Genomic DNA, 106836 nt, shown 5'->3' with positions numbered 1-106836 from the left:
CTCTAGTTGTCATAATGATATATAAACCACGCCAATTTCTACAAATTACCATCTTAAACTGATTTCAAACCTATAACCACTGCTAACCTTATATAATGATCAAAAAGTAAATGTCTGATTTCATGAATTTGTACGAGCAAATTTCGACGTTGTGGCTGGGGTAACTAGTGACAACCAAAGGAAAGAGTTTGTAGGTTTCTCTAAACTTTTAAAACCTGCCCGTAGACAGCGTAAACCCCACCCTTTCACTTATGATTAACCACCTCAATTCTCCGTTTTGATTTGCTTTCGCTCTGTCAGTCACTTTTTCCCGAAGTGTCGCCAGCAACAAAGTAGTGTGTACATCACACCGAGGGATGAAGGAAAAAAATTCAAAGGGAGGCGAAAAACAGATAAGGTCACTTTTGCTGTCAGTTAGGTTTTTGATAGCTAGTTTGAGTCTACCTAGCTAGCTACGTTTTTGGAAAATGTTACCACAATGAACGTTAGCTAGCCATATTTGGCGTTTTAGCTAGCTAAATATAATATAAATGGCTAGCTATCCATTTTAGCCAGTTAGCTAACGTTACCGCTGGCGAGTAAGCCATATCTAGCTAGCTAGCAAAAGCAACACACGAGATAGCTAGCTTGCTATCCTAGCTAAATAAATAAAACGATTTAAGGATTATTTTTCGGCTTTTATTATTTTCCTAAATCTCCGTTGTGGTTTGACAAGTAGTTACTCCTTTAGTTGGCTGATGGACAGTTTCACATACGTTTTTTTGTCACTTCTCGGGCGTTTTAAGGTATTGGTTCTGGGGCGGCTAGGCGAAGCAGGAGACTGTACAGATGTGGCAGCCAAGTTTGTCCCCTTGTCTCCGGGACCTGGGTTGGTAAGCACACGGCAATTTAGATGCGTTGGAGGAGTTGATGCTAGAGCTAACTACAACATTTGGCAAGAAATAGATTGTTCGTTTTTGGAGAGAAACGAAAAATATCTAGCTAAGTTATCCAGACTTATCCTGACTGTCAAGTGTTAGCTAGCAAATTCAGCTGTCGTCGCTGGTTAGTTGCTGTCGAGTTTAGCAGAGCTAACTGGGCCTCATTATCTATATGTCTGCTTCAACTATATTAACCCAAACTTGACAGTTGCACGAGACTTGCAGGCTGTGAAATACTCTGTAGCTGCTGCTAATGATACAGCAGCTCGCACACAGGCGTCTTCGAAGGAGGGCAAACTTAATCGTAGGTAACTGACTACATTTGTTGCATCCACAACACTAATTTGTTTTTACCACTGGACTGTCCATTCTGATTTACAAAAGGGATCAGAACAATTATTTGCTACTAAGGCGCCCACGCCTCATTCAAGTCGGGCTTTTAAATACTGCGGTGATGACTTTAGAATCCATGATGGCTTGTTGCCTGAGCGAGGAGGCGAAGGAGTCCAAACGAATCAACGCCGAGATCGATAAGCAGCTTCGCCGAGACAAGCGGGACGCGAGGAGGGAACTCAAACTGCTTTTATTGGGTACAGTAACATTAAACCATTCTTCCTCCATACACACCCCTAACCCATAATTGAATTACGCAGAAAGATGCCTGAATTATTCAATTGCTGGAATTCGTATGTGATTGCTCTAAATGTCGGAGTCAATAAAGCATCATTGCTGAAGTGATACCATTCATCAGGGCATAAATTATGCTGTTGCTATGTCTAATGACATGACAGTGTATTTGCTGTATAAATATTTATAGTATGCAAAGCAAGTTGCCCCCAATTACATAACGACTGCTGAAGTAAACCACAGTTTCCATATGTTGATAACGTTATCGATTTATATAAAGCCGATTTCACTTTATGATTTGAATGGCATTGAGAAAAACACTGTACTCGAAATCCTGCTACTATATAGGCCCAACACCTATGATTCTACACAAATTATGGTAACATTGAAATGGCCCATCTGTCAAAGCTGTACATTCAACAACACCAGTGGTGGCGTGGTGCCTGGAGAAGTGTATATACTGTAAAAATATTTTCCTATAGTATAGTTTATTTTTTCTGATCTTTCAGGTTTTCACTTTCTCACATGTTTGTTGTAAAGAAAAGGGACATGTGATGTAAGTCCTCAACAATGCTTATCAGGAGACCATTTTTGAGGTCTGGGAAAAAAATATTTGTTGTTTTTGGGTGTAGTTGCTGTTTAATACAATTGCTCACCTATCAAGAGACCCCTTGGCTAGCAGTGTTTTTGTGCTGTATTGTTGTCCCATTTTTATTTTTAAATGTAACCTTTATTTAATTAGGCAAGTCAGTTAAGAACTTATTCTTATTTACAATAACGGCCTACCGGTGAACAGTGGGTTACCTGCATTTTTCAGGGGCAGAATGACAGATTTTTACCTTGTCAGCTCAGGGATTCAATCCAGAAACCTTTCGGTTACTGGTCTAACCACTAGGCTACCTGCTGCTGTATGTGATGGCAGAGTTTGCAAAGCTAATGCCATCCCGATTGATACACATCATATCCTTCTACCAAGTAGGCCTACTTTGCAGTCAACATTTTAATTGGGAAGGTTATTTTGGGGAAGCCTTAAGACATTTTTATTCAAACAGAGGATGATGACTGAATTACGCATGGCAAAGATTCAACCAAGGCTTCGGACCAAACTTATTCAATACCTGGTTAGCATATCCTTAGTTACCATTCACTGGTAGATATCATAAATTCAAATTACTTTCCTACCAACCCTACCGGCTACCGATGTCCTTCTGCGAGCTGCTCCATGCAATGAGAGCTGTGCACTCTTGCTGCCTAGATGCTAGTCTATTCCACTGAAACGGGGCGCATGTAAATGTATATTTCACGTTTTTTGTGTAGGCTACTTTGTGTATGATTTCTCTCTTGTACTACATTTTTAATACAGCGTATCCCTCCTACACTACTTTGGGATTAAGAAGTGAAGAAGTGCCCACTGGAAGAAAAAGTGGGTATACAGCATATAGCCTCAATGACACCACTGAACAACACACTGGCTCAGTTGACCTTAGTTCACTCTAGATTTCTCTCTGTTTACCGAAGATTAATTATCATAGATGTCTATAGTTTGAATGGTAAACTGAAATCAATGTTTCAGGCATTACTAGAGCATAGGCTAGTTTACGCTGTTCAGTAAGTAAGCTACAGTGGGTTAAGTCTCATGGGTTCTGTAGTCAGAGCTAATGTCTCTTCAGATCGTTCTTGTGTTTTCATAGTTGGGGGGGGGGGGGGGGGAGCAGCAATTTAAGAAAATAATTAGATCAGAGACATAATCTGGAGCTTGGGTCACAAAATCAGACATCCTCGTGGTGGGCCTTTTGTGCCGCTGTGCCTCCAGGGCTGACATAACTAAGCTCTATCACAGTGACTGTCAGGTTGATGACATGGTTGTAAAATAATACAACATAGTGGCTTCTTGGACAACATAGATGCATCACACAACTGACTTCACCTTGTTCATACTTTTCTCTTACATGCAGAGGAGTGTAGTATGGAGCGAAGTTGCATAATTTAACCCATTGGTGATGGTAAATAGGGCCATAAGATTTACCTGACCTGATTACTTATAACTAGAAACCAGAGTTTTTCTTGGTGGGTTAGGAAAAACTAATGGCCCTAGTAATGGCTGGTTTAATCCTGATGGTTGCTGTAATAGTAGTAACTGACTTCTATAAGGAGTGACCAATGTTCAGTATGAATACCAGCATGGACATAGTTTACTCTTACACAGCACTAAAGCTTGGATCAGCACAAAAGCTGGTGGAGTGGGCGTTATTGTTGCGCTTATACCGAAACTGTTACTTTTTCAGTAAATGGTTTGTTAGTAGAATTTGTTACATTCGGCACTTCAGTCAAATGTGTCTCACGTGAAAGACAGACTTGATCCTCTCAATCTGTGCAGCCCCTTTTTATAGTGCAAAGTGTCTACTCTACTTACTAATTCATTGCTAGAGCTGTCTGAGCTGCATTGTTAGCTCCCCACTCATGCTGCACAGAACACACTTCAATAAATGCAACATGGCATGTAGAGATGTTGAAACTGTTCATTACTGTTTTCGAAACTATGTCCATACAGGATAGAACACTTTTTAAAAACATTTATTTTTTATACAATTCAAGACGATACCAGTAGCTTCCAACTTTAATTGTAGGCTAACTTTCCATGCTAGTTTAGAGATGAATTCACTACCCTAGTACTTTGTTTGTGATAATATTTCAACCATAATGCAAAATGTTCTGATTTCTAAGATTGTCACCAAAAAATGATTAATTCACTTAGTCTCTCAACAAAGTCACTCATGTCTTTGTCTCAGTCTCCCTCTCCTCCTGTCTGGTTTCCACCAGATTCTATAGTCACAGCCTTGGAAATTACATCATTACTTTCTTAAAGAGACAGCGCACACTTTTATAAAAGAGAGCTTTATTATGTAAATGTTGTTGATCGGTACAATAAAAATGTTCTATCAGTTGCCTATAAAATAAATCCTAAATGGAAGGGATTGTCATCTCTCGTACAATGAAATCACCTAATACAAGCTCAATAACTCTGCAGGCACACACTCCTATTGAATAAGCAGCATTAGCCTGTATTGCGAATAGACCTAGACTACATCTTGATTTACCCAGTTTATGAATAGAGATTTACCATTGTTATGTAGTTAGATTTGTAAAAAACAAAGTCAAATTGATTTACTAATGCATACATGGCTGTCTCAAAAAAATGGACATACAGTTTTTAAAGTGTAGTGATGTGGAACTCAAGATGCCCAACGATTGAACAGAGCAGTTGCTGTCCGGATCAAGTGCCATTCTATGACTTTGGCTAATAAACTTTTTTTTTTCTTGTGGTATCGCAAAGGTCTTCCGTTAGAGTTCAGATATCAGCATTTTCAAAACGCGGACATCAAATTAACTTTTTAAACTTTCACCTGCATTTGAAAGTCTTTTTTTGGTTCAATATAGGGATCAGGGGTATGCAAATATTTAATTTTACCTGCAAGAAAACATGTACCTAGTAAAAAAGTCTTAGTGGTAGGTTTTTAAATCTACCTGCCGCAGTGGCTGGTAGACCAAAAACGTAATTTTATGCCCTGGTGATGATATCGGGTATCATGATTAGGGTTGCAAAGGGTCAGAAACATTCCGAAATGTTCCATGACAGTTAAGCCCAGGTATTTTGCTTAAATTCATAAAAAAAGTTAGCTTACAACAGTGACCGAGAAGCTGTTTTTCAGTCTATCTCAAGGCCGTCAGACTGTTAAACAGCCACCACTAACATTGAGTGGCTGCTGCCAAAATACTGACTCAACTCCAGCCACTTTAATATTAGAAAAATTGATGTAAAAATGTATCACTAGCCACTTTAAACAATGCCACTTAATATAATACCCTACATTACTCATCTCATATGTATATACTGTACTCTATACTAGAGGTCGACCGATTTTATATATGCAATATGTTTTTTGTAAGAAAGCTCAGTTCTTTGCCTAGAACATGAGAACATATGAAAGCTGGTGGTTCCTTTTAACAGGAGTCTTCAATATTCCCAGGTAAGAAGTTTTAGGTTGTAGCTATTATAGGAATTATAGGACTATTTCCCTCTTTCATTTGTATTTCTGTATACTTCTGGCCCCTCCTTGGACACTGTTAACTAACCTCCAGACGAGCTTCAATGCCATAACTCTCCTTCCGTGGCCTCCAACTGCTCTTAAATGCAAGTAAAACTAAATGCATGCTTTTCAATCGATCGCTGCCCACACCTGCTCGCCCATCCAGCATCACTACTCTGGACGGCTCTGACTTAGAATACGTGGACAACTACAAATACCTGGGTGTCTGGTTAGACTGTAAACTCTCCTTCCAGACTCACATTAAGCATCTCCAATCCAAATTTAAATCTAGAATCGGCTTCCTATATCGCAACAAAGCATCCTTCACTCATTCTGCCAAACATACCCTCGTAAAACTGACCATCCTACCGATCCTCGACTTCGGTGATGTCATCTATAAAATAGCCTCCCAACACTCTACTCAACAAACTGGATGCAGTCTATCACAGTGCCATCTGTTTTGTCACCAAAGCCCCATACACTACCCACCATTGCGACCTGTACGCTCTTGTTGGTTGGCCCTCACTTCATACTTGTCGCCAAACCCACTGGCTACAGGTTATCTACAAGTCTCTTCTAGGTAAAGCCCCGCCTTATCTCAGCTCACTGGTCACCTTAGCAGCACCCACTCACAGCACATGCTCCAGCAGGTATATCTCACTGGTCACCCCCAAAGCCAATTTCTCCTTTGGTCGTCTTTCCTTCCAGTTCTCTGCTGCCCATGACTGGAACGAATTGCAAAAATCTCTGAAGCTGGAGACTCACATCTCCCTCACTAGCTTTAAGCACCAGCTGTCAGAGCAGTTTAGTCAGAGCAGTTTACAGATTACTGCACCTGTACTTAGCCTATCTGTAAACAGCCCATCTATCTACCTACCTCATCCCCATACTGGTATTTATTTATTTTGCTCCTTTGCACCCCAGTATCTCTACCTGCACATTCATCTTCTGCCGATCTACCATTCCAGTGTTTAATTGCTATATTGTAATTACTTCTCCACCATGGCCTATTTATTTCCTTAATTTACCTCATTTGCACTCACTGTATAGACTTAGATAATATCTAGTAATATCATCAACCATGTGTAGTTAACTAGTGGTTATGATTGGTTGTTTTTCTATAATTTCGCCCAAACAATGACCTCTTTCCCTACTGTATTTAATTAAATTATTTATTTTGCTCCTTTGCACCCCATTATTTTTATTTCTACTTTGCACATTCTTTTACTGTAAATCTACCATTCCAGTGTTTTACTTGCTATTTTGTATTTACTTTGCCACCATGGACTTTTTTTGCCTTTACCTCCCTTATCCAGTTGAAGCTAGGGGGGGTGTTATTTCATTATTGGATAAAAAAACGTGTCCGTTTTAAGTGCAATATTTTGTCGCAAAAAGATGCTCGACTATGCATATAATTGCCAGCTTTGGAAAGAACACTCTGACGTTTTCAAAGCTGCAAAGATATGAGTGCCCCAGAACTGATCTTACAGGCGAAACCAAGATGCAACTTCAACCAGGAAATGAGCAGGATTTTTGAGGCTCTGTTTTCCATTGTCTCCTTATATGGCTGTGAATATGCTGTGAACGAGCTTATGCGCTCTGCCGTTCCTCCAAGATGTCTGCAGCATTGTGATGTATTTGTAGGCATATCATTGGAAGATTGGCCATAAGAGACATTTGCCAGGGGCCCGTCCGGTGTCCTTTGTCTACGTTGGTGCGTAACTCTCAGTGGCAAAAAGTTTACCATGCGATACAGACTGCGAAGTATCGTTCCTGGAAGTGTGCATCATTGAAGAGATATGTGAAAAACACCTTGAGGATTGGTTCTAAACAACGTATGCCATATTATGGAGTTAATTTGGAAAAAAGTTTGGCGTTTGGATAACTGAATTTTCATTTTTTTTTTTGGTAGCCAAACGTGACGCACCAAACGGACCGATTTCTCCTGCACAAAAAATATTTCAGGAAAAACTGAACATTGCTATCTAACTGAGAGTCTCCTCATTGAAAACATCCGAAGTTCTTCAAAGGTAAAAGATTTATTTGAATGTTTTTGTGAAAATGTTTCCTTCTGATGCGAATGCTAAATGCTATGCTAGTTTACATTTACATTTACATTTAAGTCATTTAGCAGACGCTCTTATCCAGAGCGACTTACAAATTGGTGCATTCACCTTATGACATCCAGTGGAACAGCCACTTTACAATAGTGCATCTACATATTTTAAGGGGGGGAAGAGGGATTACTTATCCTAGGTATTCCTTAAAGAGGTGGGGTTTCAGGTGTATTTATCTGTAAATGGAATTGTATTTTTGTTTTTTACAAAAAAAAATCTAATCTTTACAGGTAAATGCAACTGGCACTATCTGATGGGTAGACATTTCACTGCAGCTAATGTAGAAGGACAATCTGTGTAGCGTTTGCAAATACTGTGCCGAATCATATGTGAAGAATGCAGCGAAGATGTAGAATCATCTGGCCAAGTGCATAAAGTTCCCTCAGCTCTCACAACAAGCAACCTCTGACAAAAGTCCCTCTACTTCTATTCGAGGTGAAAATGATGAATCGGACACCTTATCGATAGCAACAGCTCATGTTCTTCCTGGAATCATAAGTTGTTTTTGACTCAATGGAGGAACGTAGTCAGAGAATTGCTGATGAATGTCTTGCTCAAGCTTTGTATGCCACCGGTTCACCCCTGATGCTCACAGGCGATGTGTATTGGAAGAGATTTCTGAATGTTCTTCGCCCAGCATACACTCCCCCCAACCAGATTTACTGGATACAGAGTTCAGCAGAGTTCAAGTGAAGGTCAAGCAAATCAGAGAGAAAGGACAATGTATTGCAATCATCTCTGATGGGTGGTTGAATGTTCGTGGACAAGGAATGATTAACAAAATCCTCTCCACCCCTCAACCAGTATTCTACAAGAGCACAGACACAAGGGACAACCGACACACCAGTCTCTACATTGCAGATGAGCTGAAGGCAGTAGTCAGTGACCTTGGACCGTAGAAGGTATTTGCACTGGTGACAGACAATGCTGCGAACATGAAGGCTGCTTGGTCCTACCCTCACTTCACACCCATTGGCTGTGCTATTCATGCATTGAATCTGCTCCTCAAGGACATCATGGCACTGAACAATGGATACATTCTACAAGAGAGCCAAAGAAATGGTTAAGTTACCAAGTTATTGCAGCAATCTTCCTCACCAAGCAAAGTGAGAAGAATAAGAGCACCACATTGAAGCTGCCCAGCAACACCCGTTGGGGTGGTGTCATGTTTGACAGTCTCCTGGAAGGGAAGGAGTCTCTCCAAGAAATGGCCATATCGCAGTCTGCCGATATGGACAGCCCCATCAAGAGGATCCTCCTGGATTATGTATTTTGGGAGAGAGTGGTAAGCAGCCTGAAACTCATGAAATCTATTGCAGTTGCCATTGCATGGATTGAGGGAGACCATGCCATCCTGTCTGATGTTCAGACTCTGCTTCCCAATGTATGGGATGAAATCCGGACCACCCTGCCCACTTCACTGTTGCCCCAGGCAGGGGAAACTGAAGTTATGAAATGCATCAGTGTGAAGACTTCTGCTTGAAGCCCAAACACGCTACAGCGTACATGTTGGACCCCAAGTATGCTGGCAAGAGCATCCTGTCTGGTGCAGAGATCGACAAGGCCTATGGTGTCATCACTACCGTATCTTACCGCCGTTGCCTGGATGAGGCCAAATTTTCCACCGTGCCAAATTTGAGGCTTTTTGAGCCTAACGACGAGCCATCCTCAACAAGGTTGGAAAGCGACAGTGAAGATGAGGCCTCAGTCTGATGTTCAAGAGGTGGACATTGAGGAGGTCAAGGGAGAAGACATGGAAGCCTGAGAGGAAGACAACCAAAGCTTTTGTTTCGAGACTATCATTTTACATATGTATGTTGAAAATGTTTGTGGGAGATCATTCAGTATTCCCTTTTGTTCAGTGAAATCATCCAATTTCATTAATGTTCAATTTGTAACTACATTTTATTTATTTTTCTAATGGATGGATTTAATCATTTCAATTATGTCGACTTATGGTAAATATATCCAATACAAAAAAAACCATCTCAATTTTAAATGGTATTAATGTTAATTTGCATATTTCTGTTAATTCCCATATTCCTTTTAATTCCCACGGATAGTTTCCACCTGAATTTTCCCACAAAATGTGCAAACCTAATTGTGATACTGAACCTGGTATCGAAGTCAAAATTCTGATATTTCGACAACACTTGTGTACGTAATGTGAATTTTAAAATTACCAGGTCATATTTTTGGTGCTCAAGAATGAAGTATTAATCTTATTGTAGATTTACTATTTTATACTGGGAAATGTACAGTATTTTGAAGGTGTTACTGAAATGTTAGACAAATAGGCTATGTTTTGCCACATTATCAGGTAGATTTCCCCTGATCCAGAATGTGTTAAACTTGTTCAGAAACTCTGTCCATGTCTCTACACACACTTGGAACTGCCAGTTTCCCTCTGTTTGCTGCTCATAATTGCATATCTTAATTGGTTCTTCTCAGTGTTAATGAGATTTGTTTGGAAGCCTATTTCTTAGTCTGTTTAATAAACCATAGGCTTTAATCTGGAAAATCTGGATCATCAAGGTCTTTGTACAAGCTGAACTCTGTCAAGGGGCATTGGTTAAGCATACTAAGTTTATTATAGACAGCTGTGATTTCTTTTTTGACCACTGCCTTATTAATTCTCTAACAGTTATTGCCAATTCATAAGCCAACTAAGGCATGATGGCCTTTTATGAAAGGAAATTTGAAGAACAAGGCCTAGCTGCTACACTAGCAGTGTGTGAACGGAGGCCAGGAAACCTGGTCATTCTGGGAGATTCTAGCAACTCAAATCTTTTCTGTGTTTTTATGTTTCAGGTTAATTTAGGAGAGAATATAGTGTTTGGCCTATATCTGGATTAAGGGTGGCTTTTGGGAACAAATGGGTTTCCAGGGATTTGGACAAAGTTGGGCAAATTGTACATATTTTAATGAATGGCCTTAGGCTGAGTCTACACCTGACATTAAAAATAACTTCTGAAATCCAATTACATTAACAAACCATTCAGATGACAATCCATTAATGGGCTTTGTTCTGCAAATGTCTCCCATCTCAAATATACACAGACCTGCCAACATGCACTCATTTTGCGTACCAACTACCCAATTTTCTGTCCATGTATGAGATCTGAGTTAAAAGTACGCAGAAATGAATAGGACCTGTTTTTTAAAATTTTCTTTTGCTTCTTTGTATAAATAAATTCACTGAGTAAATCGAACATCCCGATTCTCGAGCTGCAACACACAGACCTGTATGGAGTTTGTGTCAACGGAAATGGAGGTTAATACATTATTATTCGGCATAACTACCCAGTGTCTCCCCTCCTACTGTTTGTTGTGATGCTGAGTTTGCCGACTGTCAGCTGTACGTAAACACATGGACAAATCCTTTTTCCACGCCGTGGAAAGGTAAACCCCAATTCGGTGCGTGCAATTTTCCTTGTGTGTCTGGTACTCTAAAAAAAAATTGGACAGGGTTGGCAGATCTCTACAAATACATCTATGTTGTGATCGGCTCACACACCTAGAAATTGCTACAAAGCAGATTTAAAACATCCATGTCCGTCAGTGGAGGTGGTAAATCACTATTAGATCCCAAGTAAGTCTGTGACGATTATAGCATTTTGGGTAACGATTAGGGCTAGGTTTAATTGTCATGCATATGCCCACAGTTACTGTCATAATTATAATTTCAGCTGAAACGTGTTTTGAGCTTGTAATATATCATAATGCACCTTTTCAAAATTAGCTATGACATACCTAATGACTACAACATCGTTTTGGTGACACCCCTGTCTCAAAAAACAAATCATTTTTACCGCTTGGAACTTTTGGAAATGTAGCTTCTCCTCCTGACTGTGCCATACTGCTGGTAAAATTATTTTACCAACTTTACACTTCATGTAAAAATGGAAAACTGCTATTTGGTAAACTACACTGAGTGTACAAAACATTAGGAACACCTAATATTGAGTTGCACCCCCTTTTAAAATGAATATTTTTTTTTACCTCCGAACAGCCTCAATTTGTCGGGGCATGGACTCTACAACGTGTCGAAAGCGCTCCACAGGAATGCTGGTCCTTGTTGACTCCAATGCTTCCCACATTTGTGTCAAGTTGGCTGGATGTCCTTTGGGTGGTGGACCGTTCTTGATACACACCGGAAACGGATTGTGAAAATCCCAGCAGCTTTTCCCTGTGGGACTCCCGGTCACGGCTGTTTGTGACACAGCCTGGGATCGAACCCGGGTCTGTCGTGACTCTTCAAGCACTGCGATGCAGTGCCTTAGACCTAGCCAGATACATCCGATCTCATTGAATTTGGCAACTCTCCAATCATATGGTGCAGTTTCATACAAGGGTAACTTAAATAAGGCTGTAGACTGGCAAGCAGTGGACTGATTCTTGTCATAAGGTTTTGAGACACACCAGTTGAAATATACTCAACAAAAATATAAAAGCAATATGCTACAATTTAAACAATTTTACTGAGTTACAGTTCAAATAAGGAAATCGGTGAATTTACAAATTCATTAGGCCCTAATATATGAATTTCACATGGCTGGGAAATCAGATATGATGTAGTTTACGGAAATTCAATCTTAAGAATGGTCTGAATGCTCATTTAACTTCATCCAGTGAGCATAACACAATTCATGTTGTTTCCTATTCTACGGGCAGTGGGAATGAATACAAACAGATCAGCAGAGCTTCTTGTTTTTTCTCTTTCCTGTTATCCATGTGCACATTGTTATTTACCTTATAGCCTCTTAAGCACGGCATAATAATGCACATTCCTCATGCTAGCTGTTTAATCTATGGGCTTTTGCAATCATCACCTTTGTCTCTCATCCAATGTGCATAAATCTTGATGTATTTATGTCAAATTACCCTCGTTGTCTCATAAGGTGATTTTCAACAACAGTTTTCGAAAACAATCCACCTCCCCACCAGCTGCAGCTATAATAAATAACCTTAAAGGCTTGTCATTGGAACTCCTTTCCCCCTCGGCCATTCCCCAAACTATTTTTTATGTCATATTGCATTGCTTCTTTGTTCAGTCATTTAAACCTGAACTTGAGTTCTATCTAATTCATTCTCACTTCATTTGGAATCCATATTTACTACTGTTGATTCTGTAGTGTGCTGTGCTTTGTCGTTACGTTGGCATTTGTCACTCGCCTTTGCAACCATTAAAAACACGTCAACCATTAAAAACACGTCATGTGTTGTTTATATTGAACGGTTTATGATTAAACGATGCAATTCCTTTATACTGCAATTTTTTTACATTATTTTAAGGTACTTATTGCAAGCGAATTGGGTTGTTTTTGAGATTTTAGCATTTTATTTTTGAATGCTAGAAATTAAAGGTATTTTCTATATTGTATAGATCAATAAAAACAAACTCTATTAAAATACGTGTCCCTAAGTTGTATGTCATTCAGGGCTCAACATTTGGCCAGAGGAAATGTCTGAATTCAAAGTAGTCTGTTCCATGATGACTGAGTTGCGCATTGCTAATGTTCCAAGACTTTTACATTTTTAAATACCTGGTTTGCATACCATTTCTGTCCTTAACATTTACTGGTAGATATAACTTGCAACATTTTCCCTACCCCACTGTCTGTCTTTAGTGAGCTGCTCCACTCAACAACCAGTTTTTTGAGCGCTGCGCTCTCTGCCCTACCAATTATTGAGGTGTATGTGTGGCACACGTGTAATAAACAGTCGACATAATTAACTAAGAGCTTCGGAAATCCATATTTAAAAAATGTATATAGCCTAGATAAAAATTGCAATATTTTTTATTTTTTTACTGACTGAGATAATTGACTGGCCCGAAACATTTCTAAATCTTCCATGGGCCAGCGGGCAGCCCTGAATGTCGAGCCCTTTTCATTTGTGTTACTGCCTTGAATATCACTAATTGCAAAGATTAACAAGGACCTTGAGGTTTCCCTCCAGTGGCAAACTGTTATCAGGGGAGGGGTCTATTTTACTATACATTTGTTTTTAGCTAATCAGTCAAATTTGAGAATTACATTGCTAATTTGTCTGAATAGTGTTCACTACACACAGGTTGACAGTCTTTGTTACTCAATTTTAACGAGGAAATTACATTGTGAGCAAAATGATTCATAATTTCACTTTCATAAATTGTTTTTAAAGGGTTAATGACCTTGGATTTGAGCATCTGTGAGCATCTGTAAGAACGCCGATGTAGTGGTGGTTTTGTCGTGTTTCAGAACAAAATAATGTGCTGTTCCTTTTGTGATTTGTGCTCTTCTCGGGTGTGGCTGATTGTGTTAGCTGTTTAGAGGAGCTGGCAGGCCGGCTTAGGAGGTGCACTCCTCGTTGTAGCAAATGAAAGTCACAAGTGAATAAATGTGCACAGAACTGAGCTGGAGAGCAGCAGCAGCAGCAACAGCTGTGTATGAGGTCTACTCTGTTACACACACACACACACAGTCTGGCATGAATGAAAGTGTGTGTGTCGGAGTGCATGTAATGTTCTTGTACACATGCCTTTTAGTTAGGTAGTTGTAATTATAGGTCAAGACAAATAGTCACCTAGCCACCTAACCCCCCCATGTCCTACATTTTTGGTGTTATGTAAGACCCTGCTCTCTGGAACAGAAGGAAGTGTATTTAGGCGGCTGAGCTCCAGACTCAGATCCCAGGCAGCTCAACTTGTTGATATCCAGGACGAGCTCTCCTCTGGCTAATGAGAGGCTGCTCTGCTGTGAGTGGATTTGTGTCTCCAGCCCCCTCTGCCTCCCACTGGGTGGCCCACCGCCACTGTGCCAGGCAGCACATCCACTGACACACTCAGTCCCTGTGCTGAAACCCTCCAAGATGTGTGTGTGTGTGTGTTAGAGAGCTGAGTGCCAGGACTCAGAAGTGTGCGTGTTCTCATCTCTCTGCTCTGTGTTCCAGCTGACACATCGACTGCAGAATAGGGATGTAGAGATTCGCCGATATCTATTGGTCCCCGATTTAGAACATTTTAAAGATACAGTGCATCAGTCTGCAGACTCTAAACCAATCCAAATGTAGCATGCATCTGTCAGAAAACCGATTTTTCATTGTACCTTCCCAAATACCTAATATTTTGTGACAACTGATGCGTCCTCTCTGTTCTCCTTCAGTGTCAAACTGAGTGTAATTGTGTTGAGTCATTGATCTACAAGTAATTTTGTATGTCAAACAGCCCCAGGCAATATCAGTAGGCTAGTCAAACTGTGCTCAGCTTCAGGAGCTGACCAATGTGAGGTAGGTTGCCTGTTCCTGATCTGCGTGGTACTTTTAGCTAAAATGGCTTATGAGATATTGGGCTTTATTAGTTTAGAAAGATGTGTAATATGCTAGGCTATCTACAGTGGCATGAAAAAGTATGTGAACCCTTTGGAATGATCTGTTTCTGCATAAATTGGTCATAAAATTTGATCTGATCTTCATCTAAATCACAGCAATAGACAAACGGTCTTCTTAATCTAATAAAACACAAACAATTATATGTTTTCATGTCTTTATTGAACACACTGTACTGTGTAAGCATTCACAGTCCAGGGTGGGAAAAGTATGTGAACCCTTGGATTTAATAATTGATTGACCCTCCTTTGGCAGCAATAAGCTCAACCAAACGTTGTATGTAGTTGCGGGTCAGACCTGCACAACGGTCAGGAGGAATTTTAGACCATTCTTCTTTACAAAACTGTTTCAGTTCAGCAATATTCTTGGAATGTCTGGTGTGAACTGCTCTCTTGAAGTAAGGCCACAGCATCTCAATCGGGTTGAGGTCATGGCTCTGATTTGGCCACTCCAGAAGGTGTATTTTCTTCTGTTGAAGCCGTTCTGTTTTACTTCTGTGTTTTGGGTCGTTGTCCTGTTGCATCACCCAACTTCTGTTGAGCTTCAATTGGCTGACAGCCTTACATTCTCCTGCAAAATTATAAACGCAGGAATTAATTTCTATCGATGATTGCAAGTTGCCTATGCCCCGAGGTAGCAAAGCAGCCCTAATCATGTTGCTCCCTCCACCATACTTAACAGTTGGAAGGAGGTTTTGATGTTTGCTGTGCCATTTGTTTTCTCTCCACACATAGTGTTGTGTGTTCCTTCCGTACGACTCAACTTTAGTTTCATCTGTCCATAGAATATTTTGCCAGTAGTGCTGTGGAACATCCAGGTGTTCTCTTGCGAACTTCAGTCGTGCCGCAATGTTTTTTGTTGTTGTTGACAGCAGTGGTTTCTTCCATGGTATCCTCCCATGAATACCATTCTTCATTGATGTTTTGCGTATCGTAGACTTGTCAACAGAGATGTTAGCATGTTCCAGAGATTTCTGTAAGTCTTCAGCTGACACTCTAGGATTCTTAACCTCATTGACCATTCTGCACTGTGCTCTTGCAGTAATCTTTGCAGGCCGGCCACTCCTAGGGAGTGTAGCAACAGTGCTGAACTTTCTCAATTTATAGACAGTTTGACTCACTGTGGACTGATAAACATCAAGGCATTTAGAGATCCTTTTTGTAACCCTTTCTAGCTTAATAGTGATGCAACAATGACATTTTTGCCGATACTGATATCCGATATTTTCCTTGCCCCCCCCCCCAAAAACGATACAGATATTGAAAATTTGAGCCCTTTTTTTGCATTCTATTAGTTAAATAGTTAGACCGCTGCATCCGTGTGTATTAAGGCACTGCATCTAAGTGCAAGAGGCATCACTACAGTCCCTGGTTCGAATCCAGGCTGTATCACATCCGGCCGTGATTGGGAGTCCAATAAGGATGCGCAAAATTGTCCCAGCGTCGTCCGGGGTATGCCGTCATTGTAAATAAGAATTTGATCTTAACTGACTTGCCTAATTAAATAAAGGTTACGCACCACACTGACCAAAAAGCTATTTTGTTGGCATTTACGTATGTCCCCATTACCAGTAAAACATAATCAAAACTAATTTCTTTCACTTAGTTGCTGTTCTGTTTCTTTGTTCAATCATTTCATAGTCAACCTGGATTTCTATGGAATGCCATTTGGGTCTTTGCATGTAAAAAAAAATACATGTCAAATAGCACTTTGTCAGATAAGCTTGTTGACCAATCAGGACCTGAAAATGACTGCACGTCACATAATAATTTAACACGTTCATCATTTTTTAACGTAATTATTTCACATTGATTACAATCATATTTCATATGCCACAACGATTCATCGATACGTATGCTATTATCCTGGTAAAGTTTTCCCACGCACCTACAGTGCTGGTCATAAAAAGAAAAGCTAGCTAGTTCATGGTTCCCCAAAAACATAGCAAAATGACATTGTTTCAGTAGCTATATAGTTGGCTAGCTAACTATATAGCTAGGTGTCATGTAAAATAACCTTAATTTATAAGACGTTCTTATTTGATTAATGGCGGTCGGCCCCGTCTATGTGAAGCTAGCAACAATGGTGGACTTTGCGGTTAGCCTTCAAAATAAAAGTATGTTAATAACAGTGATGCAAATCAATACAAATGGTAGAATTATGCCATAATTTAAAAGATCATGCTAAACAAGGTTGGAATGTTATAAAATCAACAAAAGACAATTTGTTAATTGGACAAATCTGCATGTATTATACTTTAGAATTAATTGCGTTGGGGGCATACTATTTTTCACTGTACAGTCTTACCTATAGATTGTGGTTCAATGACATGGTTTCAGTCTACTCCGTGACACCCAGAGAACATTAGCATTGTAGCAGGACTGTGAATTGAGACACATTGTCAACCTGTGTATTGATAACACTATTCCAGAGTAAAAATAATACTGCATGGTTGTTTGAGTCTAACTCTGAGGATGTTAGGAAAAAATATATTGGGCATTGAGTAGGCTGATACCGCATTTCATTGTTCCCCAATCCTTAGGCAAAGCTGTACAGTGCAATATGAATGTCAATTGTAACCTTCTGCATCACTTTCAAAGAGGTACTTTTATTTGGAATGCAAACCGCAAATTCCACTATTGTGCCTAATCCTTATTGTGGCTAGCTTCACAACACAACCCGGTCAGGTCGAGCCTCACTATCCAAGTGAAGCTAGCTGGCTGCTTATAACGTTAGCGTTGGGCAACAGGGTTAAGTATCTGGCTAGCCATGTATTTTTATGAACTGAAGTTCAATTTCAATAGGCGAACAAGTGGCTACAAAGCTAATACTTAGTCACAAGGATTCTTAAATCATTGCTAAGAATAGTGAAGGCTCCGGAGGCTGCATTCATTGTAGCTGGGGATTTTAACAAGGCTAATCTGAAAACGACTCCCTAAATTTTATCAGCATATCGATTGCGCAACCAGGGCTGGAAACCTTGGATCACTGCTATTCTAACTTCCGCGACGCATATAAGGCCCTGCCCCACCCTCCTTGTGGAAAAGCTGACCACGACTCCATTTTGTTGATCTCTGCCTACAGACAGAAACTAAAACAGGAAGCTCCCGCGCTGAGGTCTGTTCAACGCTGGTCCGACCAATCGGACTCCACACTCCAAGACTGCTTCCATCACATGGACTGGGACATGTTTCGCATTGCGTCAAACAAAATTGACGAATACGCTGATTCGGTGAGCGAGTTCATTAGAACGTGCGTTGAAGATGCCGTTCCCATAGCAACGATTAAAACATTCCCATACCAGAAACCGTGGATTGATGGCAGCATTCGCATGAAACTGAAAGCGCGAACCACTGCTTTTAATCAGGGCAAGAGGACCGGAAACATGACCGAATACAAACAGTGTAACTATTCCCTCCGCAAGGCAATCAAACAAGCTAAGCGTCAGTATAGAGACAAAGTAGAATCTCAATTTCAACGGCTCCGACACGAGGTATGTGGCAGGGTCTACAGTCAATCACGGATTACAAAAAGAAAACCAGCCCAGTCATGGGCCAGGATGTCTTGCTCCCAGGCAGACTAACTTTTTTGCCCTCTTTGAGGACAATACATTGCCACTGACACGGCCCGCAACTAAAACATGTGGACTCTCCTTCACTGCAGCCGACGTGAGGAAAACATTTAAACGTGTCAACCCTCGCAAGGCTGCAGGCCCAGACGGCATCCCCAGCCGCGCCCTCAGAGCATGCGCAGACCAGCTGGTTGGTGTGTTTACGGACATGCAATCAATCCCTATCCCAGTCTGTTGTTCCCACATGCTTCAAGAGGGCCACCATTGTTCCTGTTCCCAAGAAAGCTAACTGAGCTAAACAACTATCGCCCCGTAGCACTCACTTCCGTCATTATGAAGTGCTTTGAGTGACTAGACAAGGACCATATCACCTCCACCCTAGACCCACTCCAATTTGCTTACCGCCCAAATAGGTCCACAGACGATGCAATCTCAACCACACTGCCCTAACCCATCTGCACGAGGAATACCTATGTGAGAATGCTGTTCATCGACTACAGCTCGGCATTCAACACCATAGTGCCCTCCAAGCTCGTCACCAAGCTCGAGACCCTGAGTCTCGACCCCGCCCTGTGCAACTGGACTTCCTGACGGGCCGCCCCCAGGTGGTGAGGGTAGGCAACAACATTTCCACCCCGCTGATCCTCAACACTGGGGCCCCACAAGGGTGCGTTCTGAGCCCTCTCCTGTTCACCCACGACTGCATGGCCACGCACGCCTCCAACTCAATCATCAAGTTTGCAGACGACACAACAGTGGTAGGCTTGATTACCAACAACGACACGGCCTACAGGGAGGAAGTGAGGGCCCTCGGAGTGTGGTGTCAGGAAAATAACCTCACACTCGACGTCAACAAAACTAAGGAGATGATTGTGGACTTCAGGAAACAGCAGAGGGAGCACCCCCCTATCCACATCGATGGGACAGTAGTGGAGAGGGTAGTAAGTTTTAAGTTCCTCAAACTGAATTGGTCCACCCACACAGACAGCATCGTGAAGAAAGCGCAGCAGCGCCTCTTCAACCTCAGGAGGCTGAAGAAATTTGGCTTGTCACCAAAAGCACACACAACTTCTACAGATGCACAATCGAGAGCATCCTGTCGGGCTGTATCACCGCCTGGTACGGTAACTGCTCCGCCCTCAACCGTAAGGCTCTCCAGAGGGTAGTGAGGTCTGCACAACGCATCACCGGGGGCAAACTACCTGCCCTCCAGGACACCTACACCACCCGATGTCACAGGAAGGCCATAAAGATCATCAAGGACAACAACCACCCGAGCCACTGCCTGTTCACCCCGCTATCATCCAGAAGGCGAAGTCAGTACAGGTGCATCAAAGCTGGGACCGGGAGACTGAAAAACAGCTTCTATCTCAAGGCCATCAGACAGTTAAACAGCCACCACTAACATTGAGTGGCTGCTGCCAACACACTGACTCAACTCCAGCCACTTTAATAATGAATTGATGGGAAATGACGTAAAATATATCACTATCCACTTTAAACAATGCTACCTAATATAATGTTTACATACCCTACATTATTCATCTCATATGTGTATATACTGCACTCTATCATCTACTGCATCTTTATGTAATACATGTATCACTAGCCACTTTAACTATGCCACTTTGTTTACATACTCATCTCATATGTATATACTGCACTCAATACCATCTACTGTATCTTGCCTATGCCGCTCCGTACCATCACTCACTCATATCTTTATGTACATATTCTTTATTCCCTTACACTTGTGTCTAAGGTAGTAGTTTTGGAATTGTTAGCTAGATTACTTGTTGGTTATTACTGCATTGTCGGAACTAGAAGAACAAGCATTTCGCTACACTCGCATTAACATCTGCTAACCATGTGTATGTGACAAATACAATTTGATTTGATTTGAAAATGACTGCAGTTTCTACTGGTCATTGTTTTCAGGCTGGTTGTATTGGTGCTAGCTAGGTAAAAAGCTAAAGCTAGCTAGCTACCCCAGAAGTTGCAGTCGAACAAATAACGCTTTCTTGCCAATGCGGTATTGTAAATCCATCATTCGTGGCCGGTGTTTGCTTGTTTGCAGACTTTTTTTTTGTTCAGCTTTGACAGTGGTACTGATAGCAGTGATGGTGCTTGGCTTGCACTTGCAAATTCAGAACACACAACATTCTATAATAGAACGGTGTTTGATGTGTCAAATTTTTCAAGAGCTTATTTAATGCGTCAAATGGTGTTATTTGACATGTATATTTTTTGACACGCAAAGACCCAAACGGCGTTCCATAGTATGTGGTGAAGCTAATTGCAGTGACACTATTACTGTCTTAACTCTGGTAGGGCAACATCTGAACAATAGCGCACTTGGTAATGTTAGTGTGTATCGGTGCTCGACCAGTCGCGAAAGCCAACATCACCCATGACAGAGAATGGTTGATTATCAAGGGCAATGAATTCCGTTATCTTGGCATTTAATGGATTTTGCCTTTGAATTGTCTCGCTGAAATTATTTTACAAATGACATCTCGACTTGTTGACTGCTCGATCCACACAGCAGACATTGTGGGGCTAGGCTAGGAATGCTGTGTTGCACGTGTAGTGCAACATTTTACGTCATGCAGGTATGTACGTCAGCTTTGACATCAGATTTTCACATTGGTGTTAAACTAGACATCGGGCCGATGCCGATGTTGGCATTTTTAGCTCATATCGGCCAATTTCTGATATGTTCAATGATTATATCGTGCATCCCTAATTCTTAGGTTTTCTGAGATTTTGTTCGAGGCATGGTTCACGTCAGGCAATGCTTCATGTGAATAGCAAACTTTTTATATTACAGGGCAGCTCTAACCAACAGGGGGGTTAAATCCAATGTTGTGCTATAAGTCAAATGAAATGTGATTGGTCGTGAACACATTCTGTACCAGGTCAAACCCCCCTTAGCCTCCAGAACAGCCTGAATTCTTCAGGGTATGGAAAAGTTTCACAGGGATGTTGGTCCAGTGGTACACTACCTCCACCAGCCTGTACCATTGACACCAGGCAGGATGGGTCCATGGACTCATGATGTACTCTCTGTTTAGGGCCAAGTAGCATTCTATTTTGCTCTGTTTTTTTGTTAATTCTTTCTTTGTGTCAAGTAATTCTCTTTTATCATGATTTTCTTGGGTCTAATTGTGCTACTGTCCTGGGGCTCTGTGGGGTGTGTTTGTGAACAGAGCCCCAGGACCAACTTGCTTAGGGGACTCTTCTCCAGGTTCATCTCTCTGTAGGTTGATGGCTTTGTTATGGAAGGTTTGGAAAACGCTTCCTTTTAGGTGATTGTAGAATTTTCTGGATTTTGATAATTAGTGGGTATCGGCCTAATTCTGCTCTGCATGCATTATTTGGTGTTCTAAGTTGTACACAGAGGATATTTTTTGCAGAATTCTGCATGCAGAGTCTCAATTTGGTGTTTGTCCTATTTTGTGAAATCTTGGTTGGTGAGCGGACCCCAGACCCCACAACCATAAAGGGCAAAGGGCACTATGACTGATTCAATAATTTTTAGCCAGATCCTAATTGGTATGTTGAATTTTATGTTCCTTTTGATGGCATAGAATGCCCTAGAGGTCGACCGATTTTTAATTAGGTCAGATTTAAAGTTTTCATAACAATCGGAAATAAAAACTTTTGGACACCGATTTGGCCATTTAAATTATTATTTTTTAGCACCTTTTATTTAACTAGGCAAGTCAGTTAACACATTCTTATTTTCAATGACTGCCTAGGAATGGTGGGTTAACTGTCTCGTTCAGGGGCAGAACGACAGATTTTTACCGTGTCAGCTCGATGACTCAATCTTGCAACCTTACAGTTAACTAGTCCAACACTAACCACCTGCTTTACATTGCACTCCACGAGGAGCCTGCCTGTTACGCGAATGCAGTAAGAAGCCAAGGTAAGTTGCTAGCTAGCATTAAACTTATAAAAAAACAAGCAATCATAATCACTAGTTAACTACACATGGTTGATGATATTACTAGTTTATCTAGCATGTGCTGCGTTGCATATAATCGATGCGGTGCGCATTCGCGGAAAAAGGACTGACTTTGCTCCAACGTATACCTAACCATAAACATCAATGCCTTTCTTAAAATCAATACACAGAAGTATATATTTTTTAAACCTGCATATTTAGCTAAAAGAAATCCAGGTTAGCAGGCAATATTAACCAGGTGAAATTGTGTCACTTCTCTTGCGTTCATTGCACGCAGTTTATGATTTGATAGAGCAGTCTGACTGAGCGATGGTCGGCAGCAGCAGGCTCGTAAGCATTCATTCAAACAGCACTTTCGTGCGTTTTGCCAGCAGCTCTTCGCTGTGCTTCAAGCATTGCGCTGTTTATGATGTCAAGCCTATCAACTCCCGGGATTAGGCTGGTGTAACCGATGTGAAATGGCTAGCTAGTGCGCGCGGGGAGCGCTAATAGCGTTTCAAACGTCACTCGCTCGGAGACTTGGAGTGGTTGTTCCCCTTGCTCTGCAAGGACCGCGGATTTTGTGGAGCGATGTGTAACTCTGCTTCGAGGGTGGCTGTTGTCGATGTCTTCCTGGTTCGAGCCCAAGTAGGAGCGAGGAGAAGGACAGTAAGCTATACTGTTACACTGGCAATACACTAAAGTGCCTATAAGAACATCCAATAGCCAAAGGTATATGGAATACAAATGGTATAACTACAACTTAAAACCTCTTACCTTTGGAATATTGAAGTCTTTTGTTAAAAGGAACCACCAGCTTTCATATGTTCTCATGTTCTGAGCAAGGAACTTAAACGTTAGCTTTTTTACATGGCACATATTGCACTTTTACTTTCTTCTCCAACACTTTGTTTTTGCATTATTTAAACTAAATTGAACATGTTTCATTATTTATTTGAGAAAGTTAAAATAAGTGTTCATTCAGTATTGTTGTAATTGTCATTATTACAAATAAATTAATCGGCCGATTTTAATCGGTCCTTTTTGACCAATCAGATCCATTTTAGACAGTTGGAAAACTGAGCTAATTTGGGAATCCCGTCTTGTGTGAGTCATTTTAGGGAAACACTGGTGCAAGTCCCGAGATCCACACCTTTATTGGATATGGTTGCTGCTGTGTCAGTGATGACCAGTGCATTTATGTGAGTGAGTCAGGCTATTCATATTTACTTTGATAGGGCATATGTTAATTCTGTGTTATTTTATGGCTGGTTTAATGTTTAATTTGCACATACAGCACCTGTTGAGATGCAGAGGAGATTGGGTGGTAAGACAAAGTGTTTGTTTTTCGGCACACCCAAATACTTGTCTTTGATTTGACACCCATTTTGTATTACGAGTACACCACTATTGAGCACCTGGCTGCCACTGAACTACCTCATTTACTCATCCATAGCTGCTAATGTCCCACACAAAGGCCCGGTCCTGGCTGTTCTGCTGCCCCCACGTGAGACAAAAAAAATTGCCGCCCTCATGACATTGTCATAAATTTGATCTCCAGCCTATAGGCTACAGAAAGCGTTAGTCTTTCTATTGTAGGCTTAGCTACATGATTTGTAAATTTGGTGGAGAGGTGTGTCTTTCCAACATAATGCTGTTAGAGAGGGACACTGAGCATGTGTTTTAGCCCCTGCTTTTGATGGTGGGTAGACCTACTGCTTACCCAATCGATAGTTTCATATCGGGAAATGTATTTTTGACAATGTCTTGTTTGGACAATATTGCAATATTATTATTTTTTAACGTAGATTTAGTTTAAGTTCAAATATACATGTGAACTTTCTTTGAAATCATACTCTGCGCTACTTTGCTGTACCTGCACCAAAATTCCAGTATTTTTACTTCATAGCTTTTTCTCCATCTTTTTAAATAGGGAGACAATTTGTTTTCAGCACTTATTTCCATGACATATCAAAACTCGTTTTCTCATGGCTCTCTTCCCATCTGCAGGAGAAATATGGTGAGCATTATGTCTTGAACATTGAATTGCAATCAAATCACAGTATCAAATCGCATTGTGTAGAATCACAATACATATCGTATCGTGATCATATTGTATCGTGAATTTACTGGCAATTCCCAGCCCTACTAAATGGTAAGGTAGCCTATATGTGTTGTTGGAGGTGCATCTTGGTCAGTTTAGCTCGGGAAATGCCGCTCCGTCTAATCCTGCCTAATGGGCCCTGCCCACTCATGAGCTTATTTGAAATATGAATTGGATTGTACAGCCTGACCTGTCATTCTAGTTTATGGCACACAACATAGAGAATCCTAGATTTGTATTTAATACAGCTATCTGCTTCAGCCAACCACATGCATTTGTTTTGTGTACCAGTAGTCTCACTTGCCATTAAGTATGGCCCCATCTCTCTTGAATGCTTTGAATTGTTTATCATGTGTGAGCTGACTGCTGCTGCCATCAAAATGAATCACCTGATTTTTATCTATACAGAAGCTATCAATAGGACGTTCTAGACAATCTCCACCCAGCTATTAATGGGATGTAGGAAATCTTAGCAACATGTTAATCCTGACCCCGGGATAGCTCAGCTATATCTAGAGTACACCTTTGCCCACAGTTGGGTGAGCTCAATCTGTTGCAGATACAGACATGCCTCTCTTTTGAGATGGGAAGCAGTGGCATTGTTTTTTTCAAAGTGGTGTATTATCGCTGTGTTGATGTTAACTGGTGGTGGCTACAGTGAGATGAGACCAGTGTTTTTTGTACCATTGAAATTCTTTGGTGGACCGGCTAAGCATTTTTATTCGGGTCGCGTAAGTCCAAAGTGTACAAAATGGTTTCAATATTTTTTTTGCATCTTCGGGATGGAAAATGCTTTGTCTACTTAAACTTAAATGTTCACCAAAATAAAAGCTATACAGTCAAGGAGAATTGGAAAAATCCCAAAGCAATGATTTTATGTTTTGGCAAAAAAATACTGCATTAGCCATGGCAAAATGTGTAGAATTGCAGGAAATTACCTTTAAAACGGCACAATTTTCTCTTTTCATTGGCAGAAATATGTAGAATCACAGGAAATGTGCTGTAAAACTGCAACCTTTCTCTCAGCTGCATAGCACAATGAGTCGAATTGCAGGATATTGGCTAAAATAAATGTTTCTCCACACCGCCATGATGGGGACTTCTAAAATTCAGCTGTGCTGACTGCACCCCCTGCCACGCCCACCACATTTTTGATCCAGAAAAACCCTGGAGACTAGAGGGTGTTTGCATTGGAGCTTTATTGCCATGCAAACTAGTGGCCACAGGATTTCCATGTATAATAATATTAATCACTAGCGTCCTAGACAGAGCTGAGACTGACTGGCATAGAACAGTTAGTGGTGGAGGCTGTGAGGTCTGCTCTGCTGCTGCTGAGGTAATGACTGTTCCAGTGGCTTGAAATGAGGTGTCAACAGCTGGCAAGTTGTGGCAACACCATGTCACCAAGGGTTTAATTCCTGCCTGGGCCTCCTACTCAAAATACTGTGCAGTATCGCTTTTGATTAAATGGTAACCATATTATAGGTTCACCCACATTGGTATACGCCTAAAATATAACTTATTTTCCACCGTAATTTGCACATAAATTCATTTAAAATCCAACAATGTGATTTTTCTGGATTTTTTTCTCAGTTTGTCTGTCATAGTTGAAGTGTACCTATGATAAATTACAGGCCTCATCTTTTTAAGTGGGAGAACTTGCACAATTGGTGGCTGACTAAATACTTTACATTTTCAAATGTATTCCTGTTTCTAGTTTGTTTGTCACGTCCTCTGCATCCATTTTGCTGTTACGGTGTTCAGAGTTTGTTAAAACCAATTTATTTATTATTATTTTTTCAATTTTACCCCCTTTTCTCCCCAATTTTGTGGTATCCAATTTTTAGTAACTACTATCTTGGCTCATCGCTACAGCTACCGTACGGGCTCGGGAGAGACTAAGGTCGAAAGCCATGCATCCTCCGAAATACAACCCAACCAAGCCGCACTGCTTCTTAACACAGCACGCATCCAACCCGGAAGCCAGCTGCACCAATGTGTCGGAGGAAACACCGTGCACCTGGCGATCTGGTTAGTGCGCACTGCGCCCGGCCCGCCACAGTTGCTAGTGTGCGATGAGACAAGGCTATCCCTACCGGCCAAACCCTCCTGAAACCGGACGACGCTAGGCCAATTTGTGCGTCACCCCATGGACCTCCCGGTCGCGGCCAGCTGCGACAGAGCCTGGGCTCGAACCCAGAGTCTCTGGTGGCACAGCTAGCACTGCGATGCAGTGCCTTAGACCACTATAACCAATTTATTGATATGATTATTATTTGCTAAATGTCAGGCCCTATTGTACCCTATTCAGACGTGATTAGTTTTAATGTGGGAGGTTGGGTAATGTAATTATGTGGTGTTTTGTGCTCGTGCACATCTGTCATTTCAGTCCCGTCCGTATCTGCTTTGTCAGTTATTTTTTTACATGGCAGGAGAGTAACAATTCCAGCCAGAATCGACATCCCTGTTTTTCTTTTTGAAATTTCAGAGTTTGAAAGGTGTTCCTAGCAGTTTGCTCAAGAAAACAATAACAGATTCGATAAATTGATCTAAGTGCGCCGCATAAGTTTATATATGAATTGCCTACATGTAGCCTATCAACTCTCAGTGATTGCTTTTGTTTGTTTTGTGTGTATGAATTGACCAGTAAAAAATAGAGCCTATTTAATGCAACCCTTGCTGTTAATAGATTGCAAAGCAGCATACATCTGACCTATTTAAAAAAACAAAATGCATCTAAAGTGCAATTGCACTGTTTAGCGCACGTCTGAAGCCTGGGGGATTTTAGGACGTACTGCGGATCACTAAAATATCCTAATGATTATGATCACACTTCCTCAATTCAAGTATTATGGTGACACTATAGGAAAGATGGTTTAGAATCTTGGGAATGACCTGGACATTTTGAAATACTGTATATTCACGCCTAGAATTAAAAACCTCCAGGCTTCCATCATAACTGTCCATTTGTTGGGGAAAAAATAAAGAATTACAGGGTCAGTTTAGAAAAAAATAATCCTGTCTGATTCGTCCTCTGGAATCCTGGACATTCTGGAGTAACAATTACAACCAACGTTCTCTAGTAATACTAGTCCCGTGCGACTAGGTCTTTGGTCACGTGCATTTGATGCATACATTGGTCAGGTAAAGAGAGCAATGGTTGAGGGAATATGAAATGTTTTAATGAAATCCCTAATTTGTTTAGTTAACAACTTTTCAATCAGAAATGGCTGTAATTATGTTGTAGCTTCAACACAGACAGCACGATAAACACTTTGTTATGTGGTGGTTGCTACAGTAGGGAGTAGAGCAAGACAATGGGTGCTAGTCAGCCACTCAGTCTTGTTTTTTATCATTTTAAAAACATTATATATTTTTGAACACAGCGCACCAAGTCTGAGCCCAGCCTGCACAATCAAATCAATTGCTGTTCGGACTCCCTCTAGTCATTTGTGTCTTAATTATTTAATCAAACTGTGTGCTTAAAGCATCAGACAAGCTCAGTGAATATAGTTTATTAAAAACACATAGGATGTGTCAATATATGGATAAAAATGCACATTAAATGTTGACCAATCAATTGGTTGAAAGAACATAGTACTTAGTCAACCAAGTTTTTTAGTTGTCGTCTGGGACAGCCCTAGTTGTGACACAACTGCACTTTTTAGTGGCCTTTTATTGTCCCCAGCACAAGGTGCACCTGTGTAATGATCGTGCTGTTTAACCTGTAGTGACACCCCATCCCGTGAACGGGACCGTTGTCATCATCTGACACTAATTAGCATAACGCAATGGACAAATCTTCCTAGAAAATATTCCTATTCATGAAAATCACAAGTGAAATATATTGGAACACAGCTTAGCCTTTTGTTAATCACCCTGTCATCTCAGATTTTCAAAATATGCTTTACAGCAAACGCTAGGAATTTGTGTAAGTTTATCATAGCCTAGCATAGCATTGTCTTGCTAGCAGCAGGCAACCTTGTCACGGAAATCAGAAAAGCAATCAAATTAAATTGTTTACCTTTGACGAACTTCGATGTTTTCACTCACGAGACCCCCAGGTAGACAGCCAAAGTTAATTTTTCCCCAAAAGATTATTTTTGTAGGCGAAATAGCTCCGTTTGTTCACGTTTGGCTGAGAAATCGCCCAAAAATGTTCCAAATTAGCCCCATAATATCGACAGAAACATGGAATACATTGTTTAGAATCCATCCTCAAGGTGTTTTTCTAATATCTTTTCTATAATATATCCGTCGGGACAATTCGCTTTTCACTAGGACGAATGGAGTAATGGCTACCTCTGTATTTTACGCGAGAATCTCTCTCGGAGCCACCATGTGACCACTTACTCAATGTGGCCGCCTACGGCTATTCTTCAAAATGAAATGCGTAAAACTACACAATGCTGTAGAAACCTTGGGGAATATGTAGAAAGCGTAAGCTCGTTGATGGTACATTCACAGCTGAATAGGGAGTCATTGAAACGCAGTGCTTTCAAAACCTGGGGCACTTCCGGATTGGATTTTTCTCAGTCTTTCTCCTGCAACATCAGTTCTGTTATACTCACAGACTATCTTAACAGTTTTGGAAACAGTGTTTTCTATCCAAAACTGTCAATTATATGCATATTCTAGCATCTTTTCCTGACAAAATATCCCGTTTTTAAAACGGGAACGTTTTTTCCCAAAAAATTAAAATACTGCCCCCTAACACAGAGGTTAATCCGCTTCTTGATATGCCACACCTGTCGGATGGATAGATTATCTTGGCAAAGGATAAATGCTCACTAACAGTGATGTAAACAAATGTGTACACAGATAGAGAAATAAGATTTTTTTTGCGACAGGAACATTTCTGGGTTATTTTTATTTCAGCTCATGAAACATGGGACTAACCCTTTATATGTTGTTAATATTTTAGTTTAGTATAGTTCTAACCTGTGTTTGACTGCTCTGTTGGTTGAGCAAACAGTGATATTGACACACCTGAGTTTCGTCAGTTCTGTGGCAGCTTGTGAAAGCCTTAACCAGATAACCCTCTCCTATGTCACTCCCAGACATGGCATTGCTGCACACTTGTGTGTCCCGTTCTGATCCTCCCTATTGGATCTAAGGCGAGTGAGTCTCCAAATGTTAAATTCATTAGGATTATGATGCTATGATACCAACACATTATTACACGACATGTAAGATATGGGGCTAGGCCACCCCTTGTGGCCTAGAAAGGCTTAAACCTTTAAGACCGTGTCTGATATGTCTGTCTGCGTTGTCAGGTGTCACCAGCGCGTGCTTCGCTTGCTCAGTCCCTGTGTTGCTTTCTAAGTTCCAGAAAGAGAAGTTAGACGGTCGGAGCGCATTTAGATTAACCCAAGGAGAGATTGCAAAGCCCACTAGTCCTTTACCCAGTGGGAAATATGTCTATTCCAGTACTGCTAGTTCTGATTAGTTGGGAACCAAAATAGGCAAAATATTAGATTGACATCTAAGTCCTTTAGAAGGAAAAGATTGTTGAATGCTCTCCAAACTGGTATAGAGCTGCTCTCCACAGAGAGAGATGCTCTGCTCACTCAGTGGACACTCAGATTACTCCTCTGATCAGTCAGCGGAACAAACAGAATCTGCTGAAGACAGACGAATCCACCCGGATGGCGATTTCTCCTCTCCGACCCACTCTCTCCCTCCTACCCTCCTGATGCTTATCATTGTGTGAGAGGCACGGGAGAAATGACTGTCATTTGGTCTTATGGTAAGGCTGCAGCCTGTAGGATCCATGTCCAGGGCCTGAGGAAGTGCCTTGGCAGCGGGTGGTGAGGCCGAAGCTTCATCTTAAGTCTTAAACAGAGGCTAGGTGAATATGGAGGATGTCTACCAATTTGGTTGAGCCTGTCTAGGTCTTTGACCTTAGTGCATATGAAGGAAAGGAGACAAGAAGAATATACAACGGAAGACTATTGAGATGTAGGCTACCTAGTGCCTAAAAGTCTGCTCCACGCAGGCAGGGACAGGAAGCAGCCTTGACCAAGCTGCTGCTGATACACTAGCACAGACAGAGGGGGAGAAGGGACTGGGGGAGGGAGGGATCATCTTGTGACAGGGTCATGGGAAATTAATAAGTAAGAATTGTATATATCAGTACTGCAAAACTTGTTTGGACCAGCTGTCCAACATTAAGACGGTAATCTTAAATGCAAATCTCCCTGCTGGGTGGGTCCCCAAGTGTTAGGGTTTTGAGTTCCTTTAAAACCTGGCCTGCTAACCGCCAAACCCATTGAAGCCTCCCTGTGAACACAGCCTGGGGCCTTGTATCCAGCCAGTGTCCTGATGACATTCTGTTGAACTGGCTGCCTCATCACTTCGCAGGGGAACATTATTGGAATAATTTACAAAAGGGGGCCTTACTCCTCTACTCTGTCAAATTTACTGCCATTTTTTCTCCTCAAGTGAGGAAGCCAACCGCACGCAGCCTCAAGTTATTGCCCTCCGTTAGTTTGGAGCAGAAAAGCATCCCTTTGCCTTCGGCTACCACCACAAAATGAAATGGATCTGTTTTGACTGACTTTTTTTTTTTTATCACTCCAAGCTCATGGTTATCAGAGGTTGAAGCCCGGTTCTGTGGCATGATGCGTCTCTGCTTCACTAATCTCTGTTAACCCCGAAGTAAAATCTTGCGTAATTTGGTCAGCTGCGTGATTAACTTCTGTGCTCATAAGTGTTAGAAATTGAGAGAACCGGCAACAGTCTCTACCATCACACAATCCTTCCTCCTGATTCGTTTGATTGCTCATGCCTTGTCCAGTTCTTCTAATCGCTGACTCACACACAGTACCTGGTATGACATCTGGACATTTTTACTAGATCCCTTCACTTCCCTCCTTGTCTCCCTGGGCTGCCTCCAGGGTTCCATTGAGTATCTGAGGTTCTTCTTCATTCAGTAGGATTCAGTGAGAGAGCGGTTTCAAGGACAGTGCGCATGTGAGACTAATTGTGGCCCTCATTGAAGTCAGACCGTCTGTAGGAAACACTGTCTAGTCTGAAAATAAGTTAACTGACCAGCAGAGCTCCTCTCTGAGGAAGACAAACTCCAGTCAGGGCTTTGACACATCAATGCAGCTTTATCACAGAGAGGAGAGTAAAGCATACAGCACTACAACGCACACACAAGTATATGTGGACACGCCTTCAAATGAGTGCATTCGGCTATTTCAGCCACACCTGCTACTGATAGGTGTATAAAATCATGCACACAGCCATGCAATCTCCATAAACAAACATTACCAGTAGAATGGCCTTACCGAAGAGCCGTTGACTTTCAACGTGGCACCGTCATAGGATGCCACCTTTCTAACAACTCAGTTCGTCAAATGTATGCCCTGGTCAGTTGTGAAGTATTGTGAAGTAGAAAAGTCTAGGAGCAACAACGGCTCAGCCCTGAAGTGGTAGGCCACACAAGCTCACAGGACAGGACCGCCGAGTGCTCAAGTGCGTAAAAACACTCACTACAGAGTTCCAAACTGCCTCTGGAAGCAATGTCAGAACTGTTCGTCGGGAGCTTAATGAAATGGGTTTCCATGGCCGAACAGCCGCACACAAGCCTAAGATCACCATACGCAATGCCAAGAGTCAGATGGAGTGGTGTAAAGCTCACCACCATTGGACTCTGGAGCAGTGGAAACTCGTTCTCTGGTGTGATGAATCACCCTTCACCATCTGGCAGTCCAACAGGTGAATCTGGGTTTGGCGGATGCCAGGAGAACGCTACCTGCTCAAATGCATAGTGCCAACTAAGGTTTGGTGGAGGGAGATGTATAATAATCTGGGGCTGTTTTTTTCATGGTTAGGTTAGGGCCACTTAGTTCCAGTGAAGGGAAGAAAAAAAACATTGTTTGGAAATTTACCCCCCTTTTCTTCCCAATTTCGTGGTATCCAATTGTTAGTAGCTACTATCTTGTCTCATCGCTACAACTCCCGTACGGGCTCGGGAGAGACTAAGGTTGAAAGTTATACGTCCTCCAATACACAACCCAACCAAGCCGCACTGCTTCGCATCCAATCCGGAAGCCAGCCGCACCATAGCATCTCCCACCTGTAGCACACTTTCCAGCAGGTATATCTCTCTTAGTCACCCCCAAAACCAATTCTTTCTTTGGCCGCCTCTCCTTCCAGTTCTCTGCTGCCAATGACTGGAATGAACTACAAAAATCTCTGAAACTGGAAACGCTTATCTCCCTCACTAGCTTTAAGCACCAACTGTCAGAGCAGCTCACAGATTACTGCACCTGTACATAGCCCACACAACCACCTCTTTCCCTACTGTATTTAATTTATTTATTTATTTTGCTCCTTTGCACTCCATTATTTTTATTTATACTTTGCACATTATTCCATTGCAAATCTACCATTTCAGTGTTTTACTTGCTATATTGTATTTACTTTGCCACCATGGCCTTTTTTGCCTTTACCTCCCTTATATCACCTCATTTGTTCACATCGTATATAGACTTGTTTATACTGTATTATTGACTATGTTTATTTTACTCCATGTGTAACTCTGTGTCGTTGTATGTGTCGAACTGCTTTGTTTTATCTTGGCCAGGTCGCAATTGTAAATGAGAACTTGTTCTCAACTTGCCTACCTGGTTAAATAAATAAAATAAATACAAATTCTAGATGATTCTGTGCTTCCAACTTTGTGGCAACAGTTTGGGGAAGGTCCTTTCCTGTTTCAGCATGACAATGCCCCCATGCACAAAGCGAGATTCATGCAGAAATGGTTTGTCGAGATCAGTGTGGAAGAACTTGACTTGCCTGCACAGAGCCTTCACCCAATCCAACACCGACTGTGAGCCAAGCCTTATCGCCCGACCTCACTAATGCTCTTGTGGCTGAATGGAAGCAAGTCCCTGCAGCATTGTTCCAACATCTAGTGGAAAGCCTTCCCAGAAAAGTGGAGGCTCTTATACCATCAAAGGGTGGACCAACTCCATATTAATGCCCATGATATTGGAATGAGATGTTTGACGAGCAGGTGTCTACATATTTTTGGTCTTGTAGTGTACACACACATATTATATGCCTATTGATCATTCCTTTTATTAGAGGCTGTAAAAAAATTATTCCAGGTTAAATACAAGAGGCCCTGGTTGGCACATGGTCAAAATGGACAATGTCCTAAAAAAAAGGCTCAGTTTTTTTTCTTTTTTTTCTCATTGCATGAAATGGCCTCGTTTCGAACGGTAGCTAATATCTGAAGAACTTGAGACTGACCATTTTTAGGGCTTTCCTCTGACACACCGCCTGGTATAGAGGTCCTGGATGGCAGGAAGCTTGGCCCCAGTGATGTGATGGGCCGTTCACAATTCCCTCTGTAGGCCGAGCAGTTGCCAAACCAGGCAGTGATGCAACCAATCAGGATGCTCTCGATGGTGCAGCTGAAGAACCTTTTGAGAATCTGAGGACCCATGTTAAATCTTTTCAGTCTCCTGGGGCAATTGGTTTTGTCGTGCCCTCTTCACAACTGTCATGGTGTGCTTGGACCATGTTAGTTTGTTGGTGATATGGACACCAAGGAACTTGAAGTTCTCAATGTGCTCCACTACAGCCCCATCGATGAGAATGGGAGCGTGCTCTGGCCCTCTTTTCCTGTAGTCCACAATCATCTCCTTTGTCTTGATCACATTGAGGGAGAGGTTGTTGTCCTGACACCACACTGCCAGGTCTCAGCCTACAGGGAGGAGGTCAGTCTCATCGTTGTCGGTTGTCATTGGAAAACTTAATGATGGTGTTGGAGTCGTGCTTGGCCATGCAGTCATGAGTGAACAGGGAGTACAGGAGGGGACTGAGCATGTAGCCCTGTGGAGACCCTGTGTTGAGGATCAGCGTGGTGGATGTGTTGTTACCTACCCTTATCACCTGGGGGCAGCCCATCAGGAAGTCAAGGATCCAGTTGCAGAGAAAGGTGTTTAGTCCCAGGGTCCTTATCTTATTGATGATCTTTGAGGGCACTATGGTGTTGAACTCTGAGCTGTAGTCACTGAATAGCATTCTCGCATAGGTGTTCCTTTTTGTCCAGGTGGGAAAGGGCAGTGTGGAGGACAATAGAGATTGCATCATATGTTGATCTGTTGGGGCGCTATGCAAATTGGAGTGGGTCTACAGTTTCTGGGATAATGGTGTTGATGTGAGCCATGACCAGCCTTTCAAAGCACTTCATGGCTACAGTTATGAGTGCTACTACAGGTCAGTAGTCATTTAGGCAGGTTACCTTAGTGTTCTTGGGCACAGGCACTATGGTGGTCTGCTTAAAACATGTTGGCATTACAGACTGAGGTTGAAATGTCAGTGAAGACACTTGCCAGTTGGTCAGCGCATGCTCGCACGTCCTGGTAATCCGCCTGGGCCTGAGGCGTTGTGAATGTTGACCTGTTTAAAGGTCTTACTCACAACGGCTGAGCAGAGTGTGATCGCAGTCTTCTGGAACAACTGGTGCTCTCATGCATGTTTCAGTGTTATTTGCCTCGAGGCGAGCATATAAGTAGTTTAGCTCATCTGGTAGGCTCGTGTCACTGGGCAGCTCTCGGCTATGCTTCACTTTGTAGTCTGTAATGGTTTGCAAGCCCACTGCTTGCCTTGTCTTGCTGCTCGGGCTTCTGAGGTCTGAAAGGAGCAGCAGCAGCCGCCATGCAGCCAAGTCTACGGAAACAAAGAGAACAGGTGTTAATGGGCTATTTCATGTTGCTCCCCAGCCTGGCATGTGTGCAAATATGGCAGAACAAACAGGGTGAGCGGGTAGCACTCAACTGAAGAGGCAGAAGGACAGCGGGAGAGAGAGTGGAGGAAAGGATGGGTATTGAAGAGGAGACTACGTAGAGGGAGAAAGGAGAACAGAGAGCGAGGAGAGCTGCTGAAGCGGTGGAGACAGCCTGGGTACTGGGAGTGGAGAGGATGGCTTGTTGGAGTGGGTGAAGGGCTGATCCTGCCCACTACACATTTTCATTTGAGGATGCTTTCCTGACAGAGGTGCGACGGTTTCCGTCATATGGATTCTAAATCTCTGGTGGAATGGGGGTGTCTGGTTTGAACCATGTCTGTTTAATGAAAATATATTCCCAAATATTTTATTTTAAGCTGTGTCCACTGAACTGACATGCATGATAGTTACTGACACTGATGTTCAGATGAAGGGAATTCTTTAATACCCAGTGGCCCTCAACTCAAACAGGGGTGTAAAGAATACTGTAGCTGCTGGCAAAGTAATTAAAAACTTCTAAATTATCACTCGAGTCAGGATGCAACTTTTCAGTGCAACTTTTTGCCATGTAATGTTGTATAAAACCAAATCTGACAACCGCGTAGTAAAATAGTTTACCTAGTAGGCTTGTTTGTTCTATGTGAGAGATTCTTATTTCGGTGTATTCAAGTTACAATAGGGAGGGAAACATGTATTCTGACAAGCAGTCCATGCACAACAATTTAATATGCAATTGCGGGATTAAACGTTTGAATGCAGTTTTGGAAAATCTATTAGACTTTTGGACTTTGTTAAATTGGGGTCCCAGTTTTTTTCCCATTGCTACCATTTTATTTATTTACTCCTGCAAGTGGCAGTGTTTTACAAATTCAGTTACTACCGGAGTTTCAAGCCTGGTTTAGAAGCAGCTGCACAACAATAGTGATGGGTCGTTCATGAACAAAAGGCTTTTTAAGTTTCTTTTTGGGGAATGTCGGGAACCGAATAGCATATGTGAAAGAACTGTTCAGTTGGCTCCCTGATTTGCATACTTTTAATATAGCTTTTTTTTTTACTCGACATCTATTATCTGCAGATAAATTGTAAAAACATTTTCTGAAGATGGTAATTCCTAAGTGCAGGAACAATATAGTGAGGCGAGAGCCTCATTCTGTTCCACACTAATTTTTTCAGTGCGTACATTGTTTTTGCAAGGCATCTAATTTTGTCAGGTAAAAATGTCTTAACTCACATTTCACCATCTGACATAATGGTAGGCAATGGTTTAGGCTTTAAATGTACATTTTTTTCATGTTTTTTAAGTTCTAAGACTGATCGAAGAGCTGTTTGAAAGCTAAATGATCCGTCTCACAGAAAAGACAGGGGACAATGGCGTCTTAAAAGGGCAATGACATACTTTGTAGTAGAAACCAATTTTTTTTTTTTAATTCAAGTGAATAACACTGATATATTTAGAGTAAAATGACTAATCACAATCAGATGTGTCCAATAGGGTAAATGTAGATGGACAATCTCCATGCTTCAGCTTACAGTGCATCCAGGAAGTTCAGACTACTTTCTCCACATTTTATGTTTACATCCTTATTTTAAAATGTATTCATTGTTTTTCCCTCATCTACACACACTACCCCATGAGGACAAAGCAAAAACAGGTTAATTTTCTTTGCAAATCTATTTAAAATAAAAAACAAACTTTTTTTACATAAGGATTCAGACCCCTTGCTGTGAGACTCAAAATTGAGCTCAGGTGCATCCTGTTTCTATTGATCATCCTTGAATTTCCACACATTGGAGTCCACTTGTGTTAATTCAATTGATTGGATATGATATAGAAAGGCACACACCTGTCCTATGTAAGGTCCCACAGTTGACAGTGCATGGTCAGAGCAAAAACCAAGCTGTGAAGACAAAGCAATTGTCCGTAGAGCTCCGAGACAGGATTGTTGAGGCACAGATCTGTGGAAGGGTACCAAAATAATATCTGCAGCGTTGAAGGTCACCAAGAACACAGTGGTCTTAATTCTTAAATGGAAGAAGTATAGAAGCACCTATACTTTTCCTAGGCCAAAATGAGCAATTGTGGGAGGAAGGGCCTTGGTCAGGGAGGTGACCAAGAACCCGATGGTCACTCTGACAGAGCTCCAGAGTTCCTCTGTGGAGATGGGAGAACCATCCAGAAGGACAACCATCTCTGCAGCACTCCAGCAATCAGGCCTTTTATGGTAGGGTGGCCATACGAAAGCCACTCCCCAGCAAAAGGCACATGACAGCGCTGTTGGAGTTTGCCAAAAGGCACCAAAAGACTCTCAAACCATGAGAAACTAGATTCTCTGGTCTGATGAAACCAAGATTGAACTCTTTGGCCTAAATGCCAAGTGTCATGTCTGGAGGAAACCTGGCACCATCCCTACAGTGATTCATGGTGATTGCAGCATCATGCTGTGTGGATGTTTTTCACCGGCAGGGACTGGGAGACTAGTCAAGATCAAGGGAAAGATGAACAGAGCAAGTACTTGAGAGATACTTGATGAAAACTTGCTCCAGAGTGCTTAGGACCTCAGCCTGGGGTGACGGTTCAACCTTCTAACAACCCTGAACACACAGCCAAGACAATGCAGGAGTGACTTTGGGACTACTCTCTGAATGTCCTTGAGTGGCCCAGCCAGAGCCCGGACTTGAACCTGATTGAACATCTCTGGAGAGACCTGGAAATAGCTGTGTAGCAACACTCCCCATCCAACCAGACAGAGCTTGAGAGGATCTGCACAGATCAATGGGAGAAACTCCCCAAATATAGGTATGCCAAGCTGGTAGCATCATACCCAAGAAGAGTCGAGGCTGTAATTTCTGCCAATGGTGCTTCAACAAAGTACTGAGTAAAGGGTCTGAATACTTATGTAAATGTCATTAACCTATTTTTGCTTTGTCATTATGGGTTATTGTGTGTAGATTGAGGGGGGAAAACAATTTAATCCGTTTTAGAATAAGGCTATAACGTAACAATGTGTAAAAAGTCCAGGGGTCTGAATTCTTTCCGAAGGCACTGTAACTAGGAATAAAGTGGCCTATTCTGCCCTTGAATTGCGTTCCCATGCAAAACTAGACAGCTAACAACTAAGTCTTCAATAAAACTCCCAAGGCATGACTTTTCTTGAATTAACATATTGAAAACGCTTGTGAAACGGTAAAATACAGAAAATAATATACTTTATCGACATACTGTAGCTGGACATCATACATTTCAAGTTGAAGTTGCAAAATTACAAAGCACGTGCTAAGGCACCATGTATCTGGCACGATGCCAAACCATATAACTAATTGTTACTCAATTGGTAATTGGCTAACTCTTTTAATTACTCATGTGCAACCACCTCCGTACAATAACAAAGCATATTACACTAGAAACAGTAACAAAACTTCAGTATGTTTTACAATTAGTTTACATGACGCACGAGCAAAGTAATACAGCTGACTGCATACATGAAAGGCATTGCAATTTGTGTGAGTAAATACAACCAACTAACATTAAGTAAGCAATTCTATTAATAACAAGATTATCATCATTAGCAATATGCTTGAATCAAACTTACAAACAAATATTTTCAGAGGCTGAAGCCCGACAAGAAATAACTGCACTGAAAGACCTGCACTGTAGCGTTGTTTTTAGCTGCTTCTATGCTTGCAGAACGAATTCTCTACTTCTTGTTTTCGTACAGTCTTTCTAAATACCAGAAATCTCCACTAGGGGCGATAAACACCGTGGAACACAATGAAAATCCATCTTAAACCTTTTATGGCTTTAATCCCGACACCGGGATCGATATGACAACTACCAGTGAAAATAGAGGGCGCCAACATTCAAACCACAGAAATCTCATAATTACAATTCCTAAAACACACATGTCTTATCATTTTAAATCTATTTTTGTTAACCAAAGTGTCTGATTTTCAAATGGGCTTTTCAGCGAAAGCACTACAAACTATTTTTTTCCCTCCATCAAACCACAATAAGCACAGCCATTTTCCAGCAAAATATAGCATTCAGTGAATACATACAAAGCCCAGATATCTCACTTCCTGTTTTGATTTCTCCTCAGGATTTTGCTTGTCATATGAGTTCTGTTATACTCCTAGACATCATTCAAACAGTTCAACTTTAGAGTTTTCTATCCAACACTAATAATATACATATATTAGCAACTGAGACTGAGGAGTAGGCCGTTTACATTGGAAACCTTATTCATCCAAGCTACTCAATACTGCCCCCCCCCCAGCCATAAAGTTAACCACTGTAATAAAATAATCTGTTACCTTCTAACAGGTTGGCAGCACATGGCCGATAGTAAACAGTAGCAGCAACGTATGTTTAAAAAAAAAAATCACTGCAGGTAGTCCGGGTAGCAATTTGGTTAACGATTTAGCAGTCTTATAGCTTGGGGGTAGAAACCGGGGGGTAGAAACCATTCAGGGTCCTTTTGGTTCATGACTAGGTGCAGCGGTACTGCTTGCCGTGGCGGAGAGAACAGTCTATGACTTGGGTGGCTGAAGTCTGAGTGATGTACTGGACTGTCTGCACTACCCTCTGTAGCGCCTTTAGATCGTGCCAAGCAGGGATAGAGCCAGTCAAGATGCTCTCAATGGTGCAACTGTAGAACTTTTTGAGGATCTGAGAGCCCATGCCACATTTTTCAGCAAATGTAATCATGGTGTTGGAGTCGTTCGCAGCTACGCAGTCATAGGTGAACAGTACAGGAGTAGACTAAGCACGCACTGCTTAAGGGCACCCTTGTTGAGGGTCAGCGTGGGGAATGTGTTGCTGCCCTCCCCTGCGTCCCGTCAGGAAATCCAGGATCCAGTTGTAGAGGGAAGTGTTTAGTCCCAGAGTCCATATCTTAGTGATGAGCTTCAACACTCTGTTGAATGCAGATCTGTAGTTAATGAACAGCATTCTCACGTAGGTGTTCCTTTTGTCCAACTGGAAAAGGGCAGTGTGGAGTGCAATAGAGATTGTGTCACCTGTGGATCTGTTTGGGCAGCATGCGAATTGGAGTGGGTCCAGGGTTTCTGGGATGATGGTGTTGATGTGAGTCATGACCAGCCTTTCAGAGTATTTCATGGTTAGAGATGTGAGTGCTACGGGGCGATAGTCATTTAGACAGGTTACCTTAGTGTTCTTGGGCACAGGAAATATGGTTCTCTGCTTTAAACATGAAGGTATTACAGACTGGGTCAGGGAGATGTTGAAAATGTCCGTGAAGACATGCGCATGTGCCGAGTATGTCTCCTGGTAATCCATCTGTCCTTGTGAATGTTAAGCTCTTTAAACGTCTTAATCACATCACCCAAGGAGAACATAATCACACTGTCATCTGGGATAGCTGATACTCACCAACGTCTGTAGCACCTTGCGGTCAAGTGTCTTGCAGTTGCCTCACTAAGCGGTGATGCTGTCAATAGTTCAGCTGTAGAACTGTGAGGATCTGAGGACCTTCTGCTGGGTGCAATAAAAGTTCACTCTAAAATGTGCACACAGTAAAATGCCACAGATGCCTCAAGTTGAGGGAGCATGCAATTGGCATGCTGACTGCAGTAATGTTCCACAGAGCTGTTGCCAGAGAATTGAATGTTAATTTCTGTACCATAAACCACCTCCAAAGTCGTTTTAGAGAATTTGGCAGTAAGCCTACCGGCCTCAACAGCAAACCATGTGTAAGACTGATACGCCAGCCTAGGACCTCCAATATCTGGCTTCTTTACCTGTGGGATCATCTGAGACCAGCAACCTGGACAGCTGATGAAACAGAGTATGCACAACCGAAGAATTCCTGCACAAACTGTCAGAAACCGTCTCAAGGAAGCTCATCTGCATGGTTGTCATCCTCACCAGGGTTTTGACCTGACTGCAGTTTGGCGTCGTAAACGACTTCGGTGGGCAAATGCTCACAATCGATGTCCACTAGAAGGCTGGAGAAGTGCGCTCTTCACAGATTAATCTGGGTTTGAACTCTTCGGGGCAGATGGCAGATGGTGTGTATGGTGTCATGTGGATGAGTGGTTTGGTGATGTCAATGTTGTCATAACCCCACCACCCATGGTGGCGGTGGGGTTATGGTATGGTATGGGTATGCATAAGCTATGGACAAGGAACACAATTGCATTTTATCGATGGAAATTTGAATGCAGAGATATCGTGGCGAGATCCTGGGACCCATTGTCGTGCAATTCTTCCACCGTCATCACCTCATGTTTTAGCATGAAAATGCATGGCCACATGTCGTAAGGATATGTACACAATTCCTGGAAGCTGAAAAACGTCCCAGTTCTGCATACTGAACAGACATGTCACCCATTGAGCATGTTTGAGATGTGATCAACGTGTTCCAGTTCCCGCCAATATATAGCAACTTCGCACAGCCATTGAAGAGGAGTGGGACAACATTCCACAAGCCACAATCAACAGCCTGATCAAGTCAATGCAAAGGTAAATGCCAACTGATTTTCTGATTCACGCCCCTACTTTTTTAACCTGTTACTCCTACCCCCTACTTTTTCGAACATTCTGTTAAAAATCGCGCAACATTTCAGCGCCCTGCTACTCATGCCAGGAATATAGTATATGCATATGATTAGTATGTGTGGATAGAAAACACTCAGACGTTTATAAAACTGGTTAAATCACGGCTGTGACTATAACAGAACGTGCGTTTCATTGAAAAGCGCCGGAAAATCTGATCACTGAAAATGGGAAAATATATCCATGCGACACTAGAACTCATTGTTGACTGTGATCCACATTAAATGGGGCCGAGGTTGCAATACCTACAGCTTCCACACGATGTCAACAGTCTTGTCATTTGCCTACGATTTGTTTCTTGGTCAAACGGACACAAGTTAGTGCCTTTCTTCCGGTCTCCGACCGGATATTTTGGTTGAGATTTACCCGGACATTATTTCCAGACGTACAGCTATAGAATATACATCGCCTCGTGATCAATTTGATCGCTTATTAACGTTTACTAATACCTAAAGTTGCATTACAAAAGTATTTTGAAGTGTTTTGTGAAAGTTTATCGTCAACTTTGAATTTTAAAAAATGACGTTACGTTATAAAACGCTATTTTTTTCCTTGATCACAGTCTTCATAGATCGATATCTAGGCTATATATGGACCGATTTAATCGAAAAAAAGACCCAATAGTGATGTTTATGGGACATCTAGGAGTTCTAACAAAGATGGTCAAAGGTAATGAATGTTTTATATTTTATTTGTGCGTTTTGTGTAGCGCCGACTATGCTAATTATTTTGTTTACGTCCCCTGCGGGTCTTTTGGGGTGTTACATGCTATCAGATAATAGCTTCTCATGCTTTCGCCAAAAAGCATTTTAAAAATCTGACTTGTTACCTGGATTCACAACGAGTGTAGCTTTAATTCAGTACCCTGCATGTGTATTTTAATGAACGTTTGAGTTTTAACGAGTTCTATTAGCATTTAGCGTAGCGCATTTGCATTTCCAGATGTCTAGATGGGACGCCTGCGTGTCGGGTAGGAGCAAGAGGTTAAAAACGTTACCAACAGAAGCAGATCAGTATTGCCAGTCGTGAAAGCTGATGAATTTATTTCAATTGACTGATTTCCTTTTATGAACTGTTACTCAGTAAAATTTGAAATGGTTGTGTTTATTTTTGTTCAGTGTAATATTTGTTTTAACTCTATATAGTTGTTTTGTGGGTGGCACGGAGTAGGCTGATACCCCATTTCATAGTTAAGAGTGCAATATTAATATCCAATATGGACAATAGACTGACTGGGAAGGTTATTTTCCACAGTCGTCAGTCCTTCAATAAGGGCTAATGTTAATATTTGTGTAAACTTTTGAGAATTGTTTTCTGTGGGTGTCAATGAGTAGGCTGATGCCCAGTTTCATCAATGCACAAGCCATAGGTAAGGCTATACAGTGCATATAAACTCAGAAAAAAAAGAAACGTCCTGCATTTAATTTCAGAAAATTTAACATGTGTAAATATTTGTATGAACATAAGATTAAACAACTTAGACATAAACTGAACAAGTTCCATAGACATGTGATTAACAGAACATGAAAAATGTGTCCCTGAACAAAGGGGGGCTCAAAAGTCAGTGTTGCATTAAGTACTGCAGTGCATCTCATCCTCATGGACTGCACCAGATTCGCCAGTTCTTACTGTGAGATGTTACCCCACTCTCGCACCAAGGTGCCTGCAGGTTCCTGGACATTTCTGGGGGGAATGGCCCTAGCCCTCACCCTCCAATCCAACAGGTCCCAGACGTACTCAATGGGATTGAAATCTGGGCTCTTCGTGGGCCATGGTAGAACACTGACATTCCTGTCTTGCAGGAAATCACGCACAGAACGAGCAGTATGGCTGACGATCAGTCATGCCAGATGGTCATGTCATGTGGTACCCTTCCTGCAGGCTCAACCTGAGGGAGGAGGATGTCTTCCCTGTAACGCACAGTGTTGAGATTGCCTGCAATGACAACAAGCTCAGTCCGATGATGCTGTGACGCACCGCCCCAGACCATGACGGACCCGCCACCTCCAAATCGATCCCGCTCCAGAGTACAGGCCTCGGTGTAACGCTCATTCCTTCGACGATAAACGCGAATCTGACCATCACCCCTGGTGAGACATAACTGCTAATTCTTTTACAGTCCTGTCTGGTCCAGCGATGGTGGGTTTGTGCCCATAGGCAACGTTGTTGCTGGTAATGTCTGGTGAGGATCTACCTTACAACAGGCCTACAAGCCCTCAGTCCAGCCTCTCTCAGCCTACTGCGGACAGTCTGAGCACTGATGGAGGGATTGTGCGTTCCTGGTGTATCTCGGGCAGTTGTTGCCCTCCTGTACCTGTTCCGCAGGTGTGATGTACCGATCCTGTGTAGGTGTTGTTACACGTGTTCTGCCACTGCGAGGACAATCAGCTGTCTGACCTGTCTCTCTGTAGCTTTGTCTTAGGCTTCTCACGGTACGAACATTGCAATTTATTGCCCTGGCCACATCTCCAGTCCTCATGCCTCCTTGCAGCATGCCTAAGGCACATTCACGCAGATGAGCAGGGAGCCTGGGCATCTTTCTTTTGGTGTTTTTCAGTCAGTAGAAAGGCCTCTTTAGTGTCCTACCTTTTCATAACTGTGACCTTAATTGCCTACAGTCTGTACGCTGTTAGTTTCTTAACGGCCATTCCTTAGGTGCATGTTCATTAATTGTTAATGTTCATTGAACAAGCATGGGAAACAGTATTTAAAACATTATATCTTGGCAAGACAGTGGGCGGGGTAGTGCTTTAATACTTAAACGTTCTTTACACTTGCTATTTTTTGTGTAGACTCAACATTCTTAAATTTCCCATTGTTGGACACAACCGTTAGGAATGTCTATATAAAGATGCAAAAGGTTTGGGACCTGCACTGGTTTGGGACCTTTCACAACTTCCTTCACTCTCCATGATGAGCTCTGCTCTTCTATGGTGCCTGATTCATTTAGTCTCAGGTCTGTAGTCGCAATATGTGTGGGCATCGGGAATGTCTGCACACAATATAGGCCACCTGAGGCTCTTTCTCCGCACATCTCTTCAACCACCCCATGCACTTGTAGCATTATGCACCTGTAGCGATTTACACTTGTAGCATTATGTGCTAAGCTTTAGGTCTCTTGGTAGAAAGGAAACTGGGTTGCCAGGGCAGAAGTTTCACCTGTGAGTGTGTGTCTGTGTTAGTGTGCCCACTAATTGTCTGTGTAAAGTCTTTATTTTCCCCAGGGGGCCATTAATTTTGCAGCACATAGTAAAAGCAATGTACAAATTACAATAAATATACTCAAATACAATATGTCCAGCAATATGTAGACAGGGTAGCTAGAAAATATTTTTGTGTCATTGTTTTGGCAATTCTCACACAAACATCAGAATAGGGATGAAGGTTATATGACATTCGTATCGCAAACCATTTTTTGGAAAATCTTTATGAAAGTGGCCATTTTAAAGTGCCCACTTTTTAGACCTATAAATGCCTCCTGAAAGACCCTATCATCTGTGAAATGTACATGATACAGAAAATATATTGGTGTCCTAATACTCTTATGCTTACATATGGAATATGTCTAGATAAAGAAAATATATCAAATAAATGTACTAAACATTAAATATCTCAAATGTACCCTTTTTCTTTAGTTAATTTTAGGACCTACTGTATTGTTTGAAACAAACTCTACAGGTACAGTGGGGGGAACAAGTATTTGATACATTGCCAATTTTGCACGTTTTTCCTACTTAGAAAGCATGTCTGTAAGAGGTCTAATTTTTTATCATAGGTACACTTCAACTGTGAGAGATGGAATCTAAAACAAAAATCCAGAAAATCACATTGTATGATTTTTAAGTAATTAATTTGCATTTTATTGCATGACAAAAGTTTTTGATCATCTACCAACCAGTAAGAATTCCAGCTCTTACAGATATGTTCATTTTTCTTTAAGAAGCCCTCCTGTTCTCCACTCGTTACCTGTATAAAAGACACCTGTCCACACACAATCAAACAGACTCCAACCTCTCCACAATAGGCAAGACCAGAGAGCTGTGTAAGGACATCAGGGTTAAATTGTAGACCTGCACAAGGCTGGGATGGGCTACAGGACAATAGGCAAGCAGCTTGGTGAGAAGGCAACAACTGTTGGCGCAATTATTAGAAAATGGAAGAAGTTCAAGATGACGGTCAATCACCCTCAGCCTGGGGCTCCATGCAAGATCTCACCTCATGGGGCATCAATGATCATGAGGAAAGTGAGGCATCAGCCCAGAACTACATGGCAGGACCTGGTCAATGACCTGAAGAGAGCTGGGACCACAGTCTCAAAGAAAACCATTAGTACAACACTATGCCATCATGGATTAAAATCCTGCAGCGCACGCAAGGTCCCCCTGCTCAAGCCAGCGCATGTCCAGGCCCGTCTGAAGTTTGCCAATGACCCTCTGGATGATCCAGAGGAGGAATGGGAGAAGGTCATGTGGTCTGATGAGACAAAAATAGAGCTTTTTTTTGGTCTAAACTCCACTCGCCGTGTTTGGAGGAAGAAGGATGAGTACAACCCCAAGAACACCATCCCAACCGTGAAGCATGGAGGTGGAAACATCATTCTTTGGGGATGCTTTTCTGCAAAGGGGACAGGACGACTGTACCCTATTGAGGGGAGGATGGATGGGGCCATGTATCATGAGATCTTGGCCAACAACCTCCTTTCCTCAGTAAGAGCATTGAAGATGGGTCAGGGCTGGGCCTTCCAGCATGACAACGACCCGAAACACACAGCCAGGGCAACTAAAGAGTGGCTCCGTAAGAAGCATCTCAAGGTCCTGGAGTGGCCTAGCCAGTCTCCAGACCTGAACCCAATAGAAAATCTTTGGAGGGAGCTGAAAGTCTGTATTGCCCAGCGACAGCACTGAAACCTGAAGGATCTGGAGAAGGTCTGTATGGAGGAGTAGGCCAAAATCCCTGCTGCAGTGTGTGTGTAAACCTGGTAAAGAACTACAGGAAACGTATGATCTCTGTAATTGCAAACAAAGGTTTCTGTACCAAATATTAAGTTCTGCTTTTCTGATGTATCAAATACTTATGTCATGCAATAAAATGCAAATGAATGATTTAAAAATCATACAATGTGATATTCTGGATTTTTGTTTTAGATTCCGTCTCTCACAGTTGAAGTGTACATATGATAAAAATTACAGACCTCTACATGCTTTGTAAGTAGGAAATACTGCATCCATCATCCAGCCTCCATCATTCATGGTAAAAAATAATAATAATCGTACATACCCTGCTGTTCAACTGCATGTGCAATGATGTCCGAGGGGGAAAAATGTGTTATTTCAAGTAAATTCCTCGTTGGAATTTTGCAAATGGACATGGCAGTTTCACGGCTATGGATTCGATCTTAAACATAGGTTGACTGTATCTGCGCTGTGAGGGATACAACATATTTCTCTGTGGATAAGTGTACCGCAGAGTCTTGGATAGTGGACTGCACTCTCAAACTGAATCTATTTGGGAGCCCCTGGTCTAATCTGTTCATTGTCCTCTGTCTACTCAGGCACTGGCGAGAGTGGCAAGAGCACATTCATCAAACAAATGCGCATCATCCATGGGACGGGCTACACTGACGAGGACAAAAGAGGCTTCACCAAGCTGGTGTACCAGAACATCTTCACCTCCATGCAGTCCATGATCCGGGCCTCCGAGACCCTCAAGATCCAATACAAGTATGAACAGAACAAGGTGAGTCTGACATGGGGATAGGGATTAGGGTCCACTCAGTGGACAATGACCATATTGGTCAATGTATTTCATTATATATCTAGAGGCTACACTAGGGATCACTAATGGGAGCAGCAAATGGTTAGCGGCCAGACTTGCCTGATTTCTTGATTTTTCCCATGATGTCAAGCAAAGAGGCACTGAGTTTAAAGGTAGGCCTTGAAATACATCCACAGGTACACCTCCAATTGACTCAAATGATGTCAATTATCCTATCAGAAGCTTCTAAAGCCAAAACATCATTTTCTGGAATTTCCCAAGCTGTTTAAAGGCACAGTCAACTTAGTGTGTATGTAAACGTCTGACCTACTGTAATTGTGATACAGTGAATTATAAGTGAAATAATCTGTCTGTAAACAATTGTTGGGAATATTACTTGTGTCATGCACAAAGTAGATGTCCTAACCAACTTGCCAAAACTATAGTTTGTTAACAAGAAATTTGTGGAGTGGTAGAAAAACGAGTTTTAATGACTCCAACCTAAGTGTATGTAAACTTCCAACTTCAACTGTATGCATGTAACTTGGCATTGCATGCAGATATCCATAGCAAGTGAAATTGATGTATTTGAATTAGGACTGGTGAACCGGAGGTGCACCCATCAGGACTTCTATAGCCTAGTCATAGTATAGCCTAGGTGGGGAATACTACTACAAAATCAGCTACGGACTAATTCCCTTCTGGCATTGTCTGAATTCTCATCCACTCTTAGGACCGCTCACTGGCAACTGTTGGCTGGCAATCTCCGCATCGAATTGTCCAGCCACAGCTTTATATGTCCTCATCATCAAATGCAAACCGTATTCAAATAGACCATAAAAGTGGCTGTAAGCCATGCCATAAAACATAATGGACTGCTACAGCTACTCCAATCTGCTCTGTCCAGATAGACACTAAGTCACTGCCGAGGAGAGGCCTGAATGTATCAATGGCAAGACAGTAGTCTGTCTTTAGGCCTAAATTGATCGATAATAATCTGTACAAATGACCTAGCCATGTTCTGATTTAACTGATCAGAATGCAGAAATGTGTAAATAATCCTGGAGCACTGTTACAGTGAGTGTGAGTGACACTGTCCAATATTTTACTCCTTTCCAACTGTTTCCCCTATCTGGTGTCCTCTTCCTCCCCCCAGTCCAATGCGCTGCTCGTGCGAGAAGTGGACGTGGAGAAGGTGTGTTCCTTCGAACAGCCCTACATCAGTGCAATAAAGATGCTTTGGACTGACCCTGGCATCCAGGAGGCCTACGACCGCAGACGTGAATATCAGCTCTCGGACTCAACCAAATAGTAAGTCTATTTCTGGGATACACACACAATAGCTACAGTGGTTAGAGATTGAGATTTTTAAGTTGAAGAGAATGAGTTAATAATAGTGAATATCATCTCTCCCTGATGCTATTAAATAGTGTTTTGTATGAGAAAGTGAGAGATTTAAAGAGACCAAAAGAAAGAGGAAAAAACCAGATGGAAAGAGGAAGAACAGACGGCAACGTTTCTCATCCTGCTCCACCTTAGTTCTATTTGAACTAACCTAACGAGACCTGAATTTCATGTTTGTTATGTAGAATTATAGGTCTGAATTTGTTCAACCCTAAAATGCAGAGTAAGCACTTTGTCACCATGGCTAATGCTTATAGCTTTCCAGGGACAAAACACTTTGTTGTAATATGACTCAGAATCAATGTAGTGATTAGGCTACTCTGTTTTTATGACTGATAAGGTTATCAGGACTGTAAAAATGAACCCAAATGGTCCACATGGACCATTTTAGGATGTTAAATTACTTGGCCCGAAAGACTTGAGCTATTGTGATTCAGCCCCCCTAACAGGGTTAGTGATAATTGTTACAAACGGATACGGCCTACCATTAGTTTGTGAGTAGTAACAGGATACAGCTGTAATTTATTAATGTACAGTGCCTTCAGAAAGTATTCATACCCCTTGACCTATTTCACATTTTATCAGTCTGAATTCCAAATGGATTCAATTATTTTTTTTCACCACACAATACCCCATAATGACAAAGTGAAAACATGCTTTTAGAAATGTTAGCAAATGTATTGAACATTTAAGTACGGAAATCTCATTTACATAAGTATTCACACCCCTGAGTCAATACCTGTTAGAATCACCTTTGGTGGCGATGACAGCAATGAGTCTTTCTGGGTAAGCCTCTTAAGAACACCTGGATTGTACAATATTTGCACATAATTTTTGAAATTCTTCTGTCAAGCTGGTTGTTGATCATGGCTAGACAGCCATTTTCAAGTCTTGCCACAGATGTTCATGCCTATTTTAAGTCAGAACTGTAACTAGGCCACTCAAGAACATTCAATGTCTTCTTGGTAAGCAATCAGTGTAGATTTGGCCTTATGTTTTAGGTTTTTGTCCTGCTGAAATGTAAATTCGTCTTCCAGTGTCTGGTGGAAAGCAGACTGAACCAGGTTTTCTTCAAGGATTTTACCTGTGTTTAGCTCCATTCAGTTTGTTTTATCCTGTACCTCCCAAATTACAAGCATACCCATAACATGATGCAGCCACCACTATGCTTGAAAATATGAAGAGTGGTACTCAGTAATGTGTTGTATTGGATTTTCCCCAAACGTAACACTTTGTATTCAGGACAAAAAGTTAATATCTTTGCCACATTTTTTGCAGTATTACTTTAGTGCCTTGTTGCAGACAGGATGCATGTTTTGGAATATTTGTATTCTGTACAGGCTTCCTTCTTTTCACTCTGTCAATTAGGTTAGTATTGTAGAGTTACTACAATGTTGATCAATCCTCAGTTTTCTCCTATCACAGCCATTAAACTCTGTCTGTTTTAAAGTCACTATTGGCCTCGTGGTGAAATCTCTGAACAACTGATCGCTGAACAATTCTCCGGCAACTGAGTTAGGAAGGACGTCTGAATCTTTGTAGTGACGGGGTCTATTAATACACCATCCAAAGTGTAATTAAAAACTTCACCATGCTCAAAGCGATATTCAATGTCTGTTTAGTTTTTTAGTTTTTTTACCAATAGGTGCCCTTTGTGAGGCATTCGAAAACCTCCCTGGTCTTTGTGGTTGAATCTGTGTTTGAAATTACTGCTCAACTGAGGGGCCATACAATTATCTGTATGTGTGGGGTACAGAGATGAGGTAGTCATTAAAAAAATAATGTTAAACTCTATTATTGCACACAGAGTGAGTTGCTGCAACTTATTATTTTACTTTCTACTGCTGAACTTATTTAGGCTTACCATAAGGGACTGAAGACTTATTGACTTAAGACATTTCAGCTTTTCATTTTTAATTCATTTAATTCATTTGAACAATATAATTCCACTTTGACATTATGGGGTAGTGTGTGTGTGTGTAGGCCAGTGACTACACATCTTAATTAAATCAATTTCCAAATTCAAGGGGTGCAATGTATGTATTTCTGTTTCCATGAGAAAGAGAGCGGGTGTGTGTGTACCTGGTTTTTGTCTGTGTGCAGGTGATTATGCAGCGTCAGGCACACGTGTCATGTGTCCCCCTTCATTCCACAGTTACCTTAGCGATTTAGAGCGAATAGCGACCAAGGGGTACGTGCCCACTCAGCAGGATGTGCTGCGGGTTCGAGTGCCCACTACTGGCATCATTGAGTACCCTTTTGACCTGGAGAATGTAATCTTCAGGTACTGGTGTGAAGTGCTGCCTATACCTCCGCCACTATTCTGCCCCCCTCCCCACACTGCTGCTGGCCGCACAGCCCTGGGTCCTGGTAGCGTGCTCTCTGAGACTCCTTCCTATCAGCAGCTCTGAGTTTGTCTGAGGCCAAATCACTTCTAACTATAACAAAAAAAGGAAAACGGGTATTTAGTCCAGATCTTATTGAACTTGCGGACTGCCTCAATTTGAACTCAATATAATATAATGCACGGTTTAACAGAGTCTCTGAGAGCTGCTATCAGGTACTGTACTCACTTTCTGGGAGATGATTGGGGGGTTTAGTAGGTGGTAGAGGTGGTAGGTGAAGGGTCACCCCCCAGAGGTCTCAGGAATTGGTTCTCCTGTTTGGGACTGACTGGTCCACTTGCTTTGGAGGGGGGTATCTGCTGTCATGCTTCACTCTCTCTCTCTCTCTCTCTCTCTCTCTCTCTCTCTCTCTCTCTCTCTCTCTCTCTCTCTCTCTCTCTCTCTCTCTCTCTCTCTCTCTCTCTCTTTGTCGTTCCTGTCTCTCTTTCTCCCGGTCTCTAGCTATCTAAGCGATCTGGATCGTATTGCTGAACCCAACTTTCTACCAACCCAACAAGATGTGCTTAGGGTTCGCATCCCCACCACAGGGATCATTGAATACCCTTTCGACTTGCAAAGCATCATTTTCAGGTAGAAAGACATTCACACTTTTACTCCCTTCCTAGTGTTTTGTATTTCCTCTGAAATACATAATTGTTTCAATATTCATGTTGACTGTGCGTTGTGTGATATCAGAGAACATTGATCATTTTCTCCCTCACAAGATTAACATGAACACTGATTCACCTGCTGCTTAATTTTTATTCCTCATTGTTGTTTGATCTCTAGTTTTTACCCACCCATCATAATTGTCTCAGGCCCATCAAATCTTAATTGTCACTATTTAATACTCGAGATGAAGACTGAACAACACTTCAGCCCCTTGCTTTGCATGGTACAATACTGGATGGAGTGGAATGATGAGCTAAATATCAGTTAGTCATCTGGAGATTTAGTCATCATAACAGGGATGTTGAGAAGCCATGTACTCCAGGACTGTAACCAGTCTGGTGTCATCATGATGTAACCAGGCATGCTGCCTGTTAGTGTCGTCTGGGCCAAGCCAGTCGAGCTGAGGGAGGGGGAAGCCTCCTGGAAGTGGCCAGGCGGAAGAGACTGATCACTGGGCACCAAGGTGTAGAACAGCCCCCCCTCCTCCAAGAGGATAATCATGAGGAGATGAAACCAGCGAACAAGAGCGATTACAAAAGAGTGCAAATCGATAGGAAGCCAGCATGTCAGCCCCTCCTACGCGCAGCAGCGCTAGAAATAACTCCCAGGCTCACAATGAGGTTGGACTCGAGGATCCCTCCATCGCTTCACTCTACTGCTACTGGATGGATAGGCTGTGAATCACTATAAGGACATGTAGCCTATATAATAATATATTACAGAGATATTCCTCAGGATTTAAGCAAATCCAGACGATCCGCATTTAAATCTCAATGAGAATATTTGGCTAGTCAGATGGGGAGAGACTTGTGATGCAAGGAGCCCCCCTCTTCACCCCAACTCAATGTGTGTTAGAGTGATGGGGTCTGGTGCAGCCCAGCCCGGGTTGTACTCACAGCAGCTGCACAAGGCAGGCTTTCATGAGGACAAAGTAAACATGTATGTCTGCTGCGTTCGGCCGTGGTGCTTCCCTCTCTTAATTGCCTTTTTGAAGTGGTTGAGAATGTCATGATTTCTCTGGGCTCATCCTCCATAGGAGAGCCTATCCTTCTAAGTAGGTCACCCATCACTGCTACAGGAAAGGAGGCCGGCCGATGCTAAGGAGCTTTTATTTTAGGCAGGAGTCCTAGAGGACCCCATTTATCAACGCCCCCCGCTTCTCACTTTGCAGACGAGCCAGCCAGGGATGGACAGCGGTAGCTGCTGCTCACTAGGCTACGAAAGAAACCCTGATCCTCCTTTGATAAGATGGATATAGACTAATAGATCTCTCCCATCAACTAAACCACTGTTGGAAAATAGGAGGATTTCTGAGTTGCATGATGGCTAATCTGATCCATCATATATAAATGCAAAATTCTATGAAATCCATGAAAATAATGTTTGGAAAAACAACTGTAGCGGTATTCCCAAATCCTTGCCTCCACTCTGTACCCCTGTACATCTGTGATGGAGGTGCCCTCTGCTCTCCCATTCTTCCCCCCCTCCCTGTATTCTTTCTTTCCCCCTTTGTATCCTCCCCTTCTCCCCTCTAACCCCCCTTTCCTCTCCTTTTTGCACTGGCCTACCTCCCCACACTGCTGCTGGGCTTGTGCTCTGAATCTGAAGTCACTGGCTGACTTAGATGCTGCTTCCAAGCGGGATAATGCTGTCCCGATCTGACCTCTTTGGCACACCTGCATCCACTTAGCTGGGAATGGGCTGGGATGTGGCTCTGCACAGTGCACACCCTTTCTCTTTTCTTTTTGGTTCAACTTGGGTCGTTTAACTTTCTTTGATTTACTGTACTGTATGTTGTATTAGTGCATAATAAGTTATCCAACTTAATTGTTATCAATTTAAGTTATTGATAGCATAATGCATGTCGCATGTACAGTATGTTTACTGTACATGCGTTTAATTTGTTTAATTCTCATACGTTAACATATAACTGACTAACTGAAAATCCTGACCATAAAGGAACATCATTTCCACATAATCATGTTTTCTAAATAGTTGTATATGATGGTAAACACAATCAAGTGGGTTTGAGTGCTTCTTTGCACTGATGTATTTTAAAAGCAGATCAGAAGGGTATACATCTTATTGCATTATAAGTGCTATTCCCAATGTAACAATCATTTTAATTCCTTGATATCCATTATATTTTTGCTTTGTTTGACAGTTAACTGTATTCATTGCTAGTATTCATTGCTAGTTTCACCAAATGATTTAGTTGGATACCCTAGATACCCTAGTTATTACCACAATAAAAATGGTAAACTTGCCATTAATGTCTGAATTTAGCCTAAATTTGAAAACTTCTCTCCTATATTCATCTCTCCATCTGGGTCCTGTCCAATCAGGATGGTGGATGTAGGGGGTCAGAGGTCAGAGAGGAGGAAGTGGATCCACTGCTTTGAGAACGTCACGTCCATCATGTTCCTGGTTGCCCTCAGCGAGTACGACCAGGTTCTGGTGGAGTCTGATAACGAGGTGAGATTGAACACACACACACCAGGCACACTGTCATTAGTCTCTTATTTACAGTCATACGGTAGATAGTAGCTTCTTCTATCCTGCTTGTTTGTGTATGAGTCTGTATTTTGTTTTGTTTTCCATTTTGCTGGTGTCCCTTTGACTGCAGCTCCAGGTGAAATGAGGATAATATGATCAGGCTGTTTAGTCATCGGAGAGAGCTGGTTTAGAACAACAAACTGTCTGATGGGTCATATGACAGAGTGTTTCATACAGCACTGCACCACGTTGCCAGGCGGAGCAGAGGATTTTGGAGGGTAGAGACATCCTCCTGCACTGCTCTCGCTACTGGATCTACCTGATCTGACAGTAAACATCATGTCACAGGAGCAGCAGAGCAGGCCCTCCTTACACACAGACAGGATGGGTGCCTCTGCATGGATAATGGGATTATATAATGCCAAAGATCTGCTCTCACATAGACATAACGCAGACCACAGCAAACTCACAAGAGCAAAGTTAATCCTAACATGCAAATTACTCCACCCATTATATTTTTCAACAACATATTTATTGATTCCTCCCCCCAAAATGTGGTGATCTTATTTGGAGGATGGGAGTAATACATCTCATCACTACCCCACCTTTATTTCCTATAAATGCCATGGGAGTCTTTGTAAATTGGTCTCTAGGGTACAATGATATTTTGGAAGCCGTATGATTGTTTCACTAGACAATTTGATTGTTTTTATCAAGTGCAGTCAGGAATTTAAAATTACACTGAATTGAGTTGTATGCAGTGGCAATTGGCCATGTGTTTTCTAACCAGATTATTATTCCTTCTTTTTTTGTTAGGCTAGATTCACTATTTTGTTAGAACTGTTATTAAATCAAGCAGTATCTTGGATTAATATGAGCTCATGAATGACCAAAGTTTTTATTATTTAACTAGGCAAGTCAGTTAGGAACAAATTCTTATTTACAATGGCGGCCTACCGGGGAACAGATTTTTACCTTGTCAGCTCGGGAATTCAATCTAGCAACCTTTCGGTTACTGGCTCAACGCTCTAACCACTAGTCTACCTGCCACCAAATATATGGGTTTGCTCTAGTAGAGAAGGGGTTGTTTCTTCATAGGATAAGTAACATTTACTGTCAAGTTTTTTGGCCCAATAGATGAATTGAAAGCAATAAATTGGTTGATTTTTAGATTATTGAACAGAACAAAATGTTAACACTAATTAGCATATTTTGAAATGTTTTTGCATGATATAGAATAATGAAAACCTGTTACCTTATTTTGTGCCTGCCATTTGGCTGTAGGCTACTCTGCTAGCAGCTTGCTAAAAACTGCAAGCAAGCTAGCATTTTAGCTTCTCACATCTCCATGTGAAATAATCAGATTTATAATGAAATAATATACCCTGACAAATATTCTTATACTTGCCAGTGCAACCTACAACATTTTTCCAGTTTTGATATACGGTTGAATGTATTCGCTCCCATGTCAGCAAAAATATAACATTTATCATGTTTGCTCACGGAGAAAAAGCACATTGCAAGCAGCTGTTTTTACCGTTTCAAAATAGCCTGAAATCACATAGATATTACTTCTAAACAAAATACCTTTTGGGTGGACTTGAAGGCCTCAAAGTTCTATGGTTTATTGTTTGAACAGTCGCTGTGATTATATTTAGTTATCTATGCAAAATAGACTACTTTGTGCATAGCCTATATAGATCAAATAAAGGAACCAAGTGAGTTCTGACCATCCTTTCCTTTCTGTCCCTATCGCTCTACCTCCCTCTTTCTCTGTCAGAATCGGATGGAGGAGAGCAAGGCTCTGTTCCGGACCATCATCACATATCCCTGGTTCCAGAACTCCTCCGTCATCCTGTTCCTCAACAAGAAGGACCTCTTGGAGGAGAAGATCACTTACTCCCACCTGGTCGACTACTTCCCAGAGTTTGATGGTAAACGACTCTTTACCTTTATCCTAGAACCTCTCTGCACTGGCTAATGTGGCAATGTCCAGTACCATGGCAGCTACTGAGGCAAATTATCAAATATAATGCATATGATTTATTTATTTAGTATTGGAACATTATTAATTTCCAATTCTACAGGTGTCATGAACAGACCTGAATGTATTTTTTTTAGTATTTAGTGACACCGTGTGGCTAGACAATGAACTGAAATGTAATACAAATTCACACCATTCAGGATTTAAATCGCTTACCTTTTGAGATCATGTAACGTGTCGTCCTTTCAATTTAAAATGTTGTGTGTTCGTTGGTAGCACAGGTACACAGTGATGTGTCCTGTTGCCTGTAGCTTTGGGATAATGTGTGTGTGTGTGTACCCCTAGGGCCCCAGAGAGACGCTCAGGCAGGCCGGGAGTTTATCCTGAAGATGTTTGTGGACCTGAACCCTGACAGCGACAAGATCATCTACTCCCACTTCACCTGCGCCACGGACACAGAGAACATCCGCTTTGTGTTCGCTGCTGTCAAAGACACCATCCTGCAGCTCAACCTGAAGGAGTACAACCTGGTGTGAGAGAGAGAAATTGAGAGAAACCTCACACACAGCACAGAGTACACATCTACACACACAAACCTGCACGGACACACACACTCAGACACATTCACCAACATGCATTTACACACACACACACACACACACACACACACACACACACACACACACACACACACACACACACACACACACACACACACACACACACACACACACACACACACACACACACACACTTGATCACACATGCATAATATATTCCAGGTTCTATTCACCCCTGGTCCCAACATCCTCCTGCTCCTTGTCTATGGTTTAATTGGATGTGTTTTTCCAGCTCCAGTCATTCCCCCCCACTCCTCTCTTCCCTGCCCACTGCAGCCTGCATCCCTCCACTGACTTGACTTGGTGGTTGACAGCTCTCATTTGTCACCTGGTGTGGCTTGCGTCTCTGGGTCACCCCTGTTAAAGGAGGGGGGCTTGGGGGTGGGTAGGTAGGTAGTTTGGTAGGTAGAAGTCTGTTTGATTTGGTGGCTTGGGTGCTGGTGTGATTTAAAGGAAGGAGAGCTGAGGTGTAGGAAAGCAGGAAAAAGCCAGTGTCCCCCCTTCACAGTCAGGAGGGTCTGTATGGGGGGGGGGGGGGGGCTGGGCACCCACCAGTCTGCAGAGGGTTGTGGGTAACTGCATAGAATCGTTGGAGCAGGTGCGGGTGGTGCTGAGGTGTGGGGGGGAAGCTCAACTCTACATGGTCTTTGAGGTGTGTTTTTTCCAAACCTCACGCTAGGCTAGAAGTCACCTTGCACTGTTGAATGTAAAAAGTGTGTGTTACAATCAAGTGGATGCTCACACATAGACAGAGCAAGGGTGGGAGAGATTAAGTAAATTGATCTGTGTATATTAAGAATTATTTTAGGTGAGTTTATTGACTATTACTATTGCTACTACCGCTTTCCCAATGATGTTAATTAAAGATGAACAAGACCACAGCGTTTCTCATTTCCAAGAGGAAAGTCACAATTATCCAATAGAGGATGTAACCTACATGATTGGAAACTGTTAAAGTTTCCTCCTCAATCCACTGCTCCCCTGTCCCTCAGACAAAACATCATTTACATTTTTCACAGAACCCCTTGTTGAATTGGCAGCATCTTGTAACATTCTAAAATGACAATATGAATAAACTGAAGCTCTATTTAGATTTAATTTGTCATGATTTGTACTCCTTAAAATGCTGTACCATTTGCCAAATGTTTTGTTTGCTGTAGATACAATCAAGTTGCCAGTATCAGTTACATCCCCCAAAACTTTTCAGATACGATGAACAAAATCAACTCGTTGGGGAATGGGGTGATGGAGATGACTGAAACCAAATGTGTATATTTACATGTGTGTCTTCTCTCATAGTTGCATTGAAAAGTTTGGTACATTAATTTAGGCAAAACTCATTTATATTTGCCGTACTATACCGTTTCTTTTGGACAATTGCCTAATTAATTACAATTGTTTGATGGTGTGTTTCTGTGAATTTTTGTTACATTTTGGTTATCTTCCAATGAAGGTAAACAACTTGCTGTACTTGTGCAGATGACATAAAGGAGTAGTAAGGAGCAATAGTTTGTAATAAAGAAATCTTTAGTGCTGCCAGCTAACTTAAATCACAAGTTGGTCCTCTACACGGTGTCAGTAAAGCTTCTCTTTGTTAAAGGTATTGGATATTTTTTCCCTATTTGGCCAATATTTTGAGAAATGGTAGTGATAAATAAGAGAAGTTTTTTTTTTTTTTGTCTAATTTATGGACCAGAGCTCTAGATGTTGTTCATCTGACTCTTCCTCCCTGTTTCCATCTAGAAGTGTCTCCATCAGATGGGAGACTGGGAGAGACGGGGTCCATAGTACTGTTAAAAAAATACGATTTTAACGGCATGTGATCTACCTTTCTTTAGAGACATCATACTTTGTAGTTGCAGTTATGTTCTGCTTCAATTTTGAAATGATTGAGAATGGGAAGATTCTTTTCCATTTTGGGTTGGTGCATTATGCAAATAGAAAAAAAGAGACTCATCAGTGGTTGAATTTAACTGGTCTGTGCTTGCATTTTTGTAATTTAAGATTTTAATTTTGTATTGGTTTTTAATCCCATATCTTGTCTTTTGCTTGATAGTTAAGATTCCATAGCTAACAATATGTCGATAGATTGCTATTTTGTCTTTAACGTAATTCAGGTGAGTTTTCATAACTTTTCATTATAAGGGCTACTACTAGCAAAGTTGACAGAGAATTAAAGGACTCTATGGATGATATAGAGCAATAGGTGCAATTAAAATGAGTGTTATGAATCAGGGAGCCAGTGTTGGGGTGTGTTGATGCGAAGGGGAAGGCCATTGCCACAGGTTGAGTGCAAACTGTCCAGGGATGCCAGTTGGTGATCATTGGAGGATGAATTCTGCTGGCTATTTGCCTGTAAACGTTGACCAGCCCGTTTGGGCCTGAGCAGAGCCTAGTAAAACCACGAGGGGATCTCATAGCTGCCTGCCTCAGCCAATCTTTAGTGTGCTCTTCCGTTCCCACCTGCCATTCATGTCTTCAGCTTGGCTTTAGTCCATTGTTGTGGATGGTTTGTGTTTTATGTGCCCTACTAGTCATGTTTCTATGCTTGACATTTATATACTAAGAAAGACCATGACTGGAAGACATGTGATTGCCACAGTGCTATTTGCACTCCAGAGAGCGTTGGGTGAGAGCGGTTAGGTGAAACTTAACACTTTAGAGTTATCATGATGACAGACTTGTTTTTCATATCTTGTATTTTTGGTGCCAAAAATAATGGCCAAATTGAGTGCAGGGTGCCCAAATATTTTTCGCATTCTACTGTACATGGCAAGCACTTACCCTGCAAAGTGAAGTTTGTGCTCTGTTTAAGATCTTGCTGTGTGTTTACAATTGCATTGAATTGCAACCTAAGAATGTTTTGCCCATAATGTTGGCTTGGGTATACTTTTCAGTCCCCCTTAACTAATGTCCACTGTATACTAGCCTGGCTGAAAGGTCCAACGTTTACCTTTCCTCTACATTCTCTACCCCAGTTGTTAAATGGTTTGTGCAATTCATGGAAATATCTGTAAATGTTGCTTTCACTGAAGGTGGAAAAGTATGACCTTTTTTGGACTTAATTAAGTGCCACAGTGTTTTAAAAATGTTGAAACATGTTGGACATTTTGTAATACCTTGTCATTTGGCCAACCCACGGTGGATGCGGCCTTGTTGTGAAGGCAGCTTGTGAGTTGTCAGGGATGTTTGGTGTTGCACAACTTGTATTTGAAGGCCTTTCTTTGTTAATTAATGGTCCCACACCTAATACTTTTTATATACCACATTATTTGTGAACTGTACATAAAAAGCAGAAATATGAATGCTTCCTGTACAACTGCAGATGAGGCGTTCAACTAAATTTGAACAGACGTTTTGTCGTGATTGCATATGTCTGAACGGATGTTTTTGGTTTAACTTGTTGAGCTTGTAGGCAAGTTTTAATTTCTCTCTCAGGAGTACGAAAGTCTCTTGCCAGGGCAGGCTGGACTGAGATGTTGCCAGTGGTACTTCAGATCACCACCAACAAGGCAGCTTGTTTTTGAATTGTTTTAGAGTGGTTACTGCTTCTCTGCTGCTCTGTTACCTCAAGAAGCACACTCCATCCCCTTTGACCTGTGGTTTACTTTCTTAGGTAGAGTAGGGTTTAGTTCTACACGTGACACTCATGCTGGGCTCTCTTCATGCTTGTAACCCCCAGTGGTTTTGCATTAATTTAGTTACATTGTACACCTTTTGCTCTCTACTGTAGGTATCTGCATCAGCTTGTGATCCAGTGGTTTTGAGGTGTATGATGAGCTGTGTGGTTACTTCACTCTAAAAAACACTGTACAAATGTCTGGCGCAGGCCTCCCTCCCTGCTGTTGGCAGATATGAGAATATTACCATGGGTTTTCTGAGCATACAGTCAGTGTCAGTTTAAACCAAATACATTGGTTTTCTCCACATGTGGACTATGGACAGTGTGTATGTAGCTATGTGTTATGTGCACCCTCTACAGCACACTAATTGAACATCACAATAACTAGTAAGAGAACACGGAAGAAGTACTGTCGTCACTAAAACCAGCACAGTGGGGATTGAGGAAGGGATACACTACTAGAGGCAAGTCCATGCCATAGACTGACTAGCACTACAGTATATACAAACAGTTGCCACCATTTTCCATACAGTTAATTTTGAAATAAGCCTGTTAAACTTTATTTATTGTAATGCTTTGCCAAGTGAAGGTACCGAAAGAGTAAAATACTGTAGCAGTTGGATTTATCGGTGAATTAATTAATATGGTGTTTTTTTAGAATATCAGCTGTTGTCTCCTCTTACTTGATCTTTAATCCTTTCTTTCTCACGGGTCAATGCACTGAACCTGCGCTGCAGCAATGGGACTTCCTGCATTCATGCAACTTACATGTTCATTCAAGCACGTTTTGTTGGTACTATGAAATGTGTATACACTTTTGATGGTTAATGCTTTTTCTTGAGATCCATACTGATGTGATGGATGCACAGAAATGCTAAAAGCTCTTATTGCATCTTTTTGTTTCTTTTGTAAGGCTGATGCATTACCTGAACTCTTGTATTTAGGAGCACTTAATATGATAGATTTTTAAATAAGAGGTTAAATAAACTTTGTGTAGTGGTGTATAAATTGAAAGTAATGTTTTTTCTTAAGTATACCAAATGTAAATTATGTACAATAATGAATGTGCCAATCCCCTTTCTTTGTAGAGCCAGACTCTTAACAAGTGCCAATGTTGTGAAAAATCATAAGGACCTATGTATTTCATGGTCCACTTTTTAAAACAAATAAACAGTAAGTATGTGATTAAGATGAATAAATAAATGAAAATGAATGAAAAAGGTGAATTTTATTCCGTATTTAATGATAAACTGCTGTTTTGAAAGAAATCACATTTTAATTGCATGTGGGGGGAGGGGGATAAACTGTATTAATGCGAAGCCCTCCAGAAAAGGGACCTAATGGGTATTGATTTACAGTATTTTAGCCATATTTCTCTTTTGTATGTTTCATTTCAACCACTGTTGCCTGAACCTCATTCAAACATGAAAATGATTTTCATAGCCTTCTCCTTTAAAGAAAAAGTATCTGTTTTAAATTGGAATAAAATGTGTTCCTATACTCTGCTGGTGTTCTGTCTGTATATTATGAACTCATTTCTGAACAATTAGCTTTTGAAATACAGCCTATGCTGCACCGTTTAATATGAGGCTTTATGACTGAAACAAAAAATCATCCAGAAGACAAACTTGATACATTTTAGGTGGTTGACATTTGTTGTTGATACCACAGTGGGAAACGATAGAAAACAGAAATTAAATGCAGCTAGTGTACTCATTCAAGGTGGAATTTGTGTTCCCTTCCACGAGGGGCGCTAGTTCTTTAGCCATTACATTTCTGGGATGACGTTTTGGGCATGTTGAGAACTGCAACGTAGAACGTGTCAGATAGAAATACATTTTCTTTTAACACCCACTGCGCTCTATTCCAATTGGCATAGAATATGATTTGTTCTGTACGGTGGATATCTTTGTGGGGCGTTTTGTAACGTCGCAATTTGCCTCAGGAATGGAATGTGGACTCCAGCCTCCGTCACAAAATTCGGATTTAGGCTAGGGACAGATTTGACAGACGCTGAGCAAGTGTGTACTTTAAAGTTTACTGTAAAGATTTGTTAATGTTAGTTTTTTTGCGCCAACTGTTTGTTTACCAACACCAGTTGTTAATAAACGGGAGGAATTCAATTTAAGAGTTCCATTTTGTTATTTTTGCGAATTCGAGCAGTTTTCCCTCTGAAGCGTTGTGTGTTAGCGGACATATAGCGTTAGCTGGCTTTGTTGCGTTGGCGAAAACACACGGCGAAAGAAGACCGAACAAAAGAAACCAGGAAAATACCTAGCGTTATCCATATTATATTTAGCTAGCTAGTGTACTAGTTACGTTACATATAGACTGAAAACTAACGTTAGCAACAGCGATTAATCATTTTGAGCGACAGCCTTTGAAGAATTAAGAAAGGACCATTCAAATGGTTGAGGTTTGTATTTCATCAACGAAAACTAGATTCCAGCTGGTAGCTACTAGGCTACTTTTGTCGAGTGATATACACCTGGACAAACAAGAGATATTGATTAGCTAGCTGACGCCAGCTGCATCACCAATTTTGGGGACAATAACTAGCGTTCGCTAGTGAGCTGGTCAACTCGTGTGATTATTGGCTAGATTCGAGTTTGCAAATACGGACAAAGAGGGGAACAACAAGCCAATATTTTTGGGGGGCTACATTTTGAACACTCATCATTCATCGTATTTGGGAAGGAAAACAATAAACAAGGAATTGACATGATGTTTCCACAATCCAGACATTCAGTAAGTGGATTTAATGTAATATTCTGAGAATCACTAGATTATTTTCTGTATTTAACTTGTTTGTCTGCGTGTGCCAGTTAGATTGTATCTAGTTATACAATGAGCAGACATCGTTACTTTGTATTGCATCAGGTTTTTATGTTTTCAGCATGTCACTTCCATAAAAAAAGATCGTCATATTTAGTTTCAAATCTGAATTAAGCAGACCCCCTGGGGCAATTTGATTACTAAACCAGACATAAATTAGGGCCTATTTATGCCTAACAACCCGTATTATGCTTAACTACTTGTTGTGCCCATACATTTGTATGCCGTTTGTTGACTGCGATTTCACTGGTTATTAATTAAAGTGGAAAAGAATCATGCTCATTTCCAAGTATTTGCATCAAACTGTCGGTGACACAATTACAATATTTGTTCTGTTCAATACAGAATCGCATGATTTGCATTGCTAATGAATTTGGATTGCAAGGCAGATGGGAAATGTAGAACGGATGCCTATTTTACTGTAGCTACAAGTATACAAGCCCGACAACGTAATGCATACAGTGTAGTGATTACTCTTACAGGGAGCCCCATATGATGACATTGAAGAAGTTGGGGGACTTTGCAGACATGATACAGGAACTGGGGGTAGATTTGGTTCATGTCCAATGTCGAAACATTTAAGATAATTAACATTCGAAATCAGAACTGCCCGTCTATGATTTGTTGTCAATTGAATTTATAGTTTCTTTGACAGCGATAAGTACGGCTGTCTACATGATCCTCTTGACAATACAATACTTAAGTGAAGTATCTACCTGAGTATCCAGAATATACTGAGGGGTAGAGCTGGTACTGGCTTGCGATTCATGGCCTGCAACCCATGTAGTAGGTCTGTGTTGTGCCTTAATAACCACGTTTCCATCCAGTTGTTACGCAAGTATAGTAATGGCGTATGAATAAATAACATAACACGACAGGTGTTATGGAAACATGAAGTGTCGGTACAATTTCGTTCGACATTGTATCTTTTTGTGTCTGTAAAATTAATTGCATCAAAATTGGTGCCGTAAACCATCACTCGGGAGTCACGGGATGATATGCCAAGTTGTACAACCACAATGTGGGAAAGCATTAAGGGCCTGATTCAGACTTAGGAAATTGACGCTTTTTATACGCACGCCTTTCCTACGCACTTCTCAGTAGTTCTTTTTCAGGCTTACGCGTCGAACACACCGACAGTGTCATTGCATTTTGGTACACCAGAATTACGTTAATTTCCAATGAAACGCTGCGTTGCGTTTTCCTTGCAGCGTGACAGACGCAGTTGCAGTGCGTTTACTCTTGTCTATACGTTGGATTTATCGAACCTATGCGTCAAACTGTATGCATAGGTGGCTTGACAGAAATGGTAGCAGATGTTGAATGTTGAACCTTTGTTGCATACATGTGCAGATGATGCTGCATTCTATTTTGAGCAATGATGCTGACCGGTGTGATCGACAGCTTCATTGCATTTTGGTACACCAGAAGTAATGAATTTCCAGTGGAACGCTGCGTTTGCCTTGTAGCGTTGCTGTTGCAGTGCGTTCTGTGTGGTGCATACTTTGGATTTATCGAATGTATCCTCAAACTGTATGTGTAGACGACTTGACAGAAATGGTAGCAGAAGGTGAATGTTGAACTTTTGTTGCATACACATCCAGATGATCCTGTATACTATTTTGCGCAAAAACACTATCGGTGTGATCAAGGCATTCGTTACCTTTTGCCGGTGCGTTATGTTGTTCCGTTAGACGCACTTTAATAAATGTAATTCACCTGGTGAAAACCCTCCCACTTGCTGTGTTTTTCCTCATGGAGTTGTCATTCAATAGGGGTTTCAGTACATTTATATAAAGACATCTTTTTTTTTTTATCGAACTTACTAGAGTATAAGGAGAGAACGTTCATAACATTCGGGATCAATGAGAGAAGGCCATGTCAATACACACATTTGTCTCCTTTTCAGCACCAATTGGTGCATTCAAAAATACTCTATTATTTGGGGTTAGGAAAGTATTTATGAATAATTAAAAAACAGGTTTGGAACGCCTTTACACAAAATATATTGGTTTATCAAAAAAATACACTGGTTTGATTCATCCTGAAAATTACCATATTCAATTGTTCCAGCCATGACATATTGGAAGGTGAGAAAAGTGTAGAATATGGTTTGAACAGTAGTCTATAAATCTACCTTAATATTCCTCACTTATTGTGAAACTGTGACAACAGTCCAATCATCATGAACTGTGCTCCAGGTTTAAACTGATACATATGGTCTGCGTTCCATAATGATTCAAATAGGCTACAAGTCCCGAATTATTTCACAACTTGTAATACGTTAGCCTACTATGAACCACTATTGCTAGTGATCCTCAGGAACAGCCACACGAACATGACCAAGGAAACGTAAACAAACAATATATAATGGTGCAAAGTGTAAGGAAAGTAACACTGTTATAAATGCATGCGGGTATAACTGACAGTGGCTACCGATAGTGGCTAATACAATACATTGTACTTTAAAAAAAAAAGTTTTTTTTATATATATATACAGTGAAAAAGTCCAGGCATATAAATTGAACATTCTAGAAATCAAATGGGGTGTATCTGTAGATACACGTTCATTTCTTTGATCTCCACCTAAAACAAATAGCGGGTGAATAGCATGCTATTGTCATGCTTAAGATCAAGGTCAGACTATGCGTAGAGAGAAGTACTTAACTAAGGTCGGACCACCCGACCCCCACCAAAAGAGTTTGATGATGAGCTTGATGCAAATTTTCTATAAATATTCATGGTATTATTTGAATGCTGGTGAGATGATGATCGACGCTTGGCTGCAAGTTATCAAATAAAAATGGTATTGCTCTTATCCATATCTTATAACCTACCCTGTCAACTTTATCAGAGAAATGTCTAGAGAGCATGCGGCAAAAACAGACTGGGCAAGTTTACAATTTATCGCATAAGTTTTGGCAGTCGTCGGTAAATGGAAACGCATTGAATTTCTCTGTACTTTTTATGTGCACTACGTCATCACACACAGCATTTTGTCCTCAATATGTCAGTTACATGGAAACATCTCTCGTGGGAAAATGTGAATATTCCTTATGCATATTTTAGAATATTCACCAAAAACATCGGTCTCCATTTGTATTAAAACCTAGCTATTGTGTGTAATGGAATGCATATTTCCCAGCATGAAAACAACTAAACCTGGTGGGTACCTTTTTATGACTGCAATAGGCCAAAATCTTTTTCCCAATTTCCCATGGTAATAGAAATTGGTATATGGAAGAAAAGAAACTGATTCTCAACCCATGGTCACATAACTCACATTTGTGTACATATTCGGGTAAAAAAGGAATACTTCAGTAAAAGTCTATTTGAAATGTTCACATTACTTTCATGTGCTAAACAATCAATTGCATTTGCACGGTGTTGGTGCTGTGTAGACCCTGTCGTTCCCAGCTCAAATAAAACCTGAAATTAAAGTTTTGGAATACAATGTCGGCAAAAACTATTACAAGATTATTATGTTACCACGGTGTGCTTGCTCCATAGCAACAATTTGTCATTGCCAGTGCCAATGTAGAAGGGGGAGGAATTGTTTGCTCAGGCTAGAGCCTGGATGTCTCACGATATGAATGGTGTGCCCTTGTGCATGCAGCCACGGTCTCTGTTCTAAGACTGGCAGTGTGTCTGAGAAGACTGCAACGGTTCCAACCGCTTCATCAGTGTGCAGAGGAGAAGGAAAGAGCTCCTAATTGTGTGAGACACCGAACTGGATCCCCATCCCATTCTACAGAACCCTTCAACTGACTGAGACACTTTCTGTATTTTGAAAGTTATATCTTGAAAACTTGCTGACATGCAAAAAATTGTGGGACTCAACAGTGCACCAATGAAACAAATTAAGAGGTCGACCGATTATTATTTTTCAACGCTGATACCAATTATTGGAGGACCAAAAAAGCCGATACCGATTTTATTTATTTGTAATAATGACAATTACAACAATACTGAATGAACACTTATTTTAACTTAATGAAATACATCGTTAAAATCAATTTAGCCTCAAGGAAATAATAAAACATGTTCAATTTGGTTTGAATAATGCAAAAACAAAGTGTTGGAGAAGAAAGTAAAAGTGCAATATGTGTGAATGTTTTAGTTCCTTGCTCAGAACATGAGAACATATGAAAGCTGGTGGTTCCTTTTAACATGAGTCTTCAATATTCCCAGCTAAGAAGATTTAGGTTGTAGCTATTATAGGAATTATAGGACTATTTCCCTCTACCATTTGTATTTCATTAACCTTTGACTATTGGATGTTCTTATAGGCACTTTAGTATTGCCATTGTAACAGTATAGCTTCCCTCGCTCTGCTCGCTCCTCCCTGGGCTCGAACCAGCAACACAACGACAACAGCCACCATCGAAGCAGCGTTACCCATGCAGAGCAAGGGGAACAACTACTAGAAGGCTCAGAGCGAGTGACGTTTGAAACACTATTAGCGCGCGCTAACTAGCTAGCCATTTCACTTCGGTTACACCAGCCTCATCTTGGGAGTTGATAGGCTTGAAGTCATAAACAGCGCAATGCTTGACGCACAACGAAGAGCTGTTGACAAAATGCACAAAACTGCTGTTTGAATTAATGTTTGCTTGCCTGCTTCTGCTTACCACCGCTCAGTCAGATACTTAGGTGCTTGTATACTCAGTCAGATTATATGCCTAACCATAAACATGGTGTACCTAACTATAAACATCAATGCCTTTCTTAAAATCAGTACACAAGTATATCTTTTTAAACCTGCTTATTTAGTTAGTATTGCATGCTAACATGCATTTCTTTTAACTAATGTGCAGCAGTTTGGGCCGCCTGGCTTGTTGCGAACTGTGTGAAGACCGTTTCTTCCTAACAAAGACAGCCAACTTCGCCAAACGGGGGATGATTTAACAAAAGCGCATTTGCGAAAAAAGCACAATCGTTGCACGAATGTACCCAACTATAACCATCAATGCCTTTCTTAAAATCAATATACAGAAGTATATATTTTTTAAACCTGCATATTTAGTTGAAAGATATTCATGTTAGCAGGCAATATTAAACTAGGGAAATTGTCACTTCTCTTGCGTTCATTGCACACAGAGTCAGGGTATATGCAACAGTTTGGGCCGCCTGGCTCGTTGCGAACTAATTTGCCCGAATTTTACGTAATTATGACATTATATTGCACAACCTTCAATGTTACAGCAATATTTAGACTTATGGATGCCACCCATTAAATAAAATACGAAACGGTTCTGTTTTTTACTGAAAGAATAAAAGTTTCCAGATTTGACCATATTAATGAACTAAGGCTCGTATTTCTGTGTGTTATTATAATTAAGTCTGATTTGATAGAGCAGTCTGACTGAGTGGTGGTAGGCAGCAGCAGGCTCGTAAGCATTAATTCAAACAGCACTTTTACTGCATTTGCCAGCAGCTCTTCGCAATACTTCAAGCACTGCGCTGTTTATGATTTCAAGCCTATCAACTCCCGAGATTATCCTGGCAATACTAAAGTACCTATTAGAACATCCAATAGTCCAAGGTATATGAAATACAAATGGTATAGAGAGAAATAGTCCTATAACTAGAACCTAAAACTTCTTACATGGGAATATTGAAGACTCATGTTAAAAGGAACCACCAGCTTACATATGTTCTCATGTTCTGAGCAAGGAACTTAAACGTTAGCTTTTTTACATGGCACATATTGCACTTTTACTTTCTTCTCCAACACTTTGTTTTTGCATTATTTAAACCAAATTGAACAGGTTTCATTATTTATTTGAGACTAAATTGATTTTATTGATGTATTATATTAACTTAAAATAAGTGTTCATTCAGGATTGTTGTAATTGTCATTATTACAAATATATTCAAATCGGCCGATTTTAATCGGTATCGTTTTTTTTGGTCCTTCAATAATCGGTATTGGCGTTGAAAAATCATCGGTCGACCTCTAATGTAAACTTCTGACTTAAACTGTAAATAAGAGATTTCTGTTTTAATTTTCAATACATTTTAAAAAATGTCTAAGAACATGTTTTCACTTTGTCATGGGGTATTGTGTGTAGATTTTTTTACATCCATTTTGATTTCAGGCTTTAACACAGCAAAGTAGATTAAGTCAAGGGGTATGAATACTTTTTGAAGGCACTGTAGATACAATACTGTTCAAAAGTTTGGGGGCACTTAGAAATGTCCTTGTTTTCCATGAAAACATACATGAAATTAGTTGCAAAATGAATAGGAAATATAGTCAAGAGGTTAGGTTATAAATAATTATTTGTAATTGAAATAATAGTGTCCTTTGCTTTCGTCAAAGAATCCTCCATTTGTAGCAGGTACAGCCTTGCAGACCTTTGTCATTCTAGTTGTCAATTTGTTGAGGTAATCTGAAGAGATTTCACCCCATGCTTCCTGAAGCACCTCCCACAAGTTGAATTGGCTTGATGGGCTGCTCCCACAACAGCTCAATAGGGTTGCGATCCAGTGACTATGCTGGCCACTCCATTATAGACACAATACCAGCTGACTGCTTCTTCCCTAAATAGTTATTGCTTGGTTTGGAGCTGTGTTTGGGGTCATTGTCCTGTTGTAGGAGGAAATTTGGCTCCAATTAAGCGCCGTCCACAGGGTATGGCATGGCAAAATGGAGTGATAGTCTTCCTTCTTCAAGATCCCTTTTACCCTGTACAAATCTCCCACTTTGCCAACACCAAGCATCCCGAGACCATCATGTTGCCTCCACCATGCTTGACAGATGACATCAAGCACTCCACCAGCATCTTTTAATTTTTTCTGCATCTGATGAATGTTCTTTATGATCCAAACACCTCAAACTTAGATTTGTCTGACCATAACACTTTTTTCCAATCTTCCTCTGTCCCAGTGTCTGTGTTCTTTTGCCCATCTTAATCTTTTTATTTATATTGGCCAGTCTGAGATGTGGCTTTTTCTTTGCAAGTCTGCTTAGAAGGCCAGCATCCCGGAGGCACCTCTTCACTGTTGATGTTGAGACAGGTGTTTAATGGGTACTATTTAATGAAGCTGCCAGTTGAGGACTTGAGGCATATGTTTCTCAAACTAGACACACTAATGTACTTGTCCTCTTCCTCAGTTGTGCACCGGTGCCTCCCACTCTTTCTATTCTGGTTAGAGCCAGTTTGCGCTGTTCTGTGAAGGGAGTAGTACGCAGCAATGTACAAGATCTTCAGTTTCTTGGCAATTTTTCACATGGAATAGCCTTCATTTCGCAGAACAAGAATAGACTGATGAGTTTCAGAAGAATGTACTTTGTTTCTGGCCATTTTGAGAGTGTAAAAGAAACCCACAAATGCTGATGCTCCAGATACTCAACATGTTTAAAGTTAAAACAAACAACAAAAAAAATATATATATATATATAATTTTTAAAGGCCAGTTTTATTTCTTCTTTAATAAGAACAACAGTTTTCCGCTGTGCTAACATAATTGCAAAATGGTCTTCTAATGATCAATTTGACTTGGCTTAGCTAACACAACATGCCATTGGAACACGAGTGATGGTTGCTGATAATGGTCCACTGTACGCCTATGTAGATATTCCATTAAAAAAGCTGCTGTTTCCAGCTACAATAGTAATTTGCAACATTGCTGATCGATTTTTATGTTATTTTAATGGGCAAAAAAAAAATATTTTAATGGGCTTTTTAAAAATAAAACAAGGACTTTTCTAAGTGACTCCAAACTTTTGAATGGTAGTGTATGTGTCAGATTGGAAGATTTAAACTGGAGATTAGGATGTGAGATGCTCTCTCAAACTGTGAAATGCTTAAAGTAGAATATTTCTCCTTCATATATTTCTTTAATAAACTAAGTATATTCCAAGTTATGGTGACAATTGTAAGTTTACGCTATTTTACCTTGATTCTTATGCAATTAAGGTGTTATAATTTCAATGGTTTTAAAGCCCTATTCACACAGGACTAGTATTACTAGAGAATGTTGGTTATGTAAGTATTACCCCTTCATTCTGGGCGTGAAGATATTTCAACATGTCCAGGCGATAACAGGTTACACTGAGCTTGGCTTCCCAACTTTCTAAATCGCACCAAACCGTCTTTGGTGTAGCGTCGCCATAATATTTGAATGAAGGAAGTGTGATCATAATCATTAGAATATTTTAGCCATTCGCAGTGGAAGACGTCCTACAATTCCCCCAGCCTTCAGATGTGTGCTAAACAGTGCACTTTCACTTGAGATGCATGTGTTATGGATGATAGTGAACTTGTCATTTCAAATAGTTTACCTTAGTTGAATTGCTGCTTTGCGATCTATTAACAGCAAGGGTTGCATGAAATATACACTTTTTTTACTTGTGCATTTGGCGATGTTCAATTAATTGTTGCAACCTATAAACAAAAGCATTCACCGTGAAAGTTTATACATGTAGGCCCTTCATATATAGGCTTTGTACAGCACATTTGTTTTAAGCATTAATTTATTGAATCAGTAGTTTTTTTGCTCAAACTTCGAGCAACACCTGTCAACCTTGGATATGTCTCAAAACACAGGGATGTCGAGTCGCACAGGACTAGTAGTATCAGAGGACCTTGGCGTTAGTAGGTTTTCGGCTGGAATTTTCGGCTGATTTGGATGGAACTTAAATTACTGATGTGGTAATTTGTGCCCGTGCACATAATTATCTCCCCCAATAAACTACTCCTGTGGGTTTAATAAAGTGAGTGTGCTTACAGCAGTCCATGCGGTACTGTAGCAGTTACAGCATGATCTCTCCTCTTTCAAGCCCCTGTTACCAGCATCAAGTGTTTAAACCCAGGTGTATTTGCATACATTTGGTTGAGAGTGACTAACACAGATAAGCAAATGGCAGATGATGGATAAAACTATTGCTGCTGTAAGTAGAACCCACGGAACAGCTTGTCGCCACTGCTGCTAAATTTGGCAATATGGGAGTAAAATCTCAAACCTATAGACAATACAAGAAGTTTGGCCTTGATTCACAGGTGCTTGATCACACACACACCCAGCTTGTTTCACTTTATCAATGCGTTTCCTCCCAGATCTGATGCCGTGGTGGGAGGGTCGGGGCAGAGGATGCACAGGCATTATTAAGGCCACTTGAATTAATAGTACAGCCCCCAGCCTTTTTCTCTAAAGCCTACAACTGGGGGTGCGGGGCTTAATCCCTGGTCCCCTGTATCGCCCATTAATCAAACTCCCACCCACCCCTGCTCAATCGCTCACTCTCTCTCACACACACACACAAGGGTGCCATCTTCACTTTTCTCTAGCCAAAGCTGACATCCACTCGTCAATGCACTAAAGATTGCACACCCGTTTTAAAATAAAGATTTCCCATGTCTTTCGCTCTCTCCTACTCACCCATACACAACCTCAATAACAAGGGTACAGACATGTCTTAAAACACACACAGATATCCTTAGTGGCTTCAATGGTCTCATCTGCTTTGTTTTTTTGATCAAATTAAATGTGGAGCTTGACACACACACAGCCAGCAGATGTCAGGGCTGCTCATTAGCATGCCGGAGGGGCCAGTGCCCCACCGGGGGGGGGGGGTCACAGCTATTGAGGGTCTGAGTGCAGGCCACGGGTCACAGGTAATATGGATTTTTGTGGGGGGCCACACCGGCTGGTTTTCAAGTGAATATGGGTTTGGGGAATTGGGACAGTCTCTAATTCCCCATCATGAACACACACATTCTATGCAGGGTATGCACACCATACACCTCTCCCCACCCTGGGTTCATACGTCCCAGTTATGGAGGACTAACACACGAGACTGGTTCTGCCCCCCAAAAACATTTATTTCACTAAAAGCAATTTCAGTGAGTGCCAACTAGATGAAATGCTAAGGCCAAATAATGTTGAAAATTTGACTTTGCCATTGCTGCAAGTGAGTATGTAAAAAATATATATTTTGAGCTCCTGGTTAGAATTCATTACTTCTCAAATCCTCAGAGAAGTGAAAGAACCACTGCATTTATATTGTGCTACCTAAAAGAGCTGTTCCTCTTATTATTCAGAGACCTGAAGATTGCAAGAAGAGACACCTGTTACCGCCCATCTGGCTGCTCTCTCTATGAGTGATGTGTATGTGTGGGGGTAGATTTTATGAGCCTCTGTTTTATTTGTTAATAAATGATTGCATGCTTTGTTTGTGGTGGTTGGCCTTTTGTTGTCTGCATACCGTGTGTGTGTGTGTGTGTGTGTGTGTGTGTGTGTGTGTGTGTGTGTGTGTGTGTGTGTGTGTGTGTGTGTGTGTGTGTGTGTGTGTGTGTGTGTGTGTGTGTGTGTGTGTGTGTGTGTGTGTGTGTGTGTGTGTGTGTGTGTGTGTGTGTGTGTGGAGAAAGAAAAGGACAAAGTGGAGGATGATGAAAGAGAGAAAGCAGAGCATGATGAGGATGTTTGTATGTGTGTGTGTCAGTGAGGGTACAAGCAGTATGTGTGGGAGTGTGTGAGGAGGGGGGTTAGAAGTGGAGCAGTGCCTCCATCAGTATTCAGCAGTGGCTGTGTGGGTGGGGGGTGTAACCGCACCCCTGAGCAGAGCACTGGACTGGAACAAAGCGGCTAGGCGAGGGTTTTTTTTGATTGGCCAACCCCGGCACAGGCCCCAGACCTGCCAGAACACAGGCACTGCAGAGACCAGACAAGAGAATTAGCTGTACTCTCTCCCTTCATACACGCAAGGCAGGAGAAAGACTTGAGCAACAAAACATCTCATCTTGGAGCTCATTGAAAACCTCAGAGATCTATGGCAGGAAGCCCTCCCAGACTGGACTGGTAGTGCCCAGGGTTAGGCTGTGGCCCAACTGGGTCTAACTAGCCAGAAAGCTACCTTTGTTGTTTAGCAGATAAGAGTCAGCGTCCAGAGGGAGCATTTTAGTGTTCCATGCATGTCAGGCCTTCTGCTTTCATTGTCCATTTTTTAAAATTTGTTTCTGAAGCTGGGGGTAATCATTGTACTGCCCTTTTGGACCCTTGTAAGTAATAACCTTGCTTTTTAGAAAGAGACATCAATCACAGGCACAACCACACACACTCTAATCTCACAGCCTCCTTCACCAGGATATTTTTAATCTTGCCCATGGTCTCCAAACCTACAGCCCTGTTGCCCTCACTGCTTTCCTCGCTCGTGACATATTTCCCCTTGAGTGGCTGTCTCCTTCGGGTTGTTACAGCCCCTGTGCTCTTGCCCTGGCTTGTGTGTCTACTGGTATGCCCTCCTCCAGATTGCATTGTGCGTTTGGACTGCCATGCTTGGCCGGCTTTGCGGTGGGGTGGGGGCAGCCTGTTTGCGAGTGCACTTCACTAGAAGTGATAAAAGTAGAATAATCACATTTTAAAGCATCTTAACAAGGTCAAATCAGCTAGGCTCAGGGTGGGGGATAACTGCGTCTCTGGAATGGGGGTAAGCCCCAGCCTGGTCCATGGCGATAATAATCAAATTCCTGGCCCAAACCGGATTAGACTCCCTGTTGCTGTGTCTAAGGCCCAGTCCGGCGCTTAAGACACAATCCAATTCCTCAGCCCCTAACATGCAGGGGTTAGCCCTGAGCCAGCCAGCTCACTCTACTGGGTACACTGGCTTTACAACCTCTAAGCTGGGCCTTTAGATGGAATTGTTTGTGGGAGCTCTTCTTGGATGGAAGATCTTATCATACGTTGTAGTATAGTCCTTGCTATGTAGGTCTGTGTGCAACGCTGTAACTTTGCTGGATATTGTGGGGGGGGCTCAATGAGTTCCGGTGTCAACACCCCTCTATGGTGGTCCAAGGGCATGCCCCCCCCCCCCCCCCACACCAATGTTTCTATATTACTTTAAACTGTGTTCTTACTCTTAAGTTCAGAAAGTCACCACCCCACCCCTTTAGCGACATTTAAATGTCAACCCATTATTCCATTTGTGTACTCTTTACTAAGCTTGTCTAGTATATGGTCTTGCATAACTAATTTCTTATCCCTAGTTAATTTAAATGGAGTCTAGGCAGTCTGAGTCCAGAAACTTCTTACTTGGTTACATCATTTAATTGCTGTATTAATTCATAAAATAATTCAGTGACAGTCAAAACCTAATGCTTCAATATGGATCAAGCAGTAGACTTCAACATGCTCAAGCAATATATTTAAAAAATACATAGCAACAACTCATCATTCACCATAAAGTAAAACACATACACATTCAAAACAGTTAATAACCTTATACAAAGGTGGGCATATAGTGGTACAGAGTGGGGTCAGCTCTACAGCCTCAATTCACTTAAATGCACCAAATACCTGTTTATGCGGGTCACTGCCAGAAATGAAATTTGGGTATATTGTTTTCCTATCTATGGTATCCAGCTTCTCCTGGTGGATGTGACAGACGGCAACAGTTCAATCTGCTTTGTGTCATTTTTAAGCGCAGCCACGTCTTCAATCTCCATGACAACCAATGAAATCAAAATGCAGGCAACAACATTTGTTATAGCACTTGGGCTACATTCAGTGAAGATGAGTTGAACTGATAGTGTTTTTATAACTCAAATTCTCACCTGATGACCTGTTCATCCTCTCCCTGCCTCAATGTGAGAGGTGCTCTCTCTCTTTCTCTCCAATCTCCTATTTTTGAACCCTGCCATAATCACATGACCAAATATCATTATAATATGAAAAAAATGGATGGCCTTAACAATGATTGGGTTAGCTTATTAACCAGATGTATTTTTTATTAGCTAAATTTTATTTACTATGTGGCAATATGTATAGCTAGTGTCATGACGTTGCCAAGGTTAGGGGTGGTTTATGACACCCCTCCCCCATAAATACCTTTCGCCATTTTTCTCGCCACTCTACAGAATGGTCTCTTGGAAAGCCCATTGTTAACGTAGAGAGAGTATTGTAACATCAAAAAGTTGGGGAAAAGAACAATCTTTAGGTAATCCAACCAGTTGAAAGTATCCGTTGGTACTTAAAGAATATGATGTCCGATCAGTTGTCGTCTGAGACATTATTACTGATGATAGGATGACACAAACTGTATCTTGGAAAGTCTACACATTCTAGTTATCAGATTCACATAGTTTCATATTTAAGTTGATTCTATTTGTGAAAAGATTAAATGTAGTTTTAGTTTTTAAAATGAGAATTGTTTTCATAAGAAAAAAATGCTCAATCAGTGGCCACGCCCACGTGAATAGGCATTGGTTGGAAATGATGAACCAACCCCTTTTCTCCATTTCTATAAGAGCCCCCGTGACCCAATTGACGGTGAACTAAGCCAACCTCAGCGTGAGCTATGGTTGCGAATGGTTGAACGAAATGAACATTGTGTTCCCGAAAGACGTGAGGACTGATGTCCATGTGTTTAGAAGGGTGAATTTCAACGTGGAGGTGACAATTGAAACGCTGGAAGGATTAATTTCGACGATACCAGCCAGAATATAGCATGAGCTTATAGTATAGCAACTTGGTATGAACTTTGAACTCTTATTCAGTAAAGAAGTGATGCATCCTAGACGTCGAGTTATCAGCAGCCGCTGTAAACGTGCGTGGCCTAGGAAAGGATGAACAATCTCTTCGGAAAGACCGGGTACTACAACGTATCCGTTCTACCACAAGACGACAGACTACAACGTATTCTCCCAGAAATATTCTTCAAAGGACAAGGGAGATCTCTGCTGGGCAACCCAGCCTTCCATCTTTGACCAATCTATAGAAGCGCAGCTCAGAGTAAATTTATTTATTGCATTTTCCTTTTCCGAATGGGCAGTCATTTAGAATGCATAAGATTCTGTATTTACGATGGCATAGCTTCATATGGTCCGATAGAGACCCAATCCTTTTGTTTCTGTTTTCCCGCGCTTTCATTCAAACCCAACCCCCTTTCTTTGTGTAACCAGCCAGTTTCAGTATCATCCACTAGGGACGTTTTTTTAATGACATAGTTAGTAATCAATGTATGATCCTTCCTGTGTATATGTAATTCTGTGTGATTATTTAGTAAATAATAAATAAACAATTGTATTGCTGATTCAACTTGTTAGCCAGGGTTCGTGAAGATAACCAAGAATTTATGACGTTCAGATGAGACTGAATACGTAATAATAATGTTTAATAAATGACTGCTATTGATATAAAAGATTACCAGGTCTAAGAGTTTTCTTTGGAAGACAACAGCTCTATAAACATTATTCTGTGGTGCCCTGACTTCCTAGTTAATTACCAGTATGTGATTAGTTTAATCAGGTAATATTAATTACAGAGAATTGATTTGATAGTTTACACACACACACACACCAATAGTTTACTAGTTTCACAACATAGGAATACATTTATGAAATGTTCATGAACTTTTACTCGTTTTTAATGTTCAAAATATTTATACATTGGAACACTCGTGAATATAGCTGCCCAGGGCTAGAGACTAACTTTTTTCATCGTCCCAGAATTGTCCCAAAGTGCAATTTCAACCATCCCAAATTTAACATTTGTTGTTTATTTTTGTTTTGAAATGCCAACATGGGTTTACTCATGGACCTAGGTCATTCAGTGATTTAAAAAAAATTGACATAAAAAAATGTGCCTCTAAAAAGGCCAACACTGGAATAATATTCAAATAAATGTTTCATAAATGGACAGATAACTGACAAAATAAAAGAACTTGAGTAAATGAGGGATACAAAGTAGGCTGTATTGAAAGCAGCTGATTGCACATGGCTGGTTTGTGGGTTAATTAAGCAATTAACATCCCATCATGCTTAGGGCGATGTATAAAAATGCCCAGTTGCCCATTATTTTGTCTAGAAGAAGAGATCTGTGACTTTGAAAGACACTCTCAAAAGAGCATAGGGGTTTAAAGTGTGTGGAATTTATTGTTGAAGAATGTTGTTCCAGCCCTCCAATAGAGTTCTTGACACTTGAGGAATCTATGCCAAGGTGCATTGAAGCTGTCTGGCTCATGGTGGCCCTACAAAGTCACTATGTTGGTGTTTCCTTTATTTTGGCAGATACCTGTACATAAATAATTTGTGTTCATCTCAAAGTGTAGCCTATATGATAAGTCCACACCAATGCTGACACGAAGGAGGCGCCAGAAAATGTAACCAAACTTTAATGATAATTTTAATTAAATAAATGTAGGCTAAACGCCAGTCTCATGTTTGACAAATGTAATGAGGATAATTAACATTCACTTTTAAAGGCTATATTCTGTTGACCCAGGCCTACTCGAGGCACAGTTTGTCCCAGAATGAAATGGTCACGAGCGAAGAGAAAGGCCAGTTACTATTTTGCACTGACCACACCCATCACCCACCTTGCAATCTGAGAGGAGGCAGTCAGCATTTTGAAACTATTTAACCATAAAATGTAATTGTTTTAAAACCTGGAGATTTTGTCATTTTCTGAGGCATGTCTTAGGCCTACCTTTCGAAGTAGCCTTGCCAAAGTCAGACCATAGAAATGTTGAGGATTTTTTTCTAAACACTTCCTTATGCCATTGTAACCAGCATATGCCATTGTAACCAGCATTTCTTTCATGTTCTATTACTTTTCAAATCAACATTCTTTCATTATTCAACAGCCACTGCTGTGTGCGCATTGGTGTGCTTATAATGTGAAGAAATACATTTATCAACAATTTAAGCTAAACGTTCTGATCTGTGGCATCAACCTCATTTGCATTTTTAACATGTTTTGATGAAAGCCTACAGTGGTTGTATGGATTTTGAATCTATGGTGCCAGAACCATCCCAGACATACTTTCTACGGCACGCCCTTAATTATGATCCCTGTAGCTACCTCTCCTCAGCGAACACCACAAAGAGAGAGAGCAAGTGCGTGCCCCTGAACTGTTACTGTAGATCAAAGCAATATGTCGGTCGGCTGCCTCTGGGGACCGGGTGCAACCGAAAGCATATTTGGTGGTTGGGGATCCAAGCATATATTGAACAAAAATATAAACGCAACAAGTAAAGTGTTGGTTTCATGAGCTGAAATAAAAGATCCCCGAATTTTTTCATATGCTCAAAAGTGTATTTATCTAAAATGTTGTGCACAAATGCAGTTACATCCCTGTTAGTGAACATCTCCCCCCCCCCCCCCGCCAAGATAATTATTCCACCTGACCGGTGTGGTATATCAAGAAGCTGATTAAACAGCATGATCATTACACAGGTGCACCTTGTGCTGGGGGCTACAAAAGGCCACTCTAAAATGTGCAGTTTTGTCACACAACACAATGCCACAGATATCTGAATTTTTGAGTGAGCGTGCAATTGGCATGCTGACTGCAGGAATGTCCACCAGAGCTCTTGTCATTTTTGTCCAGTATTCTTTAGTTTTGTAGAAAATGAGGAAATGAGTCAGTTTTAAAGCCACATAAAAACAGCAGCTGCCTGGTGCTTTACTGTCTGAAAATGTTTTCAAATCCATCAAACTGATAATGGTATAATATTGGGGATGGGGTCAAATTGACGACCCCCCCCCCCACAATTTTAGAAACACGTCATGTCCCTGTCCCCAAAGTTACACATATCTGTGTGCTATGTTTGTTTACTGTCGCTATAGGAGTCCATCTAAGGCAGTAAACAATTTGTGTTTCAGGTAGATTTGTGTTGAGGTTAAAGTGTTGTTCATATGTCCATATGCGTTAGTAAACAGATTTGCGTTGCGCATCATATTTCCCTTATCCCCCTCTAATTATCTGTCTGTGAGAGATTCCCTTCTGGTTCTGTTCCACCCTGAATGTGGTGATGCAGAAGTTGGTCATGTCAATATCCTGTCATTGGTGAATGATTAGAACCCCCCCCCCACACACCTTCCTTTCCTCCTCTCTCGCTCTCTCCTCAGTCTTCCCGTGGAGATGTAAACAGGGAGCCGGAGCTCCAGGAAATGCAATCCCCACACTGCTGTTCCCCTCAGGCAGGATTTACAATTGAGGAGGATGTTTTCTGATGATACTCTGTGTTATTGTCGGCGTGTGTGTGCATGCATGAAGCATAGCCTGTGGTCTGATCTGCCGAGCAGAAACAGGATTGGGTTTGTAATCCTTGTTTAAGATAGACATTATGGTGCGGAGTAGATTTCACTTGGATTATATGATTTTCTTTTTTTCAATAGCTGGGCTGGGTGGGGGAGGAGGAGGAAAGGGATGGGTGGGGGCTGCAAATTTCCTGAAATTATGAATCCCATGTAGTCAGTGAAGACTATTGCCCCACCATAGTACAAAGCTTTTTAATGCTTTAATTGCATCTCAAAGGAGTGGGGAAGAATCAAATTAGGGATTGTCCTACATTTTGGAGCTGTGTGTGAACAGTACTTGTGTGCGTTTGTGAGTGAGGCTGTGTAAAAGTAGGCTGGATGTATTTATGTATGCGTGTGCATGATTCATTCCAAGGACTAGGTGTTGGCTTCAATGGCAGCAGCAGAGCATCTTTATGGAGGCTTATCTCTCTCTGCATTGAGACGTGCTGACTTCACAAACTAAAACACACATTTGCGCACTTACACACTCATACTTAAAATACACATTCTCACATGTACGTACGCACACATTTTACACTCTCACAGCGAGCAGGCACCTTTTTTCGTCACACCAGATGGCATGTGACACAATATTACGGCAGTATTTCATTAACATTATGTGCATCCATCTGTTGTGTGCTCTAAGGCCCCATAGAGCCTCTTGTTTCGGTCACTTTACAGCACTGCACCATCAATAGTAGACTCAGTACTACTGCATGTTTTATATAGCCTAGAGTACCTCAAATCGAATCAGTTTATTGGTTGCGTACACAAATTTGCTGACGTTATCGCCGGTGCAGCGAAATGCTTATGTTTCTAGTTCCAACAGTTCAGTAATACCTAGCAATACCTAATACCTACAATAACAATACACACATAATCCAAAAAGTGAAAAATAAAGGTTTGACATTTCGTAACGAGCAACATCAGAACGAGCAATGTCAAGGTATATAAATTCTGGGGGAAAATCAGACATCACATGTGGGTGAGGTTAAGGGTAAGGGGCCTACATGGTTGGGGGTGCTCGAGCCACTAGTTGCACCTATCCACAGATCTAGGATCAGATTACCCTACCTCAAACCCCAGCCTTTACCATTTAGATTGGGGGACAAAAAATATGACCCTGTATCAGTGGTTAGGGGTAGCTTCTACCTACTCCTGGTTGGAGCTTTGTTCAAAGCAAGGCTGACAAACTACTGTGGGAGGAACACTGCCCCCTGTATATTAAGTGTCTGCATACTGTTACACACTGAGGAAGGAAGAATCCCTCCCCCTCCCCAGTCCTAGCTCTGTCTGGGGGCTACCTGCAGGGTCAGGCTGACTATAGCCACGGTTTGCTTTGTCTTTGCAATGGTTGGCTGGATATATGTTAAAGGTTAGATCAATTGGAACTTGGAGCCTGTAGGCTATGTTTGTGTAGAGATTTTGCTTGGTGATAACGATGATTGTAATGGATGAGGCCTACTTGTATGTAGCAGTTTTCACTTGGCCTCCTAAGTGTTTTGATTGTAGGGAATGTGGCTTAGCATTTAGCCTTCCTTTGTTTTTAGGATAGTTAACATACTGGCTATCAAAAGTCTGTAAATCATTTCAAAGTTAAAACGGGTTTGGCAAAATCTCAAGTCAGTCAATCTGTCGGATCTGGAACCAGCTGTGTTCTTAGTAAAAGGTGTCTACTATTAGGCATACCTCCTGACGTCACAGTATCTACAGCAAGACGGAGGGTGCACATTTCCAAACTGGTTGCATTGTTGAAATTATAAGGAAAATAATTGTATTTCAACGTGTTCTAAGTGTTGTCCAAACTCCCAATGTAGTGAGACTCCTTTTAGTGAAGAAGCCCATTTATGATTATTCACAAACAACAATTCTGCAATGTGTTGAATGGGCTTCTGAATGTGACAGGTCATTATTTTGTATAGCTGTTATTATTGCTGCAATTGCAGATTTGCAAAATAATATATGCCGTTAAGGCTTGCTTTGAAACTCTTTAGAGTGGGAACATTTTAGAGATTTCCCACTTGACCCATTATGCAGTCTGCAAAAAAAATGACAAAACGTTCCTATTTGGGTTTAAAGCTGCAATGAGTCTGGCACAAAGACACAACTAAACTGAACAAAAAAAGAAACACAACATGCAACAATTTCAAAGATTTTAACAGTTCACATAAGGAAATCAGTCAATTGAAATTCATTTATTAGGCCGTATTCTATGGTTTCAAATGACTGGGAATACAAATATTCATCTGTTAGTCACAGATGCCTTCAATAAAACGTAGGAGAAAACCAGTCCGTATCTGGTGTGACGACCATTTGCCTCGAGCTGCACGAGACCTCTCCTTCGCATAGTTGATCAGGCTGTTGATTGTGGCCTGTGAATGTTGCCCCATTCCTCTTCAATGGCTGTGTAAAGTTTCTGGATATTGGCTAGAACTTAAATGCTGTTGTACGTGTCGATCCAGAGCATCCCAAACATGCTCATTAGGTGACATGTCTGAGTATGCAGGCCATTTTCAGCTTCCAGGACTTTTGTACAGACCCTTGCAACATTGGGCCGTGCATTATCATGCTGACATGAGGTGATGGTGGCGTTGTCTGTTGCTTATGCCTTCCCATACCATAACCAATGTTCCCTCTTAAGCCGCACACCTCCTCCAGGACTGCCACGCTGAAGAAATGACAGGCCGCGCAGAGAAAGACTTCATTGTGTTCGCCCCATTAGTTTGTACCATATAGATGTTTTTTTCTGTGAGCGAATCAACATCATAGCAGCCCCCTTTTTCAATACAAAAAAAAATCTAACTGCAAAATTCAGTCTGTGACTTTGTTCTAGGCAGAGCCAAAGCGCAACAGTGTAGAACTCTATTGGCAGGTAGCCCACGAGTTGGCTTTCAATCACCCGTGAGTTACTGCATGTTTCAGAGCAGAGTGTGTGCACATGTATTGATATTCTTTGCTAGTTAGTGGGTAATTAGCACAATTATGAATAAGTATAGGTCAGCAATGGGGAGTTGCTGCGTCCTACAAGAGCACAAAATGTGTAAGCTACATTTCAAGCTGTCTTTGAAAAGCCAGTCAGGTATAAAGCTTATGTCTTAATTAAAGGGGCAGTGTAGTATTTTCAGAGGCTTAAATATGCAAATCAGCAGAGGGGTAGCCTACATGATCTAATTCTCTATGGTAATAATATTTACATTTATTTTTAAGTGGTTTCTTGCATCATACAATATACAGTCACTTATTTGGCCCATGGTGTTACAGACCAAGTAAAAAAACATTCAAGCCCTTCATAATGTGAACTTTTGAAGTCTCATGCAATGTAGGCCAGCATTGAACACCACATATAGGCTACTGTAGGCTATATCTGTGAAAATGTTATGGGATTTGCTCCATTGGTTTTTGTTGGTATGCGTACATTATCCTTGATAGCCACAATAGTCTTTTGCCTACTGTCTAAAACTGTAGGGGTACAGCCTCAGTGGTCTCTGTAAATGCGCACTGGAAGTTCTTGCAACGGTCATGGTGCACTCTGTTCACAATGTTGACATCAGCGAACTCTCCCACATGATGCCATACACGCCATCTGCCCAGTACAGTTGAAACCAGGATTCATCCGTGAAGAGCACACTTCTCCAGTGTGCCAGAGGCCACCAACGGTGAGAATTTTCCCACTGAACGTCGAACTGCAGTCAGGTCAAGACCCTGGTGAGGACAACAAGCACGCAGATGTACTTCCCCGGGATTATTTCTGACAGTTTGTGCAGAAATTCTTCACTTGTCCAAACCCAGTTTCATCAGCTGTCCAGGTGGCTGGTCTCAGACGATCCCGCATGTGAAAAAGCTGGATGTGGTGGTCCTGGGCTGGAGTGGTTGTGAAGCCAGTTGGACGTACAGCCAAATTCTCTAAAATGACATTGGAGGCAGCTTATGGTAGAGAAATTAACACTAAATTCTGTGGCAACATCTCTGGTGAACAGTCCTACAGTCAGCATGCCAGTTGTGTGACACAACTGCACATTTTAGAGTGGCCTTTTACTGTCCCCAGCACAAGGTGCACCTGTGTAATGATCATGCTGTTTTAATCAGCTTCCTGATATCACATACCTGTCAGGTGGATGGATTATCTTGGCAGAAAGGAGAAATGCTCACCAACAGGGATGTAAACAAATTTCTGCACATTTTAGAGAGGCTTTTTGTGCGACTGGAACATTTCTGGGATATTTTATTTCAGCTCATGAAACATGTGACCAACACTTAATAACATGTTGCTTTTATATTTTACATCCACTACCACCACTGCTTGTAAAGTGTAATGACCATACAATACCCACTCGTACTGTTGTCATTTCAGCAAACCATGACACCCACCATCGCAGATTTTTCTGAAATTGTTTCTGTAGTTAGAAACAAGATTGACATTCCTGATACATTATTTTGTATACTTCTTTGAAAATCTGAAAATGTAAGCTAATTGATTGCATCCAAATTGGCCATTTTAACTTTATATGATTCAAATAAGTTCAATAAATATAGTACCCTACATCCGATTTGGACAAAACTTCTTCCTACCAATGAATAAGATGAGGGATCCCCCCGCAAAATTCTCTAGCGACCAACAGACCCCACGCCAATCCCACCCCAACAACCAGTATACAGTATCAGTTCTCTGACAAGTAGTGTGATGCTGGGGCTTGGGGTATTGCTGCTTCATACCCTGTTCAGAGACATAAGCAAATGATGTCCCTTGCATTATTTACCATGAAGTAGTTTGAAAGTACCAGGTTTTGACCACTAGATGTCGCTGTTCCTGCTATACCACCACACATCTATTGCGCTGGTCTCTTGTTTTTTTATCAACTAGATCACAACATTTCCTTTGCAACTTTGAGTAGGAAACTAAGATTTGGCTCATGATGAAAGTAAATTGTGGTCATCCTCACAATTCGAACCAGTCCTCCATAAAAGCAAATGTCACCATGAGGCCAACCGTGACTTTCTAAAACAGTTAGTTTAATGGCTGTGTTTGGGGGCGGCAATTAGCCTCGTGGTTAGAGCATTGGGCCAGTAACCAAAAGGTTGCTAGATCGAATCCCCGAGCTGACAAGGTAATAATCTGTCGGTCTGCCCCTGAACAAGGCAGTTAACCCACTGTTCCTTGGCTATCATTGTAAATAAGAATTTGTTCTTAACTGACTTGCCAAGTAAAATAAAGGTTAAATAAATGTATGGGAGAAAACTGAGGATGGATCAACATTGTAGTTACTCCACAATACTAACCAAAATTACAGAATGAAAAGCATGAAGCCTGTACAAAATAAAATATTCCTAAATATGCATCCTGTTTGCAATCAGGCACTAAAGTAATACTGCAAAAAATGTGGCAAAGAAATTTACTTTCAGTCTTTAATACAAAGCTTTATGTTTGGGACATATCCAACACAACACAACACATCACTGAGAATCACTCTTCATAAGCCTGGTGGTGGCTGCATCATGTTAAGGGGATGCTTGTCATCGGCAAGCACTAGGACGTTTATTAGGATTAAAAGAAACAATAGAACCAGGTATTCCCTCTAGGATTAAGGATTTTGTGCTTGGCTATCTGCTTTCCAACAGACACTGGGAGACAAATTCACCTTTCAGCAGTACCAAAAACACAAGACCAAATATACACTGGAGTTGCTTACCAAGACATTGAATGTTCCAGTTTTGACCTAAATTGGCTTGAAAATCTATGGCTGTCTAGCAATGGTCAACAACCAACTTGACAGAGCTTGAATTTTTGAAATAATGAACATGCAAATATTGTACAATCCATGTGTGCAAAGCTCTTAGACTTACCCAGAAAGACTCACAGCTCTAATCATTGCCAAAGGTTGTTTCAACATGTATTGAATCCAGGGTTTGACTACTTATCTATTCAAGATATTTTTATTTTATTTTCCATCAATTTAAAAAATTACAACTTTTGCATTCAAGTATATTGTGTAGGGTCATTGACAATTAAATCCATTTTAATCCCATTTTGTAACACAATTCTTTGGGGGAAACGGTTGAGGGTGTGAATACTTTCTGAAGGCATTGTATTATTGCACACTGAGTCCATGCAACATTTTTACTTATGCTTGCCATAACAACTGTGTTGAATACTTATTGACTCAAGACATATCAGCTTTTCAGTTTTTATTCATTGGTAAAAATGTCTACATAAATCCACTTTGACATTGTGAAACAATCTCAATTTAATCCATTTTAAAGTCTGGCTGTAACACAGAATATGGAAAAAGTCAAGGTGTGTGAAGGCACTGTATCTGAATCCTATAATTTAAAATGGTAAATATGGGTGCACTCAATTGGCTTAATTTCTCCGAAATGTTTCAACAGTAACTACAGAAACGATCATCTTAGATGGTTTCTGTCAATCCCCATGTGCTTTTTGAGGTGGAACGACCCTAGTGTGAGCCAGGCCAGACTGGTTTTTATTTCACTGACGTGTTTTGATGGTGTCTGTCTGTCTGTCTGTCTGTCCGTCTTGCAGGCTTCATCGCAGCAGCTGAAATTCACAACCTCCGATTCGTGTGACCGAATCAAGGACGAGTTCCAGTTCCTCCAAGCACAATACCACAGGTATCCATATAGCACTGTTTCTCACACAAACCCTTCAACCAAGGCTTATCTGAGGGAACTAGGGGTTAAGATACCACCTGTCTGCTATTTGTGAATACTCTGAGCATAACCATATCTCTGTAGGTGAGTGTACAGATTAGAACACTTGAATTCTATTCTGCTATGAGTTATGTTGCGTAAGTATACAGTGTGCGGTACTAGAGTACACTGCTGCACATGGTTCTGTGCAAAAGCTCACTGGAATAACCTACATGATTAGAATATCAAATAAATCACAGCAAGACTAATACATTTTATTTTGCCCCACTGTTAAACCCCCTTCAGAGGCAGATGGAAGCAGGTGAAAGAATATGTATTCTATGAGTGTGCTGTTGCTCCAGAGGAGAAGACATGAAAATATGACATGTGTTTTAAGAGCAAACCAATGGATGTGTGTGTCAGTTCTATTTAGAACCCTAGTCTAGAACTTTGTTCTCTTTCATGTAATAGAAAGCACTGTTATTGATGTCCTGCTATAACCACAACCTAACAAGATTGGCAATTGCTAGATGGCACAAGGTCATTTATTTGACCTGGATTGAGATGTACCAGAGAGTACAGTGTATTGCTCTGTTTGATTCATGACTAAATGTGTGGAGTTCGTGGATCTCATGGTACCCAAGGAAGGTTTCCGCTTTATGGATTTCTAGCCTTTGAAGCAGCAGGGCTACAACTGCCTCTGATTCCCTCCCTCTATTTACCTGTGGTATAGGAACTAGGAAGTGTATTGGCTGAGGTTTTCTTTCCTCCCTGTTCTATTGAGCTTCATCAGAGGAGAAGCAGATAAAAGCCTGCATGTTTGTTCATTGTGTGAAATTTCTGTCTCTGATCATCAGTCCATTCCTAGTGTAGTAGGAACACCTCAGAGCCTGGGCTTTGGTGTGTAATTCCCTAGACAACCCACCGTTTAACCCCCTTCAGAAGCAGTTGAAAGAATACCTTTTCTCTACACCGTATTCAGAGCTTGCATACACGCGTCCTAATGACTTGAGCCGAGGAGCCATAGACGAGGCTTTGTAGAAGGCTGCGTTCAGCCCTTTTAGGGAAATGTTCTGCAGGTGGTCTCCTGAGCATAGCAGTGAGCATTGTAACTGTCACCCCTCCCCCCCTCACATGCATAAATAGATCAGGGAATACATAAATCAAAATAAAGATGACAGCAGGAGCGATTTAGAGGCGGAAGGAGCGGCAATAAAACTCCATCAAAGTGTCGTTTGAGAGCGTCTCTCCGAGCCCCCGGGCCACCTCCACCAATCACAGGCGCACAAAGACAATCACAATCCGCTCTCAGGTAGGGTGGCAGCAGGGGAGGCTGGTTGTCATGACAACCAACCCCTGTGTTTGCGCACGCGCTGCTGCAGATATTATTATTATTTTTAGGAGGAAAAAGCGATTTGGCTAAGTGAAGGCTGCAGGCGAAAGAGGAGTAGAGATGGAGGGAGGGAGGGAGGGAGGGAGGGAGGGAGGGAGGGAGGGAGGGAGGGAGGGAGGGAGGGAGGGAGGGAGGGAGGGAGGGAGGGAGGGAGGGAGGGAGGGAGGGCTGTCTGAATGAAATGCGCCCCCCTGAGCACTTGTTTGGTCAGAGAATCTGAGGACTGCTGTTGAATTGTAATGAGGTTTATTCTTTAAAGGAAAATATTTGTTTGTAAAAAGAACTCAATTTTAGATGTAAATGGCATAGGACCGAAAAGGGTCCAGACACCTGTTTGTTTTGGTGATTTCACTTGTTTTTGATAGACTTACCACAATCAACGAATCACTTCCTCATTCTCGAGTTGTGCGGTATGAGGGCCCTGAAAAAACATGAACAAAAACAAATGCCTGTGTATTGTCATTCTGAATCTCATCTCTAATCATCTAGTCCCCTATGCAGAAGTCCAGACCGGGTTTGTCCTTATAGTATAAACTTATGCTTATCAAAAACAAGTGAAATCACAAAGGTGTCCGGACCCATCTATAACATGGCATATACATCAAAAATAGAGATTTAGTTGTAAAAAATAAAATAAACAATCATTTAACCTTTTCACTTTGGGCTGAGTTAACAGCGCCGCTGCTATGATCCCATTTGCATCAACTATTTTTCCATGTCAGTGATGAAGTCAGCGGTGTCTATGAGCAGCATTTTCCCAGTTGGGGACAATGATGAGGATTCGCCACAGCTAACGCTCTGCCTAATTTGAGTCTTCATTCACAGTGACGCTGACGGCACAGATCTAGATCCCAAAAACAATCATAACGTGAACAGACCATTATAAACCCTGGTCTGATATTCAGAACTGCTTCCTCCTGGTTAATGTTGATCCACTGGAACGCTCTACAGAGGGGGATGTCAACACGGACGCCATTCTAATATGAAAGCTTGTGATAAGTGGTGTGACAGTAGAGGCTTGGCCTCCTTTGTCCTGTCACCTCCTGTAACTCTTGCAGCGAGCGCTGTGACATGATTACAGCTAATGGCTGTCTGCGACACAGAGCAGAGCTGCACATCCACGTCATCCACCAACCGTCCGCTTTTTATAGGCAGGACATTTAAATCACTCTGGGAATACGTATGGGTATTTTATTAGGGTTTATTTGGAGGCTTTTTTTTCTCTTGGTGGATTGACACCTTGTAAGATCCGATGAGGGACGGATGAAGTCATTTCCTGTCTTCCTGAAGAGGTATGAGTGATGCTTCCTGGAGCCTAAATATTTTCTATTTTGATCTCTTCTCTGCAGTTTGAAGCTGGAGTGTGACAAGCTGGCCAGTGAGAAGTCTGAGATGCAACGTCATTATATCATGGTGAGGTTTTTTTTGTGTTTGTGTCTCGCTGTGTGTGTGTTTGCCTGTGTCAGCCTGTGTGTGTGCTACTGTGAGTGACCCTGCTCTGTCAATGTCACTTTTTAGAAGGACATTCTACTCAAATGCATTAAAATGTAATGATGACACCATGAGTACAAAGTATAAGGAACTGTTCTTTCCATGATGTAGACTGACCAGGTGAATCCAGGTGAAAAGCTATGACCCCTTGTTGATGTCATATCACTTCAATCAGTGTAGATGAAGGGGAGGAGATGGGTTAAAGAAGGATTGTTAAACCTTGAGACAATTGAGACAGGTGTGTGTATGGGTACCATTCAGATAGTAAATGGGCATGACAAAAGGTTTAATTAAGTGCCTTTGAATGGGGTATAGTAGTAGGTGCCTGGCGCACCGGATTGAAGAACTGCAGCGCTGCTGGGTTTTTCACGTTCCACAGTTTCTTGTGTGTATCAAGAATGGTCCACTCTCCAAAGGACATCCAGCCAGTGGTCGAAAACCGGTCATTGATGAAAGAGGACAACGGAGGTTGACACACATTGTGCAGAGCAACGGATGGGCTACAGTTAGTCAACTGACAGTCCAGTACAACATTGGTGCCCAAAGACCCATAAAACAACGCACAACTCGTCGTACCTTGACACAAATGGGCAATGGCAGCCAACGACCTTTAGTGTTCAACTATTTTCAGCAAAACAACAAGAAACTGCGGTTCCAGTGGGCTAAGGAACGAAAACACTGGAGAATTGGAAAACATTGCCTGGTCTGAGTGCCGGGTTCCTGCTCTTTCAAGCTGATGGGAGGATTAGGGTATGGACAAAACCACATGAGTACTGTACATGCATCCATAATGCCATGTTTTGACATTACAGGCTGTTGTTTGAATGCCACAAGGTAGGGCTGGGCGATATGACGATACATATCGTGTGACGATAGAAAAACGTCTATCGTTTCATATTATGCTCTATCGTTTATTTCGTGGTGTTGCAAATCACACTCTTTACAGCAATATTTTTTGTCAATCGGATTTCGCTTTGCGTTTTTCACACACGTGCCATGTGGAAGGAAATTTGCAACACAAACAAACATGGAGGAGAGTGAACGTGACACAGAGCACAGAGACACGGAGCTCGTACCTACTTCGGTCGCATGGGCGTGGTTTGGGTATGAAAAGTCTGAAACGGACCAGAAAACCATCCTCTGCAAAATATTCCGCTGGCCGGTCCCGACAACAGGCTCAAACACCACTAACCTCTTTTACCACCTACGCAAAAATCATGTGAAACAGTACGGAGAGAGTACGGATGAGACCCAAAAAAGTACAGTTGAGTGCTCAAAACAAACCCCTGACTCAGACGTTACAAGAGGCTTTTGCCCGCGTCACACCATTTGGCAAAGGATCACGAAGATTGAAGGAGATAACAGCTGCCGTTACAACTTACGTCTGCAAAGACATGGCCCCAATTTACACGGTGGAGAAACGGGTGTTTCGTGAGTTGGTGCTAATACTCGACCCAAGGTACCAAATGCAAATACCTTTTTATTTGTTGAGTATAATGCAAAATGTAATAAGAAATAGGCCTTTACATGTGGTCGTTTTATATAAATGATTTATTAATTGAATTGACGGAAAATTTGTATATCGTGTTATGTATCGTTATCGGGAAATTAAATGACCGATATGAGTTTTTGGCCATATCGCCCAGCCCTAGCCACAGGATATCTGAACATCATTGCCAATCAGGTGCATCCCTCTGCAAATTGTTTTGTTTTTTTCGTCTCAGGGAAGCTCATCTGCGTGCTTGTCGTCCTCACCAGAGTCTTGACCTGACTGCAGACTGCTGGAAAAGTGTGCTCTTCATGGATGAATCCCGGTTTCAACTGTACTGGGCTGATGGCAGACGGTGTGTATGTCATCATGTGGACAAGCGGTTTGCTGATGTCAACGTTGTGAACAGAGTGCCCCATGGTGGTGGTGGGTTTATGTTATGGGAAGGCATAAGCTAAGGACAATGAACACACTTGCATTTTATCGATGGCAATTTGAATGCACAGTTACCGTGACGAGTAACTGAGGACAATAGTCGTGCCATTCATCCGCTGCCATCACCTCATGTTTTAGCATGAAAATGCACGGCCCTCTGTTGCAAGGATCTGTACACAATTCCTGGAAGCTGAAAATGTCCCAGTTCTTCCATGGCCTGCATACTCACCAGATATGTCACCCATTGAGCATGTTTGGGATGCTCTGGATCGACACGTACGACAGTGTTTCCGCCAATATCCAGCAACTTCACACAGCCATTGAAGAGGAGTGGGACAACATTCCACAGGCCACAATCAACAGTCTGATCAACTCTATGTGAAGGAGATGTGTCATGCTGCATGAGCCAAATACAGATGCATATCTATATTCCTAGTCATGTGAAATGATTAGGGCCTATTTCATTTCAATTTACTGATTTCTTTATATGAACTGTTTTTAATTTTTGTTCGGTGTATATTTGGGGTGCCGCTGCTAAATGAATATAGGGGAAACTGCATTCATACCACCCACCACCACCTCTACAGGCAGCAGGATGATTAACACTGCAACAATATTTATTCTAGGATTATTTTTTTTTACAACAGGTCATTGAATTTGGCACCATTTTAGTCTAGCAACTACAACATACAGCAATATTGAAAATACCATCTCGCTCTTTTACCTTTGTCTCCTGTCTATACTCTCCCACCAGTTTCCTCTCTAGCCCTGTGCCCATCTCTCTCTTTTTTCCATGGCATTGTTCTCAGTCTTTCTATCTCTCTCCTTCCTCTTATGATTTTTCCTCTAGTCTCGTCTGTGGTCCTTTTGTCTCTGGTGTTGTCATCCTCTCTCTCTTCTCTTCCCCCCCCAACACATACTCTCCACCTCTAGCTAATCTCATTGTCTCTGGCAAGGCCCGTGTAGCTGTCTGATTCTGTCTCTAATTGATCCGTTGACTGGCTTAATCTCATCTAATCTGTGCAGCGCTGCACTCGTATCCATCAGCGGATCAGTGTGTGTGTGTGTAGCCCCAGCCTGGTCCACCCTCCCTTAATTGCCTATCGGGTTCCCCTGCTTCGCCGGCTGCTATCGCCAGCACCTCAATTTCCCCAGCACCATAATTGCTTTAGGGACGTGCAGTTTCGGCTGGACAGCCTGTACTCCCCGTCGAGCGCGTGCGTGTGTTTGAACGCTGGAGCCTGTGCCCTCACAGACAGAGCTGGTGATTTAACAGGGCTAATGCTGAGCCACTGGCCTGCTCATTAACACCGAACACACACACACACCATCCCTTTCCGTCTCACAGCGACACAGGAGGACAACTGGGTGGGTGTGTGTGTGGGTGGGTGTGTGGGTGTGTGTGAAGGGTTTTACCTGGTGTAACAGTAATGACATGATGCATGAAAACCAGGAGATGGCTCCTGTAGGTGGCTCTGTGGGACAGAAGATTGTCTAGCTATATGCATTTCCTGTCTACACTTTACAGGACATAATGGAGTTTCCATCTTTCTGTTATTATACTGTATAACAACGCCTCATCTTCCTTCTGCTTTACAGTACTATGAGATGTCCTATGGGCTGAACATCGAAATGCACAAGCAGGTAAGTCTCTCTCTCTCTATGTTAATAGGAAACCCTTCTTCAGCAGTGCTGTCGGAGATGGGAATTGGTTCTTATCATCATGCCCCCTGTAGACAGACAGTGAAACATCTCTCTCTGGCATCGCTGAGAAAACATCCCTATTCAGAGGGATTGTTCTAAAGGAAGGAGCAGTACAGTACTGCGCAGGGTAAATCTCTAGTCTCTGTATATTACTACATGGACAGTGAAGAGTAGCATACTGCTGTCTAAGGGGCTAATCCGGTGCCTATAGATCGGGGGGGTTTTGTTGGGAGGTGGGGGTGGTAATTTATTGGGCCGGCTACTGGGGGAGAGCGATGGGCCTCTGTGGACCCGGCCTTATCTGTGACCTTGTCTGGCGCGCTAAAAGATTGACGGCTCCTCCCTGACAGCCACACCGGCAGCAAAGAACACGCAGTGAAAAATCTAGTCACGCACACACGCTCGAGAACATACAAGCTCATACACACACAGTCCCCCCTGCTCTGCCTCATGAGTACAATTCATCACCCCTACTCCTTTATCTGGCGGGGATGAAATATTTAGAAAATCTGTGTGTGCGCACTTGTGTGTGGATCCCCAATTATGTTAGCGCGTGTGTGTGCATGTGTGTGTGTGTGTGTGTGTGACTGGGTGCAGATGAACTGCGGCAGCATTAGAGGGTTGAAATTGAAGGGGATGTGTAGAACTGAATGTCGAGGAGAATTCACGCCTGCTCTCTCTCTCACTCTCTTCTCAATTTTTATATTTCTCCATTTCTATCTTTTTCTTTGTCTTTTTAATTTTTCTCTTTCTTTCTCTCTTTCTCTCGTTCTTCCTCCCTTTTTTTCTTTCGTTCTCTCTTTCTCCTCCCCAAGCTTTCTCTTCTCTCCAGCTGAGGAGCTCCAGACAGTTTAGTCAGCTTGTACTGGGGATATATTGAAAAGGGGTTATTGTTTCTTCTTTGTCTCCCTCCACTTAAAAAAAAAATCCCATCCCTGCCAGTTGCAAGACCCCCTCTCCGGTTAGCTTCGAATGAATTGTTCTCCCACCTGACAGAACATTCGGCATTTTCTCTTACTTTCGTGTGTGTGCATCATATTCTTCCTCACATATAGAAAGAGGCACAAAATGCATTTTAAGAGGAGAGCGAGATGTCAGTGTACATGATGATGGAGTGATAAGTGTGGTGTTTTGTCTGGAATGGCGGTGTGTAGTAAATGAATTAGGAAGTAACACAATTAACACTGCTTTGCATATTGGAGTTTGTTATGATAATTACTGCTGGAACGTAAAGTAATATATATGTGTGCTCTTTGGGAGGGTGGGGTGTATGTTGATGTGAGACTCAGGTGGTGTTAAATGAAGCTAAGGGCTTATGTGTTTTATCTCCTCAGGCTGAGATTGTGAAGAGATTGAACGGGATCTGTGCCCAAGTCCTCCCCTATCTGTCCCAGGAGGTAAGAACACCCTCTAACCTCTGACCCCTAACCCCACGTGGTGCCCTGCAGCCTGGAATGAGATCATTCTTATTTGACTCCTTTCCCCCATATGTATCTTCATTCATCATTGCGAGCCCTGTAATGAAAGGGGCCAGAGCGCTCTGCTGTGATCCAGATAAGATATGCTAATTTGTGTCCATGACGAGATGACCCATTACAACATGGGAATGGATCATTGATTCTCTATCAAAGCCCAGCCTTGTGTTAGTGACTTAATAATTGAATGGGTGAGGAGCACAGTGTCAGTGTTGGTAGTATTGAGCCATCTAACCCCCCTACATGTGTGTGTGTCCCAGCACCAGCAGCAGGTCCTGGGAGCCATTGAGAGGGCCAAGCAGGTCACCCCTCCAGAGATGAACTCCATCATCCGGGTAGGCTGCTCCCTCCAGGATGTCCTCTATGGGTCTGACACTCATCACTATCTAGCTATCAATCCATCATTATGATGATGCATCTGATGCTCTGGGTTTTAATGGAGCTTTATGTTTGGTGCTTTACTTGATGATGATATTGATGATGATAAAAAGGTATTTGTCTGGAATTTGTCAAGGCCCAGTCTTACATGTTGTGGAATGGATGTGCACAGTTTACACTTTTTTTTTTTTTAATTGTAAACTTTTAATGTAACATTTTAATTCAGCAAATAAAGACTAATGGCATTGACAAAATGATTGGCACCAATGACCAAATGAAGCATTCAAAGACAAGAACACTCTCCCTACAATCAAACATGGGGGAGCTTTGATACTACTGTGGGGTTGCTTTGCTGCCCCTGGTCCTAAATGTGTGCAGGACCTTGTGAAATCAGTCAATTATCAATGTTATATGGAGTCCAATGTTGTTGTTTTTAAATTGGGTGTCAAAAAAAAAAGTGTTTATAAACTGTGACGTTAAAGGTTGTTGGTCATCCAGTAGGACAACGACCCCAAACACACATCAAAAGCACCCTGGAATGGTTCAAGAAAAAGCGCTGGACTGTTCTGGAGTGGCCAGTGAAGAGTCCAGATCTGAACCACATCCATAACCTATGGCAAGAGCTAGAAACAGCAGTTGGAGAAGTTTTCTGTAGAAAAGTGGGCTAAAATGCCAATAAAAGTTGCAGCAAGCTCATTGGCTACAATGGCTACAATAAGCAGTGGCTACAATAAGCATTTGTTGGGAGTTATCTTGGCCAAAGGCTGTTCAGTGAAATACTAGCTCCAGGGTGCCAATATGTTTATCCATGCCATTTGTCTTAATTTTTTACATTTCAAATTGTCAACTTAAGTCTACAATATAATGTATGATTCTGCGATGTTGAAAATCCAATAACATTTGGAGACCAAAAGTTGTTTTCAAATTTAACTTATTTTCAAAGAAATAGGTAGTTCTTTTAAGAAAAGTGCAGGGCTGCCAATATCTGTGTGTGTGCACCTGTGAGAGCCATATGTACCCATCTCTGTGTTTCCTCTGTGTTTGAGCTGTGTGTGTTGTCCACAGCAGCAGCTCCAGGCTCACCAGCTGTCCCAGCTCCAGGGTCTGGCCCTGCCCATGACCCCTATGCCTCTGGGCCTGAGTCAGTCAACCCTGCCGGCCGTCACCTCCTCTTCAGGCCTCTTCTCCCTCTCCTCCATCCTGGCCTCGCAGGCCCAGCTGGCAAAGGAGGAGAAGGCTTCTCGCGAGGGAGCTGACAGCCACCGTGAGGAGGACGGGGACAAGTCCGACTAGAGCTCCCTCCCGCCCTCTACCGCTGCGTCAGAGGGCTGTGGTCCTGTATATCTGCTATCCATGCCAGTCCCTCTCCTCTACCCCATCTCCCCCTTTAGTCCCCCGACTTCTACGGCCTATCTGATGCATTTGCCGTCATTCCAACTGCTTCAATTTGTGTACAGTATAGATTTTTTTTACTATCATTTCTTTCATGTATATATCTTTTTATTTTGTTTTTTATTTTTGTGATTTGAGCTTGACTTGTCTTTTTGCTCATTTGTTTTTCCCTCATTCTGCTCCGTTTATGGCCCAGTGGTAAATGGATCTGTGTTTTTACACCACCCTGGCTGAGCGTCTCCTTCCTCTCTTATTTACCAAGGCCCATCTGGGAGCCTGAATGTCACATAGTATAAGTGGAATAACAAACCAGAAGAGATCCAACAGACCGGCTCGCGTCACCCAGATCTCTAGCCTCTGTTGTGTCAACTTGATTCAGTTGGTTGATGTGGGGTAACTCTCACAATACTGTTTTCATAAACCGACTTTTAGACAAGAAACAGCAAAAACTGTCTGTTAATGTCTTAATCCTAGCGTCAAAATCCTGCATTGATATCAGTGAGAAAATGTTCTGAAAATTTGTTGGCCTCGCTTTGATTTTCAGGTTATGATTCCTCCCCAGGTTAAGGAGAGTCGTTGAAAGATGTTAGTCTTCTTGGTGAAGCGTGTAACTTGGTGACTCCAGTCCCCAGAGAGCCCTGTCTAACCCACTGAGCTACTTTAGATCGCTTCCATGAAAGGCATGCTATCAATACTATCATAAAAGTCTGAATGTACAGATCGCAGCGATGATTAACATTGTGCGAGATAGAAAACACCTTCAGATATTTTCTCTCCCTGGTGGTGATGCAGTAAGAGAGTGCACGTTGCCTCTTCAACACTAGAAAGCAGTAAGTCTTTTAGAAAGCAGCTCTGACATCCACTGAGTCACCTCTTTTGAACAGGGATCTCTGGTCTATTCTAGGAAACAGGTTGACATCTCGGTCTCTCATGTTAGGCAGCGGCATAGAACAAAATGTCCACTGCGCCCACTATCTTGTCACTCAAAAGATGAGTCTCTGTAAGAAGAAATTATGCATGATTTAGCTCTCGTATAGAATACAAATACAGCACTCACAAATGTGGATGCATTGTCCATGGCCAATGAATAGATTTAAATGAACGTTTTTGATCAGTCATTTGAGTAGATGAAGCACAAATCGCCATTATTTTGGTGTGCATTTACATTTCAAAAAATATATATATATTTTCTACAAACTCCAACATGTTTCTCTCAGCCTGTTGGAGAAAGTGTGCGATTATTAGCTCGACCTGTAAATGCCGCTGTAGGCTAGAACTAAAGGTTGAATGGTGTAGAAGATGTGAAGCTGACTGCTGGTTTTACTGTACGATTGGGAAGGGATTGGTGTTATTGTCTGACCATTGCTTTGATCCCAGCCTGTTATACAGCGTGTGATGTATTGTATGTTTTTTGTATTCCCCTTATATTAATAGACATCCTCTCTGTTTGATGGTGGGTTACACTGTGAGGGTGTAGAGATCTGTGTAAATGTCTTAGATAAAGTGTCACAAGAGAACTGATTTCATAGCCGTATGTGAATGCATTCATTAACCTCTGTAATATAGATTTGAACTTTGGTCAGTCAGTGGTGAGCCTGGGATTGACATGTGGCTTTTGTTTTAAGTCTAATACTGCTTGTGAACAGCACAACTTACTCTTATCGACGTAAACCGTAGTGATATGCAATGCGTGTGGGTAGATGCACACAAACGCATGTCTCTTGGAACTGTATTCCTTTCTATTAGCCACGAAATGTTTTCAAGTTTGGTCCACATTTTCTGTGATCAATACACTTGTTTGAATATTATCGCTATGAAATAGAATGAGAGTAAAAAGCTTTTAAAGATTCCGCTAAATTAACGATGTATTTGTTTAGTAGTGGAGGGCCAGTTTATGTATACAGTTATACTTCTAAAGCTTTATGTGTGGGTGAAAACGCGCTATGGTGATAATTTCACCTATGTTATAAAATACATTTTGCCAAGACAAATGAGGTTCTTCATGTTGTGAATCGATCAGTTGGGTCTCTCTAACATATCATTCCCATTATATCCCAAAAGTCGGGTTTCATAAACAAATACATCCGATAATAAGCACTGAGTTCTGTTGACAGATAGCGGTGCAGGTTTCGCATAACAACTTTTGAGGATTTGACATTTTGTGGTCGTCTTGAAAGTTTCCACTGGTCGCATGAACCTAAATTGGCATGAGCTGAATTAAATGTAAAAGGCTTTGAAAATACGCTCATTGCTCAGTTGACATTTTGGAGAATCTTCAAAAAGGAATATAATTTTTGAATTAATATGAAAACCATATACTAAAATAAGAAAGTACTACGTCATGTCTCAAATCGATATCCATATTACCTCTAATTTATGTCCTGCGGCTTCGAGAAGGAAGATGAGTTCAATGGGAAAGTGAGCCTGTCAGGTAACCAGTAGCCTTAATTCTTGCACAGGATCCAGCCTAGCTGACACAATGCAATTTTCCAGATTTTTGACCCTGTTTTTTTCTCTGGCTTCCATTGATTGTCACCCTAATTCTGGCCATCCTACAAGGGTACACACTCCAATAACTTTTGAATGGCTTATGATAGAGATATGAGGTTTGGACCATTGGTTTTCTTAGATGAGTAACATTGTTTTGCCAATTGGTCAAAATATGCGTTTTTGATTGGACACCACCGGTATATGGCTGCATCTTCTGTGTCTGTCCTGGATGATTCCTGTGCTCTGTCCTACAGTACTGATGTGACACTAGAGGAAGTGCAGTACTTTGACCTATACCTGTCGCTCTTTAACCCTTGACCCACTGTTTGCCCTTTACCCGTTGCCCTGTAGCGTGAAGCATTGTAAGCATTTTGAGCTTTGTATAGGTCATTTTTTGAATACATATTTTGTGTATAATGGAAAAAAACTGAAGTTCATACTTTGGCCCCCAAAAAAACAAACAATTTGTGTCATGTAATTATAGCTTCATTTAAAGAAATGGTGAAATATAAAAATAACAAACATTTACTATAAATAAATGAAATGTTCTGCAGTAAGGAAGTACTTTTGGTGCCTTTACAAATAAAGTCAATCAAATCAATTGTTGTCTGTCCTGTTTTGTTCTAGTGCATCTTGTCCCAGAGGCAATGCAGTGGAGCTAAAGCATCAATGGTGTAATGTTACTATACATTTCTCAGTGTTACTACTAAATGAAGGATGACCTTTTGATGACTAATACTAACCTAGTAGTCTGTGAATGCCTGTGGAGCATTGAGGTCCCTGTAGTTCATTGACACTCCACACGGCGGAAGTGTTGATTTAAAAACATCCTGTGTCATTTCTACACTGCTGGATAATTGCTGAGGTGTCCCTCCATGTGCGTCAGTCGCAGATAATATAATAATAATATATGCCATTTAGCAGACGCTTTTATCCAAAGCGACTTACAGTCATGTGTGCATACATTCTAGTAGTAGAGGTATGTCTGTTCCATGGCTTTTCCTGATTTGAGGTTTAGCTTCTCACCACCAGATGTTCTGTTTTATTATTGTAACATTGAAGACATTGGGACATACCCCAGTTGGTACCGCTGCACAACCCTCATGTAGATATCCCATCTATCTGTCAAATGCACAACCCTCATGTAGATATCCCATCTATCTGTTAATCGCACAACTTGTCATTGCATTCACGGCTATTTTTATTACACACACACACAGATAGTGATACGCGCACACACAGGCGGTTACACACACCCTATCCATATTGGTTATTTCTGCTGTGCGTGTTGAATGACAGTGTGCCCTTGGCAGTGTGAGTGTTGAATGACTGTGCCCTTGGCTGTGTGTGTTTGTGTGCTCGGAGGCAGTGCTGGTGAAACCTCAGAGCTACTGTGGCTCCAATCCGCTTCCTCCTCTCCTGCCCGCTCTGTATCTCCCCAAGGACTTCTCTGGATCTGAGCCCAGTACTTAAATAAATATGAAAGTGCCCTATTTTCTGTGTCAGGATACAGGACTCCTCTGAGAAGCACTGATGTGGTGGGAAGGTTTTTTTTCCCTCTGCGACACAGCACATCGTACGTAAAGGCTGAGAAAATCATTTGGATTTCACTTCCATGGCTATATTAGCAACACTAACACATCATATACCGTGTCTTTTTAGATGTGTGTATTGTTCGATACTACTGCACCATTGGAGCCAGGAACACAAGTATTTCACTACACCCGCAATACATCTGCTAAATATGTGTATGTGACCAATAGCATTTGATTTGATGTAAATGCCCAGAAGACCATATTGTGATGTTGTCGAGTAACCATGTGCATGTACTGAGCAGAGGAGATAGAGGGGAGCGCCTGAATGGAGAGCAAGAAGCGTTTTGATTAATCATGATTGACTCATTCAGAGCCATCGCTGCTTCCCCCATCACTCCCTCGCTCCTGCTCTCCTTGATGGCTTGATTATGGAGACGCTCTCTCTTCATCTCCTCCTTTCTCTCCTCTCTTGCCTCTCTCCTCACTCTCTCTCATCCCTATCTCTCTGTCATCCCTCTCTCTCCAAGGCGATATATGCTGTGCTGGTTTATTCATGTGTCCCAGGGAACGGAAGCTGTCAATCTCTGTCTGCTTCTCATCCAACCCTCCCCCCTCCATCCCTCCGTCTATCTCTCCTCCTGTCATTCCCTCACTGCCTCCCTCTGTCACTCTCCCTCTGTCACTCTCCCTCTCTTTTGTTCTGTCTCTTACATCTGTGGCGGCCTTTTTTTTCTGCAAAGGCCTATTTATCTTAATCTTCATTTATTTCTCATGTCTTTTTTACACACACACACACACACACACACACACACACACACACACACACACACACACACACACACACACACACACACACACACAGTCCCAATTCAACCCTTGTTTCCTCCCTGTCAATCTCTTATTTTTTTCTCATCTGTTTTCTCTCTGTGTCTGTCTTCGTCTTCAGTCTCTGTGTGAGTGGAGTGTATAGTATGGCTCATCCCAGCTGGAGGAGTCCATGTTGACATGACCCAGCTGGAGGAGTCCAAAATAAAATAATTAGCTGGAGGAGTCCATGTTGACACGACCCAGCTGGAGGAGTCCATGTTGACACGACCCGGCTGGAGGAGTCCATGTTGACACGACCCGGCTGGAGGAGTCCATGTTGACACGACCCGGCTGGAGGAGTCCATGTTGACACGACCCGGCTGGAGGAGTCCATGTTGACACGACCCGGCTGGAGGAGTCCTTGTTGACACGACCCGGCTGGAGGAGTCCATGTTGACAATTCAGCGCGTAACAACGAAATGTGGAATAAGTCAAAGGGTATGAATGCTTCCTGAAGGCACTGTTTCCTCCGCTCACTGCCTCTCTATTCTGTGTGTGTGTGTGAGAGAGAGAGAGGGTGGAAAATGTGTCTCATCATTGGTCGGCTGTGGGATTTGCTGTAGCTGTTTTGGTGATCTAGTAACAGGAAACCTAACTGGAGAAATGAGGACTACTAAAAGTTTAATGGAGTCATGTGAAATACAAACAAACCCCCCCCTTTTTTTCTTCACTGCCTATCCATTCTCTCCTCCACTGCCTATCCATTCTCTCCTTCACTTCCTATCCATTCTCTCCTCCACTGCCTATCCATTCTCTCCTTCACTGCCTATCCATTCTCTCCTTCACTGCCTATCCATTCTCTCCTTCACTGCCTATCCATTCTCTCCTTCACTGCCTATCCATTCTCTCCTTCACTGCCTATCCATTCTCTCCTTCACTTCCTATCCATTCTCTCCTTCACTGCCTATCCATTCTCTCCTTCACTTCCTATCCATTCTCTCCTCCACTGCCTATCCATTCTCTCCTTCACTGCCTATCCATTCTCTCCTTCACTGCCTATCCATTCTCTCCTTCACTGCCTATCCATTCTCTCCTTCACTTCCTATCCATTCTCTCCTTCACTGCCTATCCATTCTCTCCTTCACTTCCTATCCATTCTCTCCTTCACTGCCTATCCATTCTCTCCTTCACTTCCTATCCATTCTCTCCTCCACTGCCTATCCATTCTCTCCTTCACTGCCTATCCATTCTCTCCTTCACTGCCTATCCATTCTCTCCTCCACTGCCTATCCATTCTCTCCTCCACTGCCTATCCATTCTCTCCTTCACTGCCTATCCATTCTCTCCTTCACTGCCTATCCATTCTCTCCTTCACTGCCTATCCATTCTCTCCTTCACTTCCTATCCATTCTCTCCTTCACTGCCTATCCATTCTCTCCTTCACTTCCTATCCATTCTCTCCTCCACTGCCTATCCATTCTCTCCTTCACTGCCTATCCATTCTCTCCTCCACTGCCTATCCATTCTCTCCTCCACTGCCTATCCATTCTCTCCTTCACTTCCTATCCATTCTCTCCTTCACTGCCTATCCATTCTCTCCTTCACTGCCTATCCATTCTCTCCTTCACTTCCTATCCATTCTCTCCTTCACTGCCTATCCATTCTCTCCTCCACTGCCTATCCATTCTCTCCTTCACTGCCTATCCATTCTCTCCTTCACTGTCCTTCCCGCTCTATCTCCCCCGTCTCTCATGTCCTCCTCTATAATTCCCTCTCACCTTCTATCTGTTCTCTTTAACTCTGTTCTTGCTCAACATCTTCCTCTCTCATTTCCCTGTCTCACCCTACCTCCCAATCTATCCTGACACTCCTCCACCCTCTATCGTTCTCTCTTCCCCTCTCTCTCTATGAATCATCCTCCCCCTCTCTCCAATGCTAGTGAGAGAAAGAGTGAATGAGAGGAGAGGCAGTACTTTTGGTGTTCAGTGTAAAGCCCTCCCCAGTGTGGGAGTGAGCTGTTACCCAGCTGTCTGTGGGGCTTCCTGCCTGTCACTTCCCATCCCAGTGACACCACAGCTACAACATACAGAGCTGGCTAGAGTTCCACCTGGCCCCATCCTTACACACACCCCTCCTCTCCACCACCTACTCTCTGGCTCTCATAGACACCCACACACATATAGTCATGCGCAGTCACACCCACACACAACCTTGGCGCAAAACACACACACTTACTCACATTCACAAACACACACACCACCTACACTGTGTTGTAGACTCCCCCTTGCTCAAAGCCAAATTCATTCAGTGTGCACTCCTCCTAGCTCTATTAGCAGCGTGCCTCCTCACCCCCAACTCTCTGACTGGCTGGCTGGCTGGCTGGCAGTCCTCCTCCCTCCCTCCTCACCCCCAACTCTCTCGCTGGCTGGCTAGTAGTCCTCTCTTCCGCCCTCCCTCCTCACCCCACCTCTCTGACTGGCTGGCTGACTAGCAGTCCTCTATCCCTCCCTCCTCACCCCACCTCTCTGACTGGCTTGCTGACTAGCAGTCCTCTATCCCTCCCTCCTCACCCCACCTCTCTGACTGGCTGGCTGGCAGTCCTCCTCCCTCTCCTCACCCCCAACTCTCTGGCTGGCTGGCTAGCAGTCCTCTCTTCCTCCCTCTCTCCTCACCCCCAACTCTCTGGCTGGCTGGCTAGCAGTCCTCTCTTCCTCCCTCCCTTCTCACCGCTACCTCTGACTGCCTGGCTGGCAGTCCTCCTCCCTCCCTTCTCACCCCTACCTCTCTGACTGGCTGGCTGGCTGGCAGTCCCTCTCTCTACGTCCCTGCCTCACCCCCACCTCTCTGGCTGGCTGGCAGTCCTCCTCCCTCCCTCCCCCTCCCTTCTCACCCCTACCTCTCTGACTGGCTGGCTGGCAGTCCTCCTCTCTTCCTCCCTGCCTCACCCCCACCTCTCTGGCTGGCTGGCAGTCCTCCTCTCTTCCTCCCTCCCTCCCTCTGACTCTCATGTCAACTGGGGCTGGGTATAGGGTTAGGCTGGAGCTGGAATCTGGATTCTTGGGAGGTGTGTGTTTGTGTGACTGCATATGACTGTGTGTGTTTGTTACTTTGTGCGTGTGTCTTTGTGGATCAGTGAGGCTGGCTGTGGTGTGGTGTGGCCCGGTAGGCTCAGGGGTCTCAGCCCAGCTGTGTGACTACGGCTGCTGTTTCTGGAAAGCCCTTTCATCCTGATCCTCATCTCTTATTCATCCCTTTACAACCTCCATCCAACACGACTCTGAAGTAGGAAAGCACCTCCAGCTACATGTACAATAGTGCCTTTCTACACTATATCTTTCTGTCACACGGTCTCTCCTCTTATTAACTCCTTTCTTTTTGCTGATGTTCCCTTGTCCCAGACAGTAAGCAACAGTGTGAGTGTCAATGACATGATGATGATACTGATGATAGGTTTATGATAGGGTTATTACTGTTGTAAACACAGACAAGCTACAGTAACATGTTCTCCAGTTGGATCCCCCTCTTTCAGTCAGTCAGTCAATCAGCCCTGTGGGTCTTAGCACTGTATGATGGTACTGTTGACCCAGTTTGCCCTCCCTCTCCAGTCTCCACTCCCAGAGGGCCGTGCTCTGGTGCTGGCCTGCCTCTAAGCTGTGGTCTTTGGGCGAGTGGCGTGTGGTTGTGGTGTGGTCATACTGTGGTCTCGTTGCACTGCCAGTGTGGTTCTTCCTGCTCTCTCAGACTGGTGCCTGTGACTTTCTGTCTGCTGACTTGCGTTTCCCAATGAAACCCTCTGTGGTTCTGCTAGGGTGTGATTAGAAAGCCAGTGTACATAATGTACATGCACACACACATTCTCTCACTCTTTTTGAGGGCTCCTGAGTGGCGGAGCAGTCTAAGACACTGCCTCTCAGTGCAAGAGGCATCACTATAGTACCTGGTTCAAATCCAGGCTGTATCACATCTGACTGTGAGTGAGGGGAGTCCCATATGGTGGCGCACAATTTGGCCCAGCGTCGTCGGGGTTTGGCCAGAGTAGGCCGTCATTGTAAATAATATGTAAATGTACACGCTACCTTCTCTGGATCTCTCATAGCTCTCTTTCCTGCTGTCGATCAGCTCATTATTACACTATGAGTGCTAGTGTGCTTCACATCCTGAATAATCTGGCTAGCCTGTAAGTCATAATGATCTGGGAGAAAATGATACATGTCATAAATGATCTTGCAGAAATTATGCTTTTCACCCAAAGACAAATTTGAACTGCACGTTAATTGGACAATCTCCTTCAGAGGAGGGAACAATTTCATCCAAGAAGGACTGAAAACTGTGGCCATGTTCCAAAACTGTAAAATGCCTCCATCCTCACTCTTTTGAGATATTTGCTGATTAGTATGTGATTGGATTAAAGGTCAGCTCTCTATTCCAGGTTACATGAAGGTGAAGACCGGTAAGGACAGAAGCACACACTCCAGCACCAGTCTATCTACAGTGTGATCCACAGAGTGAAGCAGCAGCAGTAGCCAGTGTCTAATGAGTACAGGTAGTGTATAATGTCCTGTCACGGCTGCATGTGTACAAGCCATTAGAGGCTCTATGGGAGATTTGTGAGACAGGCGGCCAGGGGGTCAGACGCTGCACAGAGACGCCCCACTGTGAGGTCAGAGACAGGGCAGAGGAGGGGGAGGGGGAGAGAGAAGAGTGACAGAGGTGTAGAGAGAGTGAGGTATAGGGA

General features: G+C 42.0%; 2 protein-coding genes across 9 annotated transcripts; both read left to right on the top strand.

Moving 5' to 3' along the window:
• The first annotated feature begins 280 nt into the window (after positions 1-280).
• On the top strand, positions 281-62207 carry gna11b (guanine nucleotide binding protein (G protein), alpha 11b (Gq class)). 7 transcript variants are annotated; one of them, XM_046352652.1, is made up of 9 exons: positions 281-1224; positions 1385-1510; positions 47620-47804; positions 48979-49133; positions 51382-51510; positions 52073-52201; positions 54628-54757; positions 56559-56712; positions 57108-62207. In XM_046352652.1, the coding sequence occupies exons 2-9, from the start codon at positions 1390-1392 to the stop codon at positions 57296-57298; spliced, it is 1194 nt and encodes a 397-aa protein (XP_046208608.1). In that variant the 5' UTR covers positions 281-1224; positions 1385-1389; the 3' UTR covers positions 57299-62207. The 7 variants fall into 7 exon arrangements, with proteins under 7 accessions (XP_046208608.1, XP_046208606.1, XP_046208610.1 ...); XM_046352650.1 differs by having other exon boundaries at positions 281-1228; XM_046352654.1 differs by lacking the exon at positions 52073-52201 and having other exon boundaries at positions 281-1228.
• Positions 62208-63291: 1084 nt separating this feature from the next.
• On the top strand, positions 63292-100360 carry LOC124037688 (TLE family member 5-like). Of its 2 annotated transcripts, none has more exons than XM_046352649.1 (7): positions 63292-63752; positions 87406-87494; positions 90255-90318; positions 93920-93964; positions 95359-95421; positions 95760-95834; positions 96946-100360. In XM_046352649.1, the coding sequence occupies exons 1-7, from the start codon at positions 63726-63728 to the stop codon at positions 97168-97170; spliced, it is 588 nt and encodes a 195-aa protein (XP_046208605.1). In that variant the 5' UTR covers positions 63292-63725; the 3' UTR covers positions 97171-100360. The 2 variants fall into 2 exon arrangements, with proteins under 2 accessions (XP_046208605.1, XP_046208604.1); XM_046352648.1 differs by having other exon boundaries at positions 96943-100360.
• The last annotated feature ends 6476 nt before the right edge of the window (positions 100361-106836 follow it).

The sequence above is a fragment of the Oncorhynchus gorbuscha genome, linkage group LG06 (genome assembly GCF_021184085.1).
Source record: "Oncorhynchus gorbuscha isolate QuinsamMale2020 ecotype Even-year linkage group LG06, OgorEven_v1.0, whole genome shotgun sequence".
In the NCBI taxonomy this organism is placed as follows: domain Eukaryota; kingdom Metazoa; phylum Chordata; class Actinopteri; order Salmoniformes; family Salmonidae; genus Oncorhynchus; species Oncorhynchus gorbuscha.
Note: the sequence above shows the minus strand (reverse complement) of the source record. Positions and strands in the feature narration are given on the sequence as shown.

Excerpts from the sequence above, each read along its gene's own strand:
- gna11b (XM_046352650.1), top strand. The coding sequence starts at position 1,174 with ATGATACAGCAGCTCGCACACAGGCGTCTTCGAAGGAGGGCAAACTTA. Across the intron at positions 47,805-48,978 it reads ACAAGTATGAACAGAACAAG|TCCAATGCGCTGCTCGTGCG; the intron begins GTGAGTCTGACA and ends TCCTCCCCCCAG. Across the intron at positions 51,511-52,072 it reads CTGGAGAATGTAATCTTCAG|CTATCTAAGCGATCTGGATC; the intron begins GTACTGGTGTGA and ends CCCGGTCTCTAG.
- LOC124037688 (XM_046352648.1), top strand. The coding sequence starts at position 63,726 with ATGATGTTTCCACAATCCAGACATTCA. Across the intron at positions 63,753-87,405 it reads TTCCACAATCCAGACATTCA|GCTTCATCGCAGCAGCTGAA; the intron begins GTAAGTGGATTT and ends TCCGTCTTGCAG. Across the intron at positions 95,835-96,942 it reads AGATGAACTCCATCATCCGG|CAGCAGCTCCAGGCTCACCA; the intron begins GTAGGCTGCTCC and ends TGTTGTCCACAG.